Source organism: Melopsittacus undulatus, chromosome 3 (assembly GCF_012275295.1).
Source record: "Melopsittacus undulatus isolate bMelUnd1 chromosome 3, bMelUnd1.mat.Z, whole genome shotgun sequence".
Lineage (NCBI taxonomy): Eukaryota > Metazoa > Chordata > Aves > Psittaciformes > Psittaculidae > Melopsittacus > Melopsittacus undulatus.
In genome coordinates, this window is record NC_047529.1 from 45730956 (window position 1) to 45875134 (window position 144179).

General features: G+C 36.8%; 1 protein-coding gene across 1 annotated transcript; it reads right to left on the reverse strand.

Annotated features, from left to right (window-relative positions):
- Positions 1–490: 490 nt before the first annotated feature.
- IMPG1 (interphotoreceptor matrix proteoglycan 1) lies at positions 491–57287 on the reverse strand. Its single transcript, XM_005153156.2, has 16 exons — positions 57221–57287; positions 45919–46152; positions 40065–40231; positions 39823–39851; positions 36946–37013; positions 35874–35965; positions 34225–34371; positions 31116–31174; positions 29086–29106; positions 27463–27716; positions 25941–26017; positions 24593–25103; positions 8134–8675; positions 7135–7354; positions 3199–3409; positions 491–530 (listed from the first exon to the last, which is right to left on the reverse strand). The coding sequence occupies exons 1-16, from the start codon at positions 57285–57287 to the stop codon at positions 491–493; spliced, it is 2739 nt and encodes a 912-aa protein (XP_005153213.2).
- Between the last annotated feature and the right edge of the window lie 86892 nt (positions 57288–144179).

Here is a 144179-nt window from a genome sequence, read left to right on the forward strand (position 1 = left end):
CCAGCTTCCCCCATCTCTCCTCTGACCTCAAAGATACAAGAGGTTTCATGCTGCAAAATGAATGTTTGAGATATGAGCAGTATTATGGTCGAATTAGAATTCCTACTTTTTCAAACTCTGTCTAGCTTAAACAGGCAAAAGTTACCTTCAGATGATCAGTTATTGCTACTTGAAACCTCTCCTTTGGATTACATTTTGTCTTGGTTTGTTGGTTTAGATACTCATTTTTCTTTTATGTGGATCAGTGAATGCCACATTATCACATGGGTTTATGGAAAGGAACTTTGTTACATAAAAGCACGTAAGAAGGGGTTGTTGTGATCATATCAAGCATCCAAAACCCCTGAGCTTTCCTTTGTGTGGAATTAGTATAAAGAGGCTCTCTCGTAACATTGATAAACAGGAAACTGAACAGATTTTTTAAGCTCTTGAAAATGGTCACAAACCTTGGTTTTATCTGGCTGATGCTGGAAATGAAGATTTTCAGAGACTAGCTTGTCAGTCTTGACTTTGTAACCTCATCTGGTGACCTACAGCAGTTTAAAACAAAACAAAGCAAACAAACAGAAACACTAGATTAATTATTTCACTAAATCACAAAGAGCACTCCAGTAAGCTGGGCCACCAAAGCCATGCAAGAGAGTTGTAAGGAAAGCGGTTCTACAGTCCTGTTACAAAACCTATGCAGCAGTAAAAGTGGAAAGCAAATTAATTAGTATTTTTAGTCCTGAAATTACCAAGCAAGAGATTAGAATTGGATTTGAGTCAGTTGTAGAGTTAATACATGAAAATGGACCTATTATTTGAGGTGGGACTGTTTGCTGCGGGGTAAGAAAAGCATTTCCATGCATTTTACCTCCAGGCTGAATTGTGTTTTCGAGTTCGTGTAATGCTTCGTGATCAATAATCTCTGAGGAACTGAGACAAGCACTTACATTGCAAGCCGTGTGACAAAAGCTAGTTATGGGTTCATCGTGCTCAAAAGCAGGATTAATCCTTATAGCATTTTCTGAACTGCAGCTGTTGAGAGTAGGACTTCTACAATGCAGAACAGTTTTGTTTTGGTAAGAGTTTAAATTGTAAAATAAAAAAAAAATTAATATTTTGAAATGTGAAGAAAAAGATCGTGAGCATCTTACTGCAAATTAGAGTTTCTTTTGCTTTTTCTTCTTAACTTAATAATTAAAATGATGACAAGAAAAATGAGGCTTAGTAAGCCAAGAAGGAGAGGTTTAAACATGAAGGGTTGTGTGGGTTCTGGAGCAAATTTTGCACAGCGCTGTCCTTGGTAAAGCTCGTGTCTACGTACAGGGCATCTAAAATAGGGAGAGGAAGAGAAAAATGTGCAGAACTTGAAGGCATAACATACAGAGTACCTCAAATGAAAACAAAGGAAAATCTGCAATTAAATATAAGCACAGTATTCCCAATATGATTATGTATCTGTATCAAATAATGTGCTAACAAAGGAAAGATAATATTCTTAGATCCATGAGAGTGAGTGCTAAATAAAAAGACCTAATACGTTCTTTGGCAGCCTACAATTTTAAAGGAAATTCTGCATTTGGAACATCTCTGACAAATGTCTAGCCCCACAGGTGAAGTTGAAATAACATTTGCGGTTTGCAACTATAGAAGTTAAGTCCGTTTCTGAGGAATGTCTAAACACATTTTTGAGACTTATATTCCATTTATTGGTGATCTTAATCTGAAATAAGAGTTCTACTACAAATAAGTCCCTTTAAAGTAAGGGAGAAGATACCAATATTTTACATGAGAGCACAGGGCTTCCAGTTAGTGGAAAAACTACTGTGGTTCTGAATAAATTCAAAAGCAGAACAAGTGCTTAATTAAAGCAAATAATAGGCTGTAATTTTCTCTCTACAGACTGTACAAGTTTGCACAAGCTGTCAGTCTGTGACTGGTGGCAAGCCTGTAACTTGCTCTAATTCACGAAATGTTTTATTTATTATATCTAATGCTTTTATCCTTCTAAATGATGGTTTGGTTATTCCTGTACATCAAGTCAGGGTTTTTCTGAAAGGGAAAGGTATTGCTTTCCTTAGTGTATTGGTCTTGGAGGAGTAGGCTTTATAGCCCTTGCTACTTCAGTAAAGTTTTGAATAGGACCTTGTTAGCTCAAAGGCTGATTCTAATACAAAATACTGCACCTCCACTAATGTGACTCTGCAAGTCAGGAATTTAGCAATAACTGTGATGAGTTCAGTATAATCTATTATAGTTTCTGTGATGCCCACTGCATAAAATGAATTGTGGCAGTTATGTTGCTGCAGTGAAAATATATGAATAATTTGCTTAGTAGTTTTATTTTTTTACATTAACCCCAAGTACACTTAAAGATGTATCATTAACCTGGTAGTGCTAATATTATGAGAGAATAAACAGGTGCAAGAATTTTAACTTCTCTCTTGCTTATACATGTGCCACACAGTAGTTGTCTGCTACTGTGTAGTCTATTTCACAGAATGCTCTGGGGAGTCCTATCTTTACAATGGGATGAAACCTGATGCTTTGAAAAGAGAATATTTTCAAGTACTATGGTAGCTCTCAATATTGGCTTAACATCATTTCATGTAAAAGTCATTATGGAGCGTGTAATCCTAGGCTATATTTGCAGTTAGGAGGAGCTGCTAATCTTCAAGTCTTTCCCAGAATCCCTGAAAGCTGCCTCAGTCTTCACATGCTTTATTGGGTGGTCTGAAATCAGAGCAGGGTTTACAGGTGTGCTTGTAAGAATATTGATTTCCTTTTTAATATGTCTTAGAAAAATGTAGTTTCTTGAAGTACTGCTGTGTAATCAATAGCAATGTGAATGTGTTATTTCATTTTTCCAAGATGTATTTCAAAATCAGAAAAGAAAGCACGGCTTCGCATGTGTCGTCTCTGCCAGTATTGCTGAATTCCTAATAAATCTCTAAAACACCTCTAAAAAAAAAAATTGATTGTGATGTCCTGTGCATACTAATAGGAAGAAAAGGATTTGTCCAGGGCTGGGCTATTTATACTAAAGAAGGGAAGTGCAATGTAGCTCAAAGTGTCTGAATGTTGAAGTCTTGGTGTATTACCCTTGCCTTATTTTCATTTGCTGTTGAAAAGTGTATATTCAGCCCTACTTGCTCATGCAATAGATATACCAGGGTCTGTTAACAGAATTCAAGTTAAGTACTATTTATTTACCTGCAGACAGCTCCTCTTCCTGGAACTAACTCACATTTTCCCCCGTTGATGCAAAGTTGCGGTTCCAGCTCACACAGGCTCCGGCAGGGTAATCCGTCTTGACTTGTGTAACCAGGTTTACAGAGGCAGTCAGCCTCTTTCGTCCACTCATTCATTATGCATTCGGAAAACTTGTCACATGCCATGAATTTGCATGGGTCTGCCTGATCAGCTGTAAAGGGTAGGTGAATCATTAATGCATTACCCCAGAGAAACTTGGCAGGCTTTGAGGCAGCTGGAGAAGACAATTCACATTTACTGACCTCCTACTTGTGCATGGTAATTGAATGTAGCCTAGCATAAGAGGACACACACTGTTCTATTCTGTAGGTGACACAGTGGGCATGCAAGCTTATATTTACTTACAATTTGTTTACAACATCACTATTAAGCTGTGATTTTATTTTCATCTCACTGACAAGAATTTTCACATTCACATTCAGTGCTAGTTTTATGCTCATGGATACTGTGCTACAGCTTTGCTATGTGTTAGAAATACTTTCAGCTGTAATGATCTTAAACACAAAATTTAGGACATGACAAGGGAAAGGAATTTGGTTGTTTAATATTGCACAATACTGTGAGGACTGCAACCTAGAAACACTGTCTAGAGAAAGTGCATACAGTACAGGTAGGTACCTGTGAACTCTAACAAGTGAGCATCAAAGTAACACAATAACTTACAAACCAGCTTTACTCCCTTGTTTATATTGGGGGGGGGGGGTGGGTTAAGAAAAATTTCAAGTATTTTGTTTTGGTTTTGTACTGGATTTTGGATATTACATAATCTAGTTTCTAATGAAACAGAAAAGGGAATATAAATTCTTACAGATATACTTTTCTTACCCCACACAGAATTGCACTTCAATCAAAACCAGAATGCTTACAAAAGAAAAATGGTTAATAAAGGAGTTTGTATGATTAAGGACTTAATTAAAACAGTGGCAGCTGCATTAATTGCATGTTTCTTGTAAGTCTCTCCCCAGGGTCAATGGTCAGTTTACCTTTATCGTATTGGAAATAAAGGTTGATGCTGCCAGTAAGGAGACATGGGCTCAGGGTTATATGCTACAGTCCTGCAGTTTTCAGAAGCTGAAAGGTCCCAGTTCATTTCCACTTGACATGTAGACCTTGGTGTGATTATTTCACTGGGTTACAGGGTGTAATTTTTTCATGGTAATGTTTCGTTTCCCTTAACAAAGCATGGGGCTACCTACCTGCCAAACCTTGTCATCTCTTCTGTGTTTTCACTTTGTGTTTAGATTACAGAAATAGTGCATGCAGGTATTTTTAAAAACCTGCTATGTTATTCTTTATGACATTACTATGGCCAATGCTGTCAGTCCTTTGCAGATGTGGAGTCTTGATACAGCTTTTCAACTATCAGTTCCCATGTGTTTCAATTTAGTATAACGTTATTACCACTAGATGGCTCTTACTTTCACAAGAAATAGTAATTTGCTTAAATTACCTTAATTTACTCAGCAGGTTGGGGTTGGTTTGTTTGCTGGTTTGTTTCTTTGTTTTCTAAAGTAAAAGACAGTAGGTCTTTGAAACACCTGTCAGGGAATATACTGGCTTTCTAAACCTAATTTATTCTATTTTGATATTTTACTACTGCTCATAAGCCTTGAAAGAACAGCTCTCCCAGCAAACCCAGTGTGAGATCATTCTCTGGAGTTAGTGTTGAAATACCACATCAGTAAAGCAGATGATATGGATGAAGGTGAAAGATTTTACTTTCCTTTTTTCTGTGTTTGCATTTTAGAAGCTTTCTAATTCTAACATTTATTTATTGAATCATAGAATCACAGAATAGCTAGGGTGGGAAAGGACCTTAAGATCATCTACTTCCAACCCCCCTGCCATGGGCAGGGACACCCCACACTAAACCATATCACCCAAGGCTTCATCCAACCCGGCCTTGAACTCTGCCAGAAATGGAGCATTCACAACCTCCCTGGGCAACCCATTCCAGTGCCTCACCACCCTAACAGTAAAGAATTTCTTCCTTATATCCAATCTAAGATTCCCCTCTTTAAGTTTTAACCCATTACCCCTTGTTTCGTCACTACAGTCCCTAATGAAGAGTCCCTCCCCAGCATCCCTGTAGGCCCCCTTCAGATACTGCAAGGCTGCTATGAGGTCTCCACGCAGCCTTCTCTTCTCCAGGCTGAACAGCCCCAACTTTCTCAGCCTGTCTTCATACAGGAGGTGCTCCAGTCCCCTGATCATCCTCGTGGCCCTCTGGACTTGTTCTAACTTGTTCTAACTTGTCCTTTTTATGTTGAGGACACCAGAACTGCACACAGTACTGCAAGTGAGGTCTCATGAGAGTGAAGTAGAGGGGGCAGGTTCACCTCCTTCAACATGCTGGTCATGCTCCTTTTGATGCAGCCCAGGATACGGTTGGCTTTCTGGGCTGTAAGCGCACACTGAAGCTGGCTCATGTTCATTTTCTCATTGACCAACACCCCCAAGTCCTTCTCTGCAGGGCTGCTCTGAATTTCCTTTTTGCCCAACCTGTAGCTGTGCCTGGGATTGCTCAAGGTGTAGGACCTTGCACTTGTCATGGTTAAACTTCATGAGGTTGGCATCAGCCCACCTCACAAGCGTGTCAAGGTCCCTCTGGATGGCATTCCTTCCCTCCAGCGTATCAACCGAACCACACACCTTGGTGTCATCCGCAAACTTGCTGAGGGCACACTCAATCCCGCTGTCAATGTCACTGACAAAGATGTTAAACAAGACTGATCCCAACACCGATCCCTGAGGGACACCACTCGTTACTGGTCTCCAGCCAGACACTGAGCCATTGACCACAACTCTTTGCATGCGCCCATCTACCAAAGCAGAGAACACGTGGTATCCCAAAGTTCACTCTTTCTAGTGAACTCATTTAATACTTTATTCAGCAAAGCATCCATGTATCATGTGCATATTAGATAGTTTGAATACTGTGCCTTGTTAACTTTCTTTACCACACACTGCCTATGCTCTTTGTGGCCACAAGGAGATAGGTAAAATGAAAATAGATTAGAAACTGCCTGCATGAACTGTAAATGGATTTTTACCCTAGAGTAGTCAGAGATTTGTACATAAAAAGACAGATTAACCAAAACTGCTTAAGGCATCTGCATGCTAAGGTATCGGTATAGTTCTTCTCCATGCCCATAAAAGTAAATTCAGCCCTTGAAATTATTATGGACTGTGAAAATAGATCCAGACTTCAAATTTATAAAACAATATAGTTTGTGAAACTTAAAGTTTCTGACATTCAAGTGTCCAGATGTGTTATAGGCTTCCTAATGTCTAAGAAAGACTACAGACTTATTTGAAAAGTACTAGACCAGGAGGGATTCTGGAATTCCAACTCTGTGGAATGGTACAAATAATAGTTATGCTTTGGTCAGTGAGCATTTGTACAATCCAATTACTCTTAGATATTATCTCCTTCTGTCTTGAACTCTGTAGCTCTTCAAAAATAGATTTAATGACTCTCTAAACTATGGTTTGCTTACATTTGAAAAATCATCCGAAATTATGTTTAAACACTCAAGTGCGACATTTCCCTAAGTCACTTCCGTGAGCTGCACAGCACTGTTCTTCATACCTGCTTTTGCCCAGCCCTTATTCTAGAGAATTTTTAGCTCGCTATGTTTGGCTCTGGAAAGCAGTTGGTGTATATGGACAGACCAACACCTCCACCTAGCATTTCATTATAGTATGAAATTTTTCTGTAGATAATTTGGGTTTTTTCTTATTCCTCCTGGTCACTGGGAGGCAGTTGTTAATACTGCTATTTCCAGAAGAGTGATGCTTCTGAAGCTCTAACCATCTGAAAAAGTTTATCTGCTTGGTTTTGATTTTGCACATACATCATTATCACAATCTTACCTGGCTCAATATCCAGGGAATAGCTGTCAATCTCCAAATTGAGGCGCTGGGCTGCAGCATCACAGAAATCTTCCAAAACACAATGTACTGCTTCTGTGATATTGTATGGCACTGTCCTGGCAAATTTCATTTTGCTATTCACAATCACACTTCCGTTCCTGAAGTTAAGTATTTCCAGTTGCTTAAAACCTGTGAGGTTGGACTGAAGGTATGGAAGTAGCTGCAAAACAGAAAATTGCCTTTTATTTTAATTTACTGTTAATGTCTACCCACTATTAATTTATCTTATAATAACTTTTCATTATTGAGTAAACACATCATGCATTTATTTGTCTGAATTTAATGCAATTGTTAAACTCTACCACCAAATCCACTTTTCTTTTAGCACTGTCTTCTGCCTTTTGTGTCTTTCTCAATAATATATTGAGATGGATGGACAGCAATTTTCCCTGTAATGAAATGCATAGCAGCTGGGGAGTTTATTCATCTGGAAGAGAAAAATTCACCTCACTCAAAAGCCAACTTTAATTATTTTCAAGTGTTCAATCCAGGCAGGTTAGAGCGTAACATAATAGGTGCATTACTGAGCTGACCTGCTCCCCTATTGTACCCATACCGAAAATCCAGATCTAATCCCATTCCCCTGCTAAACTGTGATATATTTTAAAAGGCCTGTTTTTAAATGCAGCATGTAGACACAACCCTTAGATGTAATCAGCACTGCTATACTGTTGATGTGAAGCTAAGAAAAAGACAAATAAATTACATGCCAGCCATATATCTGGAGTCTCTTGAACACTTAGAAAAATTCATGACTGACTTCATGAACTTTCTTCATACCCTGAGGGCATCCTAGGCTTATGGAGCCTTTCAAAATAAAGCTTTATCAGACTGAATTGTAGCAGGGTCTGATATTATCAAAGTACTCTGCTCTTCAGTATATTTCTTTAAACTGTGCCTGACTATTGCAATATCTTGTTCAAGTTGATTTTCACCCACCAATTGCATGAACTGTTGTTCTAGCGCTTTGTATTCTGTCGAGCTCCTGTTGAAGAGGTCATCAGAAAAGTGCATGTTGGTTACCCTCAGGCTGAAGAAAACCACTAGCTCTTTGCCTTTGGCTGCGGTTGTCATGGAGCTGGTAGTTACATATTTCAGTGTAGGAGCTGAGGTGGCTTCTGCAGGCTCAGTTTTCAGCACTGGGATATAACCGCTGCCATGCTCCACTTCATCCAGTGTGGCTGTGCTCATCACACCGATGTGATCTAACTCTGCAGCAATATCCTGCACTCCTGTCCCGGGCACTGTGGAGTCTGGGACCTCAAGGGACTGTTCGATGATCTCTGAGAGGCTGTAGGATGGGCTGGTTGCTGAAGGCAGCAGTGCTGTTTGATCTGATGGTAGCACAGCTGTAATAACATCTTCAGGCTGTGTGGTAGAGAGATCACTTGAACCAATAAAGAAAGGCAAAGTTTCATAAGTGCTGGCTGGCACTAAAATGTCATCACCTGATGATTCTGGTTCATCCATGATCTTAACTGCTGCAGAAAAACGGGGGGAAAAGAAATAGCTACTTGAAAAGCAAGTATAACAAACATCAAGCACAGAAACAACATGCTTATTGTATTCCACTGAAGCCTTTTAAAAAACAAGTGTTAACACTACCTAAACATGAAAATTGTATTTCCATCACCAAGGAAAGATTACTGGAATAAAACAACTCATCCACATCAGGTGGATTGAGTAATGAGATTCCTGTGGGTGCTCTGTTTAAATAATAATTACACTTGGTGGGTATTTCCCGAACCTCTCCAAAGCACATTCTTGTTTTGAAGGTACCTACTCACACTGTCAGTTTATATTGACTGAATGAGTAGATCGCATCTTTGAGCTGTCTGCTCAGATCACTGGTATGCTGGAGTCATTTTGTTTCCCTCTGCAAGAGGCTGAAGCTATTATTTGCCAGTAGTCGTAAACAGTAATCACTGTTATGAAAAAAAGTGCAGTCTCTTCAGATGCAGACTGAAGAGAGCAAAACTGTGTCAATTTACCTAAAAGACAGTAGTACCAGTGAAAACATATTTAAACCTTAAGAAATCACCTGCTGCATGTGAAGCAGCCATGTAATCAGATGCTGAACTCTTGAGGTGCTCATTGAGTCTTGGTGTGGAATTAGGATGTGTGGTAGCTATAGCTGAAATCCAAATCTAAAGCAGGATGTATGAAACTCTGAACTGGGCTTGCAGCTATCTGGCTACAACAACTTCACAGAACACTGTGGCCTCCAAGCAACAGTCATCAGCCTAAGCTCACGGCTTGCCTTTTCCAGTGATATAGTTATGTGGGCTCATCACGTGGGACCTTCAGCAGCCCCCTCCTGGTAAAATTCACTTATCAGTTGATAGCAAAGATGTTTGTCTCCAATTTGAATTCTTCCATTCACTATGCACTAATTTCCTCCTCCCAGTGGCCGGTGAAGGTAGCAAAGGAAAGCAAACTTCTGCATTGGGAATTGCCTCTGCTGAAGATGTCAACTATCCTGTCCATGGGACATGAGCTTACCATGGATGTTCTTTGTGTCTCTTTCAGTTTCCTTGTTTCTGAACAAACAAGGCCCAATTTTTTTTTTCTCACTGTATTGCCGATTTTGGGAACAAATTTACATTTTCAATGAGGAAAAGCTTAGTACAAGTTAGCTGTCTATTTTCTTGATGCTTAGTTTAACAGCACATACAAACTCTTTCCTTTTTCCCTGAAGGTACAATACCTCGGTCTAATGTGGATTATTTTCTATATAGCCCCATTCTGCTAAGCTGACCACACTTCTCCAAACATTAAGGAATCTTTCTAAGGCATGGTATGTAGTTTTACTAGAATTAGATGCTTGAAAAGAATTTTCTCCCATCTGGTTACCACTTTGCATAAGCCTATGTTAAGAGATGCTACATATATTTTTATCCTCTTTATTGTTTGTTTTATTATGTGTGTTATAGTGTGTGTATATATATGGTGATTTAGTGATAGAAGTATAAAGAGATAAAACACATGCTAACAAAAATAAGTTAATATGAAAATAATAAATAGTACAATATCAATATAAATATAAAATAAATATTTATAAATAATAGTATCAATAGTAATAAATGACACATAATAGACTGACCAGTGGTTATACTATTTGAGTAGGCTGTGAGAGAGCTAGATTTACTTTTTGGTTCTACTTCAAATTCCTGCTCAGGAGTCTTAAGGATGCACCTTCAGGTGGTATTGAACTCTCTTCTAGAAAGTATTTAAGAATGAGTTGCATCCTCTAAGCCGATATTTTTTTTTGCTCCCTTTTTAGTCAATAGTGACATATTTATCTCACTTGAAGAAAACCACCCAAATATTCTGCATCTTTTGAAGTGCCTGAATATTTCTGTTGACTTCAGAACATACACAGCAAATTTACGTATGATGCCTGCTTTTCCAATTACGTAGTCTCTGTTATGTAAATCAATCTTTTTTGCTCCTTGTGGCACTACTGTAAGGTCAGTGATTTCTCTGATGTGCTCTGATGTATGACAAGGACTACTGAAGTTTTTTGAAATTGGGAAACACTTTCCATTGTGTGGTAGTTTCAAACTCTGAGCAGGGCATCGTGGTTCTGGCCCTGGAGAAGGCTCAGTGCATTTTAATCCGGAATACCACTGACAAGGTGTTACTGGAGAGTTACTCTTCCTTTCCTCAGTTCTAAGGTTTTCTCTTCCTTACAAGTGTTTTGCATGCCTCAGCTAATGGAAGAACTAGACTTTTTTTGTTTGTTCTGTGAGGAAGTGAACTTCTAGAAACAATATTCTGAAGCAGAACTCCTCAGGTAAAGCAGGCTGGAAGTAAAGTTACTACAGCTGCTTCTATTTATGCAGTCACTAAATCAGTAACTAGTGCAAAAGTTATTCTGTTACGTTGTTCTTTCAGATGAGTTTATTTGTATATTAGTACCTGGTTTTGATAGGTATTGAGTAATAGATGCCAAGGTGCTGAGGAGTATAAGGTAAATTCATGCTAGAGCAAATCTTAATCACAGCAGCAGTGCATGTTCTCATAGCTACACATAAAAAAGCGTTCTAGAAACAAGATGTGCACTACTCTGACAGGGGTAATCAGGGTAAGGACAACTTCTACTTCACTGCTTTCTGGATGCATAAAATATTGCAACTGCCTTGCAAGGTGTTGCCCCTCTTTTGAAGACCAGGTTATTAGCTCCTGTTACATGTTCTTGCAGGATTCCGGTATTCTCTTACAGTTCAAAGTAGGGTAGTCATCAAAGAGAGTTCCCAAACTGTCCTGGGCAGCTGCTGCTGATGGACAAAGATTTTGTTATGATCTGGCTCATCAGAACAAATCAGTAGGTGTTGGGTGCAGCCAAGACTCTCCGGAGACCAGGTTTTAGGGAAGACAACCGCAAAGCAATGGAATCCCACAGGGGGTACCTATTATGCCTGTAACACTAGCTGGCTGATGGTAAGTTATTGAAGATCACTCATCTCTGTCAATATTTAGTACCTCTTTCCCATACGGGACAAAGAAAATTTTTATAGTCAGTTGCTTGCATGAAAACATCTTCCCCCAAGAGTGTCGCTTTAACTGGCAGAATGTTTGGAAACCAGAATAATTTAGCTGGCAAAAATTCCTGCTTGATAAGAGACTATATTTCACCTATTTTGAGTTTGATATATAGGATTGAGTTCTATTTTGTATTTATCAGCAGTGAACGTCTTACCTTCTACATGATGAGCACCTCCCATTGCCCTGCCACATCCCCAGTGGCTGTTCATGACATGGAATATGTTGAATTTTATATGCTTATGTACAAAATAATGAAAGAGCCTAGAGGACTGGCGATTCTGGAGAAGATGCTGAAGTACACTGCTAATATGAAGCATCTGTGGGATGGGATGCAGAAAAAGATCAAGTGATGCATTCTCCCTTCCTGCAAGGCCAGACTGTGCTGATCTGGAACAGGACCACAATGTGTGTATGGCAAATTCCCATTTAAAGTAGCACAGTTGCGTGTTCTTATTTGTTGCAATACATAATTTGCGGCGCTGACAGTGTAATACAAGGCCTACAGTCCTAGTCCCTCCAGCCCTAGAAAGCACCCAGAAAAGAACAGCAAATTGCTGTGTTGTGGTGCATGCTGCATAAAACACCAAAAGCTGCACCAGAGCTTGATGCCCTAACACTTCTTTGAGAACCTGAAATGCTTTTCTGTTGTCATGTCCTTGTGTTTCTTGTGTAATCAGGGATATGGACAGATTAGAGAAGAAAAGCCTAGCGATGTTCTCTGTTTACAAAGCTCTTGCTGTTACTTGTTATGCTGATAGGGAGTGAGAGTCACTTATTAGTTAAGGGAACTCAGAACAGATTTCTTAGCATTAGTGCTTGAGGCATTAATGCAGGATGATCTACTGATGGGATGAACCTGCAGCTCCAGAACAACCTTCTCTCAGCATGACAGCATACACATGGTCATGACTGATAGTATTTGTCAGGCACATTGTATTTTAGAAGAAGGGAACTGCAGGAGAAAAAAGTACTGGAATGGCTTTGAAATTGCAGCAAGTTTGAAGCAGAATAAACATATATATTATGCATTTGGCAAATAGCTGTGTATATGTGTGTGTGTGTGTGTATATATATATATATATAGAGAGAGAGAGAGAGAGAGAGAGAGAGTCTATGCATAGATTACAAAGGTCTTCTGGCATCCTCTTATTACAAGCAAAGTAACTTAAAAGACCTTGGGAGCATACCAAGATAATCTCAGTGCATGTATCACCTGTGCTCATATGTTACCATTTATCAGTCACTCTCTCCAGCTGACATATGTAAGACAGTGACCGACCACAGAGGTGGTGTTAGACTCTTGCAACGTGAAAGTAAATGGGCACCCCTAAAAGGCTTCTGAGTGCTTAGTGAAGCACAGCACCAGCCCTGAACGCAGGGGTTGCTGTCCCCTTCTGTTGGTTACACCTTTTCTAATACGTATCATGCTACTGTTGCAAGACTTGCAACTTACTGAATTCAAATATACCCCAAAAGTAACCATGTTACATTTTAAGGTTAAACAAGAGAATGGTATTAAAACTGGCTTTCAGCAATGAGAAACTCAATTTGAACTCTCAGCCACCACTGACCCTCCCAAAGAGATGTTCACTGAACTCTCCAGGTGGTTTTTTCATGTTATATGAACAATATTGTACTGAAGAGAGTTTAATATCTGAAGTTAAACTGCTGTTGGCAAAGACGTATAAACACTAAATTAAGAGGTAATTTCCTGGGTGCATTGCTATATTAAATCTTTCTAAAAAGAGTGCTGCATGCAGGCTTCTATTCCCAGCTGAGGAAGTAAAATACATAGGTTTGACTTATCAGAAAGGATCAACTGCCATTTCAACAGCTTTATTTCATTTCAGGTATCTAATTAGTTGGTCCTCTTACATTTTTTTTAAAGTGAGGAAACCTTTTATAATTGACCATGAATAAGGAATTATTGTTGAGGAAAGGTCAAATTGTCATGAGACATTTTTCTAATAGGTTTGTGTTAACAAGCAGACCCAGAAGATTATGTATTAAGAAGTCCTGGTATTTCATTTCACTCATGAGCTTAATAAGCATTGACATTTCCTATTGGCAATAGAAAATTTTCCAGTTCACTGACAAATATTGTTCTGTATATGAAGGTTACAGTATTGCAATGTGCAAATATATATTTGTATATATGCTGTCTGAAGGAAATAACTAACAAGGGGAAAAGTGTGCAATGAAGAGACTGGTCCCTAATGCAGGACGAGAATCTCCTTATCAGCAGCTATGCTGATATAAATACCAGATGGACTGTTACATCAAGCAGCTGGATTCAAATCTACATTTTTTGTTGATGCCTGAAATGCCACAGATCCCTGAATTGCAGGGCTGTTGTGTACAAACAGATGAAGTGCTGAATTTGTGTTTGAGGTCTTTCGCTTTTAACTAGGACACAAGTAAGATGAGGATTAAGAGAATTAAGAGTCTCATTAAGCGAGCAAGTCACAACAAATATCTTGCAGCACATAATTATTGTCTTTTTAACTGTAAAACCAAAGCAGAAGGGCCAGACTGATCTATGGCTGTCATTCTGTCTGTCAATATGAGCTCTTCATAAGCCAGGTTCCGTGTCCAGTGAAACCAACAGACCTCTCCACTGACTCCAGTGAATCTCAACACAATGGGAGTGAACTCCATCTCTTATTCATCTCCAGTCCTAAAATTGCACCTCTTGACCTTTTTTCCTTAGCATCCTTGTGACACTTTTTGAGGAGCCTGTTTTTTCACAGGACAGCCTGATAGCTGCAGCTCTAGCTCTACTTCAGTGTAGCGCTCTGTGTGACTTAACTCGGAACACCTCAGTTTACTCTGAACATTTTCTTATCTTGCAGCTGTGCTTTATCATCATGTTCTCACCACCAAAGGTGCAATAAATGTCATTCTGACATGCTGTCACAAGAGGATAAGGTACTAGTTAGTAATGATAATCTTCTCTCATTATTCTCAGAACAATTCAGTTCTACCTGACACTCTGAAAACTAAGAGGATAATGTAAAATTTGCAAAATGAATACCTGAAAAGCTAAAATACTGGGAATTCAGGATGTTGAGCAACTACAACTTGCTATTCTCTTGTCTATGTTAATTATGAAAAAATCTTCCAAGGGTGCTTCAGCTGGGCTTTGCACACTGGCATCAAGGATCACCTTCTGTTTGATAAAACTGAGTAGCCTCTTACTGACTCATGCTTAGCTGAGTAATTTGGCCAGAGCACCAGACTGTGTGCTTGATTTGGAGTGTTTGCTCCCACACAGAGTTACGATATGGCCCTCATCTCACATCAGTATCCTTATCAATTCCTTTTTCTTGCAGGTCAGTAATGTTATACACTTCTGCAATGACTGAAGAAATGAAAAGCAAAGAATTCTTCACTTGTCCCTCAAAGATGCATAAAGATTTAGAGTAAATCATTAAGGACAAAGCCAAAACCTGACTGCTTCTACTCTCCTCCAGCTTTTCTCTCAGTGCAGCTAATTCTGCCTGAGAGAAGTAGAATGATGCAGCTCACAACAGTCTCACTGCCCATAAACTTTTCACTGGTGTAAATTAGCTGGTCTTACTTAAGTCATACACAGTTTTGAGTACAAAGAAAGAATTCCATTTATGAAATTAGAGTTAATATTTTTGTTGATCCATCTTTCCTTGGGAAATGCAAGCTCCCTTCACTTTTGTGGAAGTCAGTCAGTAACACATCTGCTTTTAGCAATATCATGCTTGGACAACGTACCTGTAAAAGCCCTCTGAAATATCAGATTTCTGTGCAATTACAAATTATTTTTCTCTCTGATTATAATTTTCACATGCACTGGCCAATGCATGGCTGAAAAATAATAATTCACCTTGCCATTATCTGTTCTGTTAAGGACTTTCTTTACTTCAATTAGCTATCTGTTAACAATTTTCTCTTTAAAGGTTTTTGCATGTTTTTTGAGTAAGCCTATTTCTTTAAAGCTTTGAAATAATTAAATAAATAGTTAATATATGATTTTTTTTTTTTAGATTTTTCAGCTTCAAAGCAGTTATTTAAGCACAACAGGTGGAAATACATTAGATATACAATTCATAGGGAAAGTTTATTTTAGACCTGTGTCAAATTCATGTACTGAGAGACTTGACTATTAAGCTTTAACAACTGTCGTTGACATTCTCCTGTTTCACCAGTTCTAGAGGATTCAGCATTCCAAAAACACATAAGTACTTTGAACAAGACAGGAATAGCCAGTGCTTAAAGCATCCCCAGAACTCTGAGTAGCAGTGTTTGATTTCATTTTGCACTGAAACTATGCAATGGAAGTATCTGCAGAAAATCGGAAAACAATCAACAATAACCTGTTAAACCTGGGTCTCAACCACCATCCCACCACAATTTCTCCCCTGAATTCAACAGCTATTGCACCTGATTATGGTGACTGTTCTGCCTCTCAGCTAAGACTCAGAAACATTCATTTGCCTCAGCACTTCTCTGACTATAGCAGAACAAAAGTCAGTAATTCCATATTGATTGCTTTAGGTAGTTAACAGTATTCACCCTTGTAATTAAAGTTGGATTAGAAGGTTGTATTCCTGCTTTCTACAAAAAAAACTGTACAGACAGGTGCATAATAAGATACCTTGTATGGACAGTAGGTCAGTGGTAGTTTATTTCCATAACATGACAAGTCACTTTTACCATGTAAAAACTTTTACCTCATCTACTACTGAGATTGTCAGACAAAATGACATACTAGTGCTCAAGTGCTCTGAAAGTCAGTTTTATAATTAAAGTCCCTGCTAAAGAAATGATTCAACTGGGGTATTATACTCCTGGAAATTAATAAGTACATTTACAGTTTAAACATGTAAAAATGCCAGAGACTACTAGGACTGTTATTTATTATTGTAAGCTATTTTGCATTGAAATTCTGCACAGTTTGCTACCATACTAAATTTATATTAAAATATATCTTAAACAACTAAGACATGAAGCTAAACTGAGAAGTCTGGACTTCATTGGTGTTCACATTAGTGAATTAGAGAAGAAAATTGAGAAGCATTGAATTTGCAAATATTAATACACATCTACATAGCAGTGGAATCAAAGCTGAATAAGAAATATCTCACTTAAGACCATAGCTTCAGAAGGATTAACAACTTTTATTCCTGTTGTTGATTGTTCTACAGTTAAATTTGAAAAACTTATTTCATGAGTTTAAACAAATCTATGTGAAAATAACCTAAACCTGGAAACATAAAGAAGCATCCTTTGAAACACTGGAAATACTCTTGCCATGCCACTGTCGTGATTTTGGAGCACCATAAATAGAGAACCTGGAATATTATTTTTGATTCATTTTACTTTAGAATAATTAGAAACAAAATGTGACCGGTTACAATACCTATCCTTTGGACGTGAAAGTACCCTCCAAATCCCTGCCCTCTTTCTCTATTTTTCTCCACTGTGTGACAGGAAAAAATAAAGAGCACAGTTCTGTAGGTGATGGGACCATAAGACAGTTTTGTGGTACTGAAATTTATTAGTTTGCAAAACAGTAAAAACAAGATAGAAGTCACATGATAGAAATTCAAGTGATTTGTTGACCCAAGGACCTAAAAACAGAAAAGACAAACATGACATTAGAAAGTTAAAAATGTGACTCTCTTGAAATCTTGTAATCAGATGAGCACTTTAAGATTTGTCCTGATGCTTCCAGGCATTCATTCTCCTCAAGCCACACTACTTTTTATTTTTATTGGAGCTTTACGGTATCATATAAGCTACTCTACTTGAAAGCCCATCATTCCGAATTACATGGCATTAAAAATGGTTATTAGAAGAATGTTTGGCCATAAATAAAATTTTGACTGTAAACTCAGTTTTCTGTTATCAGCACCACAATTCCACAAGTTTTATATTCTACAATACTTCAACTTAGAAAGAAAAAAAAATCCACCAAATGGGGAAGAATGAAAAGGAAACCTACACATAAAATGAACAAGGAAGCAAACTTTTGCATCCAGGGTTGGTTTAATCATGTTTTTACTGATGCAGACAATGATCTCACCATTCTACAAAATGAAAGTGAAACTTCTACATCATTCTAATTTACACCTGGATAGCACTGCTTTAAATTGTGTTTAGTCCTGTCCTCTACATACCTTTCTGTAAAGTTGCATTGACAAAACAACGCTAAGAACTTGTTGGAAAGAATGCATTTTATCTTCAAGCAGAACTTATTTCCCCACTCACCCCCCCCCTTTTTTTTAATTACAATATGCAAATATATGAGATCTATCCTAGGAGGAGTTTTGCACATTCTAGATTTTCACAAAATCAAACTTTATTATATTTAGTATAAACATTATCACAAATTTGTCTCCTTTTAAGGTTTTTACGTATTTTGTTCGTTAGTTTTAAATACTATATCATCTTTCCAGCTGCAGAACAAACACCTTAAATAGATATTAGCATCAGTGCCAATTATGTGAGCCATCTCAGGTGTGGTTGAGAAAAGCAAAATCGGAAGGCCAAGCCCTCTTTCCAGATAGAGATATATAACTCCATCTAGAGATGCGATTCAGAGCACCTAAGTTACAACTTGCCTATGCCAGTCTAATACAGGTGGCATGATCTGCTAACAAGGAACTGACTATTAAAAATTCCAAGCTGAGCTCAGGTGGAGTTTCTTAAGTTGGAAGGAAATGGAATCCCCCAAAGTGAGAACTGTAATAATTATAGAAAATAAAATATTTAGTACCGTTTGATCATAATACATTATTTCTCAAATCCAGCATTTCTAGGAAGACTAAGAATTATAAATGAGTGAGGGAAATGTATTATTTAGGGCATGTTACTCTCAGCAGTGCCACTCTAACTGATATTTGTTCCAACAGAACTACATGACATCTAAACTTAACTAGTTTCATTCATTTATGATGTGGCAAAGGGTAATCTTGCTCCCCCAGCTCAGAAGTCTGTATTATTTGTTTTAAAGTATTTTTTATTATTTTACTACTCTATTGGTAGGGGTTTTTATATAATTTTATTAAAGGCATTAATATATTAAAGTTATTTGTGATACTGGATTTTCAAATTCTGAACTCCTTTCTGGCCTTTTTATACTCAGTTTTTATTAGAGGATTAGAATTACCATAATCATGTCTGAAGACAGTAAACTTCCTCAAAGAAGTTTCCAGGCCTTAAGTTCTACATAAAATTAGTTTTCTGGGACAAAGTGTAATTAGATTACATGCAGCAATAGCTACATGCCTCTCCTGGAGGGAGAGCTCCTTCATGCACAGTGACAAAGACGAAGAAGAATTATGGGTGGTTTGTAAGCTTGTCAGGTTTTCAATGTTATCACATGGCAAGTACACCTTCCCTCCTCTCCTCTGAGTCTCAAGCCTTTTTGCCTGCTCCTGTTTTCATAGGAAACAGGCAAGAGAACTTTCCCATTTTTCCACTTTAGATCTAATCTCTGAACACTGCCAGAAAGGTTGGTTTTAGCACAAGATGGGATCTGAAACTGAAATGTATGAAAGCTTGTATTACATATGTTACATCTCACTCACGGTGGAGGGCTACCTACAACCAATGTAAAGCTTACTTAAATGAACTGATTTTAAGTCACCAGTATTACGGTGAAATTGGAGGAAGGGAGATGATTAGTTTGGAGAGAAATAACATGAACATGGAAGGGGACAATCTTCAGGAGAATGCTAATTATAGAAGAAGTGAAAGCATTCAGGAAACAAGTACTGAAGGCTCATTAGCGTTGAGAGTCTAAAAGCACACATGTGAGGTTCATGAGAACCTCATCGCAGAAACAATGTCGTTGACATATGCAGTGATGACTGTGTGAGAAAAGCCCCAGGTGTGAGTGTAGAATATGAGACTCTGGTCCTTGTGGAAACAATGGGATAATAATGTGTGTCTGTGTCTGGGGAAGAGACTTAAAAAATGTGAGTGAACAAGTGCCAGAACACTGAGGAGCATCTTGCTGTTACCTATATAGGTGGAGAATGAAGTGTTACATTTTTTCATTATACAGGTAGCTCAGATTTGCCTCTGGATCAACAAATTCTCTTGCCAGAAATATAAATTGTTTTCTGTACTTCACACAGTGATTTCAATGAGTCATTGGAGTTACCAATTGCACAGAAAGTAAAGTTTCATTTAATTTGTTTTGGTTAATGTTTACACATTTATATTGTGTATTTGGGGATGTATAAGAAATCATATTTGAAAGAAGCAAAGCTTAACTTTAAATTAAAACTGAAGTGATTGGATAGCTTAATAATTTAAACAAGTGATGTGTTAAATTGGGAAAATATTTAGCACTGTTTCTCTTGTATATTTTTGCTTGGACTAGCAATTTCCTTTTAACATGTTTAATTATGTTTTGAAGATGTGATGCAGGTTTTGTTCTATTCACATTGTTCCTGCTGTACCCACCATGGTGACGGTTAGCAGCAGGTTATCATTAAATGTTTGCTGTACACTAATCACTTACTGCAATATGTTTAGGACTCTTCAGGACACCTGTAGTATTCCGAGTGTGCTATTCTAATTTTATCACAACAGTGAAGACACTATGCACATTTTCTTAAATCTGACATATCCTAATATGGGCCTGCTGAAACTTTTATATTCAGCCTCATCTTCAGTTCACAGATAACTTTTAGGCTAATATCATACATAATGCTTGAGAAAATTACATGGCTACACCTACCTGTTTACTTCTCCAGCCATGGACTGAAGTGGCTCCTCCATGAAAAGCATTTTTGCACATCTGAAGCAGCAAGCAACAAGTGAAATGGCACAGGGAGAAGCTATTGAGGAAGAATGTTAAGAAAATCCTGTCAGTTTATGGTCAAAGAAAACATAAGAAAAGCAGAAAAACATGCAAGGAAACAGAGGAGTTCTTTACCTTGTAGAACCCTAGATGTGGAAAAACTGCCGAGTCTTCCTGGCACAAGGTATGGGTGAATTCCAATCCTGGGAACATCCAGAGTGGTTCTTGAAAGAAGTAATGGGACTTTCTTTTCCATCATAATGCTGGTTATGCCAAACAGAAAGCTATGCTAAGTACAGATGGCGCTTAGGCAGCTGGAGATGAACCAGATGCAGGAAGAATCCCCAAACATCCAGAGAACAGTTTTTCTACAGATTGCTTAGAAATTGTAGTGAGTGAGGAGAGCACAACTGAATTAAATGCTTGGCAGTAGGAAGACATGACACAAGGCTGTATGAATATATGAGGGTAATTACAGAAATTAATGAGGCTTTTATCAGTTGTACATACAGAAATGTGACCCTCATCTACTTCTTATCAGTCAGTTTCTCACAGTAAAAAAAACCCTCTGTCATACACCCTGCAGAGTCTTTTAGAATCTTTCTGGAAAGCTTGAGAATGATCCAGGCTCGTGAGGCTGAGATGTAGTACAACAGAGTAGCTGAAGTGTATTACTGCTACCTTTATTCTGTCCTATGCTTCTGGAATAACTGCTCCAGAAATAATGCTTCCTCCACGATGGTCAGGAGATTTATCTGTGTTGTGTATTTGTTAGTAGCTACAGTTAAATTCAAATTAAAATTCTCCTTACTGTTTAGGAAATAGAGTTTGTCCTGGGTTCAGCAGTCACATTGTTTTGATTCTCTTCCCCAACTCTCCAGGAGTTGGGGGAGGAAGGGGGGAGTGAGTGAACGAGCTGTGTGGCTGGGTTTAAACCACGACAGAGCTATATCATTTATTGTTGTTGGAGACTTCATGAACTCTTTTATCACTTTATATATTTGTTTGCATTTGTTTTACTGATGAAATGTTATTGCTTTTTGAAATAATAATCTGTTTAATACATTACACAAGTGTCTTCCTTTCTGAATGGTCATACAGTTTTAGGTAGAGTCACAAGAAGACCACAGAGGCATAAAAGAAATGTAACCATACTGAAGACATAGTGATGAGTTAACTCCAGAGGGGGAAAAGTATGAAGAAGAAAGATGACTGCTAGAGAACAGTGAAGAGAGTAGAAAACAGCAGAGGTTTTGCACTGATTTTAAATGAAAAATAGAAAAAGCTGAGATTTTGCAGGAGCAACAGCAAACCTTTCTGAGTAGTCAAATGTTTAAACCATGGCATATGATCCAAGCATTCCAGAACTTTTCAATAAAAGGGTTTGTCTCTGAATTCTATTGTAAAATCTCAAACAATTTGATATTCAAAGGTTAGGCTTACTTTAAAGCATCTTCCTAGTAGTTCTGGGCTACTTTGAGGAGCAGAGTAAACGCTGTCACTGTTTGGCCAGCATGGCTGTTTAATCCTCACTAGAGTGCTCTTTATCTGCACCACAGACAGCATTGCTGTCCTGAACAAGGACAGTACCATGTGAAAGAAGCTTCACAGCTGCTTCTGGCTCATTCCTCCCACTGGCTTCCCAAGCCTGAAAAATCCCATCCCGCATGTCTTAGAAGGATACTTCTTGTTAGTTCGACTCTTAATCCCTCACCTGTTTTTCACTTTCCTTTTCCTACATATACGCAGAACTTTGCATCTATTTGTTTGTGTAAAGCTGAGTCTGGTTATCTTTTAAGGAGCTGTGAAAGAATTTTTTTGATCAGTGACCTCACTTAGGCATAATTAAACTAGTTGGTGTAGGTTATAGACATTCAATGTTCATGAGTCTGTAGTAATGTTCGGCCTACAGTTGCACACCTGATAACCAATGCAATAACATCCATCTGTGAAACACAGCTCATGGGGAGACCTAAAATAATCTCAGATCATGTTACTTCTTGTAGCCATGTCTTCCTTTCATGGTAAAGAAGAGTAAATTCGAAGTTCTAAACATGTGATGAAGAAAATTTACTCCACCTTCTGGACTGAAAGGTGAGAAAATGGCTGGGAATTAATGTAGTAGAAGCGAAGGCAGCTGTTCAGACCCTAACCCTCTGTCCAAGCTCATACAGAATGAAGTAGTTCCTGCTGTTTCACACCAGCAACAGTTAAAAGTTTGGGTTTTGGGGTTTATGTTTGTTTGTGTTTCAAAAAATGCTACTGAGAAACACAGCTATGAAATGCAGCCAGGCACAATGTGTGAAATACTCTGTGCCTAATAGTGAGGAATTTTGCTTGCCATATTAAAATTAATATCACCAACACTGTTGACATTAATAAGACCTCTCTCATAAATGTTGTCAAGTCCTGAATTTCCAGATCAAATTCCATCAGCTCCTATGAAATATGCAACATTTAGGGAAAGAAAAAAATACAGGGAATGCTGTACTCAGAACTGCCATAAATAAATAATTAAATAAATAAAACTATAAAGGCATTTTAAAGAGTGTACATTATTTACTCTTCTCTAAACTTAGTAAGCACATTTTTAACCTCTCTCTTCTGTTAAGCATGCAGTATGTTCTGTGTACTAAAAGGTTTTAAACAAATAACTCCAGCTTTGTGTCATTGCTAATAAGGTGTCCCTTCTTTTTAGACAGGGAACAATTACTTTTTTCCTGCAACTCAGCTGCAGAGATAATGAAGGAATTCTTGTGTTGTAGTGCTTGTTTTAGACATAACTTGTGTTCAACGAGGAGGAACAAGGCAGTGGGCCTTATTTTAGGGAAGTTCTTTTTTACAGTTCTAATCAGTTTGTTCTGTCTCTCAGATTGACAGGTTCCAACCCAAATGTGCAATAAATAATTTCTTAAAATAGTATTTAAAGGATCAGTACCAGGTGTTTACAAGAGCTAACACACGGTTACAGAAAGATCCACACCTCTTCAAACAAACAGTTCCATGCTGTGTGGGCTACAGGCAATAATGGCTTTAGGAAAAAGAAAAACCTTGATGTAGTTTTTCTACTGCATTTCAAATTATATGAGAAAGATTGAAGAAATCTGTATTAGTAAGTAAGTGGTGAACTTTCCATTTGTATAAGACTTGCTTAAATTTCCTTTTGTCCGATATTTGCCTGATGACATTGAAACTTACTAAACTATTTCATATATTATCTCCGAGGATCATTTAATAACACAGAATGTAATCTTCATTTTGAACCAATGTATTTTGAACCTGTGCAAGACTCAAATGAACTGTGGTCCTACATTCTCACTTGGAAACTATCAAGCAATCTTGAACCCTGAGGCCAGGGGGAGGTCCATCTCCAATATCCTTCCTCCCATCCAGTGAAAAATAGTGAGGCAGTAACTGTAATAAGTTACAATAAGGAAATTCTTTACAATTTTAGATCTGAAGACAATGAATAAAACTAGTATCTTCCCCCAAAATTGCTCTGCATTTTTGGTGACACTGCTTCTCTTCAGTCATTTGGAGCTGTTAGGATACAAGGTTTTTCAGCTATTTAGCAAACTGCAAAATAGATATGCTACTTTATGTGGGTTTTATAACATCAATTCTTTAACCCAATGAGTGAACACAATGAAAAATGCCTATAACTTTTTTCCTCCTGCAAATGTAAGACTTTTCCACAGCTATAATGAATGTTATTTATAGGTATTCTATGTTGTTATTTGAAGGTATGATATGCTTTTATCAGTAGAATTTTTGCCATAATTTCCTGTACAAGGCGTGCCTCATATTTAAGCATTTGTTGTTGAGTTGTTGGGGTTTTTGTTTGCTTGTTTGTTTTTTAATTTAACAACCCGGAAGTCAGGTACCTTAGGATTTTCCTCAAGTAAGCATCAGAAATGTAGATTTTTCACTTTTGAAAGTCCAGAAAAAAATTCTGTCACAGCTGAAAGGAATGATTACTGTACTTATAGGAGAACTCTTTGCGTATTAACAATTGGATTTCTTCTACTCTTTTTTATAGAAAAATCTTTTGTGTCTTACCTTGTCCAGACAGACTATCTTGGTCAACTTCCTTGAAAGGCAGTCCTGTTGTATCTTCAGCTTCAGTTTTCTCTTGCAGAAGACTAGGTGGGATAAAGCTTCTTGTGGTATAAACTGCCAGTGTGGTGGCCTGCTGCACTGGAGACTCATAGCCATCGGTGATTAAGTCACTGCTAGCAGAATCATCTGCTGGAGGAGGCAAATAGGAATCCTCTAGTTTTGGAGGACTACTAGTGCTACCCAGAGCACTGAAAGGCACTGTGAAACTTTGGTGGTCAACAGAGATACCTTCTGTGTCTGGAGTAGGTTTCTCCTGAAACCGTTCTCTGGAAGGTTTGGTAGGGAACACAGGTTCAGATGAAACAAAATTGTTGAAGTATTCAGGATCGCTGATGTCTCCACTTAGCACAGGGATTCCAGTTGTAAATTCATTGAACAGGAAGTCTCCAGTTTGGCCCACTGTTGCTGGGCTGGGGTAGCCCAGTGGGAGTTCCACGTTCATGGAGTCCTCCTGAAAAGGTTTATAAAAAGCAGCTTTTATTATTACGTTTAACTTTCACTGCTAAAACCACCAATAATCTTTAGCTACAGGCACTTGCAAACAGCTAACTCAGCATGAAGTCATGGGATGTATGAAATGTTTGGCATGTGATCCTAATCACATTTCCTGTAATTTAAAAAATGGCCAAAGAAAGATGGCTTTCACCATCCCTGTCAATTGCTCTCTTTCTGTCACTGAAATGTACTAATGAACTGGTGAGACAGTGTAAACTTAGTAATTACAGCAGGAAAAGATAATCAAGCAGTAATTTTCACCTGTAAATGCTCTGAACAATACCTCCGTTGCAGTATAGCAAGACAACATTCATCTTTGACACATTATAAAAGGCAGATATGTATTTTAGCAGAAGATCCTTTTTCTGTATATTTATGTACATTTTAACAGTGTTTAATTAGCAGCCTTCCAGTATCTGACGGGGGGCTATAGGGATGCTGGGGACAGACTATTCCTTAGGGACTGTAGTGATAGGACAAGGGGTAACAGGGAAGTTTAGACTGGATATAAGGAAGAAATTCTTTACTGTTAGGGTGGTGAGGTACTGGAATGGGTTGCCCACGGAGGTTGTGAATGCTCCATCCCTGACAGTGTTCAAGGCCAGGTTGGATGAAGACTTGGGTGATATGGTTTAGGGTGAGGTGTCCCTGCCCATGGCAGGGGGGCTGGAACTTGATGATCTTAAGGTCCTTTCAAACCCTAACTACTCTATGATTCTATGAATTTCATGTTTTTTCTCAACTCATGGAGAAATAAATAAATAAATATACATATCAACTAGTATTAACTTACCATATCAGGGCCTGCCAGAGGAATAGTGACCATGGCCTGGATATCATTATCAAAATCACTAGATGGTCCAATAGATTCTGGGGAAAAAAAACCAAACTAAATTAAATAGCGCACAATATCTCAGTAGTGGCACCCTGAAAACTGATCAAAACAAACTCAGTAAAAACCAGTATCAAAACTGTTCTCCATAAAAAAATTACTTTTAAAAATGCATGCAAAGAAGAAAAAGGCATAAATTTCCATTTAAGATGGAAATTATGAGGAAAACAAGAACTTCATATACATTTTGCTTTGTACTCCTTTATTTAGAATAAATGGGATAGGTCTGCAGAGAGCTGAACCATGGATGAATACTTAAAATCAGCTGAAGTGTGAAGCACTTGGTTAAATCCACCTGGGCTATGATGACTCATTCTATTGTGTTGTTCATTAAACATAAATTCAGTTTTACCCAAAGTCCACACCATTGCTACACTCAAAGTTTTGGCTTCAGTGGCTGGTGGTTCCCTTCACCCTCTCAGAGAAGCTCTTTAAACATAGTTGCATGCCAGCTATTTTATAAAAGTGGTTATTAAAAATTACTAGAGGGGGAAAGTTGATTAAAATTGTTATTATTAAAGTGTTCTATAGCCCCTTTCTTTTCCCCTCTCCTTGTGTCGTTTAAGCTACATTAAAAGATGAGATTTTATTCTTATTGAAAGTATTAATTCATTTAAATATATATATATATTTTTTGTTGTTTGCAAGAAAATGCTGCTGTTTGTAAATGGAACACTTTACAATTTGGTGTGTGGTTTAAGATTGTTTTGGTAAATATACATATGAAAAAGCATTTTAAATTATTTTCCCCATTTTTAAGCCACCTCTCAAAACTAGGGCTATGCTAGCTTTGAGAAAGATCACTGATGGACTAAAGGGGGATATTTGTTAGGTGGATTTCTGAACAGCATGAAGCTTTTCAACGTTCTGCTGGAGGTCTTCACAGCCAGCTAAACTCCCTCTGTGTTTCAGAGAGCAAACTGCAGTTTTACAGTATGTTTCACACCACTGATTTTCGCTTGAGATCAAATGCTTCTTAAGGTGTCTGTCTCTCTGATTTCACTGGGAGGTTAGATGGCTTCCTTACAATCGAGACTTAGCTTTCAGAAAGCTAAATTTATATTAGAGGAAGCCCTCACTTCTTATCAAGGAGACCAGGAAATTTAAATGATACTGTGAATATACATAGTATTTCTCACTCCCCACCTCTCCCTTATTTTTCTTAGTATGTAAAATATCCAGCTCTTTTAAACAAACAACCAAGAAAAGAAGATTCTCCCATATGATTGGAAGTTAGGCTGTATAATTATAAAGACATTTTGCTATCAAAACTAAGATCTGTGCATCCTTGGGACACTGCAACACTTAGGAGAATGAGATACATCAAATGAAAACTACATGTTAGAGAGCAAAGGAGACCTTATTGAAACTACATCAGTTTGAAAAGGTGAAACTTGTGGCTGGCACTGGCCTGCCTACTGACCATCAGTAAACTGAAGTGTTCCAAGGTCCACTGGCAGGGACTGGTCTTCATGGAGTGCTATGGCAACCAGTTGCTGGAGGTCTGTTACTGTGAGTTTAGTTGCTGATATCTCCCTCTCTTCCTTTGGAGAAAGTGGAATTTTTTCATTTTCAACCTTATTAGATCCAATAGTTGAGATGTCACCTGCTGTGCTTCTGATTTCTGAGCCATCTCTCTCAAAGTTTACCACATATCGTGCTATAGTGCTGCTTGACCTGCAGGGGAAAGATGCAAAAATGCCCAGTGCAGCAAAATCAGTTACTGGCAGAGGACTGATTTTAGAAACAAACAAACAAAATATATGTAACCAGAACATATTACACTCTGTACAAATAATGCAGATATATTTCTTCCTAGTGGGACTGTCATCTTCAAATTCCTTTTGTCATGCCTAAACCTTTATTTTTCCTATGCATAATTTTTAATTAAAATTACAATATTGAAGAAAATTATAAAAGTGTTCTAACATAATCCAGTTTAATCTGACTACTCAGGGACCTGTAGAAATACTAATGTAAATTCAAGTCATAAGTTATTGGTTCAAACAGTCGTAAATGCATGCTGGTTTCACTAGAAGCCATAATCACCTATTAATTATGCAGAAAAGGGATTAGACAGTTCATAAAACTACAGATAAGCAAAAACCTTATCACATCTGGGGTTGTTTGTTGGTTTTTTTTTACTCTTTTTTGAAGAACAACAAGAAAGTTAGGTAATATGGCAAGCAAATCACTTTTCACAATGGCAATTTGTTTTCCAAGTCCAAATTAATGGATATAGCTTCTCTCTAGGGGTCCTTGTGTCCTTGTTTAACAGAAGTCTCAAACTTTCACCATTATTAATAAATCAGTTTACATAAATTATAAATTCACCTAATTAAAATGAAAAAGAGTACATTATAAAACATTTGTACTCCACTATGTTGCCTTTTATAATATCAAATAACTGTAGAGAGAGGAATCTCGCTTTCATAGTATGTGCTATGTACCTATGTTTGTACCACATTGCAGGAATTCAGGAAAAGCATTAGACAATTCTTCCTTTTAAACTACAAATTAAAAATTCTGGGAACTGCTAGACAAATTATTCCCCAGCAGCACTTTTAAACAACAACAGGCTCTGTAGCTGCTTGTATTATCAGTCAAGAACTCCTCTTTGCCATTCTATCTGCACTGATAATGGAGATAACAAATCAAATTTTACATACTTACTGAAGATAATGTGTATGTGGGAATACTAGGAAGCAGCAGAACAAAAATGTAAATTTACATATCAAGTTTCCCTATTTATTCTTTTCACTTTCAGTATATTGCTGATAAAGATCTTTAATCATCTGTATGTTAATTTTCTTAGGTCAAACGCTTTTCTTTCTTTCAGAGGAATCCTGACAAAATTTGATTACATGAACATTTCAGATTAAAGTAAAAGTTATCCCCGCTGCTTTATATCACAGATTGTGTATGTAAGCAGAACACAGTCAATTCAGTTTGTTACATCAAGATAAAAAGCATTTATGGATGCATCTATTGACATTTAATAGTCTATAAAATGATTAATCTTAATTATGAGTTATAGACAAATTACCCATCTTTCTCCTTCTTCTGTCTTCATTTCATCACATAACGAAGGGCATGATAAAGGATTGCAAAAGAAAGAAAAGAGATAAATTCACGTATACTAGGAAATCAATCAGTTGTACATCAAAAAATGTATTTTGACAATTTATCTTCGTGTCATCTATAATTTTTATCTCTGTGGAAATGACAGCTTACTCTCCATCGTTTCTTTTTTTGTGTTCCAAACAACAGGGATCTCCATGTTCTGAATGGGGAAACAGGAGTTTTGCTTTACCTTGATAGTTTGAAATATCTACTTTCACATTTCCCACTATAAATGGTGCAATTTGAGCACTACCATTGTTAATCCGTATCTCTATGGTGGCAATGAACACCTGTGCCAATAGTAGCAACTACTACTGTTACCACATATGGTACCTACTCAGATCCTAGTCACAGGGGTAACTTTACCTAATAATTACCTCCAAAATGCATGTCTATGTTGACTTTCCATTATATAATGCCATTATTTTCCATGATGAATTCTCTAGCATATCTCTGATGTTGTCCTTCCTCATTGTCTCTAGGGAAATGCTGCTAAAGTATATATAGTAATATGGCTAAGGGAGAATGGACACCATCACCTGTCTTTGTGATATGAAACTCTCAGGAGCTAACTAAACTACTAAATGATGGGAAACAATCCTGGTCTTCCACACTGATGAATGTACATTCATATGAGCTCCTAATCCAAGATACTAAACAGAAATGGATTTCTGATCTCCTGAAGTCACAGCTTGAAGTGGTGAAACACTGAAACAGGTTGCCCAAAGCAGTGGTAAATGCTCCATCCCTGGCAGTGTTCAAGGATAAGCTGGAGAGAGCCTTTGGGCAACATGGTCGAGTATGAGGTGTCCCTGCTCATGACAGGGGGGTTGCAACTAGAGGATATTAAGGTCCTTTCCAACCCTAACTACTCTATGATTCTATGATTCCAGGAGGTTATTTATTGCAATATGTAACTATAAGTTGTTACTACAGATTTTCTCTGCTTGGTCTGCAGTAGCCAGTTTTTTGTTTAGTTACTTCATAATAAAAATGTAAGCAAGTAATTTTTACTTTATTTTGCTTTCCTCTGTCCTTTCCTCCAGCAATTTTGAAGAGATAAAAGCTAGGAAGATGCATGCTCTTGTCTAAATTTGGATTGAAATATGAAAGTTCTTCAACATACATTAAATATTACTGAAAGCACTGAATGTTCCTGATGCTGTGCCAGAAGCCCATGTGAATTTATGTAATTTTTTCCTGCTTTTTATTAGCTTTCAATTTTTGTTATCTCTTACAGTTAGTAATTGGTTTTTTCCCTTGATTGTTTACATAATGTGCTTTTATCTATGGTTATGCTTCTATATGGTTAGAAGCATAACCATATAAAATACCTAGGTTTTGATTCCTCTCACTTTCCCTGTAGATTCTCTATTGAAAAAAATGCACAGTAGCTTGTATTAGCAGTAAACATACAAGGAAGCTAAAAGTAAAAGAAATTACAAGATAGAACACAGAGTTATTAGAATATGAAACCATTTTAATTGTTTGAGACACCTGGGAAACACCTATAGGGAAAGTTTTTATGTGTGTAAGCATGGATCCTCCTGCAACCTTCTCTTGCCAAGGCACCTTCACTGAGATCTATGAAGGGCAGAGGATGTGCACACAAAAAAATAGCACCTTAATAATCATACTCCTAGATCTTTTTGTCTTGTCATTTAAGAAAGTCCTTAATACAATATTTATAACAAACAATTTCAAATGATTTATTGATTACTTCACCCGTCAGGGAATTAAACCTAGTTCTACTTAGTAATTCAAAACCTCATAGTCCCACTTGGAACATGTTTGCAATTCCCTCCACATCATCTCTGTGTTGTTTCTAGGAAACTATTTTTTGTCTATAGCAATACACCCACCACTATTCTACGTCTATCCATGTTGGAAGGATAGAAGGAAGAGGAGAATCCTAGTAGCCAATAGAAAAATGAGTCACATTTTCTTACTTACTTAAATCCTAACACGTGGATTTCTTTGAATCCTGGAAGTTTCTCAAATATTTTTTGCATCTACAGAAAATAATAAAATCATTGATACATTGTAAGTTCTACTGTTAAAAAGCAAGCACAGGTGGACTATCTGGACAATATTTTCTATATTTCAGAAAGAGCTTTGGAAAACAGTCTCAGCTATTGTCCTCTGTGGTATCATCATTGCTGAACTCAAACATGGTATTTAATTTGTATATGCTTCCTGAATTACTTGTTAATAGGCAAAATTAAGTATGAAATACATCTTTTTTACTAATGTAATTATGTAAACAAGTGATTATCTAGGCCATAATAAAGCAAGTCAAATAAAATGAATCAAATATTTTTCTAATTTTCAGCAGTTTCGGTCTATGAATAATTTTGCGTTTCAAGTCACCTTAACTGTAAATAGTTAATTATTTAGAAATAGTAACCAAATGCAGGTGGATTTAGATTATTTGTCAAATAATTTCTAAATTAAGCAGTTATAACTGTCTTGTACAAATAGAATAACTTTGTATATTTTTAATTCTGATGCAAAAAATGTGCAGTTACATGATTTGAATAGAAGAGATGGTGTAAAGAATAAACAATGAGCAGAAAAGATCAATTGAGTGTACATTTTTCAGAATTTAAGATAATAAATGTTTTTACCAGCACCTCAAAATTAACAGTGTTTTGAGAGCCAGCAGATTGATCTAGTCTTGTCTCTTTTCCAACCGCAGCAACATTTATGCATCTAAGTCAGATGAACCATTTTATGTTGATCTACTATGTGACAGGAACGGGATTTTTTTTAAACACAGTTCCACAGCTCCTTTCTGTTTCACTTTCTGGCCCTGTTAAGTACCAGGCAACAAACACAGCACCTAAGCCTTTCATCTGCAAGCAAAGCCTGTGGGTTTAGGGGAATTCAACACTTGAAAAGAAGTGAAAAAACCTTTTGAGGAATCAGGTCCTTTTAATTCAGCGTATCACTTAAAAAGTGCATGAACTAATGTGATCTTTTCTCTTCCTTGACTACGTTATTCTGTACAAACCCAGCATACATTTAAAACTCATTCATTCATGCATGAGCATTTGTCAGAGCAGGTAGGGAATGGGTGGTCAAATCCACACATTTCTTTGCATCTCTTACTTAGGGTAAGTGAAGAAGTAGCATAAGATCAGTGTGTTATCACAATAACAGGTATCAACCATACCATATAAGCCTAGATGTCTTTTTTATCACAGCAAACAGAAGAGATTATAATGGCTAGCACAGAATATAGGTCTGCCATCTACCCTCCCCTTGTCCATCTCTTGGAAGAGGACAGCAGGAAAGGAACTGAAGTAAATAGTTCATTTGAAGCTTGGTCTGACTTAGTAAAAGTGGTGCAGAAGTAGCAATTAGACTGTGGGAAGCTTTAAAATGTTCATGTGACTAATGTTTACTTAAAATAACAGAGATTAAGGTCCTCAATCACTAGTATGCAATCAATTTCCCTAAACTTAGACACAGACCGTCATTCTAGATGCATTAACGATGTCTTCTGCTCAGGTGCTGGTTCTAAAGAGTCCAGCTCTGTCATATTTGAGAGGCCCTTTCAGATGTATTGGACAACCCAAAGCATCTTAAAGGGCATCAGATATCCATGTTTAGGTAAATGAATATCCTTTTAGACTTATTCTGCTAGCTGACTATTGTTGGCCAGTCTCTTCTTGCTTCTCTTTATATCACAATGAATTTGATGCCTTTTTTAAAATTGTATGTGTATATGTGGCTTCCTGTTTCCCACTTTTGCCAATTTAATCTCAATATACTAAGTAGTGTAATGCATCTGAATCTGTATTCCATTCTCAAGGTGATTTTAAATGTATGTTGTGGTATACAGATGTACTTCTGAACATTTGCACTCTAATGTCTGCTGTAACTCTTACTTCTTGCTGCATCATGGAATTAATTATAAACTGAGCTTGGAACTCAATAGCATCAACCTTCACAAAGCCTCCTCTGGAATTTGTACAGGAGCTCATGTAGCTGGACAAGGTTTTAATTCTGAATCTAATCTCCTCTTTCTCACCTTTTGACTGCATTTGTAAAACTGTCTTGTAACAAGATTGCTCTCTGCCTCCTCCATGGCCTATCTTTGGAAGAAAGCACATCAGGTGTAATTCATGTTACTGGACTACAAATAATTTTCTATTCCACACTGAATGTCAAGAACTGCTTTGGATCCTTTAAAGTGGCAGATAAAATTTGATGACAGTGGAAAATAATTAAACAGTCAAGAAACTTTGCATTTCTCCCTCTCCATTTAATGAGGTAACTTAAAAGCCAGATTGTGAAATTACATCATTATATGTGTAGTAAACAAAACTGGCAGGCAGTTCTGTCAAAGGATAATCTGGAAATCTCCAGAGAAGGAACTTTTTATCAGCTCTGCCAAAATGCCCTTCAACATTTTTCTATGCATATCTGAAACTGAAGCAGGATAGTTAAATAGCTTACACTAAGGAATGCTCATGAAACAAATAAGAAGATGTAGTTAATTTTACAAAGAAAATCTTTTAGAAACCTCAACTCATTAACTTCTATCTATTAAATTGATAGCTGAGCAGTCAATATTATTAAATATATGAAAACACCACAGATGTTTCAGTTCTTACAGAAACTCTGGTAATGCAGAACAAAATGACTGGAAGTCCTTTGAAGAATAGTTCAGACAACAGTAGCTAATTACTTTCAACATTTATATTACATTTCTCAGTAGGTTTATTGCAGAAATTAAATTATAACAAAGTACTGTCCATGAATTTCTGATTAAGCCCAAATGATATTCCTAAAGTTACTCTGTTAATCACTTATCTGAGTCCCTGCTGCTGACAAAGACATTGACTTGTTAGCTTTGTGGCTGAACAGATGGCCTAAATGAGGGGAAAAGCTGACTATACGTGAAGGAAAAGTGAAGGTCTTAAGACAACAGTAATTATCTATGTCAAGTGAGGGCAGTAGATTCTAATTCTGTTTCATGGTGAAGGTAGTTTCAGAATATGAATCTCAGCCAAGGTACAAAGGCAGCATATTGGCTTTCACTCATCCTCCTTACCTGTAGCTGAAATTTGGCAGCTAGTTGTCTGTACTGTGGAGAGTTGGGATCATTAAGTTCAGCTGTGTACTCCTGATCAGTGAGAGTGACACTGAATTCTACCATTTGCTCCACAGGCAGCTCTGGGACTGTATTTGTTCCCAGCTCCTGGAAAAAGAGAGGAGAGGAATTAAAAGAAAGAAATGAAGCTAGGTGTGTTTTTTCCCCAGTATTTAATAAGTGGAAGGGTTACCTTTTAAACCCATCCCCCAAATAAATTCACATATAAAAATACAGCTCATCAGTTACAGAAAGAGAGTTCTGTAATGTTCCATCATATAAACAGAAGATAAAGGAATATGCACTTAATTATATAGCTCCCCTATAGCTTTTGAGGAGCCAGCCTTTAGGGAGCTGATCACAAAGGATTAGGCCAAGGAAGAAAGAGGAGACTAACAACATGGGGGAACTGGTTAATCCCTGTCTCCCAGTACCTCTCAAATATAAGTGATTTTAAAACCATTTCCCCCCTCATATTTTACCTGTTCTTTTACTCCAACAACCTATAATACAGGTGGGTAACACACAGTTGAGAATATTAGCTTTATATTACTGTCTTAAATTCTGAGGTTATAATCATATTGAACAGTAAAAATAGCATTTGTATGAGATGACTCCAGTGCAATTCCTATGCCAGAGCTGAGAAGCTTGCAGAGGCAGGATGGAGAACAGTAGAGATTTGCCAAGGGTGGGATGGATGAGGCTTTGAGTATTTCTGCCCTCAAATGTGTGGCAGCAGCAGCACCAAGACTTTGAACTCACCCAAGCAGGGAGGATGTGACATAAACCCCTTCCCACAACCAGTATGTGAAAAAGGCAAAAAACCCAGCCCTGGAGCAACTCTTCAAGGACATGCTTTAACAGATAAAATATCTAGAAACTGAAAAAAGGCTCAGAGCAAAGCCCAAAATGAACACAAGGAACAAGCTTCCCCCTGTGGCTCCTCAGTAAGAGCATCCACCCTCATGCCCTGATAAGACCTTGTTTTTTCTCTAGGGGAAGGTTCTAGAAGTTCCCTAAAGCAACACAGCTGTGCTGAGACCAGGGCCACCTCTCCGTCACCAGCAGGTGAGGCAATCAGGAGAGGGAAAATAATAGCCTTTCCTAGCACCCTTTCCCCTGCCTCACACATAGCCTGTGGTTGCTACTATAAACTTTTAGCTGAAAAAAAACAGCTGTGTTGTATGGCTCCTGTGGGAAGACGTCAGTGGAGGCCCCCTTGTTTGGCAGCTGGCTGTCTGGCAAGTAGGTCCAGTACCCTCTTCTGTGTTACAAAAAGTTCAGAAGCAACTAGTTTTTACATTATTTAATGATGATCAAGGTCATAAAATGGTGCAAAATAGGCAACGGGCCTTTCATTAAAAGAATGAAGTCTTTGCATAAAAGCTGTTCCAGTACTTTTATGCTTTCTACTGTGTATGCAAGAAAGATAACATTCTGTTCCAGTACAGAATGGATGCTAATAAAGCCCTCTAGTACTATTAGCAGTAATAGAGTGGAGCAGTCAGGATTTATAAGTGCTAAGTGTTTATAAGATTTCCTTCTCTTCTAGCTGAGCTCAAAGCCAAGAGGTAAGTGAAAAGTGGAATAGGAAAATGGACTGCTCTCACCTTCACAGGAATCTTCGTGTCATTAACAATTTCGTTGAGCAGTGTTCCACTAGGTGCAATTACATATGGAGTCATGGATGTGCTGGGGAAGCCTGGGGGGATTAAAAATAAAATCAGGCAAGAACAGGTTTGCACAGCAAAACATTATCTTTGTTGGTCAGGTGTCAACTCACTGAAAAGCTTTCCTTATGGAGGATGTTAGAGCACAAGACTGCTAGTGAAAGGTGCTCATGACTTACGGCATGGGTAAAACTGCTACTTTTTAGATGGTAAACAGCCTTTCTTTCCAGGTCAAAACATCAATAGCATTGTATGTGTGTGACTAAAGGCAAAAATGGCATGGAAATCAATGAAATAATGTGAATTAAATTTGATAATTTTCTGTCATATTGTGTTGTATGTCACCAAATGTCTAAACTCCACTTTGCCAATTGAGATCTTTGTGACAGCCACCTTTCTTAAAGGCTCAATTTAAAGCAACAAGAATCTTTGACAGAATTTTCCAGCTAGGGACAAAATTACTATGTTGTCATTTTTAATAAGATTCTGTCATATTTTCCCCTCAAAAATATGCATGCAGGATGTTTTGTCCTTGAACCAAAACACATATTCGCAGAGTTTTACCATTGCATAAACTTATAGTATTATTTTAAACTATAGTACACAACAGTTTTGGTAGGTCTATTTGGAATAATCTGCTCAAGTTAATGTCTTGACATCACTGTGGCTTTTTGACTTGTTTGTTTTGGCTAACAGTGTGGTAGCTGACACTTTAAATGTTATTTCATAACTGAAGCAAAATTAGTTCTATTCTCTACAGGTGAAACTAGGAAAATGGATGAATTTAGAGACTGAAACAAACTTGGAATGCTGCATATGAGCAGCAGACATGGTGTAAACAAATAAAAAATGCTTCTTATAGCTTATTTTGCTAAAGCATGTCATGGTACTTTACCGTACTTGTCATGCTTCTATTGCATTCGTTAAATTATAGCCTTCTAAGATCTCTGAATCACTGGTTTTAGCAATTCTATTTAATGGGCAGGTACACAGCAAGCAGAATTGATTTTACCTGTAGGAATGGAAGGAATGTCTTCTAGCTTTTTGCCACCTGTTTTCTCTGTGGATATTTCATCTTTCCTATCAATCAAATAGAAAGGAGTGATTTAAAGATCAGCGTGCTGTACTAGCAATGGCAACGGTGTAAAAAAAAGCATAAAAGAAATAACCCCTGTATTAAGTGTACTTTAAATGAGAGAATTTATTTCTATTGGAGTATTTGATAAGCTCATTAAACAGGCAGGGGAACAGTAGATCATATTTTATGTTTAACAGTTTATATATTTCCTTTCCTTCAGTATGATATTTGATTTTACAGTGAATAAAAATACTGATTTGATATATTCTTCCACCAAGGACTACCAGTCCTGTCAGGAGCCTGCTTATAAGTTTTCATGACTGATTTTCCTTTAGAGACATGGTGTCACAAAGATTAAAATATTGCACAGGGTCTGTTTTTTCTCTCTGTGAAGTCTATGAAAGGTTGACCACTGACTAAAGTGGAATCAAGACTTTTTGTTTCCTTTGCTGCATCTCCTCCTATTAAGATAGTTTAATGAGGGCTCCAATTTTAGAACTAATGGACATCTCATGGTTCCAAGGGTGTCTCATAAGGTTTGGTGTGAGGAGAGGATGTGTAACTTATTTTTCATAGAATCACAGAATAGTTAGGGTTGGAAAGGACCTTAAGATCATACAGTTCCACAGGCACACCTCACACTAAACCATGTCACCCAAGGCTCTTTCCAACCTGGCCTTGAACACTGCCAGGGATGGAGCATTCACAACTTCCCTGGGTAACCCATTCCAGTACCTCACCAGCCTAACAGTAAAGAATTTATTCCTTGCATCTTATCTAAACTTCCCCTGTTTTCACTTGTCAGCCTGCATTATATCATAAGAATGCTTCCAACTAATGATAGTTTCAAATCAGATTCCTGGATGAAGATTAGTATGAGTTTTAGAGATGTTTATGATTGGATCTAGATGCAATATTCATGGATTAGTGCCTGCCATGGTCCCCATGGTAGGCAGCTGAAAACTCAAGAATATGATGGGTGTTATGTACAGATTTTCTGCCTCACATCACAGGATTTGGTTTTGTATTGTTGATATTATTTTCTGTTGCAAGCTTTATAGTCAGGTGCTGATGAATAAATTGTGTAACTGAAACTGTTCACTTGCCTGAAAAGCAGAAGTAATATGTATACATAAATACATTTTATAATAAATGTGTTAAATTTTAGTGCAGGTAAGTCTGTAGAATAATTTCTGCTCTAAAACCAAAACGTCATTCATTTTTAGGTTTTGGAAACATTTAGAGTCTTAGAAAAGAATCCTTTTATGTTCTGCTATTTTTTTTTTTGTGAAATTGGTTGGTGAAGGATTTTGGCTCTTTCAGGTTTTAAGTAAAATCCTACTGCAAAAAAAAAAACTCCACAGCATAAAAAAAAAAAGAAAAAAAGCCCAATCATGTAAATACATGAGGACAGAATTATGATTTCTATAGAAATAGCACTCACGTGGTGGGTTTGTGAAAACTAATAGGAGTGAAGGAACTAAGGGCACTGCAGATAATATATTGTGTTAACTGAGACAACGTGAAGCTTGTAGCACAGACACAAAACATAGCTGGGCTGCTTTTCTATATAGGAGCAAGCTAGTGGTTTAATAACATAAAGAACATGAAAAAAACTGTATTTACCACATCCTCTGGATAACCGGTGTGGTGAGAACTAAAATATTTGTAGAGTTTTCACAATATTAACTAATTATGTGTTATGTCTTTAACTGGAGACTGATTTCTTTACATGGCATCTACAGAAGATACAAAATGTTTCCCAAATCACAGAGTACTAAAAATGAAGTCCAACAGTGCGTAATCATGGCTGCATGTATTTCCAGTTAGAATATCAGTAATTCCATAGAATTTACTTCACCTTCTGAATTGTGTCTAGGGAAAACCGTACTGTACACAAAGAGCACAAGAACTGAGATCAGTCACTTCACTTACTGTCTTGCTGCTGGTGTTGGCACTAGACTGAATGAAAAGACCTCCCTTCGGAGTTCTGGGGAGTTTAATTAGGCTCTACATTATTAAAAATATATTTCTGAGAAAGAATAATGCTCAAAGCTCCCATGTCATGATGAACAAAGATACAAAAACCTCTGTGATCCTGAGACAGTGTAATTAAGGAGCAGGAAAGATTTTTTTCTGCACCCTAAAATCTAAGAAAAGTCAAAGGAAAAGATTATATATAAACCAGAGAAACTGTGGACAATGATTTGTGTGGCTGTATTGTAGTATTTATATGCAAATGGACAGAATTTAGTATAGCAACTTTAATCCTGCCATTCGTGGATTTCTGAGCACTGCCAGAAGCACTTCTTTCTTTTTACAAGAATTTATGGAATAAAGCATCACCTTAATTAACACTATGCTGATACGTAAAAATGTAGGGCAAAGATAAAGTGAAGGCATAGTGTTTTTATATTACTGCTCAATGTAACCTCCAGATAAACTTCCGTTAAAGGCTGAATTTCCTTTTCAGAATGATAGATATTGTGGGTAATCTTTTTGTCACTCCCAATCAACACTAGTTGAATGCGTAGCCCTTGCTCTGTCACTGTTTATGCTCACATTAGTCAAAGAAGACATTCTGTAGGGTCTCAAAGTGAGCAGACAACTCAGACATTTGTCCATCTTCATTATTTGTTATTCAGACACTGTGTACCATGATACCTACAGTATACAACACAGCTCTCACAGCACACACCAAATACATCACAGTGCTATCTGTATATCTGTTCACATCCACACACATCTACACTTATCTTTTTCACAAAAGGCAGTAACATGAAGTGGCAAGGTTCTGCTTGTGCTACTTACCTTTCCTGGAAGGTTCTATGTTTTACTCGCTGCAAAAAGATTAAGAAAAACAGCATTTTACTAGTTGGTGTATCCAACCATTGAGCAGAAGCCTGTTAGCTCTTTTGTTTATTGTACTTTTAAGTTTTCCTTCTAATACATGCCCCCTCCTCTTCCTGAACCTTACTTTGTCTTTATATAAGCAGATGGGGAGGGACTTGGGAGTCTCCCACAGTTTCTAAACAAATTTCAGTAATCCTTACCCGTTGGATTATTTCCAGGTGCTCTTGGGAGTTGCTGAAGTTTTTGCCAATGTCAAATATGCAGAAAGTTTCCCTCTGGCAGGCAGTAACCCAGTTCTGATATTCAGAAGTATCAGGAATCCGGTCCAAAAAAATACGAAAGGCTTCCCACACAGCTTCCTGGCAGACTGAGTAAGAAGAAAGAGGTTGGAGATGGATGCTTTGAACAAAAAAGTAAACTTGAAAGCCTTTTTTAAGTGATTTGGGATTTACATATTTTATAGTAGTTAGTAAAAAAATCTAGCTTCTAGGTATTTTTAGAAATTGAGGTCTTTTAAACATTTCTGAGTTGACAGTCATAGAATCATAGAATAGTTAGGGTTGGAAAGGACCTTAAGATCATCTAGTTCCAAACCCCCTGCCATGGGCAGGGACACCTCACACTAAACCATATCACCCAAGGCTCTGTCCAACCTGGCCTTGAACACTTCCAGGGATGGAGCATTCACTACCTCCCTGGGCAACCCATTCCAGTGCCTCACCACCCTAACAGTAAAGAACTTTTTCCTTACATTCAATCTAAACTTCCCCTCTTTAAGTTTTAACCCGTTACCCCTTGTTCTATCGCTATAGTCCATAATGAAGAGTCCTTCTCCAACATCCCTGTAGGCCCCCTTCAGATACTGGAAGGCTGCTATGAGGTCTCCACGCAGCCTTCTCTTCTCCAGGCTGAACAGCCCCAACTTTCTCAGCCTGTCTTCATATGGGAGGTGCTCCAGTCCCCTGCTCATCCTCGTGGCCCTCCTCTGGACTTGTTCTAACAGTTCCATGTCCTTTTTATGTTGAGGACACCAGAACTGCACACAATACTCCAAGTGAGGTCTCATGAGAACAGAGTAGAGGGGCAGGATCACCTCCTTTGACCTGCTGGTCATGCTCCTTTTGATGCAGTCCAGAATATGGTTGGCTTTCTGGGCTGCAAGCGCACACTAAAGCTGGCTTATGTTCATTTTCTCATTGACCAATACCCCCAAGTCCTTCTCTACAGGGCTGCACTGAATTTCCTTTTTGCCCAACCTGTAGCTGTGCCTGGGATTGCTCCCACCCAGGTATAGGACCTTGCTCTTGGCTTTATGCTGAAGGAGTAGCCATCTTTAAGTTAACAATTGCTGATTTCTGTCATTTTGAAAGATTAATTTGGCTTGATATCATCATCATGGTGAATAAGGAACAAACACAAAGCACACCTTCTTCATCTCAAAAGTACATACATCCAAGGATGCTTATTGCATATTCTAGTAATCTAGTAGTCATCATACTTGAATAATCACAGTTAAAATTATATTCAAAAATTTTGTACATTACTATGTTAACTATGTTAGGAAAGAAGCAGAACATTTTTAAAATTTTTATATTTCCTACACAGGTAAAAATATCTTAATGGAAAAATATTCTTTAAATGCTGCAGGCTAAAATGATTTGATTATATTTTAGATTTTTAAAGTAATTCAGTGTTTCAAAGTCTTAAGTGTGTTCTACAGCAGGTACAGAATTTTATGTTTCTTTAACACCTGTGGAAAATTTGGATTACTAATATCCATTATTAATAAAAGTAAAATTTCTTTGAAAAGAAAGAACATATTTTTCTTCCTCTTTACACTACTGTACACAGGTATTTGTTCAATGTTATATATTTCCTCCATGGTGATGAATCACCTGGTAAAATGCCAGACAACATCAGTCAGGATTAACATGTACTTTGGTTGCAGAGTGAACAATAGTGTTCTGCATCATTTGGGGAATGAGAATGAATATAGAGAGTAAGACAGAGGGGAAGACTTTAAAAAGATGATATTCAGGAACTGGTTTAAGGGAACTTAATTTATTGGATGCAAACTGATTATGTGAAACACACAATATAATAATGGTGATTTTTACATATTCAATTAGCTCCTTCTGTAAGAAAGCTGTGAAGTTCAGATGCAGTATGTTCCAAAATACGTTAGAAGACTTATTTTGGCTTAGCATCCAGTTTTTTTGATCTCTTTTTCTAGTAGTCAAAACTCTGTCAGGCATTTAAGGGAAAACTCGCAAAAGATAAGTTCCTGCTGAAAAGACCTTGCTCTCTAGCAGAGACATGCATGAGTACTTGAGGGAGAGGAGAAAGCAGCAACAGCAGCTAGTTCATAAAGTGACTGCTCAGAAATGTTTTATAAAGTTTACTTTCCATTGATGATTCTGGGAATGCAGGTCTTGGATAGGTTTGCAGAAGTGAGTTTTTCAGAGTCACAAAGGTGGATGGTCAGGTGGGGCTATGTTTCTGAGTCAACTTTTGAAAACGTCTTGCTGAAGTTTCCTCTTCTTTGTAAGCTGAAAAGATCCTGGAGGATGAACTCCTCCAGACAGCCACTGCCTACCTGACTAACTATGCTAATATATACTGGATTATAGTTCAGATACCACTCCACATACAAACTATTTGGGCTTCAGCAATTGCAGCTGGAGAAGACTGGAGAGTGAGACTAGATGAGAGCAACAGCAACAGGAGAGGAGGTGCTCCAGGTCCTCAGATTCCCCTTCAGCAATCCGCATTCCCTGTCCCTCTGTGCTGGGGGGGGAGGAGATAGAGAAACCGGGAGTGAAGTTAAGCCTAGGAAGAAGACGGCAGGGGAGAGGGAATGTGTTTTTAAAGTTTGGGTTTTATTTCTCTTTATGCTATTCTGATTTGATTGTTGGTAGATCAAGTTTTCCTCAAGCAGAGTCTGGTTTGCCTTTGACAGTAATCAGTGAATGATCTCTCCCTGTCCTTATCTTGACCCATGAGTCTTTCATTATGTGTTTTGTCCCCTGTCCAGCTGAGGAGGGAAATGATAGAGTGGCTTTGGTGGTTAGCCAGGGTTAACCAACCATACACAGGTTGTCCTCTGCAATCTGTGTGTGGTGGGTTCACAGATACTCTACAGTGTCTATGAACTCAGTTGTGTAGGATAATCAACATTGCTCTGTGGCTGCTAGAACCAATGTCTCTTGAACAGAACCAGTTCAATTTATCTCAGCTGTTGCTATACCTTCCCTTTCATGGGCGATGACTGCCTCTGCCACTGCTTGTTTATTGCTCTTGTATTAGAGTCAACAAAGCCAGCTATACTTTTGGCTTTGTGAAAATATAATCTACATTCAAGATGAAGGAACACTTATTAAAAATGTTGTTTAAAGTTAAATACTTTTGGAGAATGCTATTTTCAAACATTAGAAAAAACATTAAAAAAAAAGCTTGCTAGCAATTTAAAAGCTGTTGCCTTTTGCACTTTGCAAAGCTCATTACTGTGAGAAGGGACATTTACTTCAGTACTTGACACCTGCTTTGTCTCAGAATGAGATAATTATCTGTATTTCATAAAACATTGGTGTGTCTGAAATTAGCATAATCAGTTTTTCTAGGTATTTTCTAAGCTTGCTGTAGGGGTGAACTCACCTGGCTGTGTTAGGGCACCTCAATAATACCTCAGGAACAACCTGCCCTCCCAGTTAGAGCAGCTGCATGTGGAGCAGATGTGGTCAGATTATTAAAAAGGAATACGTTGTCTTTTGAAGAGACTTGTTCCTTAGCAGCAAGCAGTTAAAGCTGCGTTCTATCATCTTTTTCTTCCAACTCTGGCATGAACTGCTGAATAAATATGTACTATTTGATGAAAAATAGTCCAGTTACCAGAGTTTAGTAAACATGACACCTGGACAGCTGAGAAGGTGTCACAGATGATTCCATGCATGAGGGACTGTCTTCATGGTGACTTAAGCTATGGTGTCTTATTGGTATAGGGTCACATTAGGCTCAGGTTATCAAAGAGCAACTGTCTGTGCTGCTTTGTGTTGTGTGCTCATTCCTGAAATCATAGAATATATATACGTTAAAAAAAATAGGAAAAAAAAAAGTATACTTTTTCTTAGGAAGCAATGAAATGAAGGCAAGTACGATCCATAGGGCTATTACAATTCTAAATGAAGGGGTGGAAGTGGTCTCCTAGACAGAAAAGAACGGACCTAAATGTACATCTATGAAACAAAATTATTGCTCCATGAATAGGCATATGCTATAACATCCCATTGTGTCTACCAGATAACCTTTTAATGAAGGCTTGTACTGCCATTACAGCTTCAAGGATAATGCTTGCATCACCAGATTGTCACTTCTACCTTTTTTCATTTACCACTTTCATCAGGTAAATTGACATGCTCAGCTGGGAGGACAGAAGGCTTGGGTTTGGATCTTTTTGTGAAGGAAAGATTTTTTTGAGTTTTTAATAAAAGACATTGTAATGGAAAATGTGCAGCTATTCAGGGGAGCAGAAACACCTTTTTCTGAATGACTGGCTGCAGTCATCTGTTCTCTTTTATACTTTTGGGGAAGTACTCCAGCTTCAGCTTCAGAACTGGATGATGCCTACGCAGAGAATTTTGTGAGTGTAAGACACTGCTGAGAAAGAGGAGGCATAAGTTTAAACTTGCTTGCACTACAAGACTCAGAGAGACCAATATTCCAGCTGATGGGTTGCTCTCCAGAAAGGTGGTAGTATTGTCATCATCAGTTTTTAAATGAAAATGTCGTAGTTGCAGTTCTTTGAGCTAAGGTCAACAATAACAGTCTTTCCCAGGATAACTCACTTTCGGGGATGTGACCAGTGAGTTGTAGAAACTTTGAGGATTGATTACTATTTAAGAAAGGCTTCTTGGATCAGCTTCTTTAACACATTTCAGAATTTTGTCTCATTGAGTTGGAATTCACTCCCACAATGGATACCAAATGCCTTTTTATCTATAGGAATGGATAGAGACATTGGTGTAGTTCATCTATTCTGCCTATAGTGAGTGGCCGCTGGAGGAAAATTTTAGCAGCTCTGCATCTGCGTTTTATATTAGAGGAAACTAGCTGGTTCCCTGAAAGAGAACTGAGGAGCAGAGAAGTTAGATACAATTAACTTGTATTGGTTGGAGACCAACATAGAGGTCAAATAGGGTAAGCAGAGTTGATTTAAGGAATATGCTAATTGATTTAGAGAGATGTTGCTTTAGATACTTGCATCCTAGAAGTGCTGATTGGATTTTAGAATTAGCATTGGACCATCTAGCTGCAGCACAAAAATATGCATTTTTCTAATACAAATTGGAACAACCACAGGATGAAAGACCGGGAGAGGTAGAGGGAGGAAGAGAGGAAACATAAAAAACAAGTGCCTATTTTCACTGTGCTCTCTAGGAACTGAATTGGACTGGTAGTTCTATAGGCTTTCTACAGTCAAGAGAGGTACAGAAAGGCGTGGAGAGGGAATTAATTAATTGGGAAAGTGCAGAAAAACATTCTAGACATTTTAAAATTAAGACTGAGGTCTTTGAACTCCTGGCAATTATCTCAGTGTTTGTACCATACCAACACTGCTACGGACTTAATATTAACTACATATACACCAACTTATTTATGCAATGACTGATGAATAGTTTCATCACTTGTCTTGAGCTGGTGGAGTTAATTCTGAGTAGCAACGATGGTACCTGCTACACTTTTGAGAAAGCTGGTACATCTTTACACAGTAATGCAAGTATAATTTGGTCTTCATGTTCTGCCATGCTAGAACACTATGCAGTTACACTAAGTTCATTAGTCTTTTGAGTGCATTGCTTGTTCTGGTCCGGTAACTGTCTGCCTTGAATGATGCTGATTTACAGGAAACATTTGATTGTCTGTGTAAAAATAAAGCATAAAGCAAATAGCACGTACATTGCCTGGAGCCAGAGAACAAGATCCTGTAAAATTATTGTTTCCTCAATTAAAAATAAATTTTTTTCAAGAAAGAAGCATATGCTGCAATCATGATCTTACCTCTTAATCTATAGTAAGCTTGGTGACTTGCCAAAATCTGCTTCACTGATTCTTGCGGGCAAACTTTCACACCAGTTGAGAAAAAGGATGACCTCTTTGTTCGGTGCTTTGCCATGTCAAATATCCGCCTTATGGTTGATATTCTGGACCTCTTTGTTGTTCTTTCTGTTTTTTCTGACCCTGAGGCTTCTGCAAGATGTTTGGCTTCCCCATGGTTTAGTTTACTAGGGATTTCTGGAAAAGAAGAGAAGCAAGTACGTACATAAACATACATTGCATAGGCAGTAGGTATTCAATGCAAGACCATGTCTGGATACTTGCAAGAACCTGAATGTTCTTTTTGTTACATTATATTGGTGTCAGTGACTTGACTGTTTTACTGTGCTGAGGAGAAATATTCTGTGATCACATGGGGGAATTGGAACTCAAGAGACCTGGTATCTAATTTCCTTATATCTCAACACATGATTCCAGGACACCCAGGGTAAAATTTTTCAGAAGCCCTGAATTTTGTTTTTCAAAGTGACTTTGGGTTAGATCAACAAAGGATAGTTAAGTGCTTGAACTTCATGCTACAGCATCTCATCTGTGAGCATGTCACCTTGTAGGGAAATTTACAGTACAGTGATAACTAACAGTCTGGAGCCTGGGGACAGTGAAACATATCTGTGTCAGCTTACAGTATAAAAAGGTGTCTATGTTAGCAGGTAGGTAAAATGAAAAATAGTTATACCTTAAATCTACACCCTTTTAAGATATTCTTATCTTTCCTTTGGGCTTCAAAGTACATCTCCCTTCACATCAGGTTCATGGACTTGAACCCATCCCAAGAACTGGACCCTGAAACACTTTTTTTCAAGAGAAGTTTTACTGTCTTTTGGGAAAGAAAAAGCTGTTTCCAGTCTCCCTTTTTTTGCTCCATAGTGTGCTTCTCTCTTCTTCTCCCACATAGATTAGAATATTAATCAGTGCAGACTGCAATTATGTTTCTTTGCCACTCAATGTTTGGTGGTGTATCTCAATAAATCTCGAACTGTTTTTGGTAAAGTGGAACAGCTACACTAGAAAAAAAGTGAAAACAATGAGTGGGATTTGAAGATCTAGGCTTAAGTTTTACTTATGGAGCTATTCAGTTACGAAAAATGGAAATGCTTCTAGGGTGTCAAAATAGCCTCAAGCATAGGAACCCCCATCTTAAAAGGCACATAAAAATTCAGGACTTATTTTGTTCACTTCCAAAGTGTTTGTGATACAGTGTTATGTAACATAGCAGCTAAACCTAATATAAAAATTTTGATTATGAAAGTAGCATTTCAGATACATATTTAAATGAGCTGGAATATGGCATTTTGCAGGGTCATGTGACGAGCAATTAGTATCTTTGAGATTATCTTCCAAAATTTTGCATACTTATTAATAAAGATGTTAAAGTTAATTTGGAAATTCTTTTGTTGGGTTGCATTTTCATACATTTGATGCAGTTATTACAGAAGAAAAATAAAGAAAAACTATAAACAGAATAAAAGATATTTTGAAAAGTCTGTTTTGAAGGAAAAGTGTAACATGCGCAGATAATTGGAAAACTTTAAAGGGAGAAAATGAAAGAAAGACACAGAATATGTGTAATTGAATGATGAAGAAATTGCTTTGAAAAATGGTTTAAAAACTTGTAAAAGAAGAATAAAGAGAAATAACAGGGCTCACTGTGGCAGTAATGCTATGAAATAAATTATTAGTTTGCTGGAAAAGAAGGAATGTTATGCTGCACATAACACACTAATTATCATGTTCTTAGGCAAATCAAGAGAAAATAAAGAATGTGAAAACACATTATCTTGTTAATCTGGAGCTGTGTTAAATGTTTAAAGAAAAGTGGGCAGATGAAGAGAAAAATAATTGAAAGGCATGAAAGGCATGCTGTTAGAAAAACGATAGTGCTTGGAGTAAAGAATGAGAAAAGCTCTACCATATGTGTTGGTATTCATATGTGTATGTATATATACATGTTTCAGTTCTTATTTAACTTCAAAATGAACACCTAATCTTTATTGTGTAGAAATCATATATTTATTATGAGATAGATGGTACTCTAGTATGGAAAAAAGTTGACTGCTTGAGTATGATAAATATTATATGAAAGATGGGGTTATACAATGAAATCAATATGTGGTTGTTAGTGCTTTGTAAAGCATGTTGGAGGCAGCAACCTGTGCACTATAATGTTTAGTTGTTGCAACATAATTTTAAATGATGATGCAGTCATATAGTGTTTGCCATTAAATGAACTGGAAGCAATTTTTCCACAGTAATGTCAGATCATGAACCATAAATATAGATTTCATAAAAGGAATTTTCCCTGGGCTCATCAGAAGCCACAAGTGGCCAAACATCGGATCAGTTAGACATTAATTATTTGAATGTTATGTGGGGTGTGAAAGGAAGATCCAAATGCCATTGAAATCTCAAAGCAGATTCCTGAAACCCTCTAGGAGCAAATACCAAAATTTCTATGGAAAGTAGGCAGTTGTGAGTCTGTTACCTGTTACAAGATATATTAAGTGTGCTAGACCAGCTGCCCAGCAGTCTGACCAACTGGTGCAGAGGATTTTGTCACTAAGCTCTTTGGTAGCATTAGAATGGAGCAGAGGCCTTTGTTGAAGGATTTGCTTCTTCCTCAGGATTTACCCCTAAGTTCTTAACTTGAATTAAGAGTTGCACTCTTCATAACCCTGACAAAGGAGATTCTTCTCAAATGATTGTAGCAATGATTTCAAACTCTGATATGATAGGTTCACTGCTGGGCTTTTTGATCTGAGGTGACCATGCATTCTCTGCTTCCAGTTGTCACTGTTCTGCTAGCCTGTACAGGGTAGGTATAATTTCTTTCTCTTTTCATTCTTTCCTTTCAGTTTCCACATTTTTTAATTTTGTGTGTGTGTGTGTGTGAGGGATCTGTTGCTTAGGTATACTTATTGTAACAGGTTTAAGTTGATTTATATCTTGTGGTTAGTAAATTTCACTTGCTAGAGTAAACTTTCAGTAACACTGATTCTTGAAATCACCTTTTTTACTAAACTTAAGCAAAATTTGAATTGGAGAAATCATCAGCCCCTCTCTCCACATGAGTGTTCAAAACGTCCTAATATTTGCTGAATGTGGATAAAAAACCTGTCTTCTGGTATGAACAATATTTGTTTATAATTCTTCAGGCCTGTGCTTTCCCCTGCACCTGTGTAAATTCTGAACTGAGAATTATTTACTTAAGACTGCCAGAGGGCCCAGCCATGTAATTTCCTGCAGTATGCATCCATCTGCAACTTTTCAGATGCTTTGTTTTCAGTGTCCTGGGTTTAGGAAAAAAAAATCTAAAAAGACTTGGGCTATTATGAAATTGAACCCATTAATTTTAGCTGATTGCTCTTCTCTTTACCATGCAACACAGTAACTGAGTAAACTGGAGTGGAGCAAATTTTACAGTGTACATCACTTGATCATGTAAAAAAAAAATAAATCCAATAATACCAGGCTGTTTTACTTAAGTAGTTTTTGTAATTTTGTTCTTGTTCTCTTTTCTCAAACATATGTTGTTAATGCAGCGAGTGTTTACCCTGTCCAATCTGACTTTTTATTTAAGTCCGTTGTTTCACAAAGGTGACTGTCTCAGTTTTACCTTTCAAAAGTATGTCTGAGGTTTTTAGTTTTCTTTGGCAGTTCTAGGGCAGAAGGGCAGATAACTGTAAGAGTCTGATAACAGTTTACTGTAATTTAGCTTAGTCTCCAAGGTGTCCTAAACAAAGCTGTAACTGTACTTTATTCTCACATGAAAGAGTTTACATCATTCACCCCATTTTCTAGGCAGCATACTTGAGGAAAAAAGTTGGTATTGTTTTACAAAGGTAATCTACAAGGTCATTGTCAGCCATTATTAAAATCTGGTGTTCCTGACCTCTGGGCCTGAACTTCAGACAAATACAGCATAAGATTTTCAAAATATGACAAAGTAATTTCCCAAATATAATACAGCATTCCTATTCATATAGAGCCTAATCAAAGCGCTTTGATGTTCATACAGGTCTCTCAACCACGTAGTATTGCTCCTCAGGTTTTGTTTTCAGACAGGTAAATGGTATTGATCTCTCAAATTAAAAATCTAAAATCATTAGAACTAGGCCAGGCCCCACCCTTGTATCTCTTGCATTATTAAATTTACACCCTCACTAAAAAAAAAAGAAAACCGAGTCAGGAGAAACAGATTTTAAAAGAGACAGCTCCTATGTGGTTTTAATAATCTGCATTGTGAAAAGGGAAATTACATCAATATTTAACTGGATTCTAGAAAAAAAAGAGTTTAAAACCATTCAAATAACTGGCCAGTGTTTTGTTGTTGGGTTTGTTTGTTTATTTTCCTTTTATAAACACAGGAGCAAGAAACTTGTACTCATACTATTTTTTTGTATAACTGTAGAGGATGCTTTTCTACACAGCTTTATTCATTAGTAGCTGTTGATAGTATCAGTTTTGAGCAGCCTCCAATTTTATTGTTTTTTATTGTTCTTTTTTTTTTCAGCAATCTCAGTGTAGCAACATTTACCTACAGCATTAATTTGGAAGTACCCATTTGGTTCATTTGACCTTAGGAAATTAAGCTGTCATTGTATACAAAGAGAAGAATTTAAAATATGGTAACTAAAGGTTTCAGTAGCAAAATTCAAAGTAACATCAGGACAAAACTGTTGAAGGGGCTTAGATGAGCAGGGACAGATTAAAATATGACATGACTTTATCACCAAATGCAGCCTAAATCCTCCATGAGTACTAGGAGAAGCACCCATCTTCTCCTAGAGAAACATGCAATAAGTTTTATCCTCCTATGCAGATGTGGAACTAAAGGCCCGGCCCTTATACTCTTGCTGATGTCAAGTGTTGCTTTGCCAGTGCTGTAGCTCTGACTGTGTTTGCATTTTCAAGCTTGTTTTCACAACCATGAAAGCTCACAACTTAAAAGAACTATAAAGTATGGAATCCCATACTAGAAAAATTAATACTAATAATGAATCTGTTCATGTCTTGTCTCTGAGAGGTCAGTGCTCTTAAATACAAGATTATATGTCTTGCCTGTACTTATATTTGAGTCCAGTATACCCTTTAACTACTTGATATACACATTGGAAGAACTTTGAGAGGAATTATTAAGGGGATTCTGCCCCAGCAGTTATTGCATTCTGGTGGGTAATAGGTCTTACTTGGGAACTAAGTGTGGTAGCTGAGGTGTAGCAGAGAACTATGTTTGGATCTCACTTCTCCAGGTTTAGGGTACTTAGTCAGTGAACTGCTGGTGAAAAAAAGCAGGATCCACTACTGTGGGGAAGTTTGCTGAAAGATAAGGAGCTGACATTGATACCTAGCTTCAGAAGAAGATGAACAGTGGCCAAGGAAGAATGCCCATGTTCCTAAAATAGAGGAAGAAACCTAAGGCATTTATATTAAAAGTAATTAATTTTAATTCCTCAAATGAATATTGACAATGATAAGGTTCGTAGTCCTGTTTGGTATGTTGGCTTGTGTGAATGCCATTCTTAAATGTCACTAAATAGCAACATTACCCATGGAATGAAGCCTGGGTATATGACTGTAGCAAAGAAAGAGCTATGGGGGCCAGGTCCAGGACAGAGCTGGGAAGACCATGTTCAGCAGATCAATGTTCAGTAGCAGACTTCCTGCATGAATACCACAAAGATGGTGTCTACACACTACAGAACCTTTCATGTACCTTCTAATATATTGTGTTGTGCAAGACATGACATTGTCTTACATGTAGGGAGGTGCTAGGCACTGCCTGTACAGTGGGAACTTGTACTGAAGACAAAATACATCTGATTCTTGTTTCTCTTGCTTGGATTTAGCATGACAAAGTGTCACTTGTGCTTGTTCACAAGCCATGGTCAAGCTCTCTATGACACAAGAGAAGAGCTCCAGACACCTGGTTAAAAGGTAAGTTCTGTAATTGTCAGTCTTTTAAAGATTGTGTTCTTGTTTTGAATTAGACCTGTACCAAAGGATTTTCCTTCTCAAGATTTTGGGTAAATGGCTGGTTTTCATAAATCCTTCTTGGTGGGAATGTGTGATGATACTCCTTTAAACATTTATGGAAGATGAAGAATTTAGTTACTGTTAACTTAGTATCTCTTTCAGACAGATAAGTGCAAATTCTGGTCAAGAATCTTCCTTGTTATTCATCAGCTCTACTAACTTCTGCTGCTGGAATTCATAAAAAGCATCAAGGGCCATCTACAGTTTCATGCCAACATCTAAATCCTGTAACAGTCTCTTAAGGTCCATGACCCAGGCTAGAAACAGCATTGAAGAATGACTGGTTTTAATGTTGACATATGAAATGTATCTATTCATATTTTCTTGGCATCTTAGAAACATTTGGCCTGAAATGCCATTCTATTATCTGATATGGTTTATATCAAAAAACGCAAGAAAATGCTTTACATTTTTAGCATAGTTTTTGGAGGGATATGTCCAATCTGCCTTGATGAAACACTTGAGCACCTCTGCTGGTCATTTTTGAATCAGTCTTAATCAAGATCTGCAATCTTGATACTTTGGAAAAGTCAGTGAGACAACTCAAGTTCAAGTTCCAGTGATATTTTGCTGCATACATTAACATTTCAACAATTTTGACGGTGTGAGTCAAAATGCTGCAGTGCAGAATAGGCTTATTGAGGTAACTGCATTCAAATATGATGCCAATTAGGATGACTGGCATATAAGAAAGCTTTAGGAGTCAGAACCCATAGTGCCATCTCTTTGCATTAACTTGTGTGGTTGGAACTGGTCAAATTTACTCATAGTTTGAAGCACTCATCCTGCAGTACAATCTGCACTCTCTGGCTAATTCATCTCATTTTGAAAGATAATGACTTGGACTTAACCTTACTTAGTTACGTGTCAAGTTGCATAGACCAAGTTAGGTTGGGAGGATGCCTGGAGGTCACCTTGTCCAATTTCTTGCTCTAAACATGGCCAGTTTCTGGGCTAGATGAGATTGATCAAGTTTTGAGGAAGAGGAAAGGGAAAAGAACTTGATTAGAACTGTCTTCATTTTGTGCTGTAACCACAAAATCACAAAATGAAAGATGAGTGCATTATTTCTTCTTACCTGAAACTGCTGGGGCTTCTATGGTCTCTATTGAATCATATGTATGAAATATATACCTGGAGCATACCCACTAAAGCTGGTATTTAAGGTAGCAAGGTTACCGAGACTTAATATTCAATTGGGTGAAGTCTGAGAAAGTACTGAAAGATTCAGAGGAACCAATAAGAAAGTAATTTTGGGTCTGCACAGAGGTAGAAATTCATAAGCCAATAGAACCTCATCACTGAAAAGATAAACATGGTGGTCTAAGTACAAGTAGCTTTGTAGCGATGAGACTGGGTCCTTCTGCTTTGCAGACATCTGTGACTAGGCAGTTGCTTTGAGAATCAGCCTGCTGTTTCTAAAACCAACTATCTTAGCATAGGAACAAACTGCTCTTGTCTTCTATGACTGCAATGTTTCTTACAGGTCAGGGCTTCAGTTTCTGTGTTACACCTGAGGTCTTGCTTTTGTGAAATGAGGATGACAGTGTTACTCTGTAGAGAGATATATTATAAGGTTTATACTGCTGGCATGCTTGCAGAAAATGATAAGGCATGCTACAATTATGTAAGGGTATATAAACACACCTACACTCTATCAAGTGTCAGTGTACTCCCTAGTGGTTGTTAGTCTTGTGTTTCTAGATGTGTTACTTTTCTGAAGTGTCTGTCCAGTAAATAGCAGCTGATAGTGGCTAAATGCCAGTATATATGTATACACAAGCAGAGAGGTCAATAGATATTTCTTTTTAGGAAGTGTGTTGTTCAATATCACTCATTTCTGAGGGGAAGATATTGTTTTCAATGCAGCTGGAATTGCAAAGTGCAAAGCATGTGTAATGTGCAGGATAGTGTACTTAATTCCTGATAAAGATGGAAGGATTTTGTGATCTTATTGTGAGCAGAAGACTCATTTTGATCGCAGAGGGATTCGGAATGGGACAGAGGTACAAAATCAGAGAGGAAAAAATATATTTAAAATATTACAAAGCACCAAAATGCATACAGTTTTCCTTCTGGGAATAAGACAGTGTGTGTGCTGCATCTGATGATTGTTTGCCGTATCATTTAGTACACTGCTGAAGCCACTAGGACAATTAGTTGAGAAATTAAAAATGCAATAAACAGTAGTTTGCATTTCTAGCACGTTAAGACTTCAAGTAAAGTTACTTTATTGCAGCTTGTAAATTAATGCCCTGTAAAGGGGAAAACCCTGTTACTATTAATAGTGATCATTTTGATCACAGCTGTTTTCAGAGAAAAAATCCCACATATCTAACTGCTCATTCACACACAGTCCACTAATTGTTATGGTACGGATGTGATTATATCTGGAATTAATCTTTAAGGTTCAGAGACAATACTCTAGTATTTTTATTCAAGTTTAGCTTTTAGCCAGAAAATAGGTAAGATTAAACCGCACATGTAATGCAGTGTTATATTTGAGAAAGGGGAAAAAAGTTTACTTTTCACAGTTCAATTTTCACAACCAGGAAAGATAACTTTAACTTAGTAGTTCTTATTTTATGGATGAAAGTAGAAAATTATCTTCGTTCAAAAAGCAGATGTCTTCTTTTTTTTTTCTTTAATTTTTGAAGCTTTATATTTTTTGACTTCCCTTTCCTTTTGGCAAAAATTTGCTTAACCCTTTTTTCAAGTGCAATTATAGTAATGAACATCTTCAGCACTTAGTGTTGAATTGGAACAGCTGAGAGGGAAGGGGTAAGTCAGAATGAATTAAAATGATTTCATAGAGCACACACAAAGCCTTTGTGTCCTCAAGGATGGCTGAGTAAATAGCAGATATTTGCTTGCTGAATAAAAAATAACACTAAACAGCCTTGGACAGTCTCTGGCTCCCTTAAATTTTCAGTATAAAGTGCTAAAATCTACCCAGCAACAGTGTATGTTTTGTGGAGTTCAGAGTTTCCCTGTACTTTGCTAGTTGGTCTGGGTTTTCCACAGTTTAGAATTCAACACTTAAAAATTACTCTAGTGTCTTATTTTGTGCACAGATTTTTGCTATTGCAAAGATCTTATCCCCTCACTTTCCTTTCCCATTTTTAGAAATGACTTGTATCAGGACAATATCAAAGACCGGAGTTCAAGTCCTGAAGTAATATCCTGGATTCTGGCACTAGTCATGGCCAAGGGTAAACACTCTATCTCTAAAGACTTTATTTTGTTTCCTACAGTTTCCTGTTTGTCTGCTGTGGAACTGGAGGTGCTCCTGGACAGCCTCCAAACAGCAGCATCCTTTCTCTAGTAAAGAAGTTAAATATAAGCATGAAGTCTTTTGAGATGTGTGTGCATATACTTGGGAAAGCATAATTTTAAAGTTTTATATATGTCATGATTATGTGGCAGTAAAAGGTAATTATTATATATTTATTCATACCATATGTACTTTATAAAGCATGTGGGATTTTTTGCAATTATCATTTATATGCATGTATGGAAAAAATATCTTTCTATCCTGAAAGCTATGAAAAATGAGAAAATTCTAACAGTGCTATGTAAGCAAGATGTTACGTGAAGCTTTTTATTGGTCATTGTTTCCTTAGAGTTGAAAACATTCTATGCACCAAACCTTCTGCTACAACTCTTAGGAAGATAACACACAGTATTCCTCTCTGTCAGTATAGCCTCCTAGGATTTTGCTGAAGTCTTTTATGGGAAATGAATTGTAACATAGAGTCACAGTGTACAACGGTTGAAACTGTGTGACCTCACTTTTTACATTATCGCATTCTCAGATTGTAATTATAAATGTGGACTGTAACGTACCATCAAGCATGCACAAATTACCTTGAATTCATTCTAGCTCTATCATAGAATATGCAGCTTAAATGCAAAAGTTGTGCACTTTGATATAACTTTTCTTCTTGTTAGATATGAACTGTCACTCATTCTCTCACTTTTTGTCACATTTCCAAAATACCATTAATGGTTAAATGACACTATTTGCATGGAATGAAAAAGTAAACTCAAAGAGGAACAGAATATAAACCTAGCGTTAATTAACACATGACTTTTTCCCAAGGAATTTTTCAGCACTCTAATTTTCCACAAGGGAAGATTTACATCATTTCAGTGAGATAAAAGAACTGCATTCTTTATTTTTTCTTTAAAGAAAATCTGTGCAAAGAAAACAGGCCCCCCCCCCCCAAAAAAAAGGTGTAAATAAAAATTTCCAAATATTATTGACAGCAGATCGTGTTTTGTTTCGCACCATCTCTTTAACAAATATTTAAATGCCATTCAGGAGACTTCACTTTTATCACTTTGCATTCTTTGCATTTAATTAGTGAGTGAGATTGACATAAAATAGGAGGTCATTGACTTGGGCAAGCATAAAGCAGCTGTAATGTTGACTTTTAATTCAATTATGTAAATATCAAAGCATAGATGGAAAAGTTAGTAAGAAACCTCTCCCAAAATTAAATGTGTTCCCTGAGGCTCTAAATGTATTGAATATGGAACCGAACAGGGAAAACTCACATCATCATATTTTGGGGTTTGTTGTTAAAGAAGGTTTAAAATTACTCTGAACTTTTTACTGTTTTTAAAAGGAGCAGCAGTTAGCTGTTGTGCTAAGTACAGGAGCTGTCTATATTTGTTTTCTTACAAATAATTTTACAATTACAGCTACAGTAATCTTTAATGGTATTGCATTTTTTTTCTATATTTGCCAGTATGTTTGATTCCTCCAGAACTTGTACATATATAAAAGCTTTAGGTGTTTCTGACAATGGCTAGTAAATACAAAAATATACTTTCTCTTTGTTTCAAGGATAACAGACCATCTTTAACAATTTCAGCACTGAGACTTTTTTTAGCTATTATACCCCTTCCCTACAATTGTTTCTGAAATTGTATTTTTTTCAGAATGGAACATGTGCAGATAAATCAAAACTAAATGGCATCTCATACAGAGATTGTAAACCCTGGGAAACACACAAAAGATCTTGTGCTAGTGTTTCTTTTCCAGCTTTATAGCAGTGTCAGTAACTGTGCTGTCTCCAGCTGAATTGTCAAAATACCAAATTCCAAACAAAGTATTCTGTAATATGAAAATAGCCAGATATTTCTAATTACTTTTTTTCACCATGAACAATGTAAATTCATATAAGTGTTTAATATACAAACTTACCTCTGCTTCCCTGAACTTGAAGAGCAAGGCAAATGATCAAAAATATTAATCCAGTTTTCAAATGCATGCTGTCTACTGATCATTCACAGTTTTCAAGATCAATAATGCAGGAAATCAGAATATTTAAGTAAATTAAAATAATTTTCCTTAAAGAACTAAATAAAGTTCCCGCAAATCTTCCCTCTTTTTTCTCTTTCAGGCCTCCCAGCCTTGTACTGCATTGACTTGCAAGTAAGCAAAGAGTGCAACAGGTGCCAGAACGCTGGAGCTGGGCAAACCCCTGCAACACACACGCTTCTAGCCTGGGGGGCTGGAATAGTAAGACAAGAGTGACGAAGTTTTAAAAAAAAGCAGTGTCTGTTTCTGGAATAATCTGTTTATCTGCTCCTCAGACATAATCCCTCTTACGGTCCAGCTAGAAGAGCTTTCTTCATCTTATTAACCTTCTGGAGCAGCATCTGTCAACCCCAGAAGACTTCAGTGACACCATGATAAACAAGGGAAGTCTCTTCTACTGCTCATTGCCTTTGAACATTGATCCTTTGGGCATTCTGGAGGTACGGCATGTGAGCAGAGGCGAAATCATGGCAGGAACTAATTGTGCTATTTCCAAAAGAGTGATCATAAACCCCAGGGAACTTCCTTTGAGGAGGAAGACAGCTTTTTCTGAAAGAATGTACTATACTCAGCTTTTTCTACTGCATGTGTCTTGGAAGCCGCTCTCCTTTCTCATACCAAAAGGTTGCTGTTGCAATGTTCCCTTTTGGGCAGTGATGATGATGATCTATGACAGCAGGGCAATGATGATTCAGCAGTAAATTGCAGCAGTATTCAGGGCTGGCACAATCTGATGCTAAACTAGAAATGGGGGAGGGAAGGTGTTTCAGAGAGGAAGAATAAGAAATGGTGGTAGGAAATGCTGTTTCAACCACATAGCTATAACCAGGACAAGAACTGGCAGTGAGTGAATACACTTTTCAAACAGCTTTGTTCCAGTTTCCCAAATAACTCTTCTGGTTAAATATTTGGCACATGTAAGAATTCCAGACTTACTTTTTATTTTCCAGGACATTTTTTACTGTTGTATTACATCTAGAAAATCTACCATATGGGCACTTGTAATGGTTTGTACCCCTTAGAGATTTTTGTGAACTGCGCTTTATCATAGGAAGTATCTAGACTGGCAGCAAGAATCTGTAAGTGCAAGTTACTTTAAGAACAACCTTCATTTGAACCCAATCAGTATTCTATTTTTACTTAGGATTTAAACAATTGTAACCTTCCTCCCTTTCCGAGATTGCCTAATTCTAATTGCTAAAATCAGGTAGTTCAGAGATTGGGCTGAGACCAAATAAGATCTGCTTTTTTCAATTTTTATTTTCACAATCTTCTTATGATGTTCAGTGCTCATATTAATGCTTTATGTTTATTGCTTCATGCATCTTGTTCTACCGTTCAAATAAAACTAATTAACAATACCTTGCCAGCAACACAATGCAAAGTAATGGCAGAGATAATCAGGATTTCCACTAGAGATAATTTGAGTAATGCTTAAGGATTATTCTTCAGCAGTAGCAATATTTGTTTTTTCATATTTTATATATCATAATCATATGCTATATACTGTAATCTTATAAGTACCTCTACAAACCATGTAAGCTTTCATAAGCATGTTACAGTTGAAAGGTGAAATTCCCCCTAATATGTTATCTAATTTTTAGTTGTTTCAGCTCTCAACCTGCAACAATTGGAAGTGTGGGGAATTTTTCTGAGGTGGGATCTGCTGTTTCAGGTGACATCTGAAAGTTCAGGATTGGCATAAATGAGATTATTTCCTCAGATCACCTTAGGTTTCAATGGAATTTTATAGGATAGGAATGCGATCCTTTAATTCTATTATGAATTTAAAAATAAAATAAATAAAAATAAAAGCATCAGACTACATTTTGAAAATGTGTAATAAAGAGATTTACTTGATGACTCTGCAGAGACTTGTTGGTGAAACAAGAGTCAGGAATCAAAAATCCTTCACCAACCTTTCATTTAAAAACATGGTTTTGAGTCTTTCATGTACTGGAGGAGACAAACATTTAATAAAACATACTCGTATCTTTCAAAGACAAAGGAACACGAACAATCCTCGAATACACCACAGTGTTTAGTGTCAGGTATGGCTTAAGGAAAATACTGAGCTCCATAGGTAAACTGTGACTAAAAGTTTGTAGGGCAGAAGTCTGCACATTTTGAGATGATGCTTAAATCATGAATATTTTAAGCTCTTTTCTGTTAAGGCAATGCCTTCTATATATTTGCATTTAATTAAGAAATTTTGTAAGTAACCTTGATAACTGCCACAAGGGAAGCAAACAAGAATGATAAACACTCATTAAAGCTAAAGCAATATTCTCTAGGGACCACTCCATCTCCAAGTACTGTACTGCTTAATTACAGGTCACTATTAATTAATCTAAAAGTATTTCTTCTAGTCCATGTGCTGTCAACAATAATATATATTGTCAAAAAAGCGATTAAAAAAATTCTACTGAAATTCAATAGTGCATTATAAATGTACTACCAAGATATGGAAAGGATGAAACTGTATGCTAAAATATATAATACCCAGGGTAAGTGCTTGTAAATGGATTAAATCAGAGCTGTTAATGGTCACCTTAGTGAATTGCTGCACATACCTAGAACAATAAACTTATGTGCCATTTAAATACAACTAAAGCTGTTTCCTGTGCTTGAAGAAAATTACAGTTTAGGCTGTCAAGGATTCTGTTTAGAAGAATTTTAATGTAAATTGTTGGTAAGTCTCATAACTATGATCTAAAAGTTGCTATGAATAGGGCTCAATTTTAGATACCCTATATACATATATAAACCAGCCAACTCATTTTACCCATAAAAGTGAGTGAGATTCTATACCATCAGAGTCAGTCTTTAACACCTAAGTTTGACTTCTGGTTTTAGCTGTCTCAAGTAATTTCTCCTACTGGTCTAGCCAACTGTTTTCCTTAAACTTTCCTTGCTGCTTTTACCTAAGAGGCCTGTTCAGCACTGAGGAAGGGAAGATATATAGTTACAAGGTGCATTGCAAGTCTTTGGCATTCTTTATTTGCATAGGAGCCAAACTGGCACCTGCCAGGCAGCATGCAGCAGGCATAGCTTTAGACTTCTGATTAAAAGTGAGGAAACCTGTGTTCTTCAGATTGGACAAACCAAGCCCTGTATCTCAGCCTCCATATCTGCAAATGGAGGGGATGATCGTGGGAGAGAGAAAAACTTCTGTAGGAGCAAACAAGATAATACATGTAAGGAAGAATGGTGTTTCTTTTCTTGCCTTTCTCATGCATTAAAATGTAAATAAAATATTTCGCAAATTATTCTTTTAAATTTTAAAAGCAGTATATTATTTTTGATGTTCTGGTGTACATATCAAATGTAGGCATCCTGTAGTGGATTTAAATAGCTTGTCATTAAGAGCATGTCTTTTTACTTTTTGAGCTTTTCCGGTTGGGCAGTATTTGTATTTTGTCCTCTACTGCTGTGCAGCCACCATTGAATTAATGCAAGGTTTTTTTTTCTTTTTTTGTTCATATTCTGTAGACAGTTCTTCTTTCTGGTGTCTCTTTTTAGGAGCAGGGAACTGAGCAAAAAAATTCTCCCTGAAGGAACTGGTCAGTGTCCACATGTTGTGCTTGCAAATGTTCTCTTGTGTTTCAAACCAAATTTTGTCTAACACGTGTCTTCTGGAAATTCTTACATTTTACCTTCAAAACAAGACTTATCCAGTATATCCTGGAAGGCTGCCATATAACTCATTGTGCTGATGGCCATAGTGACAGCACTGGGATAATTCACTACATTTCTATTTGCATTTCTTTTATATTTTTATCCGCAGCTTGCTGGGACAATAAATTTCACAATTTAATTATGCATTTTATGAAAATTTATTTCCTTTATATAAGAATCATAAGGAATTTGACAAAGTCAGGAGCACTAGATCCATCGAGGAATGGGATATACATGCTGTTCCAGCTGCAGCCTGTTGCACAGTCTGTTAATCACCGATTGTCAAACACTGTGAGGGCAAGCTAAGAACTGGATCACTTTTCCTTGCCTGTTCCTTGTATTATTTCCCTACCCATTTATTTTCCATAAATATAAATTACTAGGTTAACTGGGTCTTTAATCTGATCCCACATGACTACTGTTAAGCACTGAGCTGTGGTACAGACTAACCTGCAATTAAAGTCAAGTTTACCCAGTAGTTTTAACAACTCCTGCTCAGACTGAATGGTGCCTCATAGTCACCTGTTTTCTCCAAAACAAGGAGCCTGATGCTCTGTTCTACAGTTGCAGCAAACATCCTGGAATTCTGGTCTGAACACAGAATTGGAGCAGGTGATAATGCAGTTCTTTGTCCCTTTTCATGAGCATAAACCTAGACCTCTTCTGCAGTTGAAAGATATTTTTAAGATTCTCTAGGGTCCTTAAAAAGCTTTGCTGTTTTGCTGTTATTACCACAGCTATGAAGTCCTAGCACCCTTATAATTTAGAATGGGAAAAAATATTTTGTGCATACATTTACATGATGCATCTCTGATGACTGCTTGACCCAAGCATCTTTGCTTTCTTCTAAAACTTTTGATACTGTACACTCTTAAAAGTATTTAGATGTTGTTTAGTGTGATAAGAGAGATAAGGGTGTGGAAAAAGAGTGGTATTAACAGAGTAATTCAACATAATTATGAGGAAAACACCCCACCTGACCTCATGCACTTGGTTATATACCAAAACACAACTTTCTATTATTCTTGGAGGTGCTTAAGCTTATATCATGGGGAACCATGTAATGGGCTGAGACATGGTTCTTCCTATGCTTGACAAATTGTTTTTCTCTTGATGCTCAGAAATGATCTTTCCAGATTTAACTGATAGAGTTATCTGATGGAAGCAAGCCTGCAGAGTTGTGGTATTTTACAATATGCGTTGTCCAGTCAGAAGCATGAACATACAAGTGGCTGGTAGGTCAGTTTATTCTTATATTAATGGGAGAACATGTTTAGTAGTAAGTGGGAAGGCAAAAAGGGAGACATCTAAAGTATTAGGTGTGCTTGTATCTCTATAGAAGTTTAGATTTTCCTTCTTTGAGAGAGTTGGCATGAGCTAATAGTTACTCTTTATTGCTTAGCCTAATGCTGTTCAGTTTTTTCTTTCACAGCTTTTCTTTTAGTTATTCCTTGTCATGCACATGACTGCATTCCTTCATCAGTATTTTACTTTCTAGATTTACCACAAGAATATGAAGTATGAAATGACCATATTTCCGGTGCACAGGACTGATCTTGTAGACAAGAGTTTTTGGCTCAAGGAAAGGTCTTGCAAAAAGCCCTGATTTGTGCTCCAGTGTTGTGTGGTGCTGAAGCTTTTGAAAACAGAGAAATTAAAAACCTACCAGGAAAGATAAAAATATGTGTAAGTGTGTGGAAATTATGTTGAAAACCACATAATATTTTTTATACTTATCTTTACTTCTTCTGACTCATTTTTTTCAGGAGGAGTGTGTGTTACTTTAGTTTTCGATGTGGGACAGGTGGTAGTCAGCAGGATTCTTATGGACCTGACCATATTCTGGATCTTCCTGGTCCGTGTGTGTGACAATAGCTCATTAACAAAGTTAATGGCTGTGATAATATAGTTTCAGCAAGAGTAAATATCTAAATTCCAATATTTTCTTCATAAAATGTAGGAAAATTGGAAGAATTAGTGTGGGGGCTGCATTTAACTAGACCTGTGGAGGCTCAGAGAATTTTTTAAGTGATGTGAAGACTGCTTTTATCCTTATTATTGGTCTCTTTGCTTCAGTTACTTTCAGTAATAAGGCTGCTGTGTTTGAACTCTGAGAAATGCTTTGAAAAACATCTTTCAAAGATGCTTTAAGAAGCAGGTTATGCGTCAACTTGGCCTCTCATCTAACAAGCTTGTTTTATGCTTTTGATAAATTCCCATCTCTATTCTGACAATATCATACTTGTAATTATTTACATAATGGATTCTGTGTATGTGCAGAAGCTTGTTTTCCCAGTACTGTTGCTGCTGGATCCCTCCATTGAACCTCAACTTTGGTAACTGGTATTTACCACCAACAAACTTGTTCATGGTTTATTCAGTACAACATTAGCAGTGTAACATTGCCACTATTCAGATCACGTTTATTCCTTGTATTGCTAGCCGCATTGTTTTAGACTGTTAAATAAAGTTTTGTTATTGCTATTTTACGTTCTTTCCAAAGGCCTTTGTGCCAGTTGCACCGCCTTCCACATCTTATAGCTATAGTTTTGGAAATACACCTGATGCACTCTAAGGATTTGGAAATATTGCTCTAGTTCTTTCAAAGCATGTTATAATTCTTGTTTGTATTGCACAGTTGCCCTTTCTGATCTTAGTATTTTGGTGTTGATAAACTTTAAGGGAAATAAAATTTAGATGAGTTCTTAGCCAGTGTCTATTTCAAACAGAAAATATTTGAATATGTTTTGACTATTTCCTGTGAAGACAGACATGTTGTTGTTTCCAAAAGTGTGAACTGTAAAGTTCTTATGTTTAAAAATCGCTTTTTCGCTTTCATTAAGCAGCTTGAGACGTTGTCATGTATTATTTAATAAGGTTGAGACCTTGCTTTTCTATAAAGATTCCAATTGTCTCTCCCATTTATTTTTCCTTTTTGCAGATGTGTATTTCTGGAATTGTTTGCAGTTTCACTGTACTGTTCTACAAGACCAAATGTATTATACATGCGTTGCTGTACATGCTGAATAAGGCTGAGATCATTTAGCTTTCAAAAGATAATATTTTTCAGAAGATTCAGAATCAGGGACGAATCTTAATGTTTTTAAATATTTGATGTGAGGGAGTAAGGAGGCAGAATCAGACTTCACGGTCTTTCCCAGCGAAAGGATTAGGGGGTAATGGGCACAAACTGAATTACAAGAAATTCCAGGTGAACAGATTTTATTTTTTATTTTTTTATAGACAAGGGTGATTCAACACTGGAACAGTGCTCTCCAGAAAAGTTATACTGTTCTTGGAAATACTCAAAACTCAACTGGACATGGCCCTGAGTAATCTCAAGACCAGCTCAGACCACAGTAAGACCAGATCTAGCTGACACTGGACTTGCTCTAAGATTGCACTAGGTGATGTCCAGAAGTTCTTCCTGCTTCAGTCATTCTATGTTTCTATGATACTCTCATAGCCAGTGAACAGAAGCAATTCCCCATAAAAGTGCAAGCAACTATTTTTCACATTTATTTGAGCACCATTTCAGCCTTTTGTAGGGCCTGTATAAGCCACATTCAGCTCCAAACAGAGTTTTCAGTGGGATTCTTTGATGTAACAAATATATTTACACACAAAGTTTGTATAGCATAACCCACACAGAACAGGTAGAATTATCCCATTTACAGTTAGGAGTTTATCAAGTCTAGAAAGCTAAAATTGGATTGTAAAGACAGAAATCTTAAGACTGAGGAAAAAAACCCTCTAGAATTTGTTCTAGAATTTCTGGAACAGAATTCTGTGATGTGGAAAAGTTTCTTTGTGTGTATTGTTAGAAATGGCCTTAATATCTTGTTCAGGGTTTTATTTTCTAGTTATCACTCTTATTGTGATTCCTAAACTAGGCTCCAACAATTCAAGTCACACTGTGCAAATGTTCGGTTAAAGGTGTTCTGTTTCCAGCAAAAATACACAGGATTGATTAAAATATAAGGGTAGGATTTCAGAAAGATTTTCACAGCATAAATAGGATTAATTGTGGTGAAGTTTCTTCTAATTTGTAACCTGCATGCTTTATAATCTGCATACTTCAGTTAAGGTACAGTTAACCTCTGCATAACACTGATGGTGTATATGGATGACAGGAAGGGAGAAGCTGGATCAGATGCAAATCCTGTTGTTCCTTTCTCTTCAGTACAGAGTTAACCCTAAATACTCAATCTTCCTCTCATCTTCTGCTCCAGTTTTAAAAATCACATTCTCAAACATGTTATTTACCCAAGCACCATTTTTTGATCCTCTGCTGTGGTGACCATGTGGCCTCTTGTCCCATCTCTTTCCATCCTCTCCATTTCTGCTTTCTCTTCTTTCCAATCTTCCAATTGCATCCCATCTCCTCATTTCATTTTGCTTCTTTCCACAGTTTTCTCATCCTCTCCAGGTCCTTGACCTGAAGTTGTTTTCCAGCCCATTACTGTGCGCTATTTTGAAAGTTAAGTGTGGAGTGAGGATTGCTGTGGTGTTTATTAGCTACCCCTGGTTGGTAACTCCAAGGTGAGAAGGGAAAAGCTACTTATCTTATACAATACCACCCTCCACTGGCAGTTCCTCCTTCCTTCCCTCTGCATTTCACTGATGGGCATCTCAGTGTATAGATAGCTCCTGCCCTCAAAAGTCATAACAGAATTATAATTTTAAAAGGTGAAATAGCTTATCATTTTCCTAGGAAAAAATAAACAACAGCACTGTGTCTTCTTTCTATCCCCTACATTGGATTGTGTTAACATGAAGGTTAACATGAGGGTTTATTTAGCTTCTTTTCATCCATCTTTCTCATTCTAGCTCCTCTTTCTTCACTGCTACATTCAGTTTCCTACTGTGTCCCCCCGATTCTCCATGCCACAATAAAATGAAGCCTTTCCTGGAGCCAAAGTGGGCTCCATAAACCTGGCCCTGTTGTCAACTGGGCTTTGTGCTCTGCTTAATGATGATGGAAGAGGATGTGTTATGTGGATTCCTCCCATCAGCCCTGAGAAAACTGGGCAGTGGACTCGAGGTCCCTGGGATTCCTCAGCTGTCTGAGATGCATCAGCTTTTTTGTGCCTCAGAGATTGTCAGCCAAACAAATGGTTTTGGAAGAGCCAGCTCAAAGCTGATTTTTTCACAGAAGAATTTAAACCCCCCAAAACTTTCTGTATAACATCTATGCAAGACACACTGTAGCCTGGCTTAGTATATTTATTACCCATTTAGAGCTACCTCTTTACTATGAGTTAGAGGCAAGACAAGAGAGTACCTCTATCCTATACATTTAACGTCAGAGAAGTCGGACCTGCTTTTACAGTCCTGATTGTAAACACCTCTCCTCTGTGCTGTGCAGCCACCTTCTGCAGTCCTCTGAGTTTCCTTTGTAACAGACTCTGTTTCACTGCAACTTTCTGTGTGCCTCTCCTCATTCCCTCTGGCCATTGCATTATCTCTTTCATGCTTATCTTTAACATCCTCTGTCCTTTGTCTTTGTGTCAACTAATCCCTTACTAATTAAACTTTGCCCAAAGGACAAGTAAATAAAAGTAGCTGAACTGACATGAAATTTGCAGGCTATTACTCCTCTTGCTCTGTATATTTAATCTTCCTCTCTGGCTTTTATCTTCTTGTCTATTTAGATAAGAAGCTGTTGTGGAGTAGGGATGCTGTGTGTGTATGGTACAAGCACTGCTTTCATAAGCACTGTGGTAATACATAATAAGTGCTACTATCACACTAAATTTGAAGGTCGTCAGAGGCTGCTGTTGCCATACCTTCAGGGTGCTAGTAATAGCCATTTTACTTGTGTCTGGGATCCTGCTTCTGCAAACAGGTCCTGTTTGTGAAATAGACCACCTTCCATCAGGCTGGAAGCTTTTGTGAGGCTCAGATGTTTTCCTGGGTGACACCTCCCATGAAAAGTTTCCAGGAGCATTTTATAAACTAGCACTTTAAAACAAACAGGTCTCATTGACCTGTTGTCACATGTGAGGACACAGGGGCAAGCTGCACTGGTTGGCAGCTCCAGCTTACTTTCTCAAGTGTCTTGAATAGCTTGGGATCAAAGATAGTGTTTTTGGAGGGATGCCACTGCCCTGTATTTCTTCCATTTACCACAGAAGCCTCTAGTTTCAGATTGAATGAGCAGTTTTAAAAATTTCTTAAACTTGTGTAGCAATACCTGAAGTTCATCTGTGTAGCTAGCAGTGGAGGCACAACAGAACACACTATTGCCTGTAGAAGCAAGGCAAGAAAAAACTAAGCTGTCAGGCAGTGCAGAGCTCCATATTACTTTTTTTTTTGTTTGACAGTGACTAAATTGTGTAGTTGAAAACAAGCATGTGTATCTCTATTTGAAACATAGAACGTGTGGAATCCCATTCTACAGTATGTCATAGCATGTTATGGGGAGCCTATGCAGGGTTTTAGCAGATGTCTTGTCCTGCATTTTCCATGTGGGTAAGTGCGCTTATCATACGTGAAGAATCTCCTGCATTCTTGACACTTAAGTTTTCTCTGACAATAATTTATGGGTTGTCCATAAGGGCCATTTGCTCAAATACCTTTGAGGAATTCATCAGTCAAATGATCCTACTTTGCAGGAATCCTTTCTATGGTGCATTTCATTTACCCTGGGAAAGTGATAAGTGTATGATTGTCAAGACTACAATAATGAAGTGAACACAAAATTCTGTTCTGCTTTCATGTGGAATATAATGTTGAATTCCTATTTATCCTAATTTTTCTTTTCATATATTTTTACCTGATTCTCATTATCGTCCAAAGCAAACATGTCTACATATCTTAAGGTTGAAATTGGCTCTCTGTTCTTAGCTGGAAAGAATTAACTATTGGAACGCCTAAGGATCTTTCAACAATGCAAGGGAATTCTTCACCATGCTGAAATTCCTGAACTAGCTTTGTATCTTAGGAGTAGTAACGTAATCTAGACATCTGATTTTAAAATGGAACAATAGATAGTAAGAAGCAACATTTTTGCTTGTCTGTCTTTTGAATGATCTCGTTAGGATGTCTGTGGTTGATCTGAGTTTCAGGTTATAGATATGAGGGTAGTGTGCACTAAAAACTGTTGACACTCAGGCTTTCTAGTGTCAAGTAGGGCAGTTTCCCATACTGATATCTTCAGGACTGTAGTACTGGGATTGATGCTGTCTGGATTTGAGTTCTGACATCTGCCCAATCTACTCCTGCAACACGGAGATGAGACACAGTTTATACCATTGAATGGATTTGTGTGAGTTATTCCCTTTCCCAGAGAATCTATCACCATATTAGGATATGGAGAGATTAGTGGCCACTTCTGAGAAATATTACATCTTTTAAACTCTGTGCTATAAAATGTATCTTGCCTAAGTTAGTAAAATCTCCAAACAAGTTAGGCAAGAAGACACATGAAGGTCAGAAAAGGGAATTTAATTTGCATAGATTAAAAGACTGAGTTCTTGGTGTTATGGAAGTGATTAGAAAAAATCCCACTATGATTAGGAAAAATCCCTCATGGTGACCAGGATTTCATCCAGAAGCATAATGTGAAAGTGAGTGTAAAATCCCCAGCAAACCTAAACAATAAAAAAAGGATGGAATGTAGATATCACAATGAAATAAAATGGATCATAAAGAAGAAGTAGAGGAGAAACATTAGTAGCAGACAATAATAATGTGAGAAATAGCAATGTTTAAAAGAATGGAATATAGTGCTACATATAAAGACCCAGGAAAGAGAGATAATTTTTTCCCTAAATATTCTATAACTTTGTTAAACCAGGCAGGATGGGAGACATGGACTGAGATCCAATCTTTCAAATATGTTACAGATCTATGAATAGGACCACTATCATTGCATCAGCTGTGAAAGGGAGCTAATGTACTCCATGTTCTTTTTTTAATGTATTTTTTTGACTTAAGAAATGGGCTTCTGTTCTGCTATAATATGGCAGTCTGAACAAATTTTCATCATCTGTAGTAGCCTTTTATCAGTATTATTTTTTCTAATGTAGTAACAAGAGCCTTATCACAAGTGACAAAAACATTCCTGATAACAAAGGTAACATAGACTAACTAACATGGTAAAAGATTTTCAAATACATTAGAGTTCCCTCAGCAAGATTTGGAATCACTGCTGACCCAGCAAATTTCACAGTGAAATAAATAAATGAGCAAAATCAGTGAATAAAACATCTCACTATCTAATTTGTTCAAGCTGTACTGAAGCCATGTGCGTTGCACGTTTCACAGGAACAGACCAGATAAAAATGGAATTCACTGTGAGGAAAATGCTAATTGCATATACCTAGATCTAGGAGTGCAAGTGGTTTATCTGGCAGAACTAACACTTGTTTGTAACACAACCTTTTGGCTACCACTGCTAGGCTGGCTGAAAAGCATAAAACAGAGATACATAGCCCCTCATACAATGTTACCAAGCCTACCAAAATGCACAGAAAAGTCTCTGTAATAGATCATCATTACTTCAAAATTGGGTCTTTATTCACAATGGAGGAAAAATGTTTTCAAATTATAGTTTGCTTTACTGCAGAAAAGTGGTTAATGTCACATACATTTAAATTGTTTTGTATTAAGCTAGATGCTTAAATGTATCACATTGGTTAAATTATATTACTTTCTGCAAGGAATTGTGTGCTGTAGGATAGTTATCAGCTTAAGTGTTTTGCAGGAGTAACTGTAAAGTCCCACATGGGATTTAATAATTTTCTTCTATAGAATTCAGATATGAATGCAGAGTTCTACTGAAAACTTGAAGAGACTAAAGGTAGGGCTTCTGCTGAACACGAAGATAGCTTCTGCTTCCAGAAAATTGCACAGAGCCAGGAACATCAGATAAGTATCTTATATTTTCATTACTGATTCTTCTCGTAACCATCTTAGTAGACTGGATTTGTGCTCTTTTAGTGAAAGTCCATAGCCTTTAAGCTCTTAAATTAGCTTTATTCTAATTCCCATTAACAAGCAACAGATGGAGATCTATAATCTCAAGGGCCCTGTGACTAAGTGTCCAAAGTGTATTCTTAATAAAGTGCTCATTCCATCATCTTTTTGGCTCCAGCTCTACAAAATATTATATAACTGACTTAAAGTACACAATTTCACTGTAAGCAGTGTAGCACACAGGCATCTGTTTGTATGACTGAAGCCCTCAATATATACTTTCTTAACTTATGTTGATAGATTTCTATTTCAACATAATAAATGTATTAATCTCTTTAAATTGTCAGCTACAATTTATAGAGGCAGAAATGTTAAAATCATAAATAAGTGGCAAAGACATGGTATAAATAATATACTAAGCCAAACTAGCTATTTGTTTTGAATTTTGGATATGGATTTGTTTTAGGTTGTGACTGGATTTTAAAAGTATGTTGTAGTTTCACAGACAGCTTTATTTTTATTTTTTTTTTAACATAAGAATTTAAATGCATCTGGCCTTTAAAAAGGTTGGTACAAATTTAGGATGCAAATGTATCATGACACACACTTTGTCAGAGCATCTTTAAAAATATATAGCTCATTTATGTCATTTTATACAGAATATAAAAATAGTGAAAAGATCAGCAAGTAGAAAGTTCACTTAAAATCTTTTTGCTGAGACTCTTGTTGAGGGCAGAGAAACCTGCACAGTCCTACACATGTTCGTAATACAGAAAGCAATATAATGGAAATAGGAAGAATACACATCTTTATAAATTGCAGAGGTAAAATTTCCATCAAAATGCAATCATTTATTTCAGTGCTATAGAAAAGTAATTAGAATAATTGCTACAGTTGTTGCTTTTGTTACATTTATAGAGACTTAATTACAGAAATATTTAATATCAGGAAATTCTGATGCTTCTGAATATATTTTCCACTTTGTAATATAAAAGGGCTTTGTGAAATTTACATGACAGCTACTCAAATCTTAGGGAATATGAAAATATTATGCAACATCAGCTCAGTTTGACAAGTGATAAGGTAGAAAAGCATCTTTTCTGCCCTTTTTTGCAAGGCTTATTTCATGTCCATAAATGCAGAATGGGTACTTTGATACTGACATTAAGTGCTGGAAACTCCACTGGTTTTTGAGTGCACTGCAAAAATGCATTCCTGCTGTTGATATGGCAGATAATATTGATTCTTTTGATATAATACAACCTGGCCTGTTCTGCTTTAATTGTGCAGTCAGTATTCCTGTTGAAATTGTTATGGTCTCAAGGGAATCAGCATGTAGTATTTCATAACCATGTTTGTATTTTACAATTTATTGTTTATTTTTTTAAGGCTTCTTAACTAATTTGTAGTGAATGTGAGGGGAACTGCTTATTAAATTGCTGAGTCCAGGATTCCAATCTAATGAGGAACTGCAAACTTATGAGAAAATCAGCAGGTTTTTGTCCCCACAGAATCTACTCCATTATTCAGGAGACTGTATATTGAACAAGGAGGATGGGTAGACAGCAAAAGCCAGAAAGCTGTACAAAAGCACAAGCTTAAGTGAAGAAAGAAAGGAAGATACAAAGACGCTAATGGTACATGAGCAAGTTAAACAGCTCTTTAGTTCTCATTGGCAAAGCTATCCATCTTAACTGGACAAAATGAAGGGGCTGACTTAAAGGGCAGTTGACAGCATCTGGTCCTACTGAATAAAAGGAACTCAACTAGGATTAGCCAATTGATGTTTCTAGATATGTAATCACTTGGATTACATCTGCAAAATGGTAAACAACAGGTCTTCTTAGGGAGAAGGCCTGTTAACAGTATAGTAACAAGGTTAAATACTACAAGCTGACTTCCCAGAACTGATCCAGTTCAGTTTTGCAGTTTACCAGGGACTACACCTGACCAGAGTCCTTCACAGTGTGCAGGGACATCTAATGACTGAATTGGAGACTGCAATTACACATACTAAAGTTACCTGAGCACACAAGAAATAAGAAATTTATACAGGAAAGGCTGGGGTGGGTGCAGATAAAGCCAGTGTTCAGAAAATTACAACATATATATGCAAATCGTGCATTATATAATAAAAAAAAACCTGAATGTTTTCTGAATGCAAACCCTGAATGAGGCTGTAACTGAGATAATTCTGACCAATGCAGTATTGAGTTAACTGAAACAATTTGAAACCAAGAGCCTCTATCCTCCATGTTATTGCCATGCCACCCAACAGTGTGTAGCTTTAAAATGACAGGATGTATCTGTATGTAAAAAATCAGAATAATTCTCATATAGGAAAATAATTTCAGTAATCTACTTAAGGCATAGGGATTCAAGGAAGTGTTATTCGAACATTATTCCTGGAATTTAGAAAGTTGGATTGAATTCTGTGCTCATCTACAGGAATCTGTGTGACCTTCAGCAAAGTTCTTGGGTCAGATCCTCAAGGCTGTACTGAAGGGGAGTTAGAGGCTTAATAGCCTTTGGTGATCTGGAGCTTTATTGATCAGTCTAACCCATTGACATAAAACTTTTCTATCTCGAGGCAGTATTGAGAGGGTAAACATGTTTAAAAAGTGGGCTTTTATGATAGTAAGGGAAGTACTTATTCACAGATATTTCAAAACTGGGAGACTAACTGGAGCACAGTTGCTAACATTAACTATAATGTTGAAAAAGTAAATGCAGGCACTTAACTGTATCACAATCGTGTAGATGTCCTTTCTTGTGCAGGAGAAGAAATTTTCTTGAGGACTTTAAACACCAGACAAGACAACTTCAAGTCAAGGTTAATGATCTAAATAAAAGCTCTAGCAAAGAAATTTCTATCTGGTCACTTCAGTTTTCATAAAGAGATGACTCTTCAGTTAGTGGGAACTGTTATGAAAGATTTCATGTAGCTCTGATATTAAGTTTGCCTGTCATTGCCTACTTAACTTTAATATCTTTCTAAGATTTATATAAGTCCCATTGGCCACCAAGAAAAAAAAAAAAAAGAAAGAATAATCCCTGACAGATTTTCTCTGGGTTGGAAATTTCAGTGGACTCTGGGGTGTCTTCTCATACTTTACAGGCCTCCTGTTGCTTTTAAATCATCTATGCTGTTTCCCCATACAATTTTCTTTCATTACAAAAATCTATTCAAAAATTTCTCTCCTCAAGAAGGAAAGCAAATTCCTGCCTTTGAACGTTCTCTCTGTAAGTGTCTTTCTCTCGTAAAATGGATTTTCAGAAATAATCTGTATAATCTTTTCAGTGGTTCCTGGAGCACAAATTATAGCTTATTTGTAGAAAAGATAAGGGCTGTTTTAAGTTTGTTTATGTAAGACTAGAACAGGAACCTTACATTTAGATTCAGAAAGATTGTTTGATTTTACCTGCACTGATCCAATTTGTGCACTTTTTTCAAGCTTGTCCCTTATAATTACTAAAAGCCTTGCAAACACTGAGCTACAGACACAGAGAGCAGAAATATTATGGAAGTATGTTTATGCTCTGGTTCAAAATTATCAGTTTGTCTATGTGGTTGATAATCAAAAGGCAAAAATGAATGTTATTAAAAAAAAGGGAAACTATCCAATATATTAATAATACTTTTCTGCTGAGAAGGGTTGAATAGATGGCAGCAATGTACACTTTTCCTGACTAAAATTTTAAAAGGTTTAATTCTACACAGTAGTAAATGTGTTGTTTCTTTGAATCAAAGGAGACATGCCATCTTACATTAGAATAGAATTTGTCCCAATGTATTTATATAAAAATACATGCAGATATATTTGCCACAAGAAAATATTATTCAGATCTGTCATCTTTGTCTATGATTCTATAGATAACCTTTAGGGTAACCCTCGAGGAAATTAGGAGCAGTAAGATGGTAAACATAACTCATGGCTGATGTAGTGTGAGGTGTCCCTGCCCATGGCAGGGGGGTTGGAACTAGATGATCTTAAGGTCCTTTCTAACCCTAACTATTCTATGATTCTATACAGTGTAGTCAGTATTAGAAGAAATAACAGGAACTCCTCACTGGGGTCTGAATACAGAGCCACCCAGATACAAAGACCTAACTACTTATGTTAACACAGTTAAAACTAAGACAAGACTGGGGAATACCACCAACAGAAGAGAAATTATCCTGAACTTATGTAAAGTTTTCATGTAACTTGCTGAAAATACTGTTTGGTTCTATCATGCCTTCTGCCACAACATTTGTTGAATAACCTTTAGCAAGACATGGAACCATTCTTTTCCCACTTCCTCTGCAGCAAAATAATCTGATGTAACACCAATTTTTTTGAGGTTTAATTTATGGATGCCTGATAACTATCTGGAGACCTCTAGCTGGAAGCTGGTATAATAGATGCAAAGCATTATTATTACGCCACATTAACATTTAAGGCAGCAAAATTTTTTAATGCTTAAAGAGACACCATGAATACTGATTAATTCAAAATGTTAATCCACTGTCTGAAATTCCTGCAAAACAAGTTTTCTGCTCATCCTGCACCTATCACAGCTCCCAAATTATATAAATCATTCAAAAAATCGTAGTATCTGTAACAAGGCACCTGCTGAAAATAAAATTCAAGAAAGCACTTTGTGTATACAAATTCATCTTAAAGACTATTTATGTGACTGATTAACCTCTATTATTTCTATGAGCTAGTAGAGCATTAAACACCATGGCTACGAAAAATTTGGAAGAATTCTGAAATTATTATCTCTCCTGAACAAACTTAATGAGAATTATTTGAGAGTTTCAGATCTCTTTTTTCTTTTTTTTTTTTAATACAGCTAATTGTTCTAGTACCACTCATAAATAATAATTATTACTGTGCGTCATATAAGGGACACTGCATTGCTTAGGTGGAGGAGTCTGTTTAGTCTTTGGAAGGGACCTTCAGAGGTCACCTAGTCCAACCACCCTGCAAGGAGCTGAGACATCTTCAACTAGATCAGGTTGCTCAGAACCCTGTTTAAACTGAATTTCCAGGGATGGGGCATCTACCACCTGTCTGGGCAAAGTGTTCCAGTATTTTACCACTCTCACTATAAAAAAATTCTTCCACATGTCTAGCCTGAATCTCTCCTCTGAAAACTTACATCCAAGATCTGTATTAAAAGAAGGAATTTGATTACATTATAAAATTATTGTGTTCAAAATAGAAAAGCACACAGTATTTGCATATATATATCTATATATATTTTATTTAACAGATGTCTTTGCCCATGACAAAGGGGTTGGAACTGGATGATCACAAAGTCCTTTCCAACCCAAACCATTCTATGATTCTATGTTTCTAATATCTCCGTAAATCCCCAAGAAAGTTATAAATAGGCAAAATGGATCAAGCCAGATATTTTTCTTGATTTGTCTCTCACCATTTTGCAATGGCAAATATTTAGCATCAGAATACAAAAATAAAGTAAATAGTAGTAATTCTCCACAGAACTTTCTAAACCTCATAAATTATGCACATGACTGCAGTGAAAGAGCTGTAAGATACCACATGAGCTCTGTTTAACTGTTTTCCTTGTAAGTCACTTATCATGAAAAATATAAATCTGTTTTGAATGTTTGCAGCACTTTAGGGATAGATTATTGTCATGGGTTCAGCCGTAGCAGTCATTTTTCTCCTTCTTGTAGCTGGTGCAGTGCTGTGTTTTGACTTCTGGGCTGGGAACAGTTGCTTGATAGTGAGCATGTTTTGAGGGTGTTTTTGTTCAAGGCCTTTGTTTTTGTTCAAGTGCCTTTTGTTCAAGGCAGGTGCACAAGGGAGGAGGGGAGGCCGGGAGGAAGGAGAGACAGGACACCTGACCCAGGCTAGCCAATGAGGTATTCCATGCCATAGCATGTGATGCCCAGGATGCAACTGGGGGAGAGAGCTGGAGGGGTGGAGCTCTGGAGGAAAATGGAGGAGGGAGCACTTGGTGCTCAGCCGGGCAGGGTGGAGTGAGTTATGGGTTGGTGGCTGGTGGGGTGTTGTATTCTTTTTGCTTGTTATTGGCTTTATCATTATTATTTGTAGTAGTAATGGCAGTGGTGATTTATGTTGTGCCTTAGCAATTAAACCATTCTTATCTCAATCTGTGGGGGCTACATTCCTTGGATTCTCCTTCCTAACTCTCCGGGAGTTGGGGGACTTGGTTTAAACCACGACAATTATGTTCTTAAAATACACCAATCAGTATAAATACAATAAATACACTTCTTTAAGTACATAGCTATAGCTGTAAACATAAATTACTTAGCACAATGCTTAAGTAAATTGTTGTGGTTTTGTGGTTTTTTTTCTCACTACAATTAAAGTTTTAGTGAATAAGCACTCTCTGTTCTGCTTTTACAAACCTTAATGTATGTGCAGTGATTACTGCTGTATGGAAGTGTACCACTTTTAGTATTAGATTCTCTATTGTGTACTATTTTAGTACTGTAACTCTGACACATATACAAACAGAGTCATGGAATGAAGTGGGTGTTAAGAGGTCTCCAAAGGTAATTTGATTCAGCTCTCCCATCAAAACAGATCCAATCTGAGGTGGGTGCACTAGGCTTGGACCAGTTGAGTTTGGATATCTCCGAGGATGGAGGCTCCACAATCTCTCTAAGCAACCTTTTCTAGTACTTGATCACACTCAATGGTATTTTTTTTTTCCAAATATCGTATTGGAGTATCCCTCACTGGAGCTTTTGTCTATTGTCTCTCATTCCTTATTATTAACTTCTGAGAAGGGTCTGTTTTTGTCCCTTCTATACCCTTGCAGTGGGTAGTCATAAACAGCAATACAATACCCCTTGAGCCTTCTTTTTTTTCTTTTGAATTGATAGGCACAAGTAATTGTGTGAAACTTTGCTGAAGGAAAATAAGTTCACTAGATTTTCTTTGTGTTGTTGTTGCTATTTTAAAATGAATCTCCTGGAGCCTGATTGACCTGGAGAACTTTATAGTCTTAAGCAAGGTCTGACTTATTGACTTCCTCGAGGGAGTGCTAACATAGTGCTGTCTCCATTCCACTTGGGACGTATTAATCTGTACATAGATATTGTGGGTTAATAACCCTCCTTGAAAATATCTGGGAAAAAAATACCATAGCTTCATCTGGTTTTGTGGGGATTAATGTTGATTTAATTAAATTTGTCTGCATTTCTAGTGTTTAAGAGGCCACATCCTCAGTGGCCTCATCCTCAGAGCCCCTGAGGCCACATCCTCAGAGGCTCTCCTACACTCCGGCTTTACTTGAATATCTTGTAACACACTGGAGCTATGCTTCATCTAAATCATGTCTGTCGTTTTCAGAAATCACTGGTTTTGCATTTCACTGTATCAGGGAAGTAAATTTAGAAATCACTAAGACTTCAAAAAAGTGCTTAGACACTGGTCTCAGCTGATTTGCATGAGTCGCCTGCAATAATATGACTTGGAAGTAGTTTATCTGAGTATGTTGTGGTAAACCTCTCATCTGTTGGATCTATAAAATATCTGCATATTTTTCTTGTAGTTTGTCAATAGCATAAGCACAGATTATATACATATATTATCTACTCTCTTCATGCAATTGAAGGAAAATACATTATGTTTTTTTTTTTCTATTCTGGCACAAGTAGATATGCTTTTAATAAATTCTTGAGTTTGTTTCCATCCCAATGTAAAATTTTTGGTTTCAGGCTGTTTCTTTTCTTGTATTGTGTGTTTCTTAGTCACTAAAGGTAAGTGGAGACATCTTCATGTCTGTGAAAACTGGGAGTTGAGTGAAGTACTTATTCACATTTCGTGGTTTCAGAACTGCTTTTTAAAAACATCCTTTTGATATTTTTTTCCGCAAATGTTCTGTGAGTGAAGTTTCTTTATGCAAATTTTGTAGAAAGTAGAGTTTTGATTAATGAAATTACTGTTTAACTACACTAGCTTAAAAAATATCATGGTTAAAATAACCTTTTAAGCTAAAAGATAGCATTATGTTGAGGATTTTATGTGAGGTCTCTGTCATGAAAGAATAATTTGTCAAGTCTAGTTCATGTTTGTGTTCTGTTTTGTTTTCTATTCAGGAGCAGCACTTTAAGATTCTCAAATATGTAACTGAGTGCTGACCTATTATTCTTGTTTAGCATTTCTTACGTCTGGATGTTGTGAAAGATTGAGATAACAAGACATTTATCTGGGGTGGGGTAAGCACTATTGTTATGAGATTCCAGGTTGGTTTAGGTGATGATTTAGAAATTATTTTTCTTTTCCTGAATTTGAATTCATGAAGTAGATGAAAAGGACACAGAGACTCTGATGTTTAAATGTGACAAATTTTTAGCAGTATGCAAAAGTCTCAGAAGAATAAATCTTTTAACTTTATGGCTAAGTATTTTGTCCCATATTAGAACTTGATTGCAGGTTTGCAGTTTTGGATGTCATACAAAATACTTTCAAACATGTGAGACACACCTTAACACTCAGTAGATAAGCTGGGAAGTTTTTAAAGGCTGTGGAACTGAAACCTATTGTCCAGTATTCAGAGAGATGGAGTGTGTTTCCTGAAAGGTGGCTCACACCTCTTAAAATTTATTTTAAATAACTTGCTACTCTTCAGTCTAAGTTTAAAAAATGTGAGGAAGAATTTACAAGAAACGTAATAGGCAGAGGTTAGATGATTCTAAAATACTGACTGGCTGGAGCTTTATTGTCAGCATCAGGCCAGTTTTGCTGTATTGTTATTCGTAGCAAGCTCTTATGATTCATCTGTTTTTTAATTCACTCATCAGGTACTGATGGTGTGGGTTTTTTTCCCACAAGATTCTTGTCAATCTTCAATGTTAAAAGATATGCAAAATAGTATATTTTTCATACTTCTTTTTCAGTGGCTTTAATTTATTGATTATTTGAGTTACTGTTTTGGTAAGTTTTTTTCTACTATAAATGTTAATTATTGAGTTTTGACAATGTACTTAATCTTGACTAGGAATGCAATTGTGACTCACAGGCAGTACAAAAGTCATAACATACTGCCAAAAAGCCAAATCATGAGGCCTTTTCCCTCAAGAGAAAAATGATACTCACTGGATTTATAATTTGAATATTTTTGCGCTAAACTGATTTTTAGTTTGAGACTGACTTTGTAGACCCTTCTTATGGCACTCACTCATTCACCCCAAGCCATTCTGTTAAAATACTAGGATATGCTCTGAAGAATGCCTGCAGAACCTATGTAGTAATTCCACTTTCCTAAGAATTTATATTAGGCAATATTTTTTGTATCGCTGCAGATCAATATACATAATGTGTGCCTCCTTTCATCAGACCTTCATTCTTAGATATGTTGGCTAAATAAATTATTAAACTTCAATCACTTGATAGCTATTAGTACTTATGCAAGTCAGAGCCAAATCACGATCATTATTTCCCTTAAAGGTTGCTGAAGAGAAGTATACATTTTTTTTCATGATTAATATGTATTAAAAGCTTCAGCAGCTGAACTGTGGAACTAGATCGTATTCTCAAATGACAGGAGAGGAAAAGTTCTTTGTTATGTCTATGGAGTTTGAATAGAATTTAAATAAATGCTGAAGTCATTCTTATGCTTTTCAAAAGAAAGTTTTTAAGATTTCTGAATGTGAAATACAGATTTAATTGTGCTCTCCCACGTAAAATGTGCAAACTAGCTTGAAGAATGCACAGTGCACACTGCAGTATTTTCAGAAAGGGGATATAATAACTTGTCTTTAGCACATGATACTATTTCGGTACTTTATTTTAAAGATGTCAAATTTAAGCATGCATATATCCCTTTTACCTTAGTTTGGATATGAACGTGTCAAGTCTAAGAATATGATTTTAAATGCACACAATGACCTATTCACATTTATATACCATTAGGTCTTCAGAGTGCTTGAATGTTTAGAGAACTTGTCTGATCTATCGTATCCTCCAGTAGGAACATGAACTAGTACAGAATGAGAAGAGTCAAATGTTTTCCATATTTACTAAAGTACCTCTATAAACATTTTCAAAGTATGATTTTGAATATACTTCTTAGATGCTGTGAGGAAACAACCAATGTGTTCTTAAAATCTGATAAATTGGATCTGCAGCACTATGATTAGTGGCAAAATTAGGGTGTATATGGAGCTATCAATAAAGAGAGTTACACTTCCTTGCTTCTCTGAGTCAACCATAGGTTATTAATATTGAAGGAGCTGCTGGAGAATTACTAAATGTTGTATTGTTACTGATAAGTGTGTTTGAAGGCAAAGCACAAACCTTTTTGGTGTTACTTAACTTCCCTTACACTTCCTATTATATAGCAAATGTAAACCAGAGTGTCCAACTAAACTAGGGGAAGAGCTGACTGCATCAAATCATCAAAGGAAGAGCTCCATCAGGCAGACTGAAAGATATCTCAAGACCTGCAGAATTTCACCTGCATTGGCATCTGCCACAAATTCAAGTACCAGGGAGAGACTGAAGTTTTTTAAGTGTTAATAACTGCTTGCTCCTTCCACTTAGCTAAACAAAAATAACAGCAGCAAGCTACAACAGTTTTGTAAGCCTGTCAGCTGACATTTTAAAGTGATGCAATTGCTACTACAAATCAATTAAAGATTTATTTATGAAATAAGGAAAAATTTAGATAATTTATAAGTCACTTCTTTTGACTGATATGAGAAAGACTTTATATTGCAGGTCTAATATATGACCAGCACTCAGAAAACTGTGCTAGCATGCTGGAATCATAATACTGGAATAGGAGTCTGATAATTCCTGCTGAATTGATAAAGATCCATGACAGGCTGATATAAGCTGCAACTAAAGGACTGAACAGTTTTGCACCTGAAAATACTTAGTCTGGAAAGTAGAACAATAAAGTTGAAAGTAAGCCCTCTGTGTTTTTACTTAATAATATGTAGAAAAAATCTGTACAATGACTCCAAGTTGTGTTTTATTTCCCTCATTACTTATAATGACAATTTGTTTTGTGTCATTTCATTTCAAGAGTCATCACCGTGTGACTCTCTGCAGACCCACGCTATCTTGCCAGTGCATACCGAGGTGTAAGCCACATCTAGACATGTAGCCACAATGTATAGATGTTGCCACAATGAAAGAACATAGCACACTGGGTAAATTCACCCTCCTTCTGAGTTTTTATCAGCCTTCACTAAACTCTGCCTTCATTATTAGAGTGGCTCAGTAAAAACTGTTAACCTCTGAGAAGAATTTAGCTATCTGTCCTCTGTATACCTGCCTATTACATAGCTGATGATAGCTATGAAATCTCCCATGTCTTCTCTTCCTAAGGCTGTTCAAGCCCATTTCTTTCAGACATTTTTTCATACATCTTGTGCTCTGGCCCCTGAGTGGCTCTCACTGGACTCACTCCAGTGTGTTAATATTTTTCTTGTACCCTGAGAGCACCAGACTTGGCAGAGTACACTGCATGTGGTACACACAAGTACTGAACACAAACAGAACTGGTGCATTTAGTAGCAGATGAGGCTTACCTTTGCCTACACAGGTAAGTACATCAACCTAGAGGGAAACAGATCCTGCACGTCACACTTTTCAACACATGAAGCTGAAAGCCTAGGCATCCAGCCAAGGTAGATAACTACATCAGTCCCTAGATCTTTGGGAAAATAGTCTTAACCATAATAATAATTTTCTCCTTTGCTAGCACAGAAAGAACCCAAGTCACTATCTAGTTAAGGGCCTTTACTGAAGTCACTATCACACAGTGACACTGACAATGTGCTCTCTGCTTTGCTATGGTCTTGGCCTAACCACTGTGTAAGGGAGACAAATACATTGGTAAAAAATCTGCAAACCCAGCTTAATTTTATATTTGCAATTCAGAGTAACTGTTTTGTTTATTAATGGTTGTTGTATTTTTATAGGAAAAACAGCTTTACAGCTTTCTCTTTGTAGAATAAGCTTTAGGTTTTGTTTCATATTTACTTAGCACTGTTGGCTGCCATCTTCCAGTTAGAACTACCTCCCATTTCTCTCAGCAATACTGAATTTGTCATTGTATGCCTTTTGATTGAGCCTTTCTGTGGCCATCTTTGTGAAGCCACCTCTTCCCTGAGGAATTCTTTCTGGGATATAGCTACCTCTGAAATAAAAAGGATAGGCTGCGTCTTACAAATCTGTCAGTTAAAGGAAAATTTTGTAGAGTTTCTTTTCTCATTAGGACATGATTTTTTAACTTGGTAATACTTAATCTGTATTAGACGTGAAGGATTTATTTTCAAATGGTTAATAAATGACACAATTATAAAATATATTTGACTTTGTGATAAACTTGGACATGTTAGAAGGCATTCATATTGAAATTTTGTGTAGTAAAGTGACTGAAGCCACACATTAGACGTTTGTATAATCATGTAAGCTAATTCAAAAAGAGAAATAAATGTATTGATCTCAGTCACCTAATTACACCATGGGACTTGACAGAATCCCATTTTATCATCTCAAGACTGTAAAAGCATAGTTTTATTTCTCTACAGCTGTTATTTATATCCAGAGATATTAAAAAGCTGTTAAGAAGGAAAGAGGTTCTCAGTGCTTTCTTAAGCTGGCACTTTGTTGTATTTCTTTTTTCAAGTCCTTGCACTCAGAATAGCTTGCAAATTGTAACTCTAGATGAAAAGGATCAATCTGGAGAGCTTTCTTCTTTCCATGTGCAAACTGCTTTTTGTCAGGGTTCACAGTATAAACAGTGATACAATTATCTGCTTGATACAAATGCATTCTGAACTTAAATGTACCTGCCAGAAAATAATAGGAGTTCAACATGGTGTTTAATACAACACTGTTTGAAAAGCAGAGCTGTTCACTAAACTTGATTAAGCTTTGATATTTACTGCATTTGGGATCCTGTACAGTCCAAAGGACTATTTGGGTTTTAATAACAGATGAATTTATGAAGCAGCTGTTAAGCATGAGAAGTCTGTCTACGACTTCTGATTGAAGACATCCTTCAAAATGTTTTGTTTTTTTTTTTTTTTTGTAGGAAGCTGGGGAATCCACTAGGGAAATGATCAATCTTTAGTCACCTTCTTTCTTGTATTTTTTCTCTAAGCATCATCACTTGCTTATTGGCAGAGAGAGTGTGTTTGGCTAAGCAGCATTTTACTTAATTCTGTGCTCAAACATGTGATTTTTGCCTAATTGGCAACCCATGAGGCTTTGATGGCAAGATCTCTTCAGCATACATCTATCCATACGGCTGCTTCTTTCAAAGACTTCACTGCTGTAAAAACAAAGGATGTCTGAAGTAAAATATTGGTAGAAAGACATCTATAAATAGTTATAGTGAAGAATATTTACATTGTTTTCATGTACTCTGCAGAAGTATATTTACGATTTCATTTAGCTGAGAATCATTTAGCTGTGAAAACAGAAAACTTCTGCAGAATATTTTTAACATATTCTTGGTTTCTTCTTATTTTTTCCAATCTGCCCACCAACAGTAGTTCAGTATTGTCCTTTAATTATAGTTTAGTCTGATTTTCCTTTGCCTTGGAGGGGATGCTGAAAACTGCAATAGCAAAGACAGAAAGAAATTGGAAGAAATATGTGAAACTAGATGGTTATGTAAAAGGGGTCAGTGACAAACACTACAGTTTATTGGGTTTTTTTCTACCCAAAGACAGTTGATGGTGCTAGTGAGTACAATTGCCAGGAAGTTGTTGTTGCTAAGCTCGCACTCTTAATTGCTTTGTATTGCAATAGACAGACATATGTAGAGTCTCCTTTTCTGTAATGCTTCTGTAAGATGTTTCTGACTGCCTAATTTTTCTTTCTTAGGTCCTGTTCTGGGCTAGGTTAAGAAGTATGAAGGATTTTCGAAAGATAGCTAATATATGTGCATTATTTTCTTTTCCATAATAATACACATATATAATACACATGTATGTATATTATTTATGTTTTTATGGGTTTTTTTTCCTTCTTAAGAAAGCTCTTGTTGTCTACTAAAAATATCTAAGTAGCAAGGCAACTAAAATACCTCATCCTTAAAGTAGTGCTCTTTCCTGCAAGATGCCATAATGGGCCATTCTCAAAGCATCTGCTACTAGGTTACAGAAAGAGTCATAAAAAGGTATGTATTTCTTTTCTTTGTCTCATTTTCCTAGTATTTGGTTATTCCTCAGCTGCTGGTCACCTCTGGAATGAAAAGAAGTGCTTATATTTTGAAAAGTATTGAGGAAAAAAACTATTGAGGAAAAAACTGCTATGCATGAAATCCCCTATGCTTGCTGAAGTTCCTTATAATATTGCAGTGCCTAAGAGCTAGGGTTTTAGCCCAGCAGCATCAACAGGTGGCTAGGTTCCCTATTTAAGCAGTAAAGAGATTGGGACTTTTTAGGGCAATCTCAGAAAGTCACACATTAAGCTAGATGGATGCAGATACAACTTAAATATATGGCTCTGAGTTCCTTCTCTCTGAACCTCACAGCCAATGCTACCACAGTGCTTCATGAATGAAGATTATCACTATGGTCTATGTCAGTGCTCTCTAACAGCACAAACATGGTGCCTACTGTTTCACAGAACTGCCTATTGTTTAGACTTCTCCAGAGTCCTGGAAATGAGAATTTGTACTCACTTTTCTGCATGAAAACTTCAAACAATAGATTTAGTATGCAGAACATAGTTGGTCCATCTTCAACAGTGATCAATTTTAATTTTGTTTTAAATTAGCTGCTACTGATCTGGGTTGTGCTGAATGACATCTGTATTGACTTGTGTTCTGAATGATCATAATGTGCTCTGCACGTTAGACCAGTGATTAGTTGCTTTATCTCCAAATTGTACAATTATTCAAACAGCAGTGATCATATCAACAACACAGGCCTTCCATAGGTGTTCATAGGACCTGTGTCAAGACTGTCCAGCCTTTTTATTATTCTTGAGGATATCATGAGGTATCATGGTTGACATAATGGAGAAGCATAAAACTGCTTGCACTCTCCCTGCTTCAGTTATGCCCTAATCTTGGGTCAAGTTTCTTCTTACATGATCTGTAGGCATCTGCTAGAAATGTACCTCAGATGTCCCATGCAGCAGGTCAGGAACTCCCTGACCAATGCTCCATTCTTTCTTTTTAAGTCCATCACAATCTGTGTACACACTAAATGGGCATTCAGTTTCTCTTAGGTTGGGCTCCGGTGTTAGCCTCAGACCATGCAGTCTTCTTCTCAGGGAGGACTGGACAGCTTGTTTGCCATTCCTTTTGTTAGTGGAATTTTCCAAGAATACTTACTGGGAAATGTCTCCTTCTGCTCCACATCTGCTAGTGCACATTAGAGGTTAGGCCAACCTATATGCCCCTGGAGAAATATCCTATTGAAATATGACAATAACAGACAGCTTTATCTTGTCACCATTCCTATCATGTAATTCTGGGGAGGGACAAATACTGTATCCTTGGAAGTACATGCATTCATTTGAGAATTAGAGTTACCTATGTAGCTTTTGTGCTGCTGTTCATGTAGGTAGCCAAGAAGATGGTTTTGAAATAAGTATATCAGGGAATTCGCCACTGGATGATGGGTTAAAAAGGACAAAAGAGATACCTCTATGAACGTTGGGCTCTTCAGATAGCTTATCTAGCTCTTGCCTTTCTCTGGCCTGAGATTCTATGTGTTCTGTCCTCTGAAAGAGGCAACAAGACCATTTTCCAGGGGAACTATTTCAGATCCCAGCCTCCTTTATCCTGTCAATTGTTGCATTCACTGTTACTTAGATGGTGACAACGTAGTAGAAGGAAGACTCCTGTCCATCCTTCACTCACCAGCAAATTCCACGAGTGTTTCCAGTGACAGCAGAACTGATATATCTTGAAAAATGTCAACAGAATGGGGCCCACAGTATTTCAGTCCACAATTTCAGAGCTGTGACCTATCATGGATTAGAATTATTAAAAAAGAAAATAAAACTATATTTTTTTACTGTTTGTGAAAAATCCTCTTAAACATTAAAGCTATTTAAACTATATTCTATGACTTTAATGGATACTGTTTGTATCACTATGAAGAATGAAACTTGTCTGTGTAAAAAGGAAAATAATGGGAAAACATGAAAATTTTTTCACAATGTGACCTTTCCTTGTTTCTGGGAATCATTGTCTATTTCTGATAATAGCTGATTAAACAGAGGGAAATGAACAATGAACAGAAAAAATATATTTTTAATATACAGCACCCCCTGCAGAATCATTACAAACTCTATCCTTAGATCTAAATAGGACAAATAATATGGTTTTGTAAAACAAAAGAAAATAAATGAATCATATTCTTTTCTGTGTTTCTGACTCAGTCTTACAGGCTAATAATGCAGAATCAGTATGAACCTTAAGTATGTATATGTCTTGGGAAGCCAATATGTATGTTTCACAGAAGAACTCTGAAAGTAAGTCGGGGTGTCTTTGACACTGATCCCAGGAATGCAGTGGTGTCAGTCTGTGCTGTGGAGCACAATAGAAAGGGCAGAGAGATTTAAGGTTACTTGCATTGTTTTGCTGTCAATGCCCACAGTAGTTTCTCTGGCTGAAGTCTGGGAAAAAAACAGTGTGATATGCAGATTGTTCATGCTGGGATTTTGCATCTTTTGTTCCATTTCTCTCTGGATACATCAAGGGTGATTTCCACAGGTAAGGTTGAATGGAATCTGGCAGTCTAAGCAGAAATTAAATTACTTTCTGCTTATTTAACTCAAAATTACAGCACCTGCCTTCCTTTCTGAGTGCAGAAACATTTTTCTCGGGTTAGACCCAAAATATAATTATGATTTAAATTGGATCTTTCAGAAATGTACCCCTTTGTGTCAGTTCATCTTCTGTTCTGACTAAATTCGGTAGCAGCCACCATACAACAGGATAGTCTGTAACTAAAACTCACTCTTGTATACCTGCAACACCAATGTATTTTATACATTGTAAGGCTGTTATTTGCTACTATTTCAAAAAATTGAAATAAAATCCTTACACACAGACTGACAAATACTTTTTTTTCCCCCCTACAGCAAATGTCACAAAGACCTGCCTTCTTTTCTTTGTGGGCCTTTATCTATTTCTTTCCTTGCAGGTTTTTTGCAATAGATGGCTTGAGTCTCTGTGTTAAGCACCATTGCCAGCTTCATGGTACTTCACTCATTTTCTGACTGTGCAATATTTCATCATTTTACCTTCTTCTTTGTTTTGTTTTTATTTCTTTTTTTATCTCCTTATTCTTTCATTTCATTGATCCACGCTCTAACACACAGAGAAGTCCCACCAACACCTATCATCTCCATCCCGGAAAAGCACCGAAACGATAGCTTGATAGTCTCCCTTGTAAATTATACCACTTTACTCTGCTTTTTGTAAGTATCAACAACCTAAGGTTCATATATTCTGTTCTGTGAAATGGCCTCCAGAATGGGATCCCTTATTAATATAACTCTTGCAATATGTGTAAAACAGGGAACAAAATCTCATGTTACATTCATGAGATACTTGTTTAGACTTGGTTGCATGACTAATTATATAAGGTAAATAACTAATTTATAAATTAAACATGTATGCAACATTTTAGCATATTTAAGTAACTGCTTAATTTGCTCATGTATTTTTTTATAATCCAGTGAAACTATTACAATTCATGTTATTTTAAGAGCAAATGAGTGTAAAATTGCACATGACTTTGAAAGAACAGACTTCATTTAGGCAGGGGGTGGTAATTGAAATAATTGAAATTCACATTGTATTCAAATTTGCCTCCTGCTTCTTTTAACAGTGACAAAAGAATATGGAATTAAGTCCTTTAAACTTTGAGATGAGATTAATTTCTTGTCAGTATATCTGGGAAAAAGAAAAAAGAAGGAAGAGTGCATGAAATGGAGCTTCCAGGTTCTTCCTCACAAAACAACTTCTGCTAGAACAAATCTTTCTGTTAGGATTTTATTTTTGCATATATAAAAAGGTATGGCTGCATAGTTTTAGAAACTGTGCAGCTGCAGGACAGGCTTTTCCATACATTTCAAAGTGCTTCTGTCTCTGCAAGGCACTTTCCTTAAAATAGAAGGGACATAACACCCTGAGAGCCAAATGTCTTTGCTGTGAATGGCCCCTTGTAAAGCTGAGAGGACAAGCCTGGGTATGGGTGGAACATAGAAGCACACAGATTTTAACCTCTCCTGTCCCTGCTTTGTCCTTGACATGCCTGCCTCGCTCTCCAGGACAACATCTGAGCAGATTAGATAGGTATTTCCATTTGTCTATGGCAGCAAAACCAGCTGATGAAGCTTTGGTCTTGCTTTTTGTCCTTCAAACCAGTTCTTGTGTCATAACTCTCAGCACCCATTGCTTTGCAGGTGCAGCTATGCTGTAATGGTCTGAGCTAATGAAGTCTTCCAAAAAGGATGTTTTTTGTTCCCTTGCATCTTGTGTGGTGCAGGCTGTTACCAATCACTGATACTTCTAGAAGTACTTCAGCATACTCTCTGCTGACTGGAAACAGCCAATTCAGTAGTTCAGGGTCCTGCTGAGGACTTGAAGCATGTGAGTGACTTCTCCTGCAGATGAAGCAGAAGCAGCTATGTAAGGGCCCTAATGATTGTGCAGTCATCATAGGCACCTATTTGAAAGCATATGAGCTGAGCCTGAACAATTAGGGGTATGGAATAGAGAGGGAGTGGAGGTTGGCTCTGGGGCAGCCAAGTAAGTTAGGAGAATAGTGGTTTTGGAATGAGGTGGGGGATATGGAGGTTACAGCAAAATGGAATGAAAAGTGCAGTCATCGGATCTCTTAGGATAGGGCTGAGATCTGGCAGACTAATTTAACAAGACTTATTAACACTTTTGTGCTTAATGTGTTAGTTCCAGGTAGAAACCTACAGCTGTACAACACTGCTATCCATTCGTTCATCTTATATTTCCTGTATTGGGTGAGGTTTCTCTGACCTTCTGATTATCTCAGGGTAACCTGAAAGAATTTAACTTAAAACAGAAAGTTAATACAGATTCATACTGCATTATGTTATATAGCAGTTGTCTGGTCTAGTTCATACAGCACAGAGCTCATGTAGTAGATTTCAGATGCTGACAAGTTCTCCTCCCCTGGGAAGGATGACTTGCTTTGAAGTTATTAAGGTTTCAATGTGAAACAAGAAATGGTGCTTTAAAAGAAAATAATCCCATTGATTTTGTGTAACTTTTTGACTGAAAGGTTGTTCCAAAGACAAAAGAAAACACATTTGAGTAAAAAGACAAGACTGAGAAAAGAAAGAATACTTCTGCTGATTGTTACAGTTTTGGCTTTTAGTCACTTGTCTTGTTAAAAGGGAAAAAACAGAAGAGAAATTTGAAAGTTTAATGGGTAATTGTCAAAAAGCCTCAGCACAGTCTTTCCTGACTGTAGTTTCCTGCCATTTTTATGTGAAATATGTTATTAGTAACACATTTGAATTATAAACAATTTGAATTGTAAACGGTAAACAAACTCTAATGCTTTTTATTGTAATCCTAGAAAGTATAGGCCCTGTGTGAGGTCCAGTAGAGTTGTATTGGGGTCTTCTGATGTGGCTATAGGTGAATTTATGTCACAACTCATCTTGATGACCCCTTTGTGGGGAAATGTGGACAAGTTTGCACACCTCTCTGTTCACTGGGATATGAAGCCAGTTTCCCCTCTCTCATTTCAAGCTGGAGAGTCAAAAAGTGGCTAGTCTGCCAGTAAGGTGGTAAATGCATATAAGCAGTAGGAGGTTTCTCTTTTAAAAACTTTTTTTAGAGTTTATGGTAGATGACCAGTATTACATGTTAATACATATAGGATGAATGTTAAAGCACTTGAAGTGTATGTCAGCTTCAACAGCTGTAAAATACAAGCTTTATTTATATAAAACTCTTTATTCCTTCATCCACTGAGTACTTCTAGAAGACAAACCCACCTGGCTGATTTGATTCAGGTAGTTTTGAGGATGATAATGACTCTTAACTTCATTGCCGGAAGACTGCTACAATAGCACACTCCAGAGCGGAACAAATTTGTGCTGGTCATGTTTTGCTGAGTATTACTTCTAGTCCTTCACTAACCATGAACTCAAAAGATATTTCAAAAGAGATATTCTTGGTCTGCTAAGACAATAGATTATTGAATTATGACAGAAATATGCCAAAGAAAAAGAAGGGTTAGAAAAGTGAAAAGAAAAAACATAGGCCGGTGATGTTAATAGCACAGCTACAAGTGTGCACACCACTCATAATTTAGTCCAGTTCGACCAGATCTCCTGTCAATGCCTCTGAAAGGCAAGGTCTATGAAAGCATGAGCTGGGCTGAAGGGTTTGAGTATGGTTACTATGATGACAAAGCCCACAGTAAATTCCAGTCACCTCCTGTGTTTCCACAGATTGGCTTATAACCATTTTCAAGAGGGAGAAGTAGCCTCAACCCAATATCAATGTACACAAAATGTATCTGTAAGTGGCCTTAGTTTTGCTTGTAGTCTCTTTTTGCTGACAGAATCATTCAGTCCAGAATTATGCTCATCTAGAATCATACCAGGAGCTTTTAAGACCCCTTTCTCAGAAAGGTTTTAAACCATACAGTTTATACCATTCTGTTTCACTTGGACTTTGGCTGTTTTTCATAAACACTTCAGTGGTGGCAGATTTTCTTTTCTAGTTTGGCAATATAGAAGATGGGCCTTCGCATAACATTTTGCCCATAGTTGGCAATTCTGAAACCTATATTCTAAAGTTCTGGCTTTAAAGTCTAGCATTGGAATTCACATTTAAAAATGCGTTGAAAAATTTGTATATATTTAAGAAAGAAACAGAGAAATTATTTTGTATCTGGAAAAAGGGATTACACTCATACATTAAGGAAATTATTTCTATCTGAAGGAAAAGTTAAGAATTTATTTGACTACAGTCTACAGGAAAAAAAAGGGAGCAGATATTGGGAAGTGGGGATAATGAATCTTCTGGCCCTGGTAAAACAAAAGATTTAAAAATCTTTCAAGCCTTTGTGGTAGAGACAGAAATATGTCAAAGAAAAATATCTGGCCTAAGATATGGATCGAGCATTGATTTCTTTTTACTGGACTGGCTGTAGCTGGGCGAATTAGGAAGGTTGGAAAGCTGGTCAGGGACTTGAGTCTTCATCATACTATTTTTACATATTCGATGAATACTATTTGTTAAAGTTACAAGTTTTAGTGTAGGATTTTTATTATTATTACTATTATTATTAATATTACTTCATTCTATGGAAAAGTAGAAGAGAGAAATATCTCAAACTACATAGTGAGCTTCTCTTTAAGATCTGTAAGGTATATTTCCATGAGACTCAGTACAGAAATAACGGTTTGCTTGAAATTTCATGTATGCTTGAAAATTCAATACAGAAATTATACTAATTAAATCAAACAAACAGCTCTCCAAAACCTTCCACACACACAGAGGTCACTTCACCCACACTGGATAAATAAGCAGAGGATCTCCCTTGCTCATCGGAAGAATTAATTTATATGCTTTGTTTGGATAAGAGTTACTTGGACTGCAAGCATTATAACTAGCACAAATACATATGTTTACATCAAAGCTTCCTCTTAAATTTTTAGAATTTGGTTATAATAGGGACTTCTGGGAATCTAGAAATTGGTAGCTTCTGGCTACCCTGCAATAGTTTGTAAATCCTTCATGTCACAGAGTCCACCCATATTCTCTGCATCTAGCCCTGCATGACCCCGACCAAAAGTAAAGCAGTTTTTCTATTGCTGCAGTGCATCTGGAGATTTCAGCTAAGTTGATAGTCACAAATTCACAAGTTACCTAGCTTATCCAGCTAAAGCAGCAGTTCCTGGCAATTTTTTTAAATGTTAAGAATGATTTCTTATTCACCTGCCCAGAACTGGAGAAAGCAGTTGGTAGAAGAAAAGAAAACAAACAAAAAAAGCAGTTGGAAGAAGAAAAGAAGAAAACTGAATGCTGGAATTTTCTGTGGTAGCTGGATGAAGAATGATGGAGATCCTGCTGTTAGGATTGGAGAAGGGGAAATAAATGTGAAACTGGGAGTCGGCTGTTCAAAAGCATAATGATGAGAACAGGAATTAGAGTGGAAGAGTCAGAGAATGAGCCAGGCTTGCCATCAGAAACCAATTCGTACAACAGGGTAATTACTTCAGGATCTTCTGAGTGAGGCAGGCCTGGAAATGGTAGGAGAAAACCCATGACTTTATCATCTGCTTCAAGTTCAGCCATACAATGTTAATGCCACTAGTATCTTTCCCAGATGTGCTTTGGAAAGATGGTTGAATGCCCACACAGTTCTCAGAAATTCTATTGAGGACCTCTGTAGGAAGAATAGTGAATAAGTTAATCATACTGCCTATATTACATAGGTTTGAAGAGTGTGTAGGAAATAGGCAAGCCATTAGCTGAGCACAGTCCATTCTTCACATCAGGTGAGAGAAGTTCTGCACCTGAAGAGATGATATATGTCTCACTTTTTTCCCCCTCTCAGTGTACCCAATCCAATACATCTAGACATCATGACATGAAGTGGACCACAGTGGTAAAGCACAAGGTGGCATATTACTCACCAGGCACAAGTCATCTCCCTGTGCTTCATCCCTCAGATCTGTGCACCTGGGGAAACCTAATGCAAAGCTACAGAACAAGGAGAGAGGAAAGTCCAGTGTTATGCTGGAAGATATAGAGTTGTAGTGAGAAGGAAAGGGATGTGAGCCCATTGTCCGAGTCTAAATGTTGATTAGAATGTGATTATGCAACAAAATGTTGTGGCAGATAATATATTCCTGGGGAGGATGAGAGGTGAATGATGATGTCTGTAGACAGTTCTGTCATTTCCTAAGTCTGAATTCCATCATGGCAACTTTAATAATGTTCTTTTAACAGATTATTTTGTGTGGCATTATTTTGTAATTTTGTTATTTTTGTAGTTTTTGTAACTCAAGACAATGTTTTTTTAGTTTGCTTCAAGATGAGAACCTGCTTGTGATTAAGCAGATGCCTTTGTCTTCTTCATTCTGTGAGGAGGATAATATTTGCCCTAACTCTTTGTTTCTCTTTTTGCATTTGTTCCAACACATCACTATCTTTCCAGATATTTGTGATATGAGAAACAATCCTGCAGAAGATATTTCTTTCACACGCACCCGCTGTCAGGCTTTGACAACACAGATAGCCAACACAGTTATTCTGACTTAAACAATGGCTATTTATCTTCACAAAAGTATATTAGAGGCTTACAAGCAACACAGGTAGGAATACCTCAGGCTCCTTTGTCCTTCCTTATGTAACTTGATCTTTTTCCTTAAGATGGCATCTCTTGAGTGTTGAAAGGAAAGAAATAAGGGGATCAGGTTGTACTTGATCTTGAAAAAAATAAAAGCCTCTTGAACTGAGAATTGCCTTTTTAGATTCTGTAGACATTGAAATTTCGAAGAGCTGAAAATGCCATTAAAAATATGATTAAGCAATAAGTTGAGAGATTGGACCATTTCAGAAGGCTCTATTTTCCAAAGAGATGAACTTTGAAAACTTCAGAGAAACAGCTCTGATGTGAAAATTTTAGGCTGAGCAAGAGTAGCTGGTGTGATTTACAACCTGCAGGTTGCACTGTGGAGGGAAGGACTAGTGTTATAGGGAATGTTGAAGTTTGGGAGGGAATTGTCTTAGTAGTGGTCAATGACAGAGCTAGCATACAGCTAGCATAAGCCAGTATTGTCAAGGAAGCCTGCTATTCAAGGAAATTCTAATTATCTTTTATTTCAATCAAACAGAGTTTTTATTTCATATTCACAACTTCAGACGCTATGCTGAAGAGTCTTGTATCTTGCCTTATGCTGCACGTTCAAGTGCTTGTGAGGCTAAGTGCCTCTCTGTTGAACTGTCTTTAAACAAACTTTGAATAAGACTTTCAATTTGTGGCCTCTGAACACTGAGATTTTTAATAAAACGTTTGGGAAAGAGATATTCACAGCTAATGTTCTAATCAAACTATCATATAGCTCTTTTATGAAGACATCATGGTTCTAGCTAACTTCCTTACTTGGTACCTGATCATAGCCCACAAAACAGAATCAGCATCAAAATAGTTGAGTGAATATTTGAATTTAATCGCTTTGAGAGACCAGTTTAGTGTTTTATAATATTTCTGTTTTGTTTTCCTTACTACATGTCCTAGAGGCTTAGAAATGAATACCCAGTGAGCCACTGAAGTGCTTAAATTACTGCAAACACCAACAGCTGGTATAAATAGTCAATTTAGTATTTATAATTAACAGTGTGCAAATATCCCATTTTTATCCCTTGTGAAAGATTTATGCAGCTCAGTGGCCAGGAACCAGTGTAGAGTTCAGGCACCTGGTTTCAGAGCATCATACTTAGACCACGAGTTGTCACCTGTCAGTCAAGCCTTTGCCTTCAAGCAGTGGTGGTGACTTTGCCAGAGGAAACAGTAGTTTGGACTTTGGCTTGGTAGGCAGTGTAAAAGCTGCTTTTATCACCGGTGTCCGGACTCTCAGGCTCTCTTATAAGGTGGTTTAAAGCCCAAGAGATGATCCTGTCAGTGTTTCCTTTTGAATTTATAATCTGATCTGCACAGGTGGGCTCCCATGACCACTGCCTGAAAATACTTCTGCAGAGCTCTGTGTGGATAATAGGATAATATGTAAAGACTTTCTGTAGAATAAAGGAATTTTTGAAGGTTCGAGTTTATTCATATACTATGTCCCTTTTAAGGCAGATGTCATGAGCTACAAGTTCAGATCTCTGTGCATTCTTGGAATATGCCATGTAGCTTTGCCATTTTAACACTGATTATATAAGTTTGCCTCAAAATTTCTTTTTCATGTCAGTTTTCCCTTGCATACTCTATTTTTGTGAGCAAAAAGTATGTTTTAGTAGTGGAGTTAAACACACAGGAAATCAACAGCTACAACATCTGATCAGCTGGCAGCTGATCTGTTCACCTTGTTGCTGTGGAAATGCTGTGGGCTTGCCAGCTGTCTGTCTTGCTAACATCTTGATGAGCTGCTTTGCTTTTTGGGCACTCTGGAATGATTCCTAAGATAATTTCAACAGGTACTGCTTTTTTATTCTTGATACTCGCTCCAGCTCTTTGGAAAGCATTCTTTATTAAAATGAGTGTGTATATCTCAGGTGCTCCACCTAACAGCACCAATGCAAAAACATTCACATTTAAGTCACAAACATTTAGAAAACAAGGGTGGTCTATGGCAGTTCCACTGAAAATCAGTGGGAGCTGTGTCCCTCAGCTCTTTGGAGCATGTTCATGTCATGCAGTAGAGCCCAGTAGGGACAACCCTGAATTAGTACTCACTTGACTCCTTCCCAACAAACTAGAGTTAGAGGCAACGCAGGCATCTCTCAGCAGTGGAGTACTTGCACTAAGCATCATTTATTTGCTTACAAAGCACAGTTCATTTGTTTAACCAAGTGTTACTGGGATACCCCTGTTCTCTTTTGGGACCAGTGGCTAAAATCATTTCACTGTGCCTGTGCCATTTTGCCATACAGAGAGGCTTGGGCTCTTTTAGGGAATGCACTGCTTCGGGTTGTTCTGCATTCACAGCCCCTTTTGGCAGTTGAAAATATTTTATCAGCTGAAGTTTATTGTGTGATCTAACTAGGGTTCAGTTTGATACTTAAAATATTTTCTGCTGATTCATTCTGGTCAATATATCTGCTTCTTCAATACCTCAACAGAAAAATAGAAGTTATTATCTTTTAAATTATTATTATTATTAATATTATTATTATTACTTATCTTTATAGCCTCTGTTAGTTATCCAGTTGATATGGAGACACACTGTAATATTTTGAGTGTGGTGAATTACCAAGCTGTGGGAGTGCTTCTTGTTTGTTTTCATTTGGTTTAATTTGAGTCTGCTACAAAAAACAAGCAAGAAGAGGAAAAATTATAGCTGAACATAAGACAGACATCTGCAAACCCTTACAAGTTTTTGAAGTGCAAACTTCAACTAACAACAGCAATATTTTTAGATATGAGCCTACTTGCTATTTGAAACAGTGAAATAAAGGTGTCTTAAAATTCATCTTTGCAAGTGTTTTGCTTCAACTGTCAAAATAATGTTTTTTCAGAAATATCTAGGTGGCCTTTGGATCAATGATATAGATAATTTAAGGTGATTTCATTCATTTAAGATACTAAAAATTACTTTAGCGAAAAACTGTGATTTTTGAACTGGATGTTTCTGTTTGTTTACAAGAATTAATGTTTCAGAAATATAAGAAGGAGACAGCACTTTTTAACCAAAGATTGTTTTGTAGCCTTTTTTTTGATAAATTTTGCATAGGCAAATTGCAAGCATGCTTTCTCTAGTGGTCTCTCCTGCTATTCCACTTGCTGCAAATGCATCTTAGTTGAGGCATTGACTGAAAACTGGGTTTTGCAAGTAAGATATTTGTCATCTGTAGAGCAGTTCTTATTCCCTTTCTAATGTATTATATATGGCAGTTTTCTATAAGAAGTGTTGGTGTCAAGAAGAGGGATTAAGAAGAATTTACAGATAAATATACTGGAACTTGTTGATAAAGATACTCTCCCGGGATATAAAGGTCCAAATCCCATCAGAAAAAACAGGTAGGTGCTTGAACATGAGTCTCACATCTGACTGAAAGGTCCTGTTTTGGCTTGCTTGGAAAAAAAAAGATGCCAGATCTTTCCCATCATTTCTGTGAATATCTTCTCAGTGTATCCCATTAATTGTCAGTATTTTATGTTATTAAAAAATGGGGGAAAAGAGAATCTTAATTCATCTTGAAATAAAAACAAAAAAAAATCCTACTCTTTTTTGCTTTGTTGAAGAAAACAAAGATTTACATTTTTCATCCAAATATATATTTTTCCACCTTTTTTTTTAATTGTCATTAAAATGGAAAATCATTTGAAGAGATAGAAACATAGATTTAGGATCTGTATGGGAAATGAATTTATCTATAGAAAGAGTACAGCAGATAGTCTAGTATACTCTTGATTTCAGAATTAGCAGGAAGAGAAATATGGAGATGCAGCTTGAGAAGAACAGTGCTGCTTTATTAATTCTAATTTGTACTGTCCTCAGGATGGACTGGGTAAAACAAGCATTACCCAGCACATCCATCTGTAACAATACTTGGTAATTTCATAAAGTACATTTGGAGGTCAGGGAAGTTCCATTATAATTGCACTAACCAAAACACATATCTCCACCATAGTTACAAATAATGCAAGATTATTCAATTTTTAACTATTATACTGAAGGATTCATAGCACTGAAACCCATTAAATGAAAAGGCTTTAACCTGTTTAATACTGGAGCTCAAATGAATTATATATGAATGTAATTTCATCTAGACTGTGCTAAGCAGCAGAAATGCATTTTGCTTTTTGCTTGTTTACCCTTTGTTTTGTTTTTTTTTTCTTTCTATGGAAAAGCTTAGGCAAAGTATTTCCAGAACAAGTTTTGAAACCAGATTTTGACTTTGTGCCACCATCCACTGATTAACATAATTGATGTGTGCACAAACAATAGGATTTTGACTTTCAATATACTGGGGTAAGATAGAAAAAGACACATATGATGCCAAACACATTTAATGTCAGAAATTATCCTTCTGAACATAAATTTAAGGTCAGGATGGTGTTGGTTCTCAAAATTTGGCTCTAAATCTTTTACCATAAATTAATAAGATGAAGACCTAAGGAGATATAATGTTATTTATAAATCTGGTATATATATATCACTAATATATAATAATTTTGCCTTTGTTTACTTTAACTGAACTCAGAAAGATTGCTTTTGCCTCCTCCCCTGAAACAGCCATATATAAATTTCTTTTTTATTATGTATATACTTCTGTAGCACTAGCAGATTAGTAAAACCAGATTTGCACAGATATCTGTAACAGAACGAAGACTGTTGTTTTCCCTCGAAAGTGTCTTATTCCTTTCAGCTCATCTTAAAACAACCTTTCTTCATTGAGTCAGCCCCATTTTGCTGAATGCTCCACATGGCATGTAAACAGGAGCCTCCTGCTTTTGCAAAGCAAGATTGATATTAAATCTCTTTTGTTATCAGGCTTGATTAATGCACCTCTCTTATGCAGCCTGCAGTCTTAAAAGTGTGCTTATTGAGATCAAGTCTGGTTAAACAAAATGTTAGAACAAAGCACAAGTGTGTTGATGTTTGTTTTAGCATCTGTAACTAAGTTCCTGTGAGAGTGGGAGCATGGTCAAAAGACAGAAGATGAGGGACATGCTTACCTCAATTATTTATCAAAGCTACAGCACTGTGTAACCTGAAAAAGAGTTCTGAAGGTTTGTAACCAAGAAAGGAGAATGGCATTGATAATACACTTCATAATTAACAAAGTTAATGCATGGGATAAAAAGAAAGTGTCTAATCAACAAGGACCACTAGATGTAAACTTTCCACATTAGCTTTTCATGTAAATGAAAATGTAATTTTATGTGCATAAGCACTTTTTGAAAATGTTGGTGGTAAATTTTGGGTGTCAAAGTATGTTCCCTTACATAGTGAATAGTTAACATGTTCTGTCACACATTTTTTAATTACTTAATGTTTTTTTTTTAAACTAGAAGACTCAATGGAGTATCTCTTGTATTTCAACAGGCAGGGCTAATTGCAATATATATATATACGTATTTAAGAGCTTTGGTTTGTTCATTTTTGCACATTCTGGGTCAGATTCCACTTCAACTTTGTCCTGGTTGTTGAGCTACCTTTTCTTGACAGTACAGCTGTGTACAATTTGTGATAGCTCGCTCGTTTAAAATGAAGATGCACTTGTGCATGAGAACATTATCAAAAGATATTTTATATCATCAATGGCTAATGGTTTTTTGATATTAACCACATGTCTTTTTGTTACTGCTTCATAGTGTTCTGCCACTGCAGTGAACTATCCTAATTTCTTTTTTTCCTCTGGGGTTTCTGCTTTCTTAATGTGCTCCTTATATTATCAAAATTATTTTCATGTTATTCATACAAAACTTTCATTGCTTAAATCATCTCTGTAGCAGTCAAAAGTGGGCACAATGTATTATGGAGTAAGCAGAGATATCTAGAGAGACTTACTGTGTAATTTTGACACCTTGCAACAAGAATAACAAATTATGTGAAATGCAAGGTAAGAATAAAAGAAAGTAATGGAAACAGTATCATATGGTTATTTACATATGGTACATGTCTTGACAGATTAACTTTAGAAACATCAGTAAATTAGACACGATCTTACAGATGTTAAAAAGTGATTACTGCAAGATTTGTTGAGCTATGAGCAATGAATGAGGGAAGAACAAGGCAGCACTCTTCAGATTGTAGTAAATCAGAAAACTGTTTCTGGGGAGACTGTAGGAAAAATACCAGGTAAAGAGGAGAGATTATAGAGGGTAGTGGAAGTTTTATGTATATACATATTTACAAAGGTATTTCTGCATACAGGAATCAGGTGACAAACAATAGAAGAGAGATTTTGAGAGAGGTCAACAGAAGGAATGTGAATGGTCACTGGCAGAGGGGAACATGAGACTTGTAAAGAAGGGTAGAATGTGACTTAAGACTGTATGAGCAGCAGCATAGCCATACAGTGTTGAAAAATCAAACAAATTAATATGAAGCAGATGCAGATGGTGCTGCCAGGATAAGGAAAGTATTTGTGAAAGAGGTGAATGTGAAGTAAACAAATCAATGTTTGCACTCAATGAACTTGCTAAAAAACACTGTACAATAACTTAATATTGGGAAAAAATAATTTCTGAAGCAGTCTGATTTTGTAGATTTGTCCTGGTGTTGGCTGGATAGAGTTAATTTTCTTCCTAGCAGTTGATGCAGTGCTGTGTTTTGGCTTTAGTCTGAGAACAATATTGATAACACACCAATGTTTTTAATTGGTGCCCAGTAACGTTTACTCTGTCCAAGGACTTTTTCAGCCTCATGCTTTGCCAGGGAGGAGGGAAAGCCTGGAGGAAGCAGACACAGGACACCTGACCCAAACTATCCAAAGGGGTATTCCATACCACAGCACGTCATGTCCACTATATAAACTAGGGGGAGCTATCAGGAAGGGATTGATTGCTGCTTGGGTCGGTCTGGTTGTCAGTCAGCAGGTGCCAAGTAATTGTGTTGTGCATCACTTGTGTTTAGTTCTTTGCTTTATTTTTTTTTAATTGTTTTTTTTTTATTTCCTCTTTAGTTTGCTATCTCCTTGTTATTTCCATTCTATCAGTAGTAGTAATAATATATTGTACTTGATTTTAGTTATCAAACTGTTCTTATCTCAACCTGTGGGTTTTACATTCTTTTGATTCTCCTCTCCATTCTGCCTGGTGTGGGGGGAAGGAGGAGGTGAGCAAGTGGCTGCATGGTGCTGAATTACTATCTGGGTTTAAACCACGACAGGATGCACTCAACTGAGCTCACTTTCAAGAACTGAAGTGAGATTTCAATCCTAAAGAACTCATGTCTGCACCACAAGGACACCTTCTAGATAGGGACAGCAGCAATGGTAAATATAAACTAGTGAATTACACTTTCTATCCACAGTTCAGTGTTCTCAAAGATACAAAAATATTGTAAACTGCAGGGCTTTTGTCACTTAAATGTATTTAATTTTTTATTTATTGGTAGCTGGACCTATGTATGTCCTAGGACTCAATTGGCCCAAGCCTGTACAGAGTAAAGGCAAAACTGCAGTCCTTGTGTATGATTTAACCATAGGGTAAAATGGAGGTATCAAAAATGGGGAATATATTACATTAAGTTAAAACTGCTCACCTAGAAGGGAATTATTTTACATAAAATTGGCAGCCTAAATGTTCTCAAGCTTTTGTAAGCATCCCAGACATGCAGGGATGGCTGTCCAGCTGTTGACAGCTGTTACCCTATACAGGGGAGATTACGCAAGAGCAAGTGAAAAGCTTTGAAAATCAAGCTACAGAGTAGTGAAAGATTTTATTCTAGGATGGTCAAAGCAGAGGCATTGTTTAGAGTATTATAAGCAAGAGATAAATTAGAAACAGTCTGCTGGAACTCAATTACACCATGTGCTGCAGGTCTTGCTGTTGTCTGTGATTGTCTTTGGTGATTCCCGATGCTCAGTTTATGTGTCTCTTGAAAGTCTTTAGGAACTAATCTTTGAGTACTGAATATGACAAATAGGTTATGAATAGACTTTGAAATACAGTTAGGTACTGTTCTAGATGACATTCACTTGAGAAACATATAGGAAAATAAACATATTTTTCCTGGGGACTCTCTTGCTTTAAAAAAAATATTTCAACCATGCAATTTGAGGAATACCCAGAACTTCATGAATTTTAAGAGCAAAAAGAACCATTATGTTAATTTAGTGACAGTCCCTAGGCTGCATATAATTTCTGCATAAGATACAGCAGATATGGTATGAATACTGCATAAGTTGAAAAAAGAAACAAAAAAAAAATACGAGTTAAAAAAGACAAAATGCCTGAGAACCCACTTCCCTCCTAATACCCTTTGGGCTCACAGTTGCAAAAGAAATCTTAGCCTGAATTTATCTTACACTGCTTTCTGGTTACTGAATGTTTGTAAAATTGTTATTTTAAGTACCTATAAACCAGGGATCTTTCAGATACATGTATTTGTAGATGCTGTTCAAGTAACATCTTATTGATAAACTAATTAGAGCTTATTAATGCTTTCACAGGTGGACTTTCCATATTACAAGTTATTTCAAAGACCTTTTGAATCCCTTTTAACTTCTTACCAAGTAACTTTTAAAGTGTGCACTGCACAGCACGACATAATATTCCAGTAATGGTCTCACTAATACTCTTTACAGAGACAAATAGCAGCTCTTCAGTAATCTTAGCATTTGCTGGCTTAAACATCCAGGAATCACACTTATTTTCTTATCTGTGCTGAATGTTGATGCTGAATTAGCTCATTTGCTATGAATTCAGAATCTTTCTCAGTGTGAGTTTCTGAATATGGTCTCCCATTTTGCTCTTCAATCTTGCTTTTGTCTCTATAAATTGCATGGTTTTCAGAAAAATACAACTTGTGGAACAGATTACTGTGTATAGCAGCTCTATACACTGTTAGTTGGCACTCTGATGCTTTTCATGTTATTTTCAGACTGCATATGTACAGAACTCAGCATTTGTTCATCTGTTACACATCTTCGCTGTTGTTTACAGCAGTAAGGGGGAATTTATATCCATTATTGAGATATTAATGAAATGCGGAGAAAACGGATTAAAGTTGTGTGTCTGAGGCAGCTGGTGCTTTCTATTGTTTGCTCTGTAACAAATCTTGCTGCTACAAATGGCAGGACTAGCTGAAGCATACATGAACCGATTCCTGGGCTGAATCATTTGCAGTCAAGCATACTAAGGTAACTGAAAATGAATATCAGTTTACATGACTAAGCTGCAGTGGGTTTGGGGCTATTCCAACTTCCTGAAGAGCAACAGCAATCAAGGAACATATATGGGTGGATGTCTTGTGGCAGGAACATATTTTGCCACTAAGTTAAATACACCAGCATTCACAAGTCAAAACTGCAAAGTATATAGCTGCCATATTTTAGGAATAACAATGTAAGGAGCATCCTTCGCTGTACATGCTCCTTCTATCCAGAAAGCTTTCAGGTCTGTAATAACACTTCATATGCTTTTGTTCTGGAATTGCATTTGAGTTGTGATGCATGATGAGAACTGTTCTTGTGAAGAGATAGCTGCTGTACTGTGGTAGAATATGAGCGAAGGGCGTGGGATTGTGCTTGGGCTCTGCGATTGAAAATAATGTGTTCTTGTCAATGCACCTGGCTTTGAATGCTCTCTGCATACAAAAAGACTGTTTCATTTGAGGCAAAGACTGTACGCCTGAAAAATAACACATTATCTGCCAGGTGCAAAGACAGGATTTTGCTATTTCAATGTATTATCATTCAAGTGCTAATGCAGTGGGCCTCTAGATTTTGTTTATTAAAGTCTGTTTAATTGCTAGGATGTAACATGAAGGTGCATAAGAAAATAATGACTTCAGAAGGATGGCCAGAAAACCTATGTGTTTGCCTCTGTCTGCATACAGATGTTTCTCACAATCCATGTGATCTGTAGGTAGTTCTTTTCCATCTTCTGTGTACCAGCATTTGCAATATTAAATAGTGAACTTTAAAATAAGAAAATTGAGGATTTCATCTCACAGGTAATATTTTGAAAATATGCAGCTAGATAAAGGCCAAATTAGAACTCTGGTGACAAACGGCAGGACTAGCTGAAGCTAGTGGTGTAATTGATTGCAAATGTAGATATAAACATATACATTTAGAATAAACGTGCCATATAAAACTGGACATCTTCAATGGATTCAAATTTAATTATTCATATAACCACTTACATTATGATTTCATGACATAATAAAGATGTCATTAAAAACAACATACTAATGCCTAACATCATTATAGGTTATTGGATATTATTTATTTTGCAAACCATTTTAAAGTTTCTTCTTAATGCAATATCTATCTGATGTAGCCCTGGGAAGGTTGGTTGTTTACGGCTGTTTTTGTAAGATCTAAGTTTACAGTGAAAATATTTTTCTTTGCACTGGTAAATAAATTATCACCATCTTGTCTGGGGATATTTGGTGATCAGGCTAACACATTCCTTTCAGGTTTTGTATTTAGCCTTATTAATAAGGCTTTCTTTTCAGTCCCATTTGGCCTTCAGTAATAAAAGTGAGGCAGATGAGTTATTTATGAAAAATAAATGTAATAAGATGATAAATAAAATAACATGCTAAAAAAAAGCTAGAGAAATGTCTTTCCCCTCTCTTTCCCCCCTTTGTGAGCCATTCTGTCAGTGCATGGACTTTCATGGGTAATATCTCTTGCAGATGTGTTACATTAACTGTCATGAAAAATCTGTCTTCAACAAATTGTTATCTGCTATATAATCTACTTGCCTTATCCAGTGATGCATTTCTTCCCCTTGAGTATTAAAAGGATCAGATAGAATCCTGACATATGCACAGTCTTCCCAAAACTAAAAAAGCTTCCTTTGGGAATGCAGTTTTGAAACTCATTCAATCTGTAAATGGCCTATCTTGGACTAAACTGAACACAATACTCTTTCTGTACTAGCACACTTGAGTTTTCAAGAATAAATTTATCTTGTGCTTTCTCATTTATTATTTCCCATTTTATTCTCCTATCTACAATTCCATTTGTCAGATATTCTCATGCTGGTGATTGCATGCACATATAAGCCTTTCAGTGGCTGAGTAGTGGATGTAGCTGAGCCTAGAGTTTGGCCTCTGAAGAATATGTTCATCATGTGATACCCTTTGTTTAGAAGCACGGCAGTTTGGAAAGCTTAAAAAGGGACAATGGTGACAAATAAAGTTTTTATACTGAAGGGGTATAAGGCTTTGATCCATCATCCTCCTTACATGTAAAAGTTAATTATGCTTTGCAAAAGGAGTGAAACAGGAAGTGAATGTGTGATCTGCTATACTATGTAAAGCTGCTTTTTAATGGGTTTATGGCATGGGCTGTGAAGTAAAGTTATTGAACATAGTTATTACATTTTCTTTTATGAAATGTGTTAGTCTGTCTTAATAATAGCATATTAGAAAGAGAATAAGAAAAACAATATGTGAAAGAGCATGTAATAAACAGTGGCTTACTTCCAAGCTGTAATCTGAAGTGAGTTTGAAGGTTAGAAAATTTAAATAGTTGAAAACTCTGCAGAGGAAGGAACTGGGGAGTTTTTCATACACCTTTACAGAGACTTGATGCAGTTGAGCATGATGGTTAGAGTTGCAGTAAATGGTAAACCTTAAGGAACTAACAACTGCACATAGACTGCATATTCTCCTATTTTTATTTTTTTCTGAAAAGTTGTATTTCTTAATAGAATACTTAGCTTTAAGAAGGCATCTCTGGAGATTGCTGCTTAACCAGATAAATGCTTTTTAAAATGGCATGACAGTGTTGTGTGTTTTGCTGTCAGGATTCTAGCAGCTAATGTTTCAGGCTGAAGCACTCTTGCATGGCATGACAGTGATGGTTGCCTTGTGAGGAAACAAATTACAAGCAAAAGTAGTTGGTCAATGAATAGAATGCCATTTCTGTAGCAGGAACACATTTCGAGTGAACTGTGTTAGTGTCTGTATTTCTTTCTGCTAAATACAAAATGTTAAATATAAATCTGTTTACAGATATGAATGGTAAATATCAATTTCCATTCTGCAGCAGCAGGAATTGTGCATATGACCAGAAATCACAGCAAGAGAATAAAAATAAATTGAACAGACTTAACCTTGAATTTTGTCGTATTACTCAAAAGACACTGCATTTTTGAGTTCCTGAGGTCCTACAACAGGGAGCAGGGAAAGCAAATGGAGCTTTAAGGGAGAAGCTGAAATTCAGGCAATTTCTTGCCAAGAAAGTGCTTACTTTCCATGATGGCAGCTATGTATGCCGAATATATATTTTCTGCTCTTAGTGGTTATATGATGTCCTTCTGTCCCCCAGCTGACTCCTGTCCACTTCCTTTATTACCTCATTTCTTAAGAGTCCTAGCAGCTTTGTAGCAGTGTTGTATGTGACGTGTCTTCTGCTTTTCTCTTCCCAAGCTGCCTCTTTTTCCAAAGCTCTTATTGTTTTCATCTTTACTGGTCTCCTATGAGTTAAAAATAGGCATAGATATATTGGAAGATTCTGGAGTACTCCAAAAAGATAGGATTAAACTTACTGTATTCTAAACAAATAATATAAAAGAACTTGGAGGAGTATTTGAAGGCAGAAGTAGAGAAATTGGGAGTGAAATTAAGCCCAGGAAGCAAGGACAGGTAAGGGAAGGTGTTTTAAGATTTGGTTTTATTTTTTATTATCCTACTCTAATTTTGATCTATAATAAATTAAAATACTTTTCCCTAACTGAAGTCTGTTTTGCCCATGAAATTAATTCTGAATGATCTCTCCCTGCCCTTTTTTCCATCCAGGAGTCTTTCTTCATATTTTCTCTCCTCTGTTCAGATGAGGAGCAGGAATCATAGAGTAGCTTTGGTGGGCATCTGGTATTCAGTCAGCATCAATCCACAACAGTGTGTCCTTGAGATCTATGTATTTCTTTTAGGAAGTATGAAAGAAAGACCAGCTGTTCAGACTGGCTTTTCCTCTTCTAGCAGGTTCAGTTGATCTGTTCTTCTTTTAGTCTTGTCAGAACTATCTTTTTTACATTGCAGTTCATCCACTTTTTTTTTTCTTTTTTTTTGCCCTTATCTTAAAACTGTCTGTTCATTAAATTAATCCCTGAATGCAGATTAATGGCTTGTTATGATTTTGGCCTGGTCAAAATCTTATTTCTATTACAGAGACAGTGTCTATTGGCAAGAGTAATAAATGTATCATAAATTGCAGGGTCAGATCATTAACTGCAATTGTTATGCCACTAATATTTTATCTACTTCATAATTTTCTTTCTATGAACCTATCATGGCTAGGAAGATTTTAACACTTCAAGTCTTTAAGGAGCTTTAAATAGACATTCTACATTTTAAAAATCATATCATCTCTCAGTTGAGGGATTTTACCTCCAAAACAAGCTGGTCTGAGTACAGGAGAGTGCTGTTCAATTATGCAGAAATGATGACAAAAGAGTGTATTCTGTTAAATTAGTCTCCATGTTGTAGCTCCTAGGAATTTAATTTTGTTGGTTTAGGTTAAATTTCTTAACATCAAACTCAGGTGCTGCTGCAAATCATGAGAATTTTGAAAAATCTGTGCTGAGGATCAATTAAAGTCATAAACATTTCTGAAATCCTGCAAGGTTGCCCAGAGATGTGGTAGATGTGCCATCCCTGAAGACATTCAAGCCCAGGCTGGATTTGGTTCTGGGCAACCAGATCTAGTTGAAGATGTCCTTGCTCACTGCAGGGAGGTTGGACTAGTTGACCTTTGGAGGTCTCTTCCAACTCAAACTGTTCTATGATTCTGTGAATCTGTGACAACACAGTAGATTATCTTGCTCCTTCCCCTGAATGCTGTTCATTATGTACATGGAGTGAAGCAGGAATGCTACATTAGAAATAGAAATAAGTTGAGATTTTGCAACTAAAAACCTTGAAATTCTCCTAAGGATCTTCCCCCTCATGAATTTGCAAGGTGAGTAAACTTCTGTCAGATGGAGGACCCACAATATTTTGAAGGTGTTGGACTGGAGAAAATAATGTAACAGCTCTGGGCATTTCACTATTAGCTTAGATATATTAGTTTTCCTTTACAAACTTAGTATTCAAGTTTCAGTTATTCTTAGTATTCAGGAGTTCATTTTAAATATGAAATCTTTTTTTTTTTTAACTGAAAAAGGAGTCTTTTGTCTGAGCTGTCACTGCAGCATAATTTAGCTTGCATTTATTACTATGCACATTCAGTCACTCTTCATTTTTTATTTCCTATTTCCTTTTTAATTAGAGATTTAAAACCTTTTGTATACTTACTCCCCCACTGCTACATAATTACAGCTTATAATGAATTATATCTGATTTTTGATTGGTTGCTGTGATTTCTCACAATTTAACAGATAAACCTGGAACTAGGAAGCACATGTTTCACATTGTTTAGGAAAAATTAGTTTCACCTAGCTTAGCCCTCTGAAAGCTAAGATTTTTGTCTACCATCTTGGCACCATAACTCCTATTGTCATTGAGGAAAGATAGGTGATGGATAGTTTACCCCCGTCATTTTTATCTCTGAGTCAGATTGTCACAGGAATTTCTCACCACTGTTTGTTGGAGGCATGTTTGAAAATGTGGGGTGTATATTCTCTTTTTCATCACAGAAATACATAATTTCCCATTTTCACCATAGTTTTGACCCTTTTAAGAAGGTTAAGAGATGTCCAATTTTAAGACTTTATAGAAGATGCTATCCTAAATCACAACCCTCTTCTGCTCTCTTTAGCATAAAACAGTTGTTTTGTCCTTTGAGATTCAAATTCAGTTCTGAAATCAGGAACTCCTTACAGTTTTTGTATTTCTTCCTTAAATTTTGATCTTATGAATTTAGGTTGTCCAGCAGAGAAAATAAGCATTTTTTTTTTTCTTCTGGTTGAAGAGCTGTTTCAATCTTTATATAATGCTGAAAGGAAAATTTAGTAATTTGTTTTTTCTGGTTTGATTTTTTGTTTGTTTTGTTTGTTTTTGTTGTGTTTTTTTAAGGAAAAAGTACACTGCTACAGACTGGGAAGGGGGACACTCTTTCTATAGGTAAAATGTTCTTCAGTAGAATTTGCGTTTTGGCAAAATGTTATCTGATTACTCAAACATGATTTTCTATATGTTCTTAAATTGTATTTTTTATCCATCTAAAGAAGTTCCTCTTGCATTCTGTTGCATTCTTTCCTTCTGTTAATGTGCAACACAGTATGTGTTACTTCCCTAGCAGCATGCCAAGCTGATAAAATCATCCTGTATTTGGAAAATTCTGTATCAGAATTCTGAATCCTCTCATTATACCACAACCAGAAAGCTACCTTTAAAAAGAAACTAAGCTATTGATTCAACAGTAAGAAGAATTTTTATTTTAATATTCTTTTAATCAGTGGATCTTTAATGACTCTCAGATTTCCCAATAGAGGTATGCACCTTGTTAGCATGCTCTTGGAACCTATAAAGAAAAGAATATAATTTAAATATTTCTCTGAGAATAGTAAGCATAACAAAGCCTCACTGTAAATTAATTGCAGTATGTCATTGAATCAGAATAAGTTAGTGGAAGAATAATGAGTCCTTTTAAAAGTAGTGGATGGTGTAAAAAATATAACTATTGGTGTCCTTGTTTAAATTTTTGTATGAGTCTTTTTTCTCATAATTTGACTCACACCAAAGAAACTTCAACACTATCCCAGAAGAATATTTCTGTTACAAAGAGGTGTATTGTAGCCAAAGTGGGAAACTTAAACAAAGTTAGTGCTTGTTGTTAATTGTTTCATAGAAAGAAGTTTTCTTTTCTGGTTAGTGGGAGAGTGAAAATCTGGCAGCTGGTTTTTGATAGTGTCAAAAAAAAAAGGCTAACAATAAGCACTGGAGACACAATTTCCCAACACCTGCCTTTCAGGTTCCTTCATTTAGACCAAAGAAAACTTGCACTATATGCTCTTGAGTGTGTAGCAGAGTGGATCACCCCATGTCAACCACAGCCCTGAGAGCCCTCTCATGACAGCTGCATCAGATATTGATATCTTGATACAGGTATTCTCTGCAGGTCTTCTGTTCCAAGCAATCCTGCCTTTCGGCTTTTAAGAAAAACTCCTCTGGTTCTGCATCTTAGAGACTGTTGTCTATCCTTCCTAAGTTAGCAGCAAGCAAGCCAAAGTCAAGCAAGCCAAAGTAACAGCAATTCTCCAGCTTGGAATAATTGTAGATCTACACCTTACCCGAGATCCCTTTTAGGGACCTGTGTTTGCACAGCAAAAGCAACAATAAAACCCCCAATCTAAACCACACTAAATAAAATATATTCCTTCTGTTCCTAAACCAAAGTCAGTTCTAAGATTGAACTCGTTAAAAATCTAGAAAAAAAGGTTGGACAAAGTTCACGATGTTGTCACTTTGGGGAACACCTCCAAATATTGATACTTAAACCCTTTGTGTTTTCATACCAGCATGCTTATATACTTGTTAAATTATAGCACATGGCTATTATGACTCAGTGATAAAGCAGGGCATGATATTCTGTTGATTTGTCATAGACAGTTTTATATTTATGGAAAAAAAAAGTTAACTTTATTCTTACAACTGAATTCTTTCAAAGTTAAAACATCTTGTCTCATAAATATCATTTTAAAGTATCAAATCAATTTACTTTATGCTACTAGTCAAAACATCTTTCAGTCCTAATGAAATGACACATAACAGGCTCATTACCCTTCTATCTAATGAACAAAGATGAATTGTCTTCACTGTTGAAGTCAAATGTCCCGGTAGTCCCTAGAAGAACCTTTAAATTCTTCAAATTAGACCTTGTTGAATAGAGGTCCAGGCTTTTTCTGTTCTACTGAAAATACTGAAACCTTAGCTGTCTGTGTACATTTTGTGCATGTACTTAAATGTTTGCTAGAATATCTTCCTAAAATCACAACATCCAAGCATGTATTTAAGTGGGGTATTTTTTTATATCCATGATGGAATGTGACGTGTTTTGCAGAGCTGCTGCTCAAAACTACAGTACTGATTAATATTCATGTCTAAAAGAAAAGCCTGATTTAGGTAACATGTCATGATACAGTCATGCAGGTTGCAGCATTCAGTGCAGTTCTAAAGCAAGAAGTTCCTTGGTAGGTGCTTATGATGTTATCTGTTATTCTAGTCTCTGTGAAGCAGACTTGGCTTCTGCCCTGATACCAGCAAGACTTTCAGTGACCTTTTGCTCTCTCTGCAGTAGTTGTGCATGGTCTGTGATCTCAGTGTATCTGGAGACAGGGCTTTTAATATTAAAAAGAGTTCTAAAAGAATTTGTAAATAGCTTTAGGTAAAACAACATCTGTTTGTCTTCAAATATTATCTGTTTTATTCATGTGAAGGCTATAGGTCTCATCTGGCACTGTCATTGCCTTTGTATGAGACATGGTGCCTATTGAACTTATTGCTAGCCGACACTGATTTAAATGAATGGGTGCAAACAAGAATTTGCAACTTGTTTCACTGTGAAAGTATTTTATCATTGTTAAAATGCTACGTATACATTTCTTTCTTGCTGCTTGTGTGAAAACTTGATTTTTTTCTCTGAAGAAAATCTTTAATTAAAACAATTTCTCTTAAAATAAAAATAGTTTAAAATTAAATGCTTAATTCTTTTTCTTTTTTTTTTAAGTTTTACAAATCCATGTGAGACCCTTTTCATAAACACATTTGTCACTGCAAAGAAAACCAACTACTTCAGCTTTCCTTTTGGAGTTCTCTTGTGTTCTTAGAGTTGTGGAAAAGTCCAGTCAGTTTATGCTATAGAAGGGCCATGAAATTTGAATTTAATTGTTTTCCTTTTTTAATTTTTATTTAAATATTAGTGGATGATCCTTTGTAGTAAGAAGCATTTAAAAAAGCAATATATTGATAATTTTGCTTTTTCAACTTTTATAATTTACTTTTTGTTACTATAGTTACATTTTATTATACTTTTATTTTACTACTTTTTTATTTTATTTTATTTCAAAAGATAACTACATGCTCAACCCTCAATTTTATTGTGACAAACACTTTAAGGAGGGCTTGTGAGCCTGAAATACCCTTATTTTTTTTGCAAATATGCCAGTTTGTGTTGTAGAAGAAATTACTTCCACCTCCAAACAGAATATGTTTGCATACAAAACAAAACAGAGTAAATAAGAAAAATAAATAATTAAGAAGAGTGTGAAGATCTTTGCTCCTACTGAAGCCAGATATTAAACTGACTTCCTTGTTACAACATGCAGAATATGATCCTCTGTTTCCAGAACCTCATGAAGTGTCCTTTAAGCAGCTAAGGTCCTGATTCGGAGAAAACTCCAGGAACAAACTTGCCAACAAAGTTTTCAAGCTGACAAGCAGGTATTCTTTATTGCGGCGCCGGGAGACACGGGGGATAACTCCTCCTAACGTGTGTCTCCCTATTACTACACAAGCCATCCTTATATAGTCCCTGGGCATACATACATATTCATGAGGCTACGTATGGATTACATCATTTTCCAGAAAGCTCCCCGCATGCGTACAGAACTGTGGTGGTGGTCTCTGAGGGTCGTTTACTTCTTCCAACAATCTTCATCACTTCTGGCAGCCTTTGAAGCACGCGCAGTAGATGCTCATACCAGTTTAATTGGTTCACTAGCACCAGAGACATAATAATCCCCCTATCCTCCTACTTATCAGTTAGTTTACCCACAGCCTATCCTGGACACCTGCTATTCCCAGATACTCCTTATCCCTGTGTCCTGTTTTTCTAGACTGTTTTTCTTAAGACCACATCAACTATAACGATTTATCTTGTGCCAGTATGTTCTCTATCTGTACTCTATTTTTTTCTATGTATTATGCACCTCAGTAATTTTCCACTGCTACTGTTACAAAGCCATTGAACTTAACATTGCTTAAAACTAATTCTAAAGGTTTATAAATTCCATTTTGTGATTTTCTGTTCCCCTTGTTTCAGTCCATACGGATTTTCTGGGAGGAACAGCAAAAGAACTGTTCACGTTCACAAAAATACTAAACTGTGATTAACAAGGTCTTGCCAGAATTGACTCCTAGACTGATACAGTAGATTATCCCCAAAGGTACTGCATGTGTTTCTCCCGTACAAGCTTATATTCCTCAGATGAAAGCAGAACAATTTTACCTTCTTACAATTTTACCCTCTTATTTTATTACTTTTATATACCAATTATAAAGGTTTTGTATGAAACATTTTCTGACATGATTTTTACCAGTGGTCCACAAAAGCTTTTCCACTTACTGAAGATTATTCTCTGCGTAATGAAAAGCAATTGCAGTCTTTTTAAAACAATGATCTCTTGTACTGAAGAAAATGTAATGAATATATTTCTGACTTAGTTAAAGTTAAATAGCTGTTTTAAGTTATTTTAAACTTATGTCTCTGAAACTTTAGCACCTGGCCAAAAATGTGTACTCCGGTTTTGCTGAATAAAATTACCATTTTTGCTACCTATTTTCTCACACAAAGTTTTGCAAGTTTATTGAATGTTTTATCCACTTTTAAATTGTTACAGTTTCCATTATCCATGTTATTGTATAGAGAAAAAACTGTGTTCTTTGGGTTTAAAACCAGCTGTGGATCTTTCTTATCAATTAAATTTTGAATAATGCTTATTGTATATGGTCACAGTCTGTTTTCTGTCTTGAGCAGCGTGTGACATTCTTCTGAGGAGATCTGGGTGCCTTTCCTCTCTTTCAGAGCAAAGTGTTAAGCACCATGGAAAAAAAAGTTAAATGGTTTAAGAGGGGCTGCTTTAGAGCAATGCTCTCCTGGCACAGCAAAATAATTACCAGCAAAAAAAGCCCAGCCATGCCAACATTTCTGGTAAGAGTCTCTGTACTGCATCCCTGTTCATCTGAATATTAGGACATTCATGTCTGATATGACACAATGGGACTGAGACCTCCTTGCCAAAGAAAAAAATGAGAAGTTGGGTCCAGTGTGGGTTTCCTCACACCCCAGCAAGTACAGTAATGATGGCTTATCCCTGCAACAATGCAGTGCAGGCTCTGTAAAACTCAGTGCCATCATTTTGGATTTTAAATGGTTTTCTGTTTCTTGCTGGAAGAATTAGAAAACCATGGGACCCTGTTTTTCATTTTGGTCATGACTCCAAAACAGTAGACATTATCTCTTTTCTGCTAGCTTTGCTGCGAGGCTGCTGGAAGTTGCTCTTTGGGATTGCACAGGAATGGCGTGGTGTTCATCTGTAGCTGTTTTGGGAAGACTGCAACTGAAAGGTCATACGTAAAGTAAAAATTTCTGTAGCTTCTGTAGTGATAGGTATTTGGGAGCATTTTTCCTTTTTATTTAGATAAATAATGGTCTTATTTAATTTTTTTACTAGGGAGGAAAGGACAGCAAGAGCTGCCCATTTTGTTTCACATTTATTCAATGGAAATGGTTATTCATTATTTCAAAGCTTTTGTACAGGTTTTATTAGCTCAGCCCATCTGGGAGCCTGCTAGATTACAATCTTAAAATAACTGCTAAGACTCCTGAGAAATGTGGTGTTCCAAAACAAATTCTAGAACACTATTATATCAAAGGCAAACAAATAATTAAATGAATAATTATTTCCCACCTAGCACTCATTGCAGAGTTATTGCATAATAAACCCATCGTAATGCAAGGAGATAAAATAAAATCCAGAGAGAAATCAAGTCAATATGCTTAAAATTACTAGAATTCATTTAGATGGAAACAAAAGCAAGAAAAAATGATGGTGGTGATCTGCATCAGCCTAGAGAAATTCTTTTATTATACCTGTCCTTGCTGCCTTTCCACTTGAGCTATACCCAGGTAGCTTCTTATTTGTCAGCTGGCTGCTGACTGTCAGTGATTTGAGGCTGCACAAATCTAGTCACTGGTCTCCTCTGTGAATTCATTTTCTTCTACTGCTGCTACTGAAATCTCTGCCTTTGGCCTCAAGATCAGAGAGAGAACTCTTAATCCTGCTCTTAAGGCAAACATTATTTTGTCCTTTTGTACTAATAAAACCAGTCTGAGGAGTGGTAGAGTAGTTGCCACAGCTCTTACTGACATTGGGAGGTAGGATTGATGTCCTCCAAACTAAGTTCACAGATGCTGGAATTAGAGGCCTCTGAGGACAAGAGGAAAATACCTGGTGCTGTAAGGCACTGTAGTCCTGGATATGTAGCAAGACAATGCCATAATTCCAGTTTCTCCCTGTCAGCTTTGTGGCTTTGAAAAGACACAAGTCCTACATGTGCTGCTTTGGTTGTACATTTTAGGAAACTCAGTCACTTTGACCTGAACTAGCTGTATCACAGTGACTATTTCCCCTCACCGTGTATCTTCCTTTTACCATCTCCACCGGAGGAAGGACAGTCTTTGCAGAAGGATTATGGGTGGTTCCAGCAGCACCTGTTAGGAGAGATGGGAAAGTGAAGGGTCACCAGAGAAAATAGCTAAGACCTGAAAGTAACTTGTTGCATGAGTCTCTGTTGTGGAAGCAGGAGTTTTCTTGCTTTATACCAGGCTGATAAATAGGAATTTTCAATTGGTTATCCCTCAGTTTAAAATGGAGGGAGATAAATCAAGTTTGAAAAAAACTGAAATTAAAAATCTGTTACTAAAGCATACAATAGTGGCATGAAGATTTCTAGGTATCAACAGTGGTTATTTTTATTTGTAAAGTATTTTCCACAGCCTGGGCATTTGTTGCTCACTTTAGAAACCTGAATTAGGGCAACCATGCAACAGCCATAATTTTCACTGCCATAAGCAGTGTTCTTCTACTGGATGAAATCAAGGCATATATATTTGAGATGTGCCTGAGGTCATGCAAAAGATGCTCATTTAGATTTTCAATGATTTTTTTTTTAAACAATAGAGCACAGTGAAATATCAAAACATGCAACACTATCTACCATATTGAGTTATATGTGGTATTTCTGTCTTTTACTTGTCACAGGGAATTCCAGCCGCTGAAGCTAAACACAAATTAACTGTGTTTTAACTTAGATTTCCAAGAGTGGGTAAGACACATTGTACAGCTCCACATGATTTGCAGAACAGGAGCACTGTAGGGGTAGCACGGGTGGTACCTTAATGCTCATCAGTAAAATGCAACATTTATATATTTTGACAGAGGTGAAAGACTCAGGAATTAACAGTGAGTGGCAGGAGGTAAAAGGTAGATGCAGTCTGAAATTAATTAACAACATTATTACTTTGATCAGCCATTAAACTGGAGAGAAGCCTGTGTAAGAGAAAAGGTAACAAGAATACTCATCAATGCCTTAGCTTTTGACTGCTTTAGATTCACACAATACCTATCTGTATAATAAGAAGTACCGTAATATTCTGCATATTTCAACTGAAAAATAAGAACTATTTCATCATATCATGCATGGAATATAATTTTACACAGAAAAAAACAAACCAAAACCGAAACAGAAATCTGAAGAAATAAGAGGTTTGCCACATTGTTGCCAGTGACTATCAGTGAGGTACTAAAAATATTTTTGTGTAGATAGAAAGGGAACCATTTCCAGCACATTTCTGTGCTGGATAATGTCACATTTGCCTGAATAAGTTGTTATTATTAGGCTCCCTTTGATTTGCCAAACATATTTGAGCTGTCAGATTGTGTCTAAAGGCAACCACTCACTTTTAGTCCCAAATTACATGCGACATTTATTGTTAAACTCAAGGTGTCTCCATGCAAAACTGATTCACTCTTTGCAATTGTGCACTTTCTACTGACTAATCAATAGATAAGCAATTTACATGGCCTGTGGCTTCTAGTTCAGCCACTGGCTTTTAACAGAAATCACTGCCTTGGAAGCAACAAAGACCTTTAGCAGGATTGAAACAGTCATACATAATTAAGATTTTCTGCCTGTATATTTCTGCTTAGATACCAGCACACAGAGGAAAAAAAAAATCTGCAGGGATTTTGCCTCCTTCAGTTAAAAAAAATACTGTTTTCAGTTTATGTCTTTTCATCAGTCATGGACAAACAGTTCCTGTGCTACTTGGCTAGGGAGAACTAGGAAAAAGAAAGATCAGTGTAATATTTCTAGAAAATGTAGTAGTATTAATACCCGTTTTTACTTCTCTAGCCAACTTTGAATTTTGTCTTTGCTGAGAATTAATGGGTTTTGTACTGGGATATTGGCTAGAATTCACTGCTACAGATGCAAACAGTTGATGACCACCTCCTATCTCTTGTTTGTGGCCTATAGGAAATTACAGTGTGGGAGTGCATCAAAATCATAAAGATGTGTTTTTGATAAGGTGGGGGAAGAAAGAGGAAAGATGATTCACTTTCACATGTCCACTGTCTGGTATTCCCAATTGCTTACAGAAGACCAGAGAAAATTGTCTTTCACATTTAAAGGATTTAGTGAGGTTTAAAGAACGCTGTACTGCTGGTAAATTGTACTGTATCATACTAGTAATCATTACTTTTCAAATAACAGTATGACTTTCACAAAGCTGAAGTTAGGTGAGATGTCCACCTACAATGCAACATATTTGATTTTTCCCAGAATTACTTACAACTCCTTTCATTGATCAGCCTCATGATGAGAGCCTTCTGTGTGAATCCTTGGGGTAGTAGCATTCAATTAATTCCTTATTGTGATGGAGGAAATAGTTTTCAACAGCCAGAAACCAAGTATTCCCCACTGTCCTGGGTTCAGTAGTAGCAGTAATTTTTCTCCTTCTTAGTAGCTGGTGCAGTGCTGTATTTTTGACTTTCAGCCGGGGAACAGTGCTGATAACATCAATGTTTTTAGTTGTTGCTGAGTAATGTATAGTCTAACCAAGGACTTTATGAGTCTCACGCTCTGCCAGGGAGGAGGGGAAGCCAGCAAGAAACAGAGACAAGACACCTGACCCAAACTAGGCAAAGAGGTATTCCATATCACAGCAGGTCATGCCCAGGATGTAAAACTGGGGGCAGTTACTGGAAGGGCTAGATCATTGCTCAGGTCGGGCTGCGTGTCGGTCAGTGGGTGGTGAGCAGTTGTATTCTCTTCCCTTGTTATTTCCCTTATCATTATTATTGGTAGCAGCAGTGGTTTTGTGTTATACCTTAGTTACTGCACTGTTCTTATCTCAACCTGTGGGAGTTATATTCTTTTGATTTTCCTCCCCATTTCACTGGGAGATGGGGGTAGGAAGTGGGGGGAATGAGTGAGAGGTTTTGTGGTTCTGGGTTGCTGGCTTGGCTTAAACCATGACACCCACATTCTGAAATCACTGCACCCTCCTCAAAGAGTGGAAATACTTGACCAAATCTGCTTGAGATCAGTAGAGAACTGAAGCTGAATAAAATCAATCTGGTAAAGGGAAACACAGCTTTGAATGAAAGAACTGGCTCAATTTTTGAAGAAATTACTTAGATGTCCTTTTTCAGGAGGGAGTTCAGCTCTGGGAAACATCAGGAATCTACTCTCTGGAGAGAGCCAGGATTAGAGGGACACCTCCTTACGTGTCTCTGTAGCTCCTCTCCTGTGATAAATTTTAGAGTGCTCTTCATCACCTACAACCCATCTGCAGATTCATCTGCAAAGGCAAAATGTTTCAAGCTGAACACTGGAACAATGAACACTGCACAATGTACGTTGTGTCCTTTCCCTGTTGCTTTGCAGTGTTGTCCAGTCTAATTCATTCAGTGGTTCAATTCAGGACTTTCTTTTTTATTCTATTAAAATCTTCAAAGATTTACCTGCTTTGCAGTATGTACCCTTGGCATGTTAGATATAAATATAACGAGCTCTTTGAGACCAAAGGCGCTCATGCTCAATAAATCCTTTGAGACTTGTTACCACCTGTCAATCATGAGCCTGATAAATCTTCCTACTTAAGGCAATTTAGAACTTTTCAATAGGCGACTTGAACTTACAGCATCTTTTAAAAAATTGCCTGAAAGAAAAAAAGTTTATGAAAAGCCGAAGACAAATAGCTCTTATTCTAGTGGGAGTATGTTAAGTAGTTTATGTCTGTCCCAGCTGTTGTCATGAAGCCATTGGGCACATGCTTCTTTTCATTTACAATGTGTATTTAATGATTAACCTAGACTTTATACAGCCAGACATTATGTTTGTTAGTGGGGATGAAGCTGCCAAATTCTGTATTGAAAGTCCAACCTAAAAAAGAATGTAAATGCTGGTTTAAGATGAGACAGCAAACCTGAATGCCTCTTTGAATGGATTTTGTATTATTTAACTGAAGTCTCCACCCTTTTGGCTTAAGGAGAAGCTAATCATATTTGACTTTCTCAGAGTACTACAGACATGATACTAGTAAAATGTACTCTAAAACCTGGAATCATTGAGAGCATAGAGTGAATAAATTTTGTCTAAAAGTGAAGCATAGAAACATAGAATGGTTTGGATTGGAAGGGACCTAAAAGATCATCTAGTCCAATCCCCCTGCCATGGGCAGAGACACCTTTTGCTAGACCAGCTTGCTCAAAACCCCAGTACAGCCTGGTCTTGATCACTGTCAGGGATAGGGGATCCAGCACTTCTCATCTAGGAGATGACCTTACTGAAACAAGAGCCTAACACAGCATACCTTACTGTAGTTTCACACAAGAACTGTCTGTCAGTGAAAGCAATCATCATCTAATAAAGATGATGTGTTAAGATTTATGAATAAAAAAGTGCGTAAAAGCTGAAGGTTATTATTTTAAATTATCTGACAAGTATTTTTTCTTTTCTTCCCTTCTGGAACTAGACTGTGTCTTTGGTTACAGGTGACATACAGTGAAAAACAAATTACTAAGAAAAAAGTCCTTTTAGACACTTCTGTCATTCAAATTAACCACGGCTAATGGCAGAGGCAAATTCTCCAGTTGAATATCCACAAGAAAACACAGAACATGCTCTCATTTGGGAGGTGGTTGAGAGTACAAACAGCAGCACGTTAGCGCACATCTGGGGTTTCCGCATAATGGATGGCAAGTTAGCAAGGATCCTCTGCAAGTTTAGGAAATCCTAGAAACTGATGAAAATCCTCTTGCTCTGAGGTAGGAAGTGTATACATATTTCTGTATCTTCTATTCTATAGAAGATATGTATATAAAGACATCTTCTATATCTTCATATTTTTATATTGATTTTATGAAAATTTAATATGCAAAATAATTTCTTTTTGTTTTAGGAATATTGTACATATTTATGATGATTCAGTGTCTTTTTGCTTTTCACAAAACTTCTAGATACTATGGTGATTTGCATTGGAAATGTAAATTTCACAGAAATACATTGACATGTTTACACTTGTAACAATGCATGGCCTAGTTTTGATTTAGGAAATTACTTGAGCAATGAAAAAATTACTTCAAACAGACATGTAGATGTCCTGGGTTCAGCAGTAGCAGTCATTTTTCTCCTTCTTAGTAGCTGGTGCAGTGCTGTATTTTTGACTTTCAGCCGGGGAACAGCGCTGATAACATCAATGTTTTTAGTTGTTGCTGAGTAATGTATAGTCTAACCAAGGACTTTATGAGTCTCACGCTCTGCCAGGGAGGAGGGGAGGCCAGCAAGAAACAGAGACAAGACACCTGACCCAAACTAGGCAAAGAGGTATTCCATATCACAGCAGGTCATGCCCAGGATGTAAAACTGGGGGCAGTTACTGGAAGGGCTAGATCACTGCTCAGGTCAGGCTGCATGTCGGTTGGTGGGTGGTGAGCAGTTATATTCTATTCCCTTGTTATCTCCCTTATCATTATCATTATTGGTGGCAACAGCAGTGGTTTGCGTTATACCTTGGTTACTAGACTGTTGTTATCTCAACCCGTGGGAGTTACAATCTTTTGATTTTCCTCCTGATCCCTCTGGGAAGTGGGGGAGGAAGGTAGGGGAGTGTGTGAGGGCTGTGTGGCGGAATTGACATTCTAGGATTAAACAACGACAGTAAAGCAACAATAACTACCAGTTAACTTTATTAAAGGGACTAAGTAAACCTCATGGAGCTTAACATTTTCATATTTGTCCTGAGGTTTGTACATTGTTTTTTTAATCTTAAGCAAATGTTAATTTACAAGTGGAAGTTGCACTGTTTTTACAGTAAGCATTGGAAATGGATGTGGGAGTTGGGTGTTCCCCTAAAAGGTGGGGTAATGTGTAATACATGGGTGAGAGATTGGTGGGTTTAAGGTCCAATCTTTATTAAATGTTGCAGCCTCTTGGATCCTAAAGAAGTAGTTGTACTGTATTTTCTCTGAACTTTCTCTCAGTTTGGATGGGTAAACCTTTTTATGTGAAAGTGCTGCCCATTCCTATATCACAGAATCACAGAATCATAGAATGATTTGGGCTGGGAGAGCTTAGAGGTCATTTAGTTCCAACTCCCCTGCCACCGGCAAGGACACCTCCCACTAGACCAACCTGCTCAAAGACCCATCCAACCTGGTCTTGAACACTTCCAGGGATGGGGCAGCCACAATTTCTCTGAGCAACCTGTTCCAGTGCCTCACCACCCTCATAGTGAAGTAATTCTTCCTTACATCTAATCTAAATCCTCTGTTTTTCAGTTTAAAGACATTCTTCCTTGTCCTATCATATTTCCTTGATACTAAGATACTACATCTATCTTTTTCTCCTTCCAAACTCTCACCTTAGCTGTAAGACTAGGAGATCAGAAACTTTTCAGTGGTCTTTGACTGTGGTACCTAGTCTTCTCATGGGGAGTGTGCTGTTTCCTTTCCAGGAAGGGACTGAGACCCTGCCATATCTCAATGGTGGCACATACATCTGAGTTGGAGGGTTTTGAAGTGATTTTTGCAGTCACAAAAGCAGGTACTGCCATAAATACCAGGTCTGTTTTTTCCAGCAAGGTGATGTCTGTGGTCTGGTGTGCTGTTATTGCTGATGACTGTGATTATTTGACTGGTGATTTTCTAGGAAACACCACCATCAGGTTTGCTTATGAGGGTGAAGCAATATGGAGTGCATTCAGCCCTATGTATTAGAGAGGGCACACATCATTCACCCTCATTAAGACTTTCCCAGTATTTTTGAAGAGTGAATAAAAGCATCAAAGCTTGGTCCTTCTACAGCTGCATGCTGACATTAACTGTTGTCAAGACTAGCTCAAAGGTTAAGATAATATTTCTGCCTGCTGTGCTGCATTAATCTTGTTTTTATGTTGTTAAAGTAATTAAAATTACCTGTGACAACAGTTTATAAGTCCCTCACACATAGAAATAAACTGTCTTTATACATAAAAACAGTTTGTAAGAGACGAAATGAGAAAGAATAGCAGAGCCACAGAGAAAATTATATTAATTTTTCACAAATTGATGTATCTGAAATAATTACTAGTAACTATGCACAGGAATTCTGTATTCCAAATGGTGGCAAAGGTAGTGATGTAAGCTTAGATATTTGGGGTTTTAGATGACTGTTTGATCTACTCATAGCTAAAAGATGTATATGCTGGACTATGGTATCTTGCAGTGTCAAGAAACTAACCAATGGCTAATTAAAGGAGTTGTAGGAATAGAACAGCTGTACTGACAAAAATGACCCAGCAATATTTTCTTAAACGATTATCCAATAGCTTAGCTGCTATCATTATCCTTCAAAATCACACACAATTTTCTCTTAGAATGACTAAGTCATGTTTTCAGATACTTCTGTGCTCAAAAAAATAAAATTAGCTAGAGGTAAGCTGAGTTTTTGTTGACTGCATATGTAAATACTTCTACGTTTGTCATGTTACATCTTGGGTGCCTCTTACAGCTATCTCATGCCATTACTACAGTTGTTCATCAAACCTAGTAAATAAGATTCGTGTTACCATGCAAAGTATTTTTCAGATTGCAAAATCAAATAAATACAAACAAAAAAAATTGCACTGTTTTTTGGTGTCTTTCTTAATATTTTTTTTTTCAGGAGTTTGGGTGCTTTGCACATGCATATAATTCAATCCTGTTTCTGTGCTTATTGTAAATTTGTATTCTATTTTTTTCCAACACAGTTTACTGTACGCTACTTAAAAATATAGTATGTTTCTCCTAAAACTGTGAAAGACATTTCACTAACTAAATATCATCTTGACATTTATCTTCTGAATTTAATTATTTTCTGTTCCAAAGATACTACTTAATAATGAAGATGATTCTTTCTACTGTAGTTTTGATCTTGCAGCACAGAATTAAATCCAGTCCTTCTAGAATAGTAGAAAGATCTTTTCAAAGAGAGAGGATTTTGGTCTTCTCCCTGTATAATAAAAATTTTATTTAAAAAACCAAACCAAAACACACATAGGGTGGGTAGAGTGAGTGCAAATATTCTGATTAACAGTAGGATACTGGGAGGCAAACCAATTAGCAGATAATCCCAGATGATACAAGAACCTTCCTTCTTCAATTTCTTTGTTCTTTGTTACATAAAGCAAGCAGATGCATTATTAAATGAAAACATGAATGAGTGAGCTAAAAGCACAATTTATTTCTTACTGCTCTTTTTCAAATATTCTTTATCACAGAAATAAAAACAAATCAGTATATGAAATATCAGTATGAGAAATATTAAATATCTGGTTACATTGTGGAAGAAAAAGGCTATGCCAGGACAGGAAGAAGACAGACACCTAAATATCATTAAGAACAGAAAAATTATCTGAGAGGCAAGGACACATCCAGAAGTATTCGTGAGCAGCAAAAATTGTCCGAGAAAGGTGATAAAGTTTTCAAATGTTCATGGTTATCAAAAAGATGTGATATTTGAAAAGAAATGAATCTGATGAATGATTCATTCCTCTTCTGACATAAAATCCTTAGTCAAGCAAGCAGATTCACTTGTAAAGAATATTTCTTTTTCTCTTTTGTCCTTCAGCTCATAGATAATCTTTTAAAATAGTGAGGTTTACTATAACTACCTACCCTATTTTCTCAGCCCCTGCTAGTTGTGCATTACCTACTATAGATCAACATGAAAAACAAACAAAAATAGGTAGATGTCTCTTATTTTCAATGCTGCTTGCTACTTTACATCCCTGGGAGAATTCCTCCCTATTGCCTGTCCATTTTTATCATATATCTTAATTTCTTTTATTCCCCTGGGTATCAGAGTTTGTTTTCCTTAAGAAGCCTACTAATCTGAGTAATGACTGCCGTGTTTATAGAATGGTACAGCTAAACCACAAAATATAGCCTCTCCTGAAAAGCCAGAAGTTTGCCAATTGAGCCAGGCTCTCTGGGCCATCTGGATTGCAGTCAGGGGGGCAGGGAGGGTGGCTGTGCCTCAGTTCTGTTTTTAAGGGAGCCTTGAATAAGCTGGAACAGGCTTCTTTTGCAAGAGACTTCAGTGCTTTTCTCACTTTGAGGGGTATCTATCAGCAGGGTCCTTGTCTCATCCCAAAACCATGTGCACTTTAGTAGTGCACAGCATAAAAGACAATGGGGGCAGCTACTTTCTGCCTCTATAGGTATATCCTTCTGTTGTCATCTTAGTTTGCTGGCAAGGTTACATGTGAGTGACTCTCTGGCCCTCCTGTCTATGTGCTGATTTACAGGTTGATTTGAAACTAGACCAAAACAGATGGCTTACAGGTGCAGAAATGTGAGTCAGGCAAGAAGAAAAGGAGTGGGAATGGTCAAGGGAGCAGTATTGACTTGAAATTTAGCCTTATCCTACTTTTAGGATATAGAAGGTACAACCACCTGAAGCCAAGGGGTGTCCTAAGTGTGAGCCTGCATTGCAGGACTGCTGACAAGGCAGGGGAAACCCAGAGCTTCCAAGCTATTTACATTGTAAGCACCTGGATTTGGAAGCCATTCTTGTGTGTTTGTGCATTATTTGAACAACAGAGCCTCAGTCGTTAGACCTCTGCATATGGAAATGCAGATGGCAATTATGCCTTGCAGAAGGGTAAACTGTATGATGGCAAAAAACCCACCAAAAATATTGTCAGCTCCAGCCTATGTTCATTGCACAGTGTCAGGAAAGATATGAGCATGCCTCTCTGAAAACAAGAGGGATTTTCTGCCAGGAAACATTTCCTTAGTCATGAGTTGAAGTCAAGCAATTTTAGCTTTAATTAATATACAATGCAGTGTTAGGAAATGTGTTGCAGCAATGATAGTATTTTCTTCTCTGCTGTTCAGTGTTCTATCACCAAACACCAGCTTCTATCTTGTCGTTGCAAGTCTTTATTTGTGCTTTACAATTTATCAGACGGCCATAATTGTTGAATGTTCAGAGGATCCCTTTTAAGTATCTTAATTCCTCTCTGTACCTTCTAATTTATTTTACTTTGAGCCCCTTTCTATACTGTAAAGCAACGGCCCATTTAACACACCAGCAATTAATGCTGCTGCATTAAAAACTGTCTGAAAGATGATTTTACAATGCTTTTGGAATCCAAACCCAGTGACACTGTTGCAGAGAAGGGATAAAAATATTTTCATTATACTCTTGTTTTGAAAATTATAACTGCTTAAGACTCACCCATGGTAGACCAAGGTGCAAAATATTATTTTTTTTCTGACTAAATTTAGCTCACCTCTGCTTCTGTCTGTGCCTAGGATATGAATACAAACCTCTGTCCATTTAGAATCAAACAAACGGCTTTAATGTTCTCAGTCCCTTGTTTGTCAGTAGTGCAACCACTGGAATAAAATTTGTGAAGAGAAAAAATCAGACCTATAGATAAGCAGTTAGAAACAATTAGCACAAAGTAAATAGCTTTGCTCTAGTACTTGCATTAGGTTAGGTTCAAGTGTATGGAAGAAAGACTCTGAAAGTGAATAGCTTAATGGTACCTGATATAAAGGACTTCATGGAGCTGTCATCTATGTCCTACGAGAGAAGGGGAGTAAAGTCAAAATGTCACAGGTAAGTCAAGGTTTTGGTGGTCCTGAAGGGAAGAAAAATTTTGTTTGCTTGCTCATAAATATTAGAAATCTAATAATCAAAAAGTTGTGAATCCGTATTTTGTTAGCATCAAATAGATACTCTTTGCTATCACTAAATCTTCTGAAATATTGCTTAGAGTATATAAACCTTTTCTGGGAAGGACTTTATAGACAAATAGGCAAGACATAAAAGGGTAGAAGCACTTAGTGTCAAAACAGCATTGTCTATTTCAGAATTGCAGACAACTCTAAAGCAAATAATCTCAGAAGTACATAGATCAATGTGTTAATAGGTAAAGCACGGACTGGAAAACAGAAAGATCAATCATTTAAACAAGAAGCAGGAAAAAATACCTGTTATGAGGGAGGACATTAATCTGGCCAACATATTCAGGAGGGCTTACACTGTCAGCATTAGGAATTTTCTAGAAAGTAAAAAAGGCAAGTTCTTTAGGCAAGAACTTTGTTCACAATCGTTATTCAGATGAAAAGAATTTCTTCACAGTACTACTAATACATGATTACGTAAGTGTAAATGATCGAGACTTGATTACATTTTTTAAAAAAGAAGAAATCACAAGCAAGCAGTATTCATGTTCAGAGTTTTAGAGGCTGAAATTCACAGAGCAGAAAACTATGTCAAATCATTTATGGAAAGTATGTAAAGAGAAAAATTTTTACCAAAGTACTTTCACTTCCATGTACCATCTGTGTGTCCTGGCAAATTAGTCTACAAAACAGAAAAGGTATGACTTCATCATCTGCTATATTGTTACCAAAAAATCTGCAGTAGGCTGGATTCAGCACTGAGAAATTTCTGTGTACATTGTGAACATTCAGATCCACAGTTACTTCCAATAATTTTTTGCCTTTTGCAAGTTTAAAATTTACTTTTTATTGCTATTAAAGCAAACAAAAATTTCAGCTAAAAAGAAGTAGTACGATGTAAAAAGTGTCTTGTTCCATTATCAATACTTTACATAATAACCAAATCCTTTTAATCTAATTATCAATTTTTGCTCCCTAATACCCTGGCCCTACTTTGATCAGTAGACGAATACTCCACATGGAAGTAAGTGGCCACTTAATTTTACCATAAGAATTAAACATATTTGTCTGGTGAGATTTATTCATCATCTCTTTGCACATTTTAAGAAACATGGTTCAGTTTTTTGCTTGTTTACTGGTAATTCATCTCCATATCTTCTCCATTATTCCACTAAGAGAAAAAGATATGTGTATTATATGATGCTTTTTATTCTGTCTTGAATGCTGGTACGAATTTTACCTTCCTAGAGTCTTTGTATGGGCCCCAGCTGTCCATAAGTCATATAAAAAAGCAATAATAAGCATCACGGATTGCTGTTAAAGCTGCAGCCTCATAAACACATGTAGAGATATGTGGCTTTATTTGTCCTACCCACTTTAATTTAGCTATTAAGATACCTTAAGTTTGGAATTGTATGATTTACCAAAGACACTAAACTTACCCAAACACAAATCCTAATAAAGTGTGAATATGCCATTGTCAAGCACCTTTAGATAAACCCCAAATATATTTCTCCCTGTGAGAAGAGATTTGTTCTTTTAGTTTACTGTGAACTTCTGAGGAGGAAATCTACTGGATGTGACAGGAGATAGTGAGCAGGCTAGAAGATGATAAAGCAGTGGCATTTTTTTCTTCCTGGGAATGTCTAATAGTACAATACTCGAGTGGGTATTCAGATTTTTCAAGTCCTAGTACCATTGCTCACTTTTTGGAATGAATTTCCCATATATTTGATTTCTTAACAGTCCTTAACAGTTTTATTCCATTCTCTTGCTGGACTTCCAGTTAGGAATTTTCATATATGAGGGGTATGTCAGGCAACTTCTGCAGAGATTAAATATGTATGAATTCCTTAGGGGAACTCCAAAGTACTGTCTTATAGATGATTCTTTGATAAATAGGGAAAGTGGTGGAGAATGAAGTAATGAAAAGTAAATATCTGAAACAAATAACAGTGATTTTTGTCTTCAATACATCAATATCTATTTAAAGGACACAATTTTTGTCTGTTTTCCATTGCATTCCCTCTCTTAACTGGTTAGAGAGAAATGTCTAGAAATAATCACAAGAAGTTCATTATAGACATAAAAATAAAATAAAAAAAGAGGAAGAAGATTTCAAAATTATTTTTAGATTTTGAATATGCTGTCAACATATGTCAACAATAAATGTATTAAATGAGAATATATCATGTTTCTTAGCAGAAGAAAAGATTCTCATATAATTTTCTGCTTGACCAAGAAATAGAAGGCAAACCAAGCTGAAGGGAAACAGAAAGTGATTTGAATATGGCTACCTAAAGGCTTTAGAGAGGAAAGGTAAATCTGTGTCATGGCATGTTTTAATTCTAGTGAAAGTAAAATAGGAAAGGAAAAAAGGAAAAGAAGTAGTAAGCTCAATTCATGCCAAGACACTGCCAAACATGCAAAGCTGCAGGTGAATGGAGGTTGGAATAACATGACAAGTCCAAAGCATGTAGGAATAAAACCCTGGGGAATATCCTAACCAATGTGTGCTGTTATAGTTAATTACACTCTTTGTGAAGAAGCCATAGCAGAGAATTGAGAATTTCCTGGCTAGTTTATTCCTCTGGAAATAATTCTTGAGAACTCTTTATGCAATAATATATAATATAAATAATAAAATTATCAATAAATAATAAAAATATATGTATTTTGAAAGGCTTTCTAACACTAAAATTGTGCTTCTAAAACCAGTGGTGGATTATGTGCCATGTCTTAAAGCATCAGGACCAGTGTTGATAACCCAAGTCACCATAATCGTAGTACGTGTCTCTTTGGGGAGTAACTAGTGAGAACTTCACCTCTGCTGCTGCCTAATGGAGGAAGGCTGGTTCTTGCATTAGAAGAGACCACAATATTAACAATATAGATTATTCAGCAAACCAGAACATGGATCGGGACATTTGCTTGTGTTTATACAAGGTAGATATTTAAGTTATGCCATTAGTGTCCCTATAGATAAGTTGTCAGCATGCTCCCTGATATGGGCTTGGCTTTTGTCCACTAATACCTTCACAAAGAATATCCAGGCACTTCTGGAGCAGTGTAGTGCTGCTAATTGTTTATGTAGATGAAACGACAATATATTGGGTTGGGGAAAAATTAGTTGCAAGGTACCAGTTGTGTTGTACCAACCAGTCTCAGCAGCAGAGGATGGTCACCATCCCATTTTATTTACTAGTATGTAAGTTGATTTTGTGCAAGTGTTCTAGCATCATGTATACCTGAGTCAGTTTTCAGTCATCTTTGGAATAAGACAGTTTTGTAAACAATTTTGTGGAAAAAAAAAATGTTCATCAAATACTTTTTCAGATATATTCAGCCATCCTAATTTATTCAGCATGAAACAAGGGGAACACAAAATCACAAAATGGAATATATAAACCTTTAGAATTAGTTTTAAGCAATGTTAAGTTTGATGGCTTTGTAACAGTAGCAATGGAAAATTACTGAGGTGCATAGAAAAAAATAGAGTACAGCTGGAGATCATACTGGCAAAAGATAAATCATTATAGTTGATGTAGTTTTAAGAAAAACAGTCTAGAAGAACAGGACACAGGGATAAGGAGTATCTGGGAATGGCAGGTGTCCAGGATGGGCTACAGTTAAAGTAACTGATAAGTAGGAGGATAGGAAGATTATTATGTCTCTGGTGCTAACGAACCAATTAAACTGGTGTAAGCATCTACTGCCTGTGCTTCAGAGGCTACCAGAAGTGATGAAGATTGTTGGAAGAAGTAAATGACCCTCAGAGACCACCACCACATTTTTGGATGCATGCAGGGAACTTTCTGGAAAATAACATAATCCATATGTAGCCTCATGAATATGTATGTATGCCCAGGGACTATATAAGGATGGCTTGTGTAGTAATAGAGAGACACACGTTAGGAGGAGTTATCCCCTGTGTCTCCTGACGCCGCAATAAAGAATACCTGCTTGTCAGCTTGAAAACTTTGTTGGCAAGTTTGTTCCTGGAATTCTCTCTGAATCAAGTAACACAACAATTGAGTATCTATCTTAAAGCTTCCAAGGCTCTCAAGCAAACCCTGAATGTGGTGTCTAACAGCATTGAAACTAGTGGGGTTTTCTAATTGGCCATGTTTCACAGTAAACTTTAAGAAGGATAATATATGTATGCCTAGGTCCTGGAAAAGAAATTAGAAAAATATGACTGTTCTCTCCATCCCCCACCCCAGCAGAAAGCAGAGTTTGATAGAGCTGTATACTTTATTGTACTGGGGAACCTGCAAGTTTCTTTTCAGCAGAAGTTGCCAGTTGCGACAAATTGTGTTCAGTTCTACAAGCAGTGGCCACTGGAGACTAAACTAAATTGGATTTGCACTCAAATCCCAGAGCCCCTGTCTTTTTAGGAGAAGCTGCTGCTTGGATGATTGTAGGATTTAAATATGTTTATTTATGATATGCTAGAAAATTGCTTCTGTAAACAAAAGTAGTTCCATGTAGAAGAGCAAAAAGAGGATGTCAAGAAGAAAAACTACAGGAATTGATGGTTGCTTCTGTAATATACGTAATATTAATATTTTCTAAATAATTGTATTATTAATTTCATAAAGCTTCACAAAAATCTGACAGTATTGCAAACTTTGATTTTCAGATCTTATGAATTGATTAAGCTGGTAAGCTATAACAACCTATGTCCTTCCAAATAAATTAAAAGTTTAGAGTAGGCATTCTGTAGAAAATAGAACATTCAAGAAGCAGGGAACTAGTGCTGAAGCAAAAGTTTTTTCCTGTTTTCACTCCTGTTTAGCAAAAATTCAGGAATTGTTTCTTTCTGGATTTGTTTGCAACATAAATAAAAGGCCTTATTCACCTAAACACTGAGGATCTATTTTTCTTGCAACTCTGGGGATCTTTCAGATGGCTTTCCAGCCAAAATCTCGGTTTCTCTTTGTTTTTCTCCCTTTTCCCTTTCACGTGCTTTGCTGCTGCTGCCTGGAAACCTTTTTTTCTAGCTTCTGCCATTTCTCAGGAACATAGTGGAAAGGGAAAGAACTAGCTTGTCACTCTGGTCAGCAGCAGGTGCAGCTGGAATAGCACGGGGCTCAAGCACTCATAGTAAAGACAAGTCTTCAGAAACTTTAGCTTTCAAATCCCAAAAATGTTGAAAAGTTTCTGCTGGACTTCCCCATGCAAACCCTGACTTTGCAAAGGCTTTCAAAGAAGCCTTATGGGGTGATTTTGACCATGGTGTCAAAAGGCATATTCTTGATGGAAAAGCTCAGCCCTGTCAAAATGTCATGGTACTTTTCCAGAGCCAGGGGCCAGTAGAACTTCTGTAAGAAAGGATAAATGCTTTTAATATTTAAACAAAACCATATTTTCCTCTGGATGTGTTCCTAGCTGAACTATTCTTTTGGAATTTCTCGGTTAAAGTGTGATTTCAGGCAGACATCTGGCCTGGAAAATTTCTGCCCATTTAGCTTTGCAAGCTTAGAAAAAATAGTAAACAAGGTGTTACAGTGGGAAGTGTTTGACAACATCACTAATGGATGATGCTAAACAATATGCACAAGGGTCAATAATAATAATGTAATGTATGCATACACAAGTGAAGCTCAGAGGCAGACTCCCAAATGGATTAATCACATGATTTGCAGGCATTCTTTGGCAAGCCTAATGGGAAACTTTGCTCTTTGAGTTAGTCAAAGTGAACTATTATCACTATGTGCAATGTTTGCTGGTGACAAGTTTCTCTGCAGAGTGCAGTGTGCATGAAAGCCTCTTTAAATGGCTCATTCACTGTTGGTAAGAAGATGACAGGCTTCATATCCTAAAGGAGGATTTCTGATTGCGTTACTTCCCTTGGAGACTTAAAAGTATAATAAGTAAAGCTATGGTAACTTACTGAAAACTGCTCTTGGCATGGTTCTTGGTTTCCTTTGGTAGCACAGTCTGTGTAACTTGTTCTTATTTCTCCAGTTCTTTCACAGTTGTTTCCCCTTCGTTGTCACCCTGGCAGTGAAGTTAAACAAGTTTCACTTAGTAACAAAATCTCTATCTACCATCTATTTTATCAGTTCATTGAATCTAAGCTTTGCTTCAACAGCTGGGACAATGGATGAGGGGTAATTTAGCCTCCCGAACAGCTTATCTTGTCTGAAAAAAAAAAGGGAAGATAAGCAGACAAAAATAAGCCCCCTACATGGCTTCAGTGAACTTAAATGTTACTTGTCCAGCAGCTGTTGTGGTTAAATGGTCTTGGGATAGTGCTTGGGACCCCAGTACTTGGGGCAATGGTTACTTTTTATCCTTCTGTCTTAGAAACTGTTCAGAAATGCTGAATAGACTTCTTGTCAATTTGTGGGGCTTGTTAGTGGAAAATGGCCTCAAGTAACCAACATGAGGGCATTGCAATATATATCTCTATAGGAAAACAACTAATTTAGGTAAAAGTAACTTAAATTCATTAGGTCCAGTTTAAGCTTGAGTACTTTTTTCTACTCAACATGAAAACTTAATCTGTCACCTCTTAGCAACAAAGTCCATTTCATAGTTACAAGGTTTGCTTTTGAGTGTAAGATATTTTTGTTTCCTGTAAAACAGGCCTATAGCTCCTAATGATTCTCTGATTAGAGCTGTATTTGCAAGATATGTTACACTGACATGCTCTTCCCTGAAAGAAGCTTCAGCACAAAACACAAAGGGCTGTAGACATTCCTTTTGCCAATAATGCCATCCTGAGCAGGTGTGGGATTACTCATACTTAAGGGTTTTGCTGAACAATTGCCTTAATCTCTCTGTGTTTTAGTTCCTTGCCCACAACAGCATGTATAGCATTGCCTCTTCCCAGTCCCACCTTTTTGTTTAGGTTCCAAGTTTTTATGACCTGGATTTTTTTATGCTATGTCTTTAGCCAAGCACGCTGGAGCTGTATTCAGGGTCAGGGTCCCTATACACCCTTGTGATAAAAACAAGAGAGTTTTTTTTTAACAGAGAGATCTCTGTTAGAAAGCTTATGCTAAGAAAGATGAGGAAACAAGTATGATAAGTCCAAAAAATTATGTTTGGGAAAGGCATCAGTGACAGAGAACATGGAAGGAACTAGATCTAACTTGTGTCTCCCTGCCTGAACCTGATCCTTAGGTGGGCCTGTGTGTATAAACTTCTATCCTGAAGGGTAAAGAATGAGATGCATTTGGAGTCTGGCCCAATTGGGAAAATATAATTGATAAAGTCACTAAACCAACTTCAGAATAAGAGTAAATTTTCTTGCTCAAAGTTTTGAATTTATTCACCATGATGAGTGTAATACTTCTTAAGGTAGACAAAAATCAAGCCTGTCATGTTTTAGATATTGTACAAAACTGCAGGATTAAAATCCTCTCATCTTTAATATTAATGACCTACTGGAAAAAGATCAAGTTGGAATGCTTGTTTACTGATTAAGCATCGCTTTACGTAGCTTTAGCTAATTAATACAAAGAATGTCCATCTTTTCCTGTTGGCTTATACCTACACTTCATATTGTATTTCCTACCTTAAGCTGTAGCTATATTGTCTTTAACATATTCTTTTTGACCACTACTGTAGTACACATATACTTGGTAATTTACTGGCAAAATCAGTTGCTGATTTACTGGTGGAGAAAAATAGAGTACTAAGTGAGTTTTTGTTTCTCCCCATTGCCCTGAATCAATTATAGCCTGGCACTATGAAATATTATAGCATCCATTTTTCAGCTGCATTGCACATCTCCCTTTTCCATTCAATGAGGATTGCAATGTGCAGTAAGTACCATCACTTTGTAGTTGGTCCAGGTAGAACCGTAGTGTAGTGCTTTAGTCTTAATCTTCTGCTGGAGTACTCAAGTAACAGAACATCATGTTTGCCACTAAAAATCACTGTAGTTTAGGTATGGGTGTGATTCATAGCCTATTGAAAGTAATGTCTCTACTATGTCTTTGGGCAGACCCAAACTAAAATAGAACTAAAAAAACCTCTCTGATAAAAACATTTCATTGCTGAACCTGGGAACCTTCAAGCCCACACATGAAGCTCTGTTACTTTAGCTAAGCTAGAAACTATGCCAGATGGTAGCTAGAATAAGCTGCTCTTCTACGCGTAGACTACCCAGAACACAGGAATGTGAAAGAGGATTAAATACCTATCTTACAAGCACATTATGAAGGCAGGAGATTAACATACAAATTTTTCAAAGGACTTGCTGAATGTGCCTACACTGTTCTTAAAAAGTGCTCCCAAGAGAAACACTGAAGTGCCTGCAGACAGCTTACAAGGTTGCTTCATGAAGTCTACTGAGGCATGTAACAACACCAGTGAGCCCACATGAAGCCTCAGGCCATGTCAGTAGCAGTGTTACCATTGGTGCTATCATATGGTTGATCAACTTGTTCTTGAGTGTCACTGGGGCCAGACTAGAATAGATGATATTCCCTCCTATTCCCTGAAAAATGTTCATTTATGGAAGCAACTACAATAAGACAAAATGAGGCCCCAGCAATACTTTCAGTCTGTAGTCGGTAGTGTTTCTGTTGTGAGAAGAGAATAATGCTTGAAAGACATTGGACATCTGAGAAAATGATTCTTAATTGCTTTGGATCACTTTGGTTTGAAATGAGATTACTTATTCACCTGACAGGATGAATCTAAGGAGACCATTGCAGAGTTTTCAGTGCTTTTGGTGTCAGCTGACACCGTATGATTTTCAGAAACATTGGCAACTATTTTAATGGAAAAAATGAACAAGTGAACTGAAATGACAACTCTATTACAAAGAAATCTGGGTGAAAGTAGTGTCATTCTTTGATTGTTCACAGACATTTAATACCTGGAGGAAGAGGTAGTATGCTTCTCTCTGTAGGCTGAACAATGTCAACCCGCAATCAATCGATTAATCAATTCCTTGTATTTATTGATAAATTTCTACAGATTGTCATAGCCTTCTCAAGCTCATTCAAATAGTGTTTGGTCTTCTAAATCTGTGGCTAGAATTTTTTTTCTAAAACTCATTTTGATTTCCAGAACATGTTGGGGTTAGTATAAATAACTAAAAGAATATGGTTTCATGCAAAACAGATCTTATTAGATATTTTATTTGTATATGCACTGGTGTCATCAGGACCACATCCGTTTTAAAAGCTCTTGAATTAACTAAATTAAAAAAAAAACCCGAAAAACAAAAAAACCCTACTGTTAACTGAAGCTAAGGTTTTGTTTGGTGTTGGTTTTGTGCAGACTAACTGCTTTCTGTGCTGTGCTTATGTGCTACCAGATTTCTTATTCTCCTCTAAACGTATTTGTATTACCTCATGGATACTGTATGTACATTGTAATGTCTGTATATTGTACTTGGCTCTTGTGTATAGCTTTGCATGTGGAACTGTGTAAGCCGGGGTCTGCCTACATATGGAGGCTACAGCAACCTGTGTGGCTCTGCAATGGTTTGAAGTCTTGTTCTTATGACAAGTGTGTATTTCTCCATAAATAAATTTCACATGAAGAATTCTAGCAGAGTTCTCTGGCAGTACAACGATGACTCAGTGTGTTTAGGGTAAGAAATTTCTGTTTAGATTTATATAGAATATGTCTTTGAATCACAAATAAGACTGGATCCTGAAATAATAAGTAATCTATTACTACATATTTAATGTAAGATAACTGAAATAGATGTGCAATGAGTGACTTGAAAGTACATCAGCTACATAGATCAGCTTGTCCAGGGTTCATTTAGGGGTTGGACTTGCTCCATCTGGAGATCCTTCCCAGCCTGCATGACTCTATGATACAAAGAACAAACAGAAGTTAGATAGTTCAGCTGAGAAACACTTATTAAGACATGTTCTTCCTGCAGTAGTCAGCTCTGCAGTTCTGTGGGAGCTAGAATTCCCTGGGTAATGGGAAGATGTAGGTAGCAGGCTGCACTGCAGAGTCGCCACATGGGCTGCATTATTGCATTGCCCTGCAAGCTGCCCCTGAAAAGTCACTTGGGCATCTCTGCATCATTCTTCAGACAAACATGAGGAGCCACCATAAGCTTGGCATCGTGCTCAAGTAAACACACCCCATGGGAAATTGGAGTGCTGCTGGTGTATTTGCTGGAGCAAAAGTGTCTGTAGAGAGCTGCTCCAGGTGTCATGCTATTCATGGCAGGAATGCCATGAATCTGTGTTGCAGATGAGCTGCCTATGATAATTAGGTGCTCATGATAAAAGCCTTGGCTATTTATTATATGTCTGTGGTGAAGGGTACCCAAGGATTGACTGAAGCTACTTTAGCATCTAATGAATCAGCAAAGCACTAACCCACCACCTTAACATAAAGGATCTTGAAATCAATGGGACATTAATTAATTAGAAGATTAAGGGCTTCTTTAAACAAGGACATTGAGTTGTCACTTCTCAAATAGATGGAATGATTTTTTTATTGTTGACTGTCTACTCTGTGGCTTGCCCTTATCACAGAAGGAATCAGTCATAGGTTTTCTGTGTCACCACTAGAAATAAGTAAGTAAATTCTGTGTCTCTGTCCCATTTTGGAATTTTTCTTTATTGCCAAAGTTTCCTGGTTTATTTTTAGTTTAATTTTTAAAAATACAGGCAGTACTGTATTTGTCCAACTGATCTCTCTGCTTCCTTAGATCAGAATCATGTAGTCTAAGTTGAGCATTGCTAGAGCATTGTCAGTGAGAGGCCATTTTCTTGGATTGTAATAACTTTCATTTTCGCTTTGCTTTATGTGTCTTTTGTTCTACAGTGTAAATGAAAACCTTATTAATGTAGAAGAAATCCTAGAACTAAAACAAAAGTTTTGCTTTCAAATGGATTTTACAGTGGAGAATGAATGTGAAAAGACCTGAGTGTGATTAAGAAATATAAGCGATTAAAAATTTGTATGCAGTGTCATTTTAGCAGTTGTAGGGTATCTGAGAGGCCTGTATGAAACTGATAAATGCTATTACCCTAGAGGAGATCCATATCTTTCTTTCCATATCTGTCTGTGTGGTAGATGGCATCCAGATTTTGCTTCAAGATATTGGATTGACTTGCCTAATATGCTTTATATGTAAACTCAATTATAGCAAAGTTCTTTGTAGGACCTTGGTGCTGTCTAACAACTGACTTCAAAGCATTATTGATACATTAGAAATCTTAAAGCTGACACAAGAACCCATTTAAACAATAGAAATAATTTTTGAAAAGCCTTTTATAGACTAAAAGGTCTGTGATGACTATTGCTACTCTTGTTTCGAGCTCTTTGTTTCGAGCTTAGCCAAATGTCATACTCAGAATGACCTTTAGCATCCCTGTTTGTTTAGACGCAGTTATTTCCAATAGCTGTTCAGCCTTGTGTTTACCCTTTTTCTTCTTCCTTGTGTTCTAGAAGAAATATATTATGTTTTTGGTCTTTATTTTATGTTCCTACAATTTTTTAAATTGTTTCATTATTTCTATGTAAAAGTCCAAGCATTGTGTCTGCTAATTATGAGTTTCCCTCTTTTAGCTTGGGGTGAATTCTGTGAGTAATGTGCAGTTGCAAATTTGTGTACCTTATGCCACACACCTTTCACTCACTGCTTCTTCTGGGTGTTTGGAAATAGACCAGTTTCAGTCACTAGATTTTCATCTAGTGAAGTGTTTTGACTGGGTCTGAATAAGGAGTGCTTGACAACACAAAAATATCATACAGAGAAAAGCCTGTCCTGATATTTTTCAAGTGAGACCATGGCTACCAACCTCATTCTTCTACCATATGCTGGAATTTATCAGTAAGAATTCAGCCAGGAACAGTCACTATTCAATGTTTACCATTATTTCAGATCAATTGGAAAGGGAGAATGAGTCTCTTGTGTCTGTATTTCTGATAGAGAACACCTGATTGAAAATGACAGAAGTCATTGGATACAGAGATATCTCATATTCCATTTTTCTTTTTCCTGTCTGCCCATTATCTGTCTGTTAGGCTAGCACAAGGAACCTCAAGAAGATTTCCTTAAGCACTTGCTTGTGCTAGTTCAATGAAAGGCTGAGGGAATTGGGGTTGTTTAGCCTGGAGAAAAGAAGGCTGAGGGAGAAAAGGGAAAAAAGGTATACTACAGACAGTTGTAGTTATCTGCAACTGCCTGTACGAAGGCTGTAGCAAGGTGTCAGTCTCTTCTTCCAAGTAACAAGTAATAGGGCAAGAGGCAATGGTCTTAAGTTTCACCAAGGGAGGTTTAGTTTGAATATAAGGAAAAATTTGTTCACCAAAAGGGTTGTCAGGCATTAGAACTGGCTGCCCAGCCAAGTGGTAGAGTCACTATCCCTGGAGGAATTTAAAAGACATGTAGATGTGATACTTTGGAACCTGGTTTAGTGGTGGATTTGGCGGCATTAGGTTCATGGTTGTACTTGATGATCTTAAAGGTCTTTTCCAACATAAAAAATTCTATGATTTTACTATTCTAAAACACCACTACATTTCCCCAACAAAATAGTGCTAGAAATTGCTGAATAAATAGCACACAATAATTAAACAAAACAAAAACCAAGCAAATAAGTCCTTTAGGCTTTTTATATCTACGTTAATATTTTTCCCTCCTATTACATAAGTAAGAGTCCTTCTGCAGTTTGAGGAGAACATTTATTTTCCTCAGTTTGAGGGCTGTAATGAAAAATAAAAAGTGGCAATTTAGTTAAATTTCCCTTCCTTAAAAATTAACAGGAAATATAGTAGGACCCATTCCTCATCTATTAAATTTACTTTAATCCCAGTTCCAGTTTATGCATGTCTTCTAATATCATCCAACTATCTTCAAGGGAAAGAAAAATTTCCTATCAGCAAATCATTCTAGGAACTCTAAAAGTTCCTGCTGTACTTAGATATGCCTGTTTCTATGAGAGGTTGGTCTGTGTATCAAGACTGCCTTGACAGGCAGGAACTGTAGGAACTGTAGAAACCTCCTGTGTTTAAGTGTATTAAAGTGGGGAAACAAAGCATACAGATAGAAACATCATTGCTTGCAGTTGCCTTCAGGCAGGTTGAATTGATGTAATGCCACTTCTGAAAGGTTGTCACAGAATATTTCCTCTTTTATTTGGAACATTCAGTTTTTGGGGGATGTTTCCAGTTGCAGCATATTGTGCCTTTTTCTCCTAGAGAATGTCACTTTTCTGTACTTGTTTCAGATGGAGGCATTACAGCTGAATATTTACTTGAAAATAGTTGGTGCTAGTTTCTGAAAACATCAGGATTTCTTTTTCACTGATCTAAAAGTTATTAAATACCAAACCTAATCATGTCAAGGGATTTGACCTTGTGAATTACCAAGAATTTGGTTTTGTTTCAGCACTTTCTGTTCCTATGGACTTCCAATTTTCTGTAGACTTATGTGACTGCTGGTGTCACTCTTCTTACGCATTCAGTGAGTTGTTTATCTAAAATGGTCTAAAAATCTCCCATAAAGAAACTGAGACATAACTCTTGTGTGGGCAACCCAGTTATCGCTGAGTTAATAAGTGACTGAAGAGTTAAGAAGATAGTTCAGTTTTTAATCTGAGAATACAGTAATTTAGCTGGTTTTAATGCTAGGCCACCTGGCTTTAGGAACCTGACTGTTCCTTAGCTTTCCTGGTGAAGAATAGTTTTGGGGAAACATCCAGTTTTAGTAGTTGTAGACTTTATGTCCAAGGAGGATCATTTTGGGCAAACATGAAGCTGGAACAAATAGGAAATATTTAGATATACACAGAAAGTATTGGTTTGTAACAGAGGCAATCCTGAATGAGAAGCAACAGGTGGACATTGTAAATGTGGATCAAGGCTAACATGACAATAAATACATGACCAAAGATATTTAATGTGGCTTTTTTTCCATGAATGTTTATCAGCTCTTGTCTTCAAAATCAGTCTTTTCATACACTGTACTTTAAGCTCCTGGGACACCTTGGGCTGAAGTCTGCTGCCTGAATATAACTGTATGGACTTTCACAGCTACAATTTCAGACGCATGCAAATATCCTTAAGTCCTTGAGTTGTGTCAGAAGCTTCGTGTTATTGTAAATAAAATGTCTCTTGATAAGATTTGCACAACTGAACCATGTTTTTCACCCCACTTACTTGTAAAATACTGTATTCTCAGAAACACACTGAACAAATTCAGACTTGGTATGCTTTTAAGGACACAAGATTCAACTCTGCTTTTAAAATAGAAGAGGAAAACCTTTTTCTTTTAAATGTGCTTTGGGCATTCATAAATAGGTGTTACATATAATAATCTCTTGTGCCGGAAAGAATCAGAGTGCGTTGGTGTGTTCGGCCTTTTATATTTCCCTCCAATTGGCTAAATATGCCACTTTAGCCCACACAACTCAGTAGGGATCTTGCTAGCTCCCAAAAATCTGGAAAACCATGCTGAATATTAATTTCCTATGTGCAGATAATAACATACACCCTAATTTGGAATTTACATTTGTGAAAGAAGAAAGCTGTATTCAGCAGCAGAGATGAGGGACATCTATGTGCAAATGAAGCCAAACTTTAACTACTGCAACTAGAGCTTTTTATAAACTATATAATTAGAAGAACCTGCAAATCTTATTTTTAACAAAAATGCCATGGAGAACCCTTTGTCCTTTGGCATCTAACATCCTCCCCCACTCTGAAAAAAGCATATACATATTTGGAAAGGTTTGTCATAGATTATTATTAAGAAACTTATGATATGAACCGGGGACAAAAAAGCTCCCAGCAACATCCCCATGGCTTGCATTAGCCAAAGAAAACTGCTGGTAACATACCATTATCAGCAAAATACATACTCTCGCCATCATTGACTGGAAACCAATGAAGTTAAATAATTATCACTGTGTTTGCAGTTTGTGTTTAAAGTGTGTAATTATCTCTCCAACCCTCTAAACAAATGCGCTTCACCATGTTTTAAGGGTGTTTAATGAACATTTACTGACATATGTAAAATCCAACAACTATTAGAAAAATTTAATGAAATAACATGGTTATGTTTTATGTTGAGAGACTTTAAAAACTGAAGAAAAAGACTTCTATCTTTTATTAAATGCAAGATCTCAGAATCTTTTTGATATTTCCCTTATATGAACACCAAACACATAAACATGGACTAAAGGCAAAATGAACCCTGGGGATACATGTTACTGGTAGGTGTTTTAGAAATTTCTCTGTAGAGAGGAAATCTTGTTCTTGTGACATACAATGCATGAGCTTTGAGAAAATTTGAATAACAGAGGAGGCTGAAGTAAGTTTGGTCATAACAACAGTTTTTCAATATTAATTTGAGCCATATTTCTAAATTTATTAATGAATTGTCTAGCACATTCTCCATTGTCACAAACATTATATTATTATGGGATAAAATTGAATTTAGATTCATATCTAAAACTCTTTAGTCATTGTAATTCAACAGCAGAAGTTATTAAAACGTAACTTTCCTTATATGTTTCTAAAATAATAATTTGAATTTTAAAGTGGATTATAGTATATTTTACTGTTCTGAATTTTACCTTACTTTGTGTATAGACCTAAAGAACTTCTTTCTTATGATTGTTTTTGAACGAGAGAGGCAAAATCTTTTTGCTTTTGTCAGAATGTATAGGCTTTTCCCCAGTTATGAAAATCAGGCAAGGTCCCATTGGCAGGACACATGAAAAGAGCATTATAAACTTATGCTCACCATAAGCTCAGCAGGATAGAAACATGATTAGCAACACACTTTATGAGAAAAACTGTTTTCCTATTATGCATTGAAATGGTTTCTGTGAGAACTCGGAATTGTTCCTATTGAAGAACATATTAGAGTTTTGCTTATTCATGTTTGCAAATAGATTTTGAATGGATTTCAACACTTCAAAAATATTAATTGCTCAGAAGTAATTAATTGCTTTAAAATACTTATCAAATTATTAGGCATCTGTTTTTTTCTTACTTGAAATCTGGTGTTGTTTTTTCCATGTTTAAACCTTCTTTGAAATTTGTACTTTACAAAAAAGGTAGGATTATTATTTCACTTTTCTTAACTAACATACTAATATGTCTACCCATAGAACTTTAAATGAAAAACTATAATTTTCTGAGAAGTAGTCATACTAGCTCATCTGCCTAAAAAAACATTGAGATGTATAAAGGTTATGATCTTAAGAAAATTAACATAAAATGAAAAATTAATGTGATCACATTGTGCATTACCAAGCATAGTAGCACACCCTTCAATTTTGGCCATAAGATACAAATGTCACAAAGACGTGTTCTTTTCTCCCCCTCTCCAACCTGGCTTCAGGGTTTTTATAATACCCTGCCATTTTCACTCATTTCACATAGCATTTGGGGAACATCCGCAATTAGGCTCGACACCATATGGAATCAGCTTGGTGTCACACTGTCATTCAGATTGTAACATGTGTGAGTTTACTGTTCCCATGGTCTACAGTTGGAATGAGCAGATAATGCAGATTTTGCATTATAAATGTTCAAGCCAGAAGTCCACAAAGGACTTCTGTGCTAAAGCAGATGGAATCTGGCTGTTTTGAGACTCACTTTCGAGATCTGAGTTTCAATCTGCTTAAAAGCTCAAGTGACAGCAACAACCCTTCCCATCTGAAGCCAAACCGTGGTTACATAAATAGAATAAAACACAAAACTGTGGATGGACACCAAGCTGAAATCCTAGTGATATACCTTAGATTTCCATTGTACCCTAGTTCCAACCCTTTGCCTTCCAAATTATTTTTATTTTTAATCTATGTTGTTCACCAAATTGTGTTTTGTATGAACATGAAGTAGCCAGATAAGGTATTTTTTTCTAAATTTGCTAAGTGACTTGTCCATGAGCATGCTTCAGATGACTGAGTTTCAGAACTCCTAAAAGTCAAGCCTTTTTCAAATGCCTCCAGGTAGATGCCGAAAATTGCAATGACCTCCAAACCACCAAACACTTCAAACCACTTAAATATAACCAGGTATTTTGGCAAAGCTAATGAAAAAATATGGCAAATATGAAGTAGAGAGGAAGGTTATGCCAATGCAGAGTGCATAATATTCTAAAATCAGGTTTTATACATTTAAAAATTAAAGGTTGATGAAATATACAACAATTTTGTTACTTGAGGAAAAAGAAAACTATCCTCAAAACATATCAGTTTTGGATAGAACAATGAGCACTGGTAAATGCACACAACTTACCTTCAAGATAGTTTAAATATGTACTCTATTGTTCAGAAATAACACTTTACACTGTTTCTTTCTGAAATGGAATCAAATTGCAATACAAACACCACACTATCATTTTTTTCCTCACTTGAAGTTTCAAATGATAGTCAACTATGCCTTTAATTATATTCTTACTATGTAGGACTAATTGCAAAATACATACTTAAATTTTGTTACGAGCAATTAAGTAATTGTGAACTGTGTGCTTATAATTTGAATGTTTATATAAAGAAAATGCAGGATGGAAAAATTTGTGGATGGGGCTTGTTATATTTTGAGCATGTAGCCCAGAACTGGAGCTCATTAGTGTATATGCTCTGTTTATTTCCATGCAAAGAAAAAAATAAGTGGTGGCAAAACCATTATGTAAATTAACTAAAAAAGGCCACAACTGCTGACCTGTTAGAAATTGTAGATGTCAGTATTGTGCAGTCCAGCAACATTGCAAGGGAAAAGCCTCAGGGCAGGTGAATTTGCTGAGCTCTGGAGCAGTGGTCAGGTTAGACGGAAAACTAACTGGGATGTTTTGTCTTGAACAGGTTAATTTTACCAAAAAAAAGGTTTTACTAAAAAACACCAGCAGATTCGTTTTAATGGCATCTTCCACTTGAAAATGTTCTCCCACTTGTCCTGATTTTTGTAGTTGCATTTGCTAAGAAATTGAAATACTTTTTTTTTTTCACCAAAGGAAAACATGGCCATTTTGGGGGGTTGGACTAGATGATCTTTCGAGGTCCCTTCTAACCCTTGGGTGATTCTGTGATTCTAAGGAAGTGGAAATCCTGAGCTGGAAGTAGTGTGGGGAAGTTTTCAATGGCATGAGCAGTTTCCATGCAGCAATGAGGAGTAGTTCAAACCTCTGGTGAGGGCACTGTGGATGCAGTGATATAGTGGTGAGTTTACCAGGTGGTGGGAAGCTCTGCCATTTTGTGAGACAGTCAGTACTATTGTAGCCATTCCCTACCAGAGGGAAGGAATGCCACATGTAATGGACATTGATTCACCTTATGTGGCAGGATGATACTGTAGTAAGATTTAAGTCATTTTTGCCATGGTGATCCGTTTTACCTTGAGAATGAAGTAGAATTAATGTCAGGAGAGTCACAAGCTCAGAAATCTTTCACAGAATTACTTTCATTTTTATGTCCTCATAATTTTTTCCCTGGAAATTTTTTACTGTGTCACAGTGAATAAAGGAATCTGAAGCATATTACTAGTTTGTTTCTGTCCCTTCTTCTCTACTCTCTCTCCCACCACTGAAAGCATCCATTGTTGGGTAGATAGTGTGAGTTCACAACCTCTCTGGAGGGGTTCCTATTTGTGACAACCTGTGCACAGATTGCATACTGGAGACAGGAGAAAAATCAGCACTAGCTTTGCATTCTGAATGGTAGTACTCTGGGCATGTCTGCTGAAACCATGATCAAAACTTATTGTGCATGAAATTCGTTTCTAAGTGTATTAGTTGTCAAACAGGGTGTATAACTAGATTCTTTGCCTGCACATCCTATGGGAAAAGTCCTGGGGTTTGGGGAGATTTTGTTAAGTCTTGATGGCTTCCAACAAAAAAATGCTGCGTCTCTTATAGTGGCGAATGATAGCAAACCACCACGAATCCTTTATTGTCTTATTCTCTGGTTAGTGCCCAGCTGCTGCAGCTGACATTCTGTAGCCCAGTAACTAATGGGTACCAGCTAAAGAACTGCTTTTAGGGTTGGTTTCTGGAGGAACTGGAGTCTTTGCTTTCTGTTCCTGCTGTGAGGCTACTACAGAGCATTAGGAGGAAAA

What these genes read in the sequence shown, in the direction of transcription:
- IMPG1 (XM_005153156.2), bottom strand. Translation starts at nt 57,287, where the DNA reads ATGCATTTGAAAACTGGATTAATATTTTTGATCATTTGCCTTGCTCTT. An exon ending in CATTCCTTCCATTCCTACAG is followed by an intron (nt 35,966 to 36,945) that starts GTAAAATCAATT and finishes TAATCCCCCCAG; the next exon opens with GCTTCCCCAGCACATCCATG. An exon ending in CTGCCAAATTTCAGCTACAG is followed by an intron (nt 31,175 to 34,224) that starts GTAAGGAGGATG and finishes TATTTTCTGTAG; the next exon opens with ATGCAAAAAATATTTGAGAA.